Below are 144,179 nucleotides of genomic sequence, written 5' to 3'. Positions count from 1 at the left end.
ACCTCAGGACTTGGACCACCATTAAAGCAATCGCGCGCGCAATCCACCACGGGGACGCCAGTTCACACATGAATCCAACTACTTGCCGTCATCTCTACAGATTCCCTCGGCCGGACGCCGATCCGTGCACACCTGCACCCTCCTGGGACCGCGGGACCCTCACATCTAAGGCCGGACGCCACACTGTGCCAGCTCCGACTACTACATCTGCCACGCTGGCTACTGTAATCGTGAGTAACCCCACATTGCGGACTGCAGGTATTATTCTTACTTCAGCTATCTCACACCATCATTTTGCTGTGAAACGTTTTGGCAACATTGTTGCAATAGGATTCAAAGATACTTTCACTCATTGCTGCAAGGACATTATCGGAACCATAGACTTTACTACCTCTGTCACAAACTTTTATACAGACTTCTATCTAGTCTTATCATCACCAAGCTGCTGATTTTGATATTTTTATAATTTTTATTCTACGTATATATTTTATGCATCGTGTACAAGGACCCTGCACCGATGTCTATTATACCAATTGAATAAATCTCTACACGTTTGTTAACCTATGCATCCATCCTTATTCGGATAGTACAATCTATACATTAATTTTTTCCCCACTTCACCATATTTTTTCTTTTCGCTTTTCTTACCCCACTCTTAACATTTCACCACCCTCTCTTTTACTCCTCTCTTTTTTCCTTTCTTTTCCATTTTTTTCCTATCTTTTCTTACTGTCTCTTGAGGACTGGATTTTATATAATTATTCATTATATATATTCTTTCTACGTACCTTTAGGGCTTGGGGATATAGCCCTACCCAGTTAACCTTGGGCCAGTGGCTAAGTGAGCTACACAATTCTTTATTTTCCATATGTGTGATACGTAACTTTACTTTATTAGCTAATCTTTGTACCTCGCAGGAAGTTATCCTTGGGTTAACTGCTGGGACCTATGCAACAACACTTCTGAAGAGTCTAGAACCCCAGTGTGTTCTGGAGCTCTTGGTACAGCTGGAACTGTGACTGGGTCTTCCTCAGCTAATTTATGAGTTGGTACATGGTCAGGACTGGCAGGACTCAGAGTCACTGACTGTGGTGCTGGAGAGACTGGTGACCGAGTTGGCGCTCTGGAAACTGGTATATAAACTGGAGCCAACGGTGACAGGACTGGAGCTGAAGTAGAAATTAATGTTGGTGGAACCAACCCCGGGGCTGGTGAGACCGCAGGCTGACTTGGAGAAAACATAGGGAAGTCCATAGATGGGTGGATTCCCTCTCCTGGAATGTACTCTCTTGCAGGTCTGCAAGCTGGAGTAGGTGGTGCTGGTCTTCTTTCAGACACAATTTAATCTGGTTACGGTGAACAACTTGTGGCTCATACCCTAGCTTTTGTACTTTGTACACGTCAGAGTCTGGATAGGTTATGGCCGTCACCGTGTACGGTTCCGTTTCCCAGATAAAATTCTATTTAGGGGTTCTCGGAAACTTAAACAGCCCAATCGAAGCGGTTTGGCAGAGGCATGACGGTTGCAGTCCTGTTGCTGTCTTTGTTGAGCCTCGCCCATCTTTTTGCTGACAATTTCTTTTGCTTCCTGGATTCTTCTCTGGTCGTCTGAGACCCATCCCAGGGAGGCTTGCAGAGAGTTGTTGAACGGAGCTTGAAGCACAAATGTTCGGTCATAAGGCAGCTGCCCATGGAGCCCCATCACCAGGTAGAAAGGGGTGTATCCCTTAGAACAATGGACTGTGTTATTGTAAATCTCCAATAATTCAGGTTGTAGTCGGGGCCACTCTTAATGTCTGGAGACAGAAGCTGCTCGCAACATGTGGATTTGATTGATGCGTTCACAGAGCCCATTCCCCTGGGGGTGGTAAGCAGTAGTCTGAAGTTTCTTACAGACATGGAATTGGTAGATCATAGTATGCGTTGAGGACCATCGCCGCATCTCTTCGGGGAACTAGAATCTGATGAAGTCGATCACCAGAGACCTGATCCAAAGAATTTTGGTACAACAGTCCTTTGTGCACAAACAGTTGCTTCCTCTGTCGCCACAGACGTTTCAGCTCGTAGTCACACTGAACCTGACGTAGACGGGTTGGTACCTTTTTCGCCAGAGGTAGTCCAACAGATCCCCCATGACTCGACTTTCGTCCTGAACAGTCTTCCAGGTCTATAGGTCTTCTTTAACCTTTTCGGACCTGGGTTCACCGTCCATTAGGGCGGTCACAACATTCTGGTTCATGAACCGTTGGTAGAATGGGGGCATCTCCACGTCCTCCCACATGTCTTCGACAGGGGGTTCTTTGTCGGGGGTCATCCTAGACAGTACGTCGGCATTGACATTCGACTTGCCATTTCTGTACTTGATGGTGAAACTGTAATTGGCTAATCTAGAAGCTCAATGCTGCTCAATGGCACCCAACTTTGCAGTGTTCAGGTGGGCAAACGGGTTGTTATCATGTGGCCGCCAAATAGTCTTTGAACTTTTCGGTCATGGCCCACACCAGGCCATCACATCTTTCTTCTCTGCTCCTCGCAGGTTATGACTGGCATAGGCAATTACTCGCTCTTGACCCTCCTGGACTTGGGACAAGACAGCTCCCAGACCTTCAAAACTGGCATCAGTATATAGCCGGAACGGCTGACTGTAGTCTGAATACTCCAAGATGGGTGGTTCTGTCAGCAGACTTTTGAGAGCTCAAATGCCATCTCTTGTTTTTCGGCCCATTCAACAGATAGTCCTCCATTGTAGCTCTCCTTTGCGGTACCCCGTAAGAGAGCTGTGAGGGGTTCTGCAATCTGGGCGAAGTGGGGAATCAAACAGTGGTAGTAGCCAGCAAATCCCAGGAAGCTCCTGATATCCTTCACCGTGCGTAGGGTTGGCCAGTTCTTGACAGCTTCCACTTTTTCAGGATTAGGCTGGACTCCCTATGCGCTGACAACATGACAGAAGTAGTGGACCTGAGGTTTGAGCAAGTGACACTTTGATGGTTTGATCTTCAGCCCATGCTTTATCATGACTTGGAAGAGGTCTGACAGGTGGCTAAGGTGTTCCTGGTAGGACTTGGAATACACAATGACATCGTCCAGGTACAATAGGACACTTTAAAAATTCAGATGACCCAGGCACATTTCCATCAGACGCTGGGATGTAGCAGGGGAATTGCACAGCCCAAATGGCATACTTTTAAACTCGAACAGTCCCATGGGTGTCACAAAGACGGTCTTCTCCCGGTCTTCCACGTCCATGGGCACTTGCCAATATCTGCTGGTTGAGCCCAGGGTGGAGAAGTAAGCAGCAGACCAGAGGGCTGTGAGCGACTCCTTGATCCTTGGCAGAGGATAAGCGTCCTTATGTGTGACATTGTTCAGTTTCCTGCAGATGACACAGAAGTGGATGGTACATAGAAACATAGAGTGTGTCAGCAGATAAGAACCATTTGGCCCATCTAGTCTGCCCAATCTTAATCCTATCAATAATCCCTGGCCCTATCTTATATGAAGGATAGCCTTATGCCTATCCCATGCATATTTAAACTCCTTCACTGTATTTGCAGCGACCACTTCTGCAGGAAGGCTATTCCATGCATCCACTACTCTCTCAGTAAAGTAATACTTCCTGATATTACTTTTAAACCTTTGTCCCTTTAATTTAAAACTATGTCCTCTTGTAGTAGTTATTCTTCTTTTAAATATGCTCTCCTCCTTTACGGTGTTGATTCCCTTTATGCATTTAAAAGTCTCTATCATATCCCCTCTGTCTCTTCTTTCTTCCAAGCTATACATGTTAAGGTCCTTTAATCTTTCCTGGTAAGTTTTATCCTGCAATCCATGTACTAGTTTAGTAGCTCTTCTCTGAACTCTCTCTAGAGTATCTATATCTTTCTGGAGATATGGAGCTATGGTGCCATCTTTTTCTTGACCAGGACAAGTGGCGCCGGCCAGGGACTCTGACTTTCTTGCATGACGTCTGCCTCTTACATGTTGTCCAGCATCTTCTTGACAGTCTGGTACATGCCTGGCGTGACTGAGTGGTGTCTTTCCTTGATAGGTGGGCTGTCACCTGTGAGGATTCTGTGTTGGATCATGGACGTATGTCCGAAATCTGTGGGGTGTTTGCTGAAAGCTTCATGGTACCTTTTGGCGACATTGATGACTCAATTGACTTGGTCCCTTGGGGTAGTGTTGTCTCCTGCTTGAAGTTGTGCCCACCAGGGCTCAGAAGAACTCGTACTGGATCCTTCAGCCACTTGGGCTGCACGCTATTGAGCCACCATACGTTCTGTTAAGATGTCCTTTGGCTCTATGAGATACAACTGGGCTACTGGGTGTATTTGGGCAACACAGCAGCATTAGACAGGTTGACTAACCTGACTGGAACTCTCCCGTTGGTAACGGTGACCAGGCTTCTCGCAGCTCGAACAAGAGGATGGTCTTCTAGTTGCAGAGGCTCCAGCAGGGCTTCATAGTCTCTATTCTTGACTCCGGGACATGCACGACACCAGATGATAGTCTCTGTGTTGAGTTACAAGGTCTTGTCTTTCACTCGAACTCTGCAGATTTCACCTTGCTTGTTGGCAAACCTCCACTCGGCTTGTAGAACTTTCAAGTGGTGCTGCGCAGCCCACTGACCTGAAGGGGACATATGGGGAAGAGAGGCATGCAAGGTATCTACTATTTCAAGAAAACAGTTTCATAATGTTGATCCCCAGTATAAATTTAGCAGACCCCTTATCTGTCACATTAGTTACAATCACTCTCTGCCCCCTAAGTACATGCTCTCCCAACTGAATGGTTGGCTCCCAGTATCCATGTCTGGGGACTGGTTGCCCATTACCCCAACTTCTCTGAAGTTAACATCCTCCGGTTCAAATTAGCATCCCAGTGCTGATAAAAAAACATTTTTAGGTATAGTAGACACTTGTGACCCAGTATCTATCAATGCCTCCAACGGTACACCTTCTACAATAATTTTTACATAGAGGCAGGATGCAACAAAAAGTGAGAGTCCTGACTTAGGTCGTTCTGGGATTGGAACTGGTGACTGCTTTCCTGAGAGCCGGTCTGCGACCTACGATTCCTATTGACTTATTGCCCAGGACCACACCTCCTCAGGGAAGAATTTACCCTTCATCTGTTCCTGAGACCCCGGCCATGACTAATAACATCCAAGAAAATCTTCAGAAAGGATTTATCAGAAAGTCTTCTTCCCCTGCCGGAGCCGGATTTTTCTTTGTGGAGAAAAAAGACAGTTCTTTGCGACCTTGCATTGATTATCGTGGCTTGAATACAATTACTGTCAAGAACCGCTATCCTCTTCCTTTGATCTCGGAATTATTTGATCGTTTGCGTGGAGCAAGGATCTTCTCCAAACTCAACCTTCGTGGAGCCTATTATTTGATTCGTATACGAGAAGAAGATGAATGGAAGACAGTGTTTAATACTTGTGATGGACATTTTGAGTATCTTGTCATGCCATTCGGGCTCTGTAATGCTCCAGCAGTCTTCCAGGAGTTCGTCAATTATATATTTCGTGACCTCCTATATTCCTGTGTCATTGTCTATTTGGACAACATTCTCATCTACCTGCCCAATGTTCAGACTCATCGCTCTCACCTCCGCCAAGTATTACAACGTCTCAGAGACAATCATCTGTATGCAAAACTAGAGAAGTGTACCTTTGAAAAAAACAGTCTTCCTTTTCTGGGTTATATCGTTACCAGTCAAGGTCTTCAAATGGACCCAAACAAGTTATCCGCTGTACTGCACTGGCCACAACCTTCCGTCTTGAAGGCTATTCAGCGCTTTCTCGGCTTTGCCAATTATTATCGGCAATTATTCCTCATTACTCCACCTTTGTAGCCCCAATTGTCTCTCTCACCAAGAAGACAGAGGCTGAAGAAGCTTTCAAACAGTTAAAGTCTGCCTTCGCTTCAGCTCCGGTTTTATCTAGACCCAATCCAGGCAAGCCATTTCTTTTGGAGGTGGATGCTTCTTCATTTGGAGCTTTTGCAGTTTTAATGCAAAAGTCTTCAAAAGGAAGAATTGTAACCAGCATTTTTTTCTCTAAGACCTTCTCTCCTGCAGAGAAAAATTATACCATTGGAGATCGCGAGCTCTTGGCAATTAAGCTGGCTTTGGAAGAATGGCGTCATCTCTGGGTTCTGTACATTCGGTTACTATTTATTATGACCACAAGGACTTGCTCTATCTATAGACTGCCCATCGCCTCAACCCTCGGCAGGCCCGTTGGTCTCTGTTCTTTTCTAGATTTGATTTCTTCATTCACTTCCGTCCAGCAGAGAAGAATTTACGAGCTGACGCTATATCTAGATCCTTGGATCTTCTTGACCAGGAATCTCTTCCTTAACATATTATTCCTCCTGAACGTCTCATCTCTGCAGCGCCAGCAACTCTTACCTGCCTCCCGGAATGACTTGTTTAAGACTCTGAGTCTTAAATTGGGGTCACTGCTCTTTTCTGGCCGGTCATTCCGGTATTCGTAAGTCCTTACAGCTCATCTCCAGACAGTATTGGTGGCCTACTTTAACCCCTTAAGGACCAGGCCATTTTACACCTTAGGACCAGAGCGTTTTTTGAACATCTGACCACTGTCACTTTAAACATTAATAACTCTGGCATGCTTTTAGTTATCATTCTGATTCTGAGATAGTTTTTTCGTGACATATTCTACTTTATTTTGGTGGTAAATTTTTGGTGTTACTTGCATCCTTTTTTGGTGAAAAATCTCAAAATGTCATGAAAATTTAGCATTTTTCTAACTTTGAAGCTCTCTACTTGTAAGGAAAATGGATATTCCCAATAAATTTTTATTTTTATTCACAAATAAAATATGTCCACTTTATGTTGGCATCATAAAATGGACATATTTTTGCTTTTTGAAAAAATTAGAGGGCTTCAAAGTAAAGCAGCAATTTTCAAAAATGTCATGAAAAGTGCTAAATCTGAAGGGACAGATGTTACAGAACTACAACTTCCAGCATGCCTGGGCAGTCTAGGCATGCTGAGAGTTGTAGTTTGGCAACATCTGTAGGGCTACCATTTGGGCACCACTGTAACAGTGGTCTCCAAACTGTGACCCTCCAGATGTTGCAAAACTACTTTGGCTGTCTGGGCATGCTGGGAGTTGCAGTTTGGCCTTGCTAGTGGTTGCCACAGTAAAGATCACTTTACCTACCTGACCCAGGATCCAGCAGTCTCCAGCAACGATGCAGGTACCGACCTCCATCTTCTTCCCACGATCCCCTCGACATCCAGGGGTGGGCAGAACGGGGGGTTGCCATGGCAACCCACTGTCCTACTCTGCCATTGGTCAGAATCAATGAGGAAATCAAGGAGGAAATCGCAGCATTGCGACTTCACTCCTACCCTTCAGGATGATCTGGGCTGTCACTGACAGGTTAGATCATCACAATTTTCCGGGTGATCGGGTCACCGGAGACCCGATCAGCCCGGAATAGGAGAAAATCGCATGTCTGAATTGACATGCGATTTTCTGCGATCGCCGACATGGGGGGGGGGGGGGGGGGGGGGGGTCCGGGACCCCCCTCGGCATTTGCACGGCATGCCTGCTGAAGGATTTCAGCAGGAATGCCGTTCTGATCTCTTCCCGGCACGCGGCAGAGACCGGAGAAACACCAGGACGTTCTGAAACGTCCTTGGTCCTTAAAGCCCAGGGTGTGGGGACGTTTCAGAACGTCCTTGGTCCTTAAGAGGTTAAAACAGGATGTTGTTGATTTTGTCCGTTCCTGTTCAGTCTGTGTTCCAAACCTGCGGGTCTTCTACAGCCTTTGCCAGTTTCAGAGCTTCCCTGGATCGATATTGCTATAGACTTTATTACTGACCTTCCTTCTTCTGGCGGCAATACAGTCATCTGGGTTGTAGGGGAACGATTCTCTAAAATGGCTCATTTTGTGCCACTGCCTGGACTTCCATCTGCACCGCAGCTTGCTAAGCTTTTCTTTTGTCACATCTTCCGCTTACATGGATTGCCTTCACATATTGTATCCGACCGTGGAGTCCAATTCGTCTCTAAGTTCTGGCAGGACCTCTGCTCTCGTCTTCAAGTTAAGTTGGATTTTTCCTCAGCTTATCACCCACAATCCAATGGAAAGGTCGAAAGGGTGAACCAGGTCTTAGGAGACTATCTTCGTCATTTAATTTCTGCTCGTCAAGACGCCTGGGTCGATTTACTTCCCTAGGGAGAGTTTTCGTACAATCATAGAGTTTCCGAATCCACTGGGATGTCACCTTTCTTTGTGGTCTATGGACTTTATCCTCAGCCTCCTCTTCCCTTGTCTTCTTCCTCGCTGGACAGGATCATTATCCAGCTTTCTCACACTGAACACCAATGAAGTTTGGGAACTGTTAAGTGGACCTGAGGAAGGCATCAGCAGATGCCGAAATGCGTTGTCCTATTACTTTCAATAAAATTTCGTTATCCTGAGTATTCCTGTAATTTCGCCATTTGAGCAGCGCCTCCATTGTACCGGCTTTTTCCCATATTATCTCCCCATATTGCTTATCACTCAGGTATATCCGCTTTAAGGTAACCAGTTCTAAACTGGGTCCTCGTTATCTGGGTCCTTATAAAATCAAGAAACGCTTAAATTCCGTGGCCTATTCTTTCCATCTGCCCTCCTCTCTCTGGATCCTGAATTCCTTCCATGTCTCCCTCATGAAACCAGTCATCCACAACCACTTTTCTCAAAAAGACATCTCGCCCACTCCCATCTCTGGTACCTCTGATGTTTTTGTTGTTAAAGAAATCTTTGACTCCAAGTTTATCAGAGGAAAAAGTTTTTTTCTTGTGGATTGGGAAGGATTCGGTCCGGAGGAGAGGTCTTGGGAGAGGTCACAGGACAATATCCTGGACCGAGACCTTCTCAGGAAATTTGTGAACCACAAGAGGAGGGGGAGACCAAAGGGGGAGTACTGTAATATGCAAATCCCAGCCCATCACTTGCCACGCTCCTCTGCTGCCTCCTCCTCTGCTTCTCAGCTCCAGCGGGCGTGTCCACGTCTCCTAGGGCACGTGCCGGAGCTCTGAAATTTAAAGGGCGAGTACGCCCATAATTATGTGTTACACCTGATGCTATTCTATAAGTTCCTGCATCTCCCACTCTTCCCTGCCTGATCTTCAGTGCCCCTAGCCTGAGATTAAGCATACCTTACTGTCTGTTGCCTTGCCCGTGTATATTGACCATTCCGCTACGTTATTTGACTACGCATCTTTGCCACCTGCCTTGACCTTCTGCTAAGTCCGACTACGCCTCTGCCTCATCCTTCTGTACCACGTCTTTGCCCAGCTACCTGTGTGGTTGAGTCATATCGGGGGTAGCGACCTGGGTTCCCCTGCCGCAGCAAGCCCATCCTGCCTTGCGGTGGGCTCTGGGGAAGACCAGCGACATCTTAGACTCCGCTCCCCGATACGGCACGCGTCATCTGCCACACAGGTCAGAGGATCCACGTCCAGCGTCGTTACATTTGTCCACACAAACATGCATTTTTTTAAAATAAAAAAAATACTTTATGAATACCAAGACATAAAATTATATTGACATATTGCATATTGACCTATACAAATCCTGTATACTTAGACCAATATTACCAATAATACCAGCATACAAGGAAGAATATTATTAATGCCATACACATTACCATCATACTGTTACTGACTAAATACAGTATACTTAGGCCAATAATACCAGTACAAAAAACAAAAATGGTCAACACTTCCAAACAAAATCAACCACCTATAGCAGTGATGGCGAACCTATGGCACGCCGAGCCCCCTCTGTGGGCACGCGGCCAAAGTTTGCCAGGCGGGGCAAACCGGGGCATCCCTGTGTCCCGAAAGATCTTCTTGGGACAAAAGGATGTCTGGTTACCTTTCTGAGCCCTGCGTTAATTTTAAAAATACAGGGGCCGCCGGGAGGTAGCGCACGCAGGGACGTCACTGACGTCCCGTGTGTACACCCATAAGAATGGAGGAGCGGAACATTGAGGAGGAGGACGCGCAGGCATGGTAAGTTACCTGCACATCATCTTCAGTGCTCCGACCACCGACTCTCAACTGACTGGTAGGATTTATTTCCTATCCCAGAAGGTAACTAACTTAATTTTACCTAAACATATTGGTTATTACTATGTTGCAACAATATAAACTACAAAATGATCTCATTATTTATCCCACACAAAAAGAAATGCTAGAACTGCTTTGTCTTTATTAATTTTTTTAATCTGCCTCCAAAAAGCAGACAAAAAGGTGATCAAAAAGTTAAAAAAAGTACCTGAAAATGGTACCAATGTAAAAAGTAAAAAAAAGTACCTGAAAATGATACCAATGTAAACGATGTTTTCTATTAACAATAGAAAACAACAACAAAAACACAAGCTCCAACACTGCTCCGTTTAAAGCAAAATAAGAAAGTTATGGAACTTGGAATGTGACAACACAATTCATTATTATTTATTTTGAGAAAGTGCTTCTATTATTTTTTATGAAATGCAAAAAAAGGGGGGAAATACATTTTTACCATAAGTTATATGAACCTGAAAATAGTGCAAAAGAAAAAAGTTATGGGGAAGATTTATCATTGCACTTACATCTTTTTTTTTTGTTTGTTTGTTTTTTTGCTTACTCTAGTGCACAAAATATCACACATGCACCTAAGCACTTTTTTGTGGCTTTTGTATGTAAGCATAAAGTAGCACACATTGTTACCTAAGCAACTTCAATTTTCACTTTGCAGTGGTTGTGAATTTATGATGTGCGAATGTCGCATGTAGGTATAAAAAAGACCCGGCTTACAAAAATGCCTTTGGAGGGCACTTTTAAAAACTGCCATATTTTGTGCAAAAAGTTGCATAGCAGAGGACGAATCATACAAAATGGTGTTTTGAAGTAATTTATTGTTTTTTTTGCTTATGTGCACTAAGTTTATCAACCCCCTTCATAGTCTGCTAAATTTGTTGCACATAAGCAAAACCAAACCATAAAAATTACTTTAAAACTAGACAACAATAATAACAATAATAAATCTCCCCTATGGTTCTTGGAATGAGACAATAAAAAAATAAATAAAAAAAGAAAGAAAATTTTTGGTCAATTAAAGGGGTACTCCGCCACTAGACATCTTATCCCCTATCCAAATAATAGGGGATAAGATGTTTGATCGAGGGGGTCCCGCCACTGGGGACCCCCGCAATCTCGGCTGTGGCATCCCAGACATCCGGTCCATGGAGCAAAGTTCGCTTTGTGCCAGATGACTGGAGATGCGGGGCGGAGGCTCATGATGTCACGGTCTGTCCTCGCTCATGATGTCACAGCCATGCCCCCTCAATGCAAGTCTATGGGAAGGGGTGTGATGCCCATCACACTCCCTCCCATAGACTTGCATTGAGTGAGCCTGCAGCGCTGCACCCAATGCTCTAAACAAATGCTGGGGGCAGCAGGAAGATCGCGGGGGGCCCCAGCAGTGGGACCCCGTGATCAGACATCTTATCCCCTATCCTTTGGATAGGTGATAAGATGTCTAGGGGTGGAGTACCCTTTTAAGCTCTAAATTAGACCAGACACTAAAGGGTTAATTTAGTGTTATTTTTGTTTTATTTTTTAAAGGGAAAGGCAAAAACAGTTATTAGTAATAGAGGCTAATACCACAGGAATCTTCAGAACAGGACCATGGATCCAGTTAAGTTATTGGGCCTCATTTACTAAGCTGAAACTGACCAGTTTTTGTCTGGTTATTTTGGCGCAGAGTGTCTGCGACATGTCTACACCAGTGTGCGAAAATGTGCGCCTGGAAAATCCGACAAACCCAACATTGCACTGTGAAAAGCCGAAAAAGGGGTGTGGCCGGTCCAAAAATGGGCGTGGTTTCACAACCTGACCGATTTACTATTGAATTCACAGAAAATCCTGTGGATAAATGGCTGTAAATTTCCACCTAGAAAAAGCTGGTCAGAAAATGTTCCCGACTTTTCCCAGTGGTAAATAGAAAGGAATCCTGCAAGTCTGAAACAATATTTCCCACTAGTAAAAACCTGACACTCTAAGTAAATGAGGCCCATAGTTGTTTACCTGCACCATAACTCCATGTATTGAGTTTAGTGCAGGTGAACCAGTTATCAGTTTCCCTTTAATCCCTTAATGACCACGGACGTAAATGTACTTCCTGGCTTTGCGGTACTTCGCCCACCAGGATGTACATTTATGTCCTGTGTATGACCGCGAGCATCAGCGCAGTGCTCGTGTCATAAATGGCAGATTCCGGCTGCTATCAGCAGCCGAGGACCCGCCGGTAATGGCCGACATCCGCGATCGCGCGGATGTCTGCCATTAACCCCTCAGATGCCGTGATCAGTACAGATCACAGCATTTGCAGCAATGCGCACGTTAAAATAGATGATCGGATCGCCAGCAGCGCTGCCGTGGTGATCCGATCATCTGTAATGGTGGACGGAGGTCCCCTCACCTGCCTCCGTCCGTCTCCCGGCGTCTCCTGCTCTGGTCTGAGATCGAGCAGACCAGAGCAGGAGATAGCCAATAATACTGATCAGTGCTATGTCCTATGCATAGCACTGAACAGTATTAGCAATCAAATGATTACTATAGATAGTCCCCTATGGGGACATAAAAAGTGTAAAAAAAAAAAAGTAAGAATAAAAAGTAAAAAAAAAAAGAAAAATCTCCTCCCCCAATAAAAATGAAAGTTGTAAGTTTTTCCCATTTTACCCCCAAAAAGCTTAAAATTTTTTTTTAATAAACATATTTGGTATTGCCACGTGCGTAAATGCCCGATCTATCAAAATATAATGTTAATGATCCCGTATGGTGAACGGCGTAAACGTAAAAAAAAATAAAAATAAAAAGGCCAAAAATGCAAATGCAGCTTTTTTGTCACATTTTATTCCCAAAAAAATGTATAAAAAATTATCTAAAAGTTTCATATATGCAGATGTGGTATCAATAAAAAGTACAGATGACGGCGCAAAAAATGAGCCCTCATACCGCCCTATATACGGAAAAATGATAGGTGATCAAAATAGGGCGATTTTAGATTACTGATTTTGTAAGAAAAAGTTTTAGATTTTTTTAAGCGGTACAAAAATATAAAAGTATCTAGCCATGGGTATCATTTTAATTGTATTGACCCACAGAATAATGTCATTTCTACCGTAAAGTGTACAGTGTGAAAACGAAACCCTCCAAAATGTGCAAAATTGTGGTTTTCATTTAAATTTTCTCCCTTTTTTGGGGGGGTTCGCCATACATTTTATGGTAAAATGAGAAATTTCATTACAACGTACAATTGGTGATGCAAAAAACAAGCCCTTATATGGGTCTGTAGCTGGAAATATAAAAGAGTTATGGATTTTAGAAGCAAAAATAAAATTGGCCTGGTCCTTAAGGTGAAAATGGGTTGGTTACACGTGTCCTTTATGCATTTTTTCTCTTTGGCTAATGTAGCAAACAATAAAACATAATTTTCTCACACTGGAAAACCCCTTTAAAACTCCCTTAAAAGAAAATCTTAGGTTACAAAACACACATGCATCAACTTCACCCTCAAAAGATTCAGAATCTGCAAAGCAAGGCTACATTGACTGCTTTTTTAAAATTGACGTATGATTTATGTCACCATTACCATATAATTGATGAGTAAATGCAACCTTATATATCCTATATACGGTATGCATATATGTGAGTCATATCTGGAGTTAGGCTGTCAGCTGGTAATCACTCACTTTTTCATTTTTCACAATAATCTGTCTGCCGGAAAGACATTTACATTTATAGAGGAAGTCTCGAATAATATTCCTGAAACTGAAGATATGTTGTAAGCACTTGATGTGCAAACATGATGAATGTGTTGGCACACTCATAAGCATACAATAACAAGGAAGAAGTCAAAAAAGCAATTTCCCGCAACTTAACACTAGTACAATGGTACTTACTGATTACTCTGAAATAAAAGGGATATTCCGGAGGGAAAAAAAAGGTTTGAAATCAACTGGTTCCAGAAAGTTATAAAGATTTGTAAATTTGACTACAGACTCAGCTCTGCTACTACTGCGCTGCACTGACGTATCAAGGGTCTGGCCGCTGGGACCCCCGCTATTTCCATGCAGGCACCCGATGTTCTGAACCTCATGTTCAGAACGCTGGGTGCCTACACTGATAGGGGATAGAGGCGAGTACCCCTTTAAGTTCCTGGTCTACTAAGTCATGGAATATGGCATTTTCCTTATACTGGGTATGTTTGCTGTCTCATTCCATCTCAGTTACGTAAGCCCCTCTTAAAATTTCTCTTTCATATCCTTACTGCAGCAATGTACCTCATCTCTCAGCACTAAATAATCCAACTGCTCCTACAGACATGGCTCCTTTAATGAGGGGAAATTAATATTTTCCTTATACTGACCTGATCTTTCCTCACACTAGCCAGTGGAGCATCCTCCAAAATAGGCAACTAGAGCAAAAACATCACATCACTTTCATGCTGTCTGAACCACAAGGCATTGGAGCGGTCCTCAGTGGCTTCTTCTCCCCACTAGCCTTAATTGATCATTCTCTTTCGGAATAGGGAGGGAGAGAAATCTATCATGGTGGGCAGGGCAGGCAGAAGCCACTGTGGAAAGCGCCAATGACTTAATGGGGTTTAGGTAGCATAAAAATGATGACAGGTTCCTTTAAATTGGCATTGTCTTTAGTGATTTTATACATTTTGAGCTTACAAACAGGCTTAACTACCGTCTCCCTGCATTGCCATCTACTATTACAGATTTAGACCTGTTGGCTGTGATGCTCCAGGGGCACCGAGGACATCAGGAACCTGAGTCAGGCTTACAATGAATACAATCAGTTCTGCGCACCATCCTCAATGAGTACTCACAGCCCCGTTTAAACCAGACTGGAGTCTATGAGGACGGCAGAGGGGTCAGAGAGAAAAAAAAATTGCTGAAGGGTTGGGGGGAGGCAAAGGGGACCATATTACTCAATGAAGGTCCAAAGGGAGTCATAATACTGTGGAGGGCACAAAAGAACTATAATACAGTTATTGGACACAAATGGGCCCACAGTACTGTGTAGGGTCTAATGGGGAAACCACTACTGTTTTGGTGGCACAATGAAAGTTATTCTGCTACTGTGCATGGCACCAGGGTTGCATTATTACCTTTTTAGACACTTTAAGTGGGAAAAAGGTGATCAATGTGCTGGAAAAATGAGGATCCAAAGATACTTTTTCCCACAGAATAAGAATAATAATGACTGGAATAAATAATCTTGGCTGTCTGTACTGGATGATGAAGAAAGAGAAAGAGAGTCACTCCAAGCATATGCCTGGTGTCATTCAATATGTAGTCACTCTATGGGGGAACATTTGTCTGTGTATAGTGTGTGATTTATTCACTCACTATACAGCATGGATGTATTAGTAAGACGCTATATGGTGATTATATGTGGTCATGTGTGTTGGCATTATGTGTCCCTTGAATACTGGTATTATCAGTAATATTAGATTTGGTATATTGGGTTTTGTCAGTGGTACTGCCATGCAACTTCCAGCTTATTAAAGGGGTATTCCAGCTTTATACATCTTATCCCTATCCAAAGGATTGGGGATAAAATGTATGATAGCTGGGGACACCCGCGATCTCAGTGCAGCCCCTGGCATTTTGTGCCAGGCGCTGCCTCCAAGACAGGGACGTGACTTCACAGCAACACACCCTAGTGATGCCACGCCCCCTCAATTCATGTCTGTGCGAGGGGGCGTGATGGCCATCACACCCCCTCCCATAGATGTGAATGGAGAGGGTGTGGTGTGACGTCACTAGGGCGCGTGGCTGTGACTTCACATCCCCATCTTGGAGGCAGCACCTGGCACAGAATGCCAGGGGTTGCACCGAGATCGTGGTGATCCCCATCGGCGGGACTCCTACGATCATACATCTTATCCCCTATCCTTTGGATAGGGGATAAGATTTATAAAGCCGGAATACCCCTTTAAGATAAGAGCTTAGCTGTGATTGGTTGCTGTCTGCACATTACTTTAGTTTTTGTCTTGGACAGATTGATCATTCTTTGTGTCTCTGATGGCAGATGTATCAAAGAAGCTATATCCATAGTTCAATCCAGGGGTTGACACAGACAGCAGAGGGCCCCTGTGCAAAGAATGTGCCTGGGCCCCCCTCCCTCATGCATAAATTGTTCAGGAATGTCACTTACTCAGGTGGACCCCTATATGTCACTTGATCAGGGGGCCCCCACCCATATCAGTTTCTCAGGAGGACCCCCCCCAATATCAGTTGTTAATTACTAAGGCCCCCCATATGCTGCAGCTCATTAAGGCCACCCACATTAGGTAGCATAGTTTCCCCACATTTGTTTGTATAGTTTCCTCACATTAGGTAGCATAGTTTCCTCACATTAGGTAGCAGTTTCCCCATATTAGGTAGGCAGCAGTTTTCCCACATTAGGTAGCATAGTTTCCCCACATTAGGTAGCATAGATTCCCCACATTAGGTAGTATAGTTTCCCCACATTAGGTAGCATAGTTTCCCCACATTGGAAAGCATCGTTTCCCCATATTAAGTAGCATAGTCTCCTCACATTAGGTAGCATAGTTTCCCCACATTAGGTAGCATAGTTTCCCCACATCAGGTAGCATATTTCCCCCACATTAGGTAGCATAGTTTCCTCACATTAGGTAGCATTGTTTCCCCACATTAGGTAGCAGTTTCCCCACATTAGGTAGCACAGATTCCTCACATTAGGTAGCAGTTTCCCCACATTAGGTGGCACACACACACAGAATGCACACACACACTTACAGATACACACACAGACACACACACACAGAGACACACTTACTTGGCCTGCGCAGCGCTTCTCTTCTCCAGCCGCGGCCTGACGAGTGACGTCACTGACGTCCTCCTGCACGGATCTGCTTGCGTGACGCAGGAGGATAGTGCGTGACGTCCCTTGTCAGAACCGGGTCAGTCGGGCGCCACTGCTCACTGTTGTGTGAGGGGGCCCGCCTCCATTTCAAAGGGCGGTGAGCCCCCTCACATGTTGGACCCCTGTGCAGCTGAACCGGCTGCACAGGCATATGTCCGCCCCAATCAATAAGCTGTGTATGTACATACTGTAGATACATTTGTATGTTTAGTACTCAGTCTTCAAAGAATTATTATTATATAAATGTGTATGGTAAATGCTTAGATTATACTGAAACATTGTTTGCCTAATCAATTTTATTGCAGCTCTTTAGATTGGGAAATGGTCAATAATCCTTAACATCCATTCCAGAGGAATCAATAAGGGGTTCTATAACACAACATGTAAGGATCTTGTTTCTTTTATTCTTGCCACTTCTGATAGAAGAGACTGTATATTTCTTTCAATAGACACTTATCTGAGAGACTACTAAATTGTGTGCCTTTATTATATTAATATATCATACATGTATATTGTACTGCCTTGTATAAATAACCACTTTCTGTGTCAGGGACTTTATGAGTCTTATGGACCCGACCGGTGGCAAAATTGTTGTTTTATTGCATTCTCTCCCAAAAATAATTAATAAAAGCTAATGATTATTTGCACAACAAAACAATGTTGTTTAAAATAAAATTCATCCTGCAAAAATAACTCTTACAACCAAAGTTAGAGAAAAATAAAAAAATGATGGCTCTAGAAATGCAACGATGAAAAGAAATGAGTCCTTAAAGATCAAAATAGGCAAAACCTCAAGGTTACAACACATACATTTATAGCAACATCAATCCTGTACCCAATAAGACATAAGTAGAAAACACTGATTTGAAAAGGCCTGACTCAGAACTATAACAATGACTGTGAACATGACTTTGCTAAACTCTCTGCATTGACGTCAGTGATTAGCAGGTTAAATATACCACCAAGAAACAAGTGAAAAGAGACCTTCGGCATACTGCCACATGATAAGCCTTAGTGATGAATGACAAAGGCTTAACCCAGTAACTTTTTTTCTTTTTTTTTTTGCTTACATTTTCTCTCCTCATCTTCTAAGATCCACTAGGTGAAGAGAAGAATTACACTGTCAACAGAGGATCTGCCAAAAGCATGGACATTTTATCTTGATTACTTTACTGCAGATCATGTAGGACAACACATTTTGAACTGTCAAAGTTTCTTCATCAGAGTTTTGGATAATCAGGTGTTATCCAAAACTCAAGAGGTTATTGCATCTATACACACAGATAGTGGGCCTCATTTACTAAGAGTGTCGTTTTTTTTACTAGTGGGAAATGTTGTTTCAGACTTGCAGGATTCCACCTTGTTTACTATGGGGATCACAGATTTACAAGTCGGGAAAATTTTCTGACCAGCTTTTCCTAGGTGGAAATTTCAAGCCATTTATCCACAGGATTTTCTGTGACTTCAATAGTAAATAGGTCGGGTTGTGAAACCAAGCCCCTTTTTGTGTTCCGACCACGCCCCTTTGCGACAGATCACGCCACCTTTTTGGCTTTTCACAGTGCAATGCAGGATTTGTTGCTTTTCTGGCGCACACTGTTGCAGACATGTCTCGGACACTCTGCACCAAAATAACCCAACAAAAAATGGTCAGTTTTAACTCAAACCGTAAATGAGGCCTAGTGTTTGTCCTAATTATTGTGATTTCTGACTACCTAAGATTTCAATCTACTGGGAGCCAACAAATTCTTTGAAGTTGGGGGTCTATACAATTTAAGACCGGTGTGTGAAGAAAAGGTTCCATCTAAATATGAATCCTCTAACAATATATGCATGTGTCTATGTAATTGCATGTTAAATCTGTTATTTTTGGTAAACAGGGTAAAGTCTCTGTACATTTTTTTGTTTCTTTATTTTTAACTTTCAGACTGCTGAGATTTACCCAGGGTTCTTTTGTATGCATAATTTAGAACTTGTATATGGGTACTTCTTTTGTGTTATGCGAGACTGGATAATTTTGGATTGTTTCTTAAAGCTATTTGGAAGCATTTGCAAATCCAGAGTGCTCTGGACCTTAGACTAGGCTGAAGATTTACCTCCCAACAAGACAATGGGGGAGATTTATCAAAACCTGTCCAGAGGAAAAGTGACCAAGTTGCCCATAGCAAACAATCAGATTGCTTCTTTCATTTTTAACAAGGCCTCTGAAAAATAAAAGAAGCAATCTGATTGGTTGCTATGGGCAATTTTTCCTCTGGACAGATTTTGATAAATCTCCCCCAATGGCCCTAAGTACACAGCCAATAGAACACAGGAGTGGCTTGGGAAATTTTTGTGAATGTCCGTGAGTGCCGCAACCCAAATCCTGACTTTAATCCAATCGAAACATCTGGATGAGGCAAAAGAATTTCTAGCGCCAAGAGTGAGATAAAATCAGGGACTTTATTGGATCACGTAAAATGGCATAACAACCAGGAAAAGCACCAACGTGTTTCGGATCATGCAAGTTCCTTAGTCATGGCACTACAAACATATAAAAATACTCAAATATATAGTCTACATATTGGCCATATGCAAGGGATGAAATGCTTGTTAAGAAATAAAAAGCACAATGGAGATGCATAAAACATGGAAACAGTACTAGAACCACTGCTCTCTCATAACAGATGAAGATGTATGTATATATATATATATATATATATATATATATATATATATACACATATATATATATATATATATATATATATATATATACACATATATATGACTGACAGTAATAGATAGAATCTTGACTTGAACCCAATCAAAACATCTCTGGAGAGACCTGAAATGGCTGTCCACCGATGGTCCCCATCCAATCTGACAGTGCTTAAAAGGATCTGGGGACGAGAATGGTACAAAATCACCAAATTCAAAATTTGGAAATTGAGCTATTTTTTCCTTCAGTCAGCCACTAAACATTCTTTTCTTTACACATTTGTGCATATAAAAGTGAAGGTCTTAAAACTTAGGTGACTACAGAAATATAGAGTACCGTTGAGAATAGGAAGAAAACAACATACCGTTTCATTTTGAATTAAAGTTTGAGTGCGGTAACATGATACAGCCATTGATCAACACATGCAGACATCATTTTGCCCGCCTGCGATGAACGTAATAGAGTACCCATCCACCGTCTAGGAAGTTATTTTTCGAAGGTAAAATTGAGGCGAAAGGGGAGCACCAGGGAACAAGGAAAGGTAATACCGTTTTGCTCCCTGGATAGCCCTTTTAACAAATACCTTTGGGTAATCCTAAGTGTGATAGTAAAATACTGTGATAGCAATACCACCACTGTTGATCAGTACATTTAGCAACATATTGTTTTAGACCAACTGATAATAGATACATACTTGTGGGAGTAGGAACATTATAAGTACAATGAAAAAAGTGGGTTTGGAAATGTAATAAAAGAAGAGGAAACTAACAAATTTGTTGCTAAAATTTGAACGTTTGTTCATTAAATGTTCATTAAAATGATGCAAGACAGGACCCAATCTTAGGTGTACATATGGGACATATTTTTATACCTGCAATATATGTATTAATCTGCCTGTTATGTTATTGGACGAATTATCCCCTTTCAATCATTTGGCTCTTCCTATATGCTTGTACTGCCGACTGTTACTTTTTTTCAATAAAACAAATTTAAAAGAAAAAATGTGTTTGGTGGCTGGCAGCTGTACCACTGCTCTATAGGGAGCTCAGGCAGAAGAGACTAAAAAAAGAACAAAAAGTACTCCATGTCATGATATCGCTAAAAAGAATAAACGCACAGTGCATAATGACGCTTACCAGGGGTGGTTGTGTGAACCCAGCACAACAAAAGGACAGCATATAGGATAAAGCCAGGGGTTATCAGTAGCCTACCCATTGACCACAATACATAGCAAACAATACAATTTCTCAGCTAAGGACAGGATCATCCAGGGGCTCAGAAGTAACCTCCACGGGCAGGTAAGTAAAGACAGGTTTATTTTCAATATGCACTGTGTTTCTCTGTCAGACAGACCACTTCCTCAGGCCTGACCTGAGGATGCAGTCTGTTGTTTGATGGAGAAATGCGTGTTGTGTTGGGCTCTCCTGAATGTGCAGGCACGTTCACAAACTCCAGACCCTCGGATGGCACATGAGGCAGTGACGCATGCTAAAAAGGCCCATCAAAATCCTTAGCACCAGTCCCATGATGTTTTAAATGGAGCCCTAAATTTAGCAATCCTTTAGCGAACCATTCCTGTCACTGTCTCATAATATATTCTATTTTCCACCAGTTTAAATAAATATATATTTAAAAAGAAAAAACATACATGCCCTAAATATAGTGAGGGAAAGGGAGACTATATACATATATTTTGTGCAGTTTTTCACGCATCTTCAGACCTTCTAGAACAAAATTGTGAATTTGATAAATATGTATATTTGGAATATAATATATATTTATTGCAAAGAATGTTTGGGGGCAGTTTGGGTTTAGAGGAAGTGGAAATCAATTTTTGTCTCTTTGTGTCAATAAAACTATAAATGGTATGAATCTTTTGTAATGTATCATTTATATGTAAATAACATTTATGTAAAAATAAATGTGTCTGTCAGTTTGCGGTCTGTAGTTCCAGAACTTTGGAGCAAGTTTAGCAGGGGGAGTGCATCCCGTCCTTGGAAAGCACTAGTGATACAAAAAAAATGGGCATTGATGTCACAAAAGCTTTCTATAGTATACATTTTACAAATTCCATACAGTGCCTACAGTGCCTTTTGTTTTATCCTGTTTGATGAATAGTGTAATCTGCTAATTATTTGCAATATACTGGTTTATACTGCCAATGTGGTATGCCAAAGGACACTTTTTGACAATTAAAGGGGTACTCCAGGGAACTTAACCCATAGCCCATCCGTTCCCTCTCATCAACCTATTGTAATGTCTTAATATCATTCATTGGCTATATAGAGCAGTTTCTCCTCTTTGGTTGTCACTTACATACATGAAGTGAGGGAATCCACTTTGTCTCTGTCCAAATCCCTATCTGAAAGCAGCCCTCACCCTCTTGAGGGACACAGACCATGTGGTTTCTACCCTGCAGTGATGAGTCATGCTCTTTTTAGTGCTCAAATGTGTGCAGCCTCAGCCAATCAGACAATGAACTTCTCTCTGCTGCTCAGAGCAGGAGGGTGAAGTTTGCTCTTAGAGAGTGAGCTGGCTGACAGAGCAGAGCTGCAATGATTGCTGGGAGATGTAGGCAAGGGGAGGGAAGGATGGCAAAGAATGTTAAGCAGCCAGAGAAGACAACAAAGGCCACAGGAGCCATGCATATCGGGCAGGATGGTTTACAGGGAACATATCCAGGTAGTGTGGTGGCTTTGGAGCTTTTCGTTTATACAGTGTGTGTATGTGTGTATATATATATATATATATATATATATATATATATCAGGAGCATATCCCCTGTGCATCCGGTTCAGCGGCACAGGGGCCCAGCGTGTGAGGGGGGCCCGCCACCCTTTCATACTAGTGAGCGCAGAGGCTGCACTTTACTACAGCGCACAGACAGAGCCCTAAAGAACCTGGTGCTGAGCGACAGCAGCAGTGAGGAGGAGTAACAACAGGGGCAGAAGACATCCTCAGAGTAAGACTATGTTAGTCATAGCATAAAGGAAAACAACTAGGGTAGTGGAGGTGGGAGGCTACCTGGCTGCCCGGCCTGCCATTATAGGATGTGCAACATTACTTTCATTATGCTATATATCTTCCACAGAGCTCCGTCCTGCTGTCGGGTCCTGAAGGAGGGGAGGGATTCTCTGAGCACACAGCCTGCAGACAACACACAGCAGACGAAGAGTAGGGGACTGCCTGCTGAGCTGTCTGTGCCCCCTCCTCCACATGACTCAGCAACAGAGGTCCTGTCCCCCAGCACTGCCATCCAGGGATAGGAGAAGCCATGTGAGGATCCTGTCACAGAAAGTTAGTATAGCTAGTGTATATATATTTGTGTAAAGATGTGTGTGTGTGTCTTGTGTATAGGTGTATGTGTATCTTGTGTATAGGTGTGTGTGTATCTTGGGTATAAGTGTGTGCATCTTGTGTATAGTTGTGTGTGTATATCTTGTGTATAGGTGTGTGTGCATCTTGTGTATAGGTGTGTGTGTATCTTATGTGTAGATGTGTGTATCTTGTGTATAGTTGTGTGTGTATCTTGTGTATAGGTGTGTATGTGTGTATCTTGCTTATAGGTGTGTGTATATCTTGTGTATAGGTGTGTGTGTATCTTGTGTATAGGTGTGTGTGTATCTTGTTTTTAGGTGTGTGTGTGTGTATCTTGTGTATAGGTGTCTATGTGTGTATTTTGTGTATAGGTGTGTGTGTATCTTGTGTATAGGTGTGTGCGTGTATCTTATGTATAGGTATGTGCGTATCATGTGTATAGGTATGTGTGTGTATCTTGTGTATAGGTGTGTGTGTATCTTGCATATAGGTGTGTGTATTTTTTGTACAGGTGTGTGTATATCTATATTTGTATATATACACATACATACACATGGATGTGTGTGTCTTTGAGAAAGCATGTAGTTGTTTTTTGAACATCCATGGTACTATACTTGTATCAAGTGCCTTCATCACAGGTTCCGTCAAAGATACAAGATAAAATGTGCTATTTTATCACCCTGGTTGGTAAACAGTGTGTTACGTTATGCACTCCAGCCACATACGCTGGCCGTGAGCGCATGGTCCCCTTACCTGCTGGTGCTGACGGGGCTGGGACTCGCATTGCGGGACGCGCCCGTATGTGAGCCCCAGTCCATCACTCTCCGGGTGTTTCTCTTGCCTCTGCCTCTCTGCACTGGCATGAGTGTCCCCGTCCCCTAGGGCGCACGTGCACCGGAGCTTTAAGATTTAAAGGGCCAGTACGCTCATTAGTGTAATTCACCTGTGGCTCATTTATAAATTCCTCCTCACTCCCCTGCCGGATCTTTGTTGCCTTGTGCCTTAGAGAAAGCGTTCCTCAGTATTGCCTTCCGTGTATCTGATCCCTTGCTTTGTGACTTTGACCTTGCTCCTCTGCCGCCTGCCTACTGAACTCCTGCTATGTCTTGACTACGCTACTGTGCTGCCTGCTCTTACCTTCTGCTATCCAGACTATGAGCTGCCTTCTCCCTTTTGTGCCTCGCATCTCCTCAGCCGCGTGTGTGGTCAAGCCGTGCCAGGGGTAGCGACCTGGGTGCCGTCTGCCGCAGCAAGTCCATCCTGCTTTGCGGCGGGCTCTGGTGAAAACCAGCGGCACCTTAGACTCTGCTCCATCTGCCACACAGGTCCAGCGGATCCACATCCACTGGTGTTCCTGTCTTCTGAAACGTGAGTTTTTACACAGTGTTTACCAACCAGTGTGCCTCAAGCTGTTGCAAAACTACAACTCTCTTTCTGGGCATGCTGTTGTAGTTTTGCAACAGCTGGAGGCACCCTGCTTGAGAAACACTAATGAGATCTGCATGTGGGATAGTGGTCTGGGGAAACATACAGACAGATATGTATAGAAAACCGACTTCCACTAACACCTACCTTCATTCATCTTCATCTCACCCTCAACACGTCATAAGAGCGATACCCACTGGGCAATACTTGAGAGCACGAAGAATCTGTTCATCCGATACCCTATTTCAGGCACAGGACCTCCGTAGAAGATTTACCGAAAGGGGCTACAGCCAGAGAACTTTAAAGAAAGCATACAAAAGAGCCATGGATACTTCACAAAGTGATTTATTGCAACCGAAGGTAAGAAATATGGATGAACAACCAGTTAGATTTATTTCTAATTATCATAGTCAATGGGGAAATATGAGAAAGTGTCTACAAAAGTATTGGCCTTTGCTGACCACAGATCCAATCCTGAGGAACTATGTGACACCAGAAGCAACCATGACAGCCCGGAGATCAAGAAACCTGAGAGATCTGATTGTAAAAAGTGAGTATAAAACACCCAGTACCCCATATATCTTTGGGTCAAAAGCTCCCAGGAAAGGCTGTTTGCCTTGCGAACACTGTGTCGCATGTCCAAATATGGAACATACTGAAACCTTCTCTAATTCCTCAGGCACAAAAGTCTTTACCATTCGGAAAACCATCAATTGTAAAACCAAGGCCGTAATTTATTATGCAACATGCCCCTGTCCAAAAATCTACGTGGGCTTAACGACGAGAGCCCTGAAAATACGTGTGCGTGAACATGTTCGAGATATAAAAATGGCTGAATAGAAAACCTGAAGTCCGTACCACGCCATTTTCGAAGATATCATAACAGTGACTCCTCCCTCTTAAAGGTGAGAGGAATTAATAGTATTGATTTGGGTTTACGAGGGGGCAATGTTGGTAAAAATATTGTCCCAACGGGAAAGCCAGTGGATTTGGACCCTGGACACATTGTATCCCCGATGTTTAAATGACATCTTGCCTTTTACCCCATTTCTTTGATCGTTCTAATCCTCCAGTAGGTTGTTCTTAATTTGTTTTTAATTTACCGTTCTTAATCTCTTCCTTTTCTTATTTCTCTTATTTTTTGCATCTCAACCAGAAACTACAATATTTGATCGACTCTTCTCCTGTGAACATCATATGCCACGGACATTATGATTTGGAATCAGCTACATGGCCATTATTTGCTATTTTCCCCCCTTTTTTCCATCCCCTCCTTTCCTCCTTCCCCCTTTCCCCCCTTCCCCCCTTCTCCCCCCCTTTTTTTCCCTCCCTTCCTGTGAGGGTTGATGCGGGAGCATTTATTGTTGCATGGGCAGATGTTCGTGTTCTCCGCTCTGCTCGTTGGGTGGTGGATATTTACATAATTTTTTGTCATCTCCTCTAGCATTTCCCCCTTTCCCCCCCCTTCCCCCATCCCCGTTTTTTACCCCTCCCCCCCTTCCTTTCCCCGGCTTTTTTCCCCCTTACCCCCCCCCCCCCCTCCTCTCTTCCTCTCCCCCTCCTTTTTTTCCCCCTTCTTCCCATCCTTTCTCTCTTTCCTCTTTTCCTTTCTTTTCCTTTTCCTTTTTTCTTTATTCTTCTTTTCTCTTCTTTGTTTTTCCTCTTTCTCCCTTCCCCCCCCCTTTTTTATTTGTCCTTGTTTACAACCCCCCCCCCCTTATTTTTCAAATTCTTTTTCATAGTTTTTCATGAAACATTTTGTGGCCATATATACTTTATATTGGAGTTTTATTAAACTTTATGCACTTTAATTAAGCACTATGGTTGGCACTTATTAAATGCACTTTATTAAATGCACTTTATCACACTATTAATAAAGTTTATACATAATGTCACTGTTAATCATAGTATCGAGCCATTTATTGGCGTATTTATCACTTTTAGTACTATATATTTTTATATGTTCACTTTTTCCTAGTTTATCACCCATGAATTTTTATTTATCACCTTCTTTTTATTATCATATATATATATTTGTATATATATATATATATATATATATATATATATATATATATATATAAAAATTTCACCTTCACCTTACTTATTATTATTTATCATTCACTCACCACTTTATACACTATTATCATTATATTATACAGTGACCCCCCGACCTACGATGGCCCCGACATATGATGAAATCGACATACGATGGCCTCTCAGATGCATCGTATGTCGATGTCAGCATCGACATACGATGCTTTTTATGTCAGGGCCATCGCATTAAGTGCTATCCGGCAGAGCCAAATGCTTAAGCTGCTGCCGGATAGCAGCTTAATGTTCCCCGTGTGGTGCGGTAAGTATTACTTACCCCTCCACGATGCTCCGGGGTGCCCTCCGGGTCCAGCGCTGGTCTTCCGGTGTCTTCTCGGCCCTCTCCGATGACGTCAATACGCTGCTGCGCACGCCATCCAATAGGAATGGCGTACGCAGCGGCGTAATGACGTCGCTACGCAGGCCCAGTAAGGCCTTGCGGAAGACAGAAGAGGACCGGAGAAGACAGAAGAGGACCGGAGAAGACAGCGGAGGACCGGAGAAGACCAGGAGAGCCCAGCGGAGGCCCGGGATCACCATCGGGAGCGGCGGGGACACCATCTCGAGCGGCGGGGACAGGTGAGTACAGCTTCCTATACTTAACATTGCACAAAATCCCTCAACATACGATGGATTCGACAAACGATGGCTCGTTTGGAACGAATTACCATCGTATGTTGAGGGACCACTGTATATGTATGTTTTTCACCATATTCATTATAATTATTTACTTTAATGGTATTAACTCCACATTATGAGTTTTCATGTCTTACTAAGGTTCCAATTAAAAGGGCTGGCCCTGGGTGAATGCAATACATGCATGAAGCACTTTGAACAGTGCAATGTACTAAGTCCGCATTTATGTCCAGTGCGCATGTGCGACTGGCCGGGCTCTTGCTCCTTGCTGCGCACGTCACTTTAGGGGGGGGGGGGCATGTCGGCTGTCCGGGTCAGCTGATGCTGGCCCGGTCAGCTGACGCGCTGCTTGTGACGCGACGCCGGAAGTGAGCGGGGCCCGGGAGGTCTCACTTTCACATGCGCCGATGGAGGCTGGACGTGTACAGCTGTGGATGTTAGGAGGTAATTACGTTTTTACCTGTGTATTCATTGGTTGAGCTGTGTAAAAATACCTTGCCTGAACTGGTGGACATTACCCCTGGATAAAGGTTAATACCGAAACGCCGCATTGGGGTGGTGTCACGTTGGTCCCTGGCTCCTACAGGCATTAATTCTCCAAGCTTTACTGTGTATGTATCCATTTCATTGCAACACTTATGGTGGGAGATAATTGTATGTAGCATGCATATTGTGTGCACTTTTTCTAATAGCTTTTAGTTTATATTGTTTAGCACATTGCATTTTTTACTTAGTCTATGTGGTATGCAGCCAGGGCACCATGTAACACCTGTTTGTATTTCCTTTTTTGTGTTTTTATTGAATATTATGTATTAATAAAGTACTTCCATTAAATTTTAAACAAATGACTCCAAATTTTTATGTTGTTTTCGATTTAAAGGGCCAGTACACTCATTAGTGCAATTCACCTGTGGCTCATTTATAAATTCCTCCACCCTCCTCACTCCCCTGCCGGATCTTTGTTACCTTGTGCCTTAGAGAAAGCGTTCCTCAGTATTGCCTTGCCGTGTATCTGATCCCTTGATTTGTGACTTTGACCTTGCTCCTCTGCCGCCTGCCTACTGAACTCCTGCTATGTCTTGCCTATGCTACTGTGCTGCCTGCCCTGACCTTCTGCTATCCAGACAATGAGCTGCCTTATCCCTCCTGTGCCTCGCATCTCCTCAGACGCCTGTGTGGTCGAGCCATGACAGGGGTAGCGACCTGGGTGCCTGCCGCAGCAAGTCCATCCTGCTTTGCGGCGGGCTCTGGTGAAAACCAGCGGCACCTTAGACTCCACTCCCTGGTACAGTCTAAGTCATCTGCCACACAGGTCCAGAAGATCCACATCCACCGGTGTTCCTGTCTTCTGAAATGTGAGTGTTACAGTAAGATCCGGCCATGGATCCCGCTGAGGTACCCCTGCCTGAAGTCGCGGATCTTCTCTCCATTGTGGTATGTCAGTCGCAGCAGTTGGCCCTACAGGCACAGCAATTTTCCCAATTTTCAGCCATGATGCAACATCTTTTGGCCTTGCAACAGCAGCAGGTACCACAATCTGGCCCACTCCCACCTCCAGTTCCTGCAGTGTCTTCTGGCTCCCAGCTACGCCTGCCTTTACCTTCCAAGTATGATGGGGATTCCAAGTCATGCAGAGGCTTTGTTCCACAGTGCTCCATGCACTTGGAGCTCATGTCTGAACTTTTTCCGACGGAACGTACGAAGGTAGCCTTTGTCATTAGTCTACTGTCCAGAATAGCCCTGGCTTGGGCTACACCCCTTTGGGACCGTGGTGTTCCAGTATCCTCCAATTCGTTGCCCTTCTTGGCAGAATTTTGCTTTGAGGAACCCGCATATGCCTCTTCAGCTGAGACGGCGTCGCTGAACCTCTGTCAAGGGAATTCTACCGTTGGTGACTACGCGGTTTAATTCCGCATTCTAGCCTCTGAACTTGCCTGGAATGATGAGGCCTTGTGTGCCACATTCAAAAAAGGACTGTCTAGCAGGAATAAAAAGATGCCCCAGCAGCACGTGATCCTCCATCTTCCTTGACAGAACTCATCCACTTGGCCACACGCGTTGATGTGCATTTGCTGAGAGATAACAGGAACTGCGCTTAGAGAGGGAACCTGCCCGCCTGACACCCATGTTTCAACGTCCACCTCTTCAGTTTGCTGCGCCTCTTGCCGAAGAGGCCATACAAGGAGATCGTTCTCGTCTTACTCAACAGGAGAGATCACGATGACACAATGAGAATTTGTGCTTGTATTGTGCTAGCCCGGAGAACTTTCTCAAGGACTGTACAGTTTGCCCGCACCTAGGGTACGTGGGAGAGGCGTCCTTGGGTGTGAAAACGAACTCTCCACGCTTAACTATTCCTGTACAAGTCTTCGATTCAGCCAAGTTTTCCTTCAGCGGTACAGCATTTTTGGATTCTGGATCAGCAGGTGAGTTTATTGATGCAGCTTTAGTCCACAAGTATCATCTTCCCCTTACTTGGCTTGCCAAGCCCTTGTTCATCTCCTCTGATAATGGACAAAATCGGGACTGTAAGGTTCACTTCCATCCTTAATCTCTCATCATGCAAGTGGGAGTATCGCATAAAGAAAAAAATTGAATTATATGTTCTGCCACACTGTACTTTTGAGATTTTTCTTGGCCTTCCTTGGCTGCAATGCCATTCCCCGCAACTGGATTGGAGAACTGGAGAAATAATTCGCTGGGGACAATCCTGTCAAAATTTTTGCCTCCAACCAGTTCTGCATAAAGTTCTTTCTCGTCTTCCTCCTTTACCTGGCCTGCTGCCACCTTACCAAGATTTCTCTGATGTTTTCTGCAAGAAACAGGCTGAGTCTCTGCCTCCACATCGTCCTTACGACTGCCCTATTGATCTTCTGCCTGGTACCACTCCTCCTCGTGGAAGGATATACCCTTTATCAGTTCCTGAGACCAAAGCCATGGCTGAGAATATCCAAGAGAATCTCCAAAAGGGATTTATCCATAAGTCCTCTTCTCCTGCTGGAGCAGGTTTCTTCTTTGTAGTGCCTCCAGCTGTTGCAAAACTGCAACTCCCACCATGCCCAGACAGCCTTTGGCTGTCAGGGCATGCTGGGTGGGTGTTGTAGTTTTGCAACAGCTCGAGGCACCCTGGTAACAGTAACAGAAACAGTGTGTTAGCGCAAGTGACATGACATGTTATACATAAATCACCCGACAATCAAACACATCGATCAAACACATCAATCATTCATACAGCATTCATTCATTCATTCATTCATTCATTCATTCATTTACTCATGCATTCAACATTACATTATGTATTAATAATAAATCACATAAAATTATATTATGTTACCTGTCTTCCAATGTTCCGATCTCTGCGGCTGCCCTCTTTTCCTGCACACACACATGCTCCCGATAATGGTCCCCTGCTTAAAAAAGATTTTCCCGAATATACCCGAATACCTAATGTATCCGAAAGAAAATAAAAACCCAAATACCGAATGTATCCGAAAAATCTAACCGAACACCCGAATACCGAATGTATCTGAAAAATGTAAGCCGAAATATTACCGAACCGAAAATTTTATCCAAAACAAAAAAACGAAATGAAACAAAACAAAAATTTTTCTTGTGCACAAGTCTAACCGTTACCCTCTACCTCTTATCTCAGAACTTTTTGACCGTCTATGTGGTGCCAAGGTCTTCTCTAAGTTGGACTTACGTGGTGCGTATAACCTCATTCGTATCCACAAGGGAGATGAATGGAAAACGGCCTTCAATACTCGTGACAGACATTTTGAGTATCTTTTCATGCCTTTTGGTCTCTGCAATGCTCCAGGTGTTTTTCAAGAGTTTGTCAATGATATCTTCCATAATCTTCTCTACACCTGTGTTATCATATACCTAGATGACATCCTGATCTTCTCTTCCAACCTAGAGGAGCATCTTACTCATGTTTGTCTGGTTCTTCAGACAAACAAGAATCCTCTCTACGCCAAACTGGAGAAATGCCTGTTCAAGAAATCTAGTCTTCTGTTTCTTGGCTACATTTTCTCTCATCAGGTCCTGCAGATAGATTCAGATAAGTTGTCAGCAGTTTTGGTTTGGCCTCGTCCTTCGGGCCTACGTGCTATTCAACACTTTCTGGGATTCGCTAACTATTATCGTCAATTTATCCCACATTTTTCATCCTTGGTTGCTCCTATTGTGGCTCTCACTAAAAAGGCATCTAATCCTAAATCTTGGCCTCAAGAGGCTGAAGAGGCCTTCTCCCGAATAAATTCTGCATTTATCTCTGCTCCCGTGCTTACAAGACCTGATCCGGAGAGGCCCTTTGCTTTGGAGGTTGATGCCTCATCTATTGGAGCGGGTGCCGTTCTTACTCAGAAAAACGCCAAGGGCAAGAGTGTAACTTGTGGTTTCTTCTCCAAGACATTCTCTCCTGCTGAGAGGAATTACTCCATTGGAGATCGTGAACTCCTCGGTATCAAGCTAGCTTTGGAGGAATGGCGACATTTATTGGAAGGTTCTTCTCATCCAGTCAGCATCTACTCCAACCATGAGAATCTTCTATACCTTCAGTCTGCTCCTGGCACTACTGGTGGGCCCATCTTGAGCGTGATATTTCTGATTTTATTCGGTCCTGTGAAACATTGCCCATGACAAAACTCGACAAAACTCTTACAGCCTTTACCCATTCCAGAGACTCCCTGGTCCCATATCGCCATGGATTTTATCACCGATTTGCCACCAGTCACCAGATTTGCCAGTCCAACAGTTATGTGGAGAGGGTTAATCAAATCCTTGAGACTTATCTTCGGCATTTTGTTTCAGCTCACCAAGATGATTGGGGCGACCATCTCCCCTGGGCTGAATTCTCATATAATCATAAGGATTCTGAGTCCACAAGGTCATCCCCCTTTTTTGTTGTCTATGGACTCCATCTCCGTTCTCCTCTCCCAATCTCCCCCGGTATGCCTGTTGTTGATGAGCTGGTCTGTAACTTCTCCACCATCTGGTAACAGACCCAACAGTCATTATCCCAGGCTTCTTCACGCATGGAGGTGCAAGCGGATAAAAATAGAAGACCTCCTCCGTCCTTCTCTCCTGGTGACATGGTGTGGCTTTCATCCAAGTACATCTGCTTCAAGATCCCTTGTTACAAGCTCGGTCCCCGCTACCTTGGTCCCTTCCAGATTCTACAAAAAATCAATCCTGTCTCCTACAAACTCTGTTTACCTGCTATGTATTCCCAATTCTTTCCTTGTCTCTCTCCTACAGCCTCTTGTCATAAACTGGTTCTCTCAGAATAATCTTGTCCCCACACCTGTCTTTGGCTCTTCTGACATCTTCAAGGTTAAAGAGATTATTGCTACAAAAACTGTGAGAGGTAAGCAAATTTTTTTGGTCGACTGGGAGGGTTATGGTCCTCAGGAGAGCTCTTGGGAACCTGAGGAGAATATCCTGGACTGTGACCTTCTCAGGAGTTTCCTCTCTCGTAAAAGGAGGGGGAGACCAAAGGGGGGGGGGGGGTACTGTTATGTTATGCGCTCCGGACGCACATGCTGGCCGTGAGCGCATGGTCCCCTTACCTGCTGCTGCCAACGGGGCTGGGACTCGCATCGTGGGACATATCCGCATGTGAGCCCCAGTCCGTCACTCTCCTTGTGTTTCTCCTGCCTCTGCCTCTCCGCCTCTCTGCTCTGGGAGCGTGTCCTCGTCCCCTAGGGCGCTCGTGCCGAAGTTTTAAAATTTAAATGGCCAGTACGCTCATTAGTGTAATTCACCTGTGGCTCATTTATAAATTCCTCCACCCTCCTTACTCCCCTACCAGTTCTTTGTTGCCTTGTGCCTTTGAGAAAGCATTCCTCAGTATTGCCTTCCGTGTATCTGATCCCTTGCTTTGTGACTTTGACCTTGTTTCTCTGCTGCCTGCCTACTGAACTCCTGCTACGTCTTGACTACGCTACTGTGCCGCCTGCCCTGACCTTCTGCGATATTTAGACTAAGAGCCGCCTTATCCCTCCTGTGCCTCGCATCTCCTCAGCTGCGTGTGTGGTCAAGCCGTGCCAGGGGTAGAGACCTGGTTGCTGCCTGCCGCAGCAAGTCTATCCCGCTTTGCGGCAGGCTCTGGTGAAAACCAGCGGCACCTTAGACTCCGCTCCATCTGCCACACAGGTCCAGCGGATCCACATCCACCGTTGTTCCTGTCTTCTGAAACGTGAGTTTTTACACAGTGTTTACCAAACAGGGTGCCTCAAGCTGTTGCAAAACTACAACTCTCTTTCTGGGCATGCTGGGAGTTGTAGTTTTGCAACAGCTGGAGGCACCCTGCTTGAGAAACACTAATGAGATCTGCATGTGGGATATTGGTCTGTGTAAAGCAGCTTTATTCAGTATCCGTATGTTAGTATTATCCTATCACTATATGGTGGTGATTGTAGTGGTCATCGTGTGGTGCAATTATTTGTTCTTTGGATAGTGGTAAAGTTGTGAATTAGTGCTTGTTATTATTTATTCACTGCAGTAATAATATGTTGACCTGTTACAGAGGCATTAATTTATGCTAATAAACCCCAATCCCTGAGAAAATCCCCTCGCATCATACCTGGTGAGTGGCGATGCATACACTGAACGCATCACCGTTATCTTACATACACCATCTCTGATTTGGATTAAAAAAAGAATGTGGGCTGAAAACTTATTTTGTGCTCTGATGGTACTCACTTGGGGGGTTATTTATCAATAATGGTCTTGGCTAGATCATATATTTTTTGGCGGTGCTGCTCCAAATTTATCATATTGTCGCAGTGACCATGATAAATTTCACACAGAACTGCACCCAGATCATTTTCTAATCATGTCTACCCTGCTTCTGAGGAGCTTGTTTATCTTTGTGTTTGGCTTCATTTGTTTTAGTTCTAATTTTAAGGCAAATTAATGTCTAACAGAAGGTCTGCAAAGAGAGTCACACATTTGAATAGTAGTTTAGTTTGCTGCAGGCCAGGAAAAAAAAACATTGTTTGAGAGACGGAGGTTTTAGTTGCAAAGATATATATATATATATATATATATATATATATATATATATATATATATATATAGTCCAAACAAGGAAGCGGCACTCCAAAGTACAAGAAAATTTGTGGCTTTGTTCACCCATCAAGTAAATGCGACGTTTTAGCCTCACCATGAGGCCTTTCTCAAGCAAAAGGCCTCATGGTGAGGCTGAAACGTTGCATTTACTTGATGGGTGAATAAAGCCACTAATTTTCTTGTACTTTGGAGTGCTGCTTCCTTGTTTGGACTATGTTAATGGAGGGTTTTGGCGTTTGAACCCATTGAAGCTGAGCACCCACCCAGGACTTAAAGTCCTTTATACAGGGCTCTCTCCCCCCTTTTTATGTCTATATATATATATATATATATATATATATATATATATATCTACAGGGGGGGCCATTTATATGGATACACCTTAATAAAATGGGAATGGTTGGTGATATTAACTTCCTGTTTGTGGCACATTAGTATATGTGAGGGGGGACACTTTTCAAGATGAGTGGTGACCATGGCGGCCATTTTGAAGTCGGACATTTTGAATCCAACTCTTGTTTTTTCAATAGGAAGAGGGTCATGTGACACATGAAACTTATTGGGAGACGGACACCCATAATGTGGTGGTGCACCATCTTGGTAAACACATCATCATGAAGGAATTTCGCATATCCAGTGGCCTACATGATGATGTGTTTCCCTCTTTATGCACTGAAGCTGGCACGTTCCCTGAGTTTTTCCAGCAAAATGGTGCACCACCACATTATGGGTGTCAGGTCCGAGCATTCCTAGATGAACAGTTTCCTGGAAAGGGGATTGGTCATCGTGGGCCAGTTGAATGGCCCCCTAGGTCTCACAATCTGACCCCCTTAGACTTTTATCTTTGGGGTCATCTGAAGGCAAATGTCTATGCTGTGAAGATACGAGAGGTGCTGCAACTGAAACTACGGATACTGGAAGCCTGTGCTAGCATTTCTCCTGCGGTGTTGCTATCAGTGTGTGAAGAGAGGGAGAAGATGGTTGCATTGACAATCCAACACAATGGGCAGCACATTGAACACATTTTATGAGTGGTCAGAAATGTGTAAATCACTCATGAAAGAATACAGTTACGTTAAAACCAAGCACATCATTGTTTTTCTTGTGAAATTCCCAATAAGTTTCATGTGCCACATGACCCTCTTCCTATTGAAAAAAACAAAAGTTGGATTCAAAATGGCCGACTTCAAAATGGCCGCCACAGTCACCACCCATGTTGAAAAGTTTCCCCCCTCACATATACTAATGTGCCACAAACAGGAAGTTAATATCACCAACCATTCCCATTTTATTAAGGTGTATGTCACGGACCGGCAGGACTGGAAGTGGATCCTCTGAACCAGAGAGGCGATGACGCGGGTTGTACCAGAGGACCGGTTCTAAGGGGTTACTTGTTTTCACCAGAGCCCGCCGCAAGGCGGGATGGACTTGCTGCGGCGGTAACCACCAGGTCGTATCCTCCAGTAGCAACTCGACCTCTCTGGTGGCTGATATGGCGAGGTACACAGGGAGCAGGCAAGAGCATAGTCTGACATAGCAGAGGTCAGGGCAGGCAGCAAGGGTTCACAGGCGAGTATACGGTAGCAAAGGGTTCGGCAACTGGCAAGGCAATAAACACTGTAGGGAACGCTTTCTCAGAGGCACAAGGCACAAAGATTCGGCAAGGGCAGGAAGGGGCAGGTGCCTTTTATTGGAATTTGATAATGGGAGGTGTGGAACCAGTGCACCAATTGCCGGTGCGCTGGCCCTTTAAATTTACTGAATCCGGCGCGCACGCGCCCTAGAGAGCGGGGCCGCGCGCCGGGTCCCAGGAACCAGGGACGCCGCACGGGGAGCCGCGTCCCCGCCAGAGTGAGACCCGCGCTCCCGGTCAGTATGTTTCACCGGGAGACGCCGGGACCCCAGAAGGGAGGACACAGGCAGCAGGCGCTCCGGTCCGGAGGTGGAGGCCGGAGCGCTCGCTGTGACAGTGCATCCATATAAATGGCCCACCCTGTATATATATAATATTATATTTATATATATATTTATAATTTTTGGTTTCTTTTTTCCTTTTTTCTTTTTTCCCTTTTTTTTTTTTATTTTGTTATCATGACTTTGTCGGATATTTTTTTAAACTTGGGCACATGAAATTGTTAGATTTTGGCTATTGCTAACAATCTTATTGTTTCTTACGTCTTTACCATTAGTTTTTTGTACCTTAAAAAATATATTTGATTGTTTCATATGAACAACTGCTTTACTTTTCTGTCTCTCTCCAACTTTTTATGTCTCTCTCTCTCTCTCCCTCTCTTCCTCTCTGGCTGATGATTTTTTATTTTTTGTAAACAGACAGGAGTAGTAATCTTTTTTAGACCTGGTCAGGAGGTGGTCTAGATTTGCAGTTTTTTTTTTTTTTTTTGCGCCAGGTGCTGCAAAATTTGCGCAAAAATTAAAAACACGTAGATAATAAATTCGTGACTGCTTCACCTGTCACACCAAAATGTCAAAATGACGGATTTTAAAACTTTGAAAAAAAATGCGAAAAACCCTGCAATTAGTGCAAAAATAAAAAAAATTTGCAAATGTAGACCAAAAAAAGCAATAGAAAACAATGATAAATAACCCCCTTGGTGCTTAGTTGTTGTGTACTAAAATAATGCCAACTGCTGCGTAGACAAAAATCCGGCCCTTCATCAGCCCCTCTGGTCGTCATGGTGTGGTGAAATTGTTTTTCCCTTGTATAGTGGTGATAATGTCTCTGTATAGTAATTTTATTCAGTATCAGTATGGTAATATTATCCCGTCATTATATGGTGGTAATGGTAGTGGTCATAGTGTTGCGGTATTATCTGTCCCTTGTATAGTGGTGTAACTGTCTGACTGCATGTGCTGCTGCTGAATGTTACATGACGCGCTAGGCCTCTATTTTGCTACCACCTGCCAGTGCCACCATATAGGTATTTAAACAGCAAAAAGTGGAAAACTTAGGATCTCCACAGAACAGCTACCTACCTACCTACCTTCCCCCACTTTTCCCCGCAATTTTCTGGGCTTTCCTCGGGCACAAAAGGAACTAACTACAGCTCTGAAAGCGCTACTTACCCCACTGGCCTCCCCCTCCTCCCTGGTCTCCTCCAGACTGACTGACTGGCTGTATGCAGTCAGGTCATGTGACTTTACAGCGTGGGCTGTTGGAGAACAGCAGGGAAGGTGCTAACTTCGGGACACCCCGGCGGACATGGAGAGCAGCAGAGCAGGGCAGGTAAGTTTTATTTATTTATTTTTAGTCTGATCTGAGGTCTGATGGGAGTCTGTCACTGTCTCAGAGCATCGATATGGGGGACCTGAATGAGCATATGGGGGGCCTGAATGAGCTGCAGCATATGGGGTAGACCTTAATAAATAATTAATAGCTGATACTGGGGGGCCCCCTGAGCAAGTGACCTATGGGGGTCCACCTGAGTATGTGACATATGAAGGGGAGGTGGCTACTGAACAATTGACATATGGGGGGGCAGGCATATTCTTTGCACAGGGGTCCTCTGCTGTCTGTGTCCGCCCCTGTTTTATATATATATATATATATATATATATATATACATATACCCGTGTTTCTCCGAAAATAAGACCGGGTCTTATATTAATTTTAGTCACGAAAAACACACTAAGGCTTATTTTCAGGATAGGGCTTATTTATTTACGGTATGTACATTAAACAACATACCGTACATTGCCCCCCAACGTCCCCCCCCCCCGCCGGTTTATCAGCCCAGCGCTGCACCCCACATCGGGGGACTAATCGTACCGTATGTCACCTGCGAGCGCTGATTCTCCCCCCCCCCCCCCCGCCAAATAATTATCAGCTGCGCTGTAGTCTGTATTCCTGTGCCTGGGCTGCAAATATTAAAATACAAACTTTAACTTACCTTCGTCCTCCGTTCCCCCGTTGCTAAGAAACCGGCCTCATGGTCCCTCCGTTGTTCTTGCTTCTTACTGGGGATGGGAACGTCACAGAGCCTTCAGCCTATCACCGGCCACAGCGATGTCCCGCCTCTGCCGATGATAGGCTGAGCCCACTGTCATTTAAGAAGCCAGCCAGCTTCTTACATGACAGTGGGCTCAGCCTATCATCGGCAGAGGCGGGACATCGCTGCGGCCGGTGATAGGCTGAAGGCTCTGAGCAATGGCGTACCAAGGGAAAGGCGGGGGGGGGCCCGCCCCGGGTGCCACTCTCAAGGGGCGTGCCAGGGATGGACTGACCCACCGCTGCCGCCGCTGCTGAGGTCCGGGGCGCTCGTCCCAGATCCCCAGCAGACAGCGGTGCCTTCTCCTGTATGCGCGATACACGCACATACAGGAGAAGGCGTCCCCTCTGTGTGAGCCGCATCTGCAGCTACACAGAGGCGGCGTGACCTCTGCCCCCACGCAGCACGCAGTACAGGCGCCGATAACATCACTCATTGGCGCCTGTACTGTGGAGGGGAGAAGACGCGGGCCCTGCTGAGGAGATCGCTGCGTGGGTATCAGGTGAGCATCCTTTTTTTTTTTTTTTTTTAACCCTTCCTATACTTATAGGGAAGGGGTGGGGAGAGGGGGGGCTCTGCATATACTGTACCTATAGGGAAGGGGGGAGGGCTCTGCATATACTGTACCTATAGGGAAGGGGGGTGCTCTGCATATACTGTACCTATAGGGAAGGGGGGAGAGGGGGGGTGCTCTGCATATACTGTACCTATAGGGAAGGGGGGAGGGCTCTGCATATACTGTACCTATAGGGAAGGGGGGGTGCTCTGCATATACTGTACCTATAGGGAAGGGGGGAGGGGGGTGCTCTGCATATACTGTACCTATAGGGAAGGGGGGAGAGGGGGGGTGCTCTGCATATACTGTACCCATAGGGAAGGGGGGAGAGGGGGTGCTCTGCATATACTGTACCTATAGGGAAGGGGGGAGAGGGGGGCTCTGCATATACTGTACCTATAGGGAAGGGGGGGAGAGGAGGGGGGCTCTGCATATACTGTACCTATAGGAAAGGGGGGAGAGGGGGGTGCTCTGCATATACTGTACCTATAGGGAAGGGGGAGGGCTCTGCATATACTGTACCTATAGGGAAGGGGGGAGAGGGGGGGCTCTGCATATACTGTACCTATAGGGAAGGGGGAGAGGGGGGGTGCTCTGCATATACTTATAGGGAAGGGGGGGAGAGGGGGAGTGCTCTGCATATACTGTACCTATAGGGAAGGGGGGAGGGCTCTGCATATACTGCACCTATAGGGAAGGGGGGGAGAGGGGGGTGCTCTGCATATACTGTACCTATAGGGAAGGGGGAGGGGTGGGTGCTCTGCATATACTGTACCTATTGGGAAGGGGGGAGAGGGGGGTGCTCTGCATATACTGTACCTATAGGGAAGGGGGGGGGAGGGGGGCTCTGCATATACTGTACCTATAGGGAAGGGGGAGAGGGGGGCTCTGCATATACTGTACCTATAGGGAAGGGGGGGGGCTCTGCATATACTGTACCTATAGGGAAGGGGGGAGAGGGGGGGTGCTCTGCATATACTGTACCTATAGGAGAGGGGGGCTCTGCATATACTGTACCTATAGGGAAGGGGGGAGAGGGGGGCTCTGCATATACTGTACCTATAGGAAGGGGGGGAGAGGGGGGGGGCTCTGCATATACTTATAGGGAAGGGGGGGAGAGGTGGGGCACTCTGCATATACTGTACCTATAGGAAAGGGGGGGAGAGGGGGGGGTCTGCATATACTGTACCTATAGGGAAGGGGGAGAGGGAGGTGCTCTGCATATACTGTACCTATAGGGAAAGGGGGGAGAGGGGGGCTCTGCATATACTGTACCTATAGGGAAGGAGGGAGATGGGGTCGCTCTGCATATACCTATGGGAAAGGGAGGGAGAGGGGGGTGTAGCTCTGCATATACCTATGGGGAAGGGGGGGTGTAGCTCTGCATATGCCTATGGGGAAGAGGGGGGGGGGTGTAGCTCTGCACATACCTATGGGGAAGGGGGGGTGTAGCTCTGCATATACCTATGGGGAAGAGGGGGGGTGTAGCTCTGCACATACCTATGGGAAAGAGGGGGGGAGTGTAACTCTGCATATACCTATGGGAAAGAGGGGGGTGTAGCTCTGCATATACCTATGGGAAAGAGGGGGGTGTAACTCTGCATATACCTATGGGAAAAAGGGGGGTATAACTCTACATATACCTATGGGAAAGAGGGTGGGGATGTAACTCTGCATATACCTATGGGAAAGAGGGGGTTACCTGGCTACCTACCTATCTGCCCTTTTGCTGTGCAGGACACCAAGGAGGGCATTATTACAGTTTGTGGGCCTATAGATGGGAAGATTGTGTAGAGGAGGGCACTGAAAAAATGAGTCTGACATGTTTTTCCGGCAGATGTTAAGAGATTCACATGGCGGTCTTATCCGGACGGAGACGTAATTGTGAGTCCCAAAATGTAACTGTAATCACTTGGTATACGCATCCTGTGTACAGCTGATATCTACCGCCGTATGGTCCTGTATATAATCATTTATTTTGTATACAGATCCTTTATAGTATACTGGTCTGTGTATAGTGGTTTTATTCAGTACAGTATGGCGGTATTATCCAGTTATTGTGTGGTGGTATATATTTACTCCTTGTACACCAGTATTATTGGTCATGAAAATGTATGTACGTTAAAGTGTTTCTTCTATATATATAAATTTTAATTTATTGTGTGTGGGATTTGGGTGGAATAGGAGCTTGGCAGAAGATTGATGAGCTGCAGAGCCTAGTAGGGGCCCTTGCCTTTTTTTTTGGTCCGTGGGCCCCGAGTGTTGTCAGTCCGCCCCTAGGGGGAGGGGAGGGAGGGGGTGTAATTAAGGGGTGTGTGTGTGGGGGGGGGGGTGCCAAACAAAGGGTCCGCCCCGGGTGCCAAAGGGCTTATTTTGGGGTAGGGTGTATTTTCGGGGAAACATATATATATACAAAGTAAGGTAGAAGCGGCACCATAGAGTGTGAAGGAACACTTAGGCCACAACGTCTTAGTCCCACTTCTGGGACTGTTAGACAACTCTTGGCTTCTTATAGTGTCCTCCAAGTCCATATATAAGGACTGCCTATTAGGGACATGCATCACCCCCTAAGGACATCTCGGCTCATAGATGAAAATGAATAACCAGTTCTGCCCATGTTATCTATCTATATCTAGGTTGTCCAATGTGTCATAAAATACCCATAAACATAATTAAGATATGTATATAAATATATATATATATATATATATATATATATATATATATATATACAGTGGGGATCAAAAGTTTGGGCACCCCAGGTAAAATTTCTATTAATGTGCATAAAGATGCCAAGGAAATATGGAAAAATATCCAAAAGGCATCAAATTACAGATTAGACATTCTTATAATATGTCAACAAAAGTTAGATTTTATTTCCATCGTTTACACTTTCAAAATAACAGAAAACAAAAAAATGACATCTGCAAAAGTTTGGGCAGCCTGCAGATTTAATATCTTGTACTGCCCCCTTTGGCAAGTATCACAGCTTGTAAACGCTTTTTGAAGCCAGTCAAGAGTCTTTCAATTCTTGTTTGAGGTATCTTTGCCCATTCTTCCTTACAAAAGTCTTCCAGTTCTTTGAGATTTCTGGGCTGTCTGTCACGCACTGCTCTTTTAAGGTCTATCAATAGATTTTCAATTATGTTGAGGTCAGGAGATTGTGAAGGCCATGGTAAAACCTTCAGTTTACGCCTCTTGATGTAATCCCCCATGGATTTCGAGGTGTGTTTAGGATCATTATCCATTTGTAGAAGCCATCCTCTCTTTAACTTCAGCTTTTTCACAGATGGCATCAAGTTAGCATCAAACATTTGCTGACATTTTATTGAATCCATTTTTCCTTCTACTCGTGAGATGTTCCCTGTGCCACTGGCTGCAATACAACCCCAAAGCATGATGAATCCACCCCCATGCTTAACAGTTGGACAGAGATTCTTTTCATTAAATTCTGTTCCCCTTCTTCTCCAAACGTACCTTTGCTCATTCCGGCCAAAAAGTAAAATTTTAACCTCATCGGTCCACATACAGGAGAAGGCGTCCCCTCTGTGTGAGCCGCATCTGCAGCTACACAGAGGCGGCGTGACCTCTGCCCCCACGCAGCACGCAGTACAGGCGCCGATAACATCACTCATTGGCGCCTGTACTGTGGAGGGGAGAAGACGCGGGCCCTGCTGAGGAGATCGCTGCGTGGGTATCAGGTGAGCATCCTTTTTTTTTTTTTTTTTTAACCCTTCCTATACTTATAGGGAAGGGGTGGGGAGAGGGGGGGCTCTGCATATACTGTACCTATAGGGAAGGGGGGAGGGCTCTGCATATACTGTACCTATAGGGAAGGGGGGTGCTCTGCATATACTGTACCTATAGGGAAGGGGGGAGAGGGGGGGTGCTCTGCATATACTGTACCTATAGGGAAGGGGGGAGGGCTCTGCATATACTGTACCTATAGGGAAGGGGGGGTGCTCTGCATATACTGTACCTATAGGGAAGGGGGGAGGGGGGGTACTCTGCATATACTGTACCTATAGGGAAGGGGGGAGAGGGGGGGTGCTCTGCATATACTGTACCCATAGGGAAGGGGGGAGAGGGGGTGCTCTGCATATACTGTACCTATAGGGAAGGGGGGAGAGGGGGGGCTCTGCATATACTGTACCTATAGGGAAGGGGGGGAGAGGAGGGGGGCTCTGCATATACTGTACCTATAGGAAAGGGGGGAGAGGGGGGTGCTCTGCATATACTGTACCTATAGGGAAGGGGGAGGGCTCTGCATATACTGTACCTATAGGGAAGGGGGGAGAGGGGGGGCTCTGCATATACTGTACCTATAGGGAAGGGGGAGAGGGGGGGGTGCTCTGCATATACTTATAGGGAAGGGGGGGAGAGGGGGAGTGCTCTGCATATACTGTACCTATAGGGAAGGGGGAGGGCTCTGCATATACTGCACCTATAGGGAAGGGGGGGAGAGGGGGGGTGCTCTGCATATACTGTACCTATAGGGAAGGGGGAGGGGTGGGTGCTCTGCATATACTGTACCTATTGGGAAGGGGGGAGAGGGGGGTGCTCTGCATATACTGTACCTATAGGGAAGGGGGGGAGAGGGGGGCTCTGCATATACTGTACCTATAGGGAAGGGGGAGAGGGGGGCTCTGCATATACTGTACCTATAGGGAAGGGGGGGGCTCTGCATATACTGTACCTATAGGGAAGGGGGAGAGGGGGGGTGCTCTGCATATACTGTACCTATAGGAGAGGGGGGGCTCTGCATATACTGTACCTATAGGGAAGGGGGGAGAGGGGGGCTCTGCATATACTGTACCTATAGGGAAGGGGGGAGAGGGGGGGCTCTGCATATACTTATAGGGAAGGGGGGGAGAGGTGGGGCACTCTGCATATACTGTACCTATAGGAAAGGGGGGGAGAGGGGGGGTCTGCATATACTGTACCTATAGGGAAGGGGGGAGAGGGGAGGTGCTCTGCATATACTGTACCTATAGGGAAGGGGGGAGAGGGGGGCTCTGCATATACTGTACCTATAGGGAAGGAGGGAGATGGGGTCGCTCTGCATATACCTATGGGAAAGGGAGGGAGAGGGGGGTGTAGCTCTGCATATACCTATGGGGAAGGGGGGGTGTAGCTCTGCATATGCCTATGGGGAAGAGGGGGGGGGTGTAGCTCTGCACATACCTATGGGGAAGGGGGGGTGTAGCTCTGCATATACCTATGGGGAAGAGGGGGGGTGTAGCTCTGCACATACCTATGGGAAAGAGGGGGGGAGTGTAACTCTGCATATACCTATGGGAAAGAGGGGGGGTGTAGCTCTGCATATACCTATGGGAAAGAGGGGGGTGTAACTCTGCATATACCTATGGGAAAGAGGGGGGTATAACTCTACATATACCTATGGGAAAGAGGGTGGGGATGTAACTCTGCATATACCTATGGGAAAGAGGGGGTTACCTGGCTACCTACCTATCTGCCCTTTTGCTGTGCAGGACACCAAGGAGGGCATTATTACAGTTTGTGGGCCTATAGATGGGAAGATTGTGTAGAGGAGGGCACTGAAAAAATGAGTCTGACATGTTTTTCCGGCAGATGTTAAGAGATTCACATGGCGGTCTTATCCGGACGGAGACGTAATTGTGAGTCCCAAAATGTAACTGTAATCACTTGGTATACGCATCCTGTGTACAGCTGATATCTACCGCCGTATGGTCCTGTATATAATCATTTATTTTGTATACAGATCCTTTATAGTATACTGGTCTGTGTATAGTGGTTTTATTCAGTACAGTATGGCGGTATTATCCAGTTATTGTGTGGTGGTATATATTTACTCCTTGTACACCAGTATTATTGGTCATGAAAATGTATGTACGTTAAAGTGTTTCTTCTATATATATAAATTTTAATTTATTGTGTGTGGGATTTGGGTGGAATAGGAGCTTGGCAGAAGATTGATGAGCTGCAGAGCCTAGTAGGGGCCCTTGCCTTTTTTTTGGTCCGTGGGCCCCGAGTGTTGTCAGTCCGCCCCTAGGGGGAGGGGAGGGAGGGGGTGTAATTAAGGGGTGTGTGTGTGGGGGGGGGGTGCCAAACAAAGGGTCCTCCCCGGGTGCCAAAGGCTCTAGGTACGCCCCTGGCTCTGAGATATCCCAACACCAGGAAGCAGCAAGAGCAGCGGAGAACAGTGAAGCCGGTTCCTTAGCAACGGGGGAACGTAGGACGAAGGTAAGTTAAAATTAGTTTTTTTATATTTGCAGCCCGGGCATTCCCTAGGTCTTATTTTCGGGGTAGGGCTTATATTGCAGCCCACCCTGATAATCCAGCTAGGGCTTATTTTGGGGTAGGGTGTATTTTCGGGGAAACATATATATATACAAAGTAAGGTAGAAGCGGCACCATAGAGTGTGAAGGAACACTTAGGCCACAACGTCTTAGTCCCACTTCTGGGACTGTTAGACAACTCTTGGCTTCTTATAGTGTCCTCCAAGTCCATATATAAGGACTGCCTATTAGGGACATGCATCACCCCCTAAGGACATCTCGGCTCATAGATGAAAATGAATAACCAGTTCTGCCCATGTTATCTATCTATATCTAGGTTGTCCAATGTGTCATAAAATACCCATAAACATAATTAAGATATGTATATAAATATATATATATATATATATATATATATATATATATATATATATACAGTGGGGATCAAAAGTTTGGGCACCCCAGGTAAAATTTCTATTAATGTGCATAAAGATGCCAAGGAAATATGGAAAAATATCCAAAAGGCATCAAATTACAGATTAGACATTCTTATAATATGTCAACAAAAGTTCGATTTTATTTCCATCATTTACACTTTCAAAATAACAGAAAACAAAAAAATGACATCTGCAAAAGTTTGGGCAGCCTGCAGATTTAATATCTTGTACTGCCCCCTTTGGCAAGTATCACAGCTTGTAAACGCTTTTTGTAGCCAGTCAAGAGTCTTTCAATTCTTGTTTGAGGTATCTTTGCCCATTCTTCCTTACAAAAGTCTTCCAGTTCTTTGAGATTTCTGGGCTGTCTGTCACGCACTGCTCTTTTAAGGTCTATCAATAGATTTTCAATTATGTTGAGGTCAGGAGATTGTGAAGGCCATGGTAAAACCTTCAGTTTACGCCTCTTGATGTAATCCCCCATGGATTTCGAGGTGTGTTTAGGATCATTATCCATTTGTAGAAGCCATCCTCTCTTTAACTTCAGCTTTTTCACAGATGGCATCAAGTTAGCATCAAACATTTGCTGACATTTTATTGAATCCATTTTTCCTTCTACTCGTGAGATGTTCCCTGTGCCACTGGCTGCAATACAACCCCAAAGCATGATGAATCCACCCCCATGCTTAACAGTTGGACAGAGATTCTTTTCATTAAATTCTGTTCCCCTTCTTCTCCAAACGTACCTTTGCTCATTCCGGCCAAAAAGTAAAATTTTAACCTCATCGGTCCACAGAACTTGTTTCCAAAATGCATCAGGCTTGTCTATATGTTCATTAGCAAAGTTCAAACGCTGATTTTTGTGGTGAGGAAGTAGAAGAGGTTTTCTTCTGATGACTCTTCCATGAAGACCATATTTGTACAAGTATCACTTTATAGTGGAATAGTGTATCACAACTCCAGTGTCTGCCAGATCTTTCTGGAGGGATTGTGCAGTCAAACGTGGGTTTTGAATTGTTTTTCTCACAATCCTGCGAGCTGTTCTGTCTGATATTTTTCTTGGTCTTCCAGATCTTGCTTTAACTTCCACTGTTCCTGATGACTGCCATTTCTTAATTACATTCCGAACAGAGGATATTGACATCTGAAAACATTTTGCTATCTTCTTATAGCCTTCTCCAGCTTTGTGAGCGTCAACTATTTTCAGTTTCAGATTTCTAGACAACTGCTTAGAAGAACCCTTGGTGCTGATTGTTGGGGCATGGTCAGATGAGTCTGGGCATTTAAACCCTTTGAGATTGATATCACCTGGTCTTCCCAGATGATGATTGAGAACAATCCATGACACTGGCAGGTTTTAGCTTCGAAAAGGGGGCAGTGCATGCTATAAATTCTGCAGGGTGCCCAAACTTTTGCAGATGCCATTTTTTATTTTTCTGTTATTTTGAAAGTGTAAATGGTGGAAATAAAATCTAACTTTTGTTGACATATTATCAGAATGTTTAACCTGTAATTTGATGCCTTTTGGAGAGTTTTCCATCTTTCCATTGGCTTCTTTATGCACATTAATACAAATTTTACCTGGGGTGCCCAAACTTTTGATCCCCACTGTATATATAAACTTTCCTGGAGTACCCTTTTAAAGCATGTGCTTGCCACCAGAACAACACCAATTCAGATACATGGAACTTATTTTAAATAACATGAATTGCTTTAACTAATCTGCAATTTATGAAATTCCTGTAAAAAACAAAGTTACACATTATTTGTATTTTTATTTTGCATAAATTAATTACTCTAACTTTTAATTATTATCTGAATGTATTCAGAATATACCAGTCCTGATAAGAATAACGCTTCACAAGTACAAATTCACGAATTGATGCTACTCCAAGAAGTATGTTATCAGTATTGCTTCAATTGATTATAGTCTCAAAGGTTACAAAACCTTCTTCCATGTTAAGTATTTAATCAAAGTTAATCATTGTTTCAGGCACTTTTAGAATCACTTTGTAACGGGAACCCCAAAGAACAGGATGTCTACATTTTAAAGATTTGTTTTCTATTGAAATACTTCATAAGGTAAGCACGAATATTCCAAAGCCATAAAGACTTTTATACACAATTATATGTAATATATATATATATATATATATATATATATATATATATATATACACATATATTTATAATGTAAATATATATAAGTTCTCATGTTCTCATGAATATGTAATATTATGTTCTGTTCCTTTAATAGATTTCATTTGATACACTGAATATGTACTGTATCAATTATTCCTTTGTAAAGCAGATATTTTATTAGAGACAAAACACTGGGATGTGACAACATTATAGAAAGGTCTAGTTTTTGTAGAGCTAAGTCACTCTGAAAAAATGTACTATTCTCTAATATACTTTATATTTCGATTGCTTATCAATTTTAAGATTACCAGTAGGTATTAGCTTTTTTTATACCAAGGCTGAAAATCAGTACAATTTACTTCAGTACAGTTTGCTTGTATTGTATTCAGTCTAGGCATCCATAGATTCACTGCTCTTACAGTAAAGAATCTCTGTCTGTGATGATGGTGAAACCTTCTTTCCTCTAGACATAGAGGATGCCCCCTTGTCATGGTTACTGGCCTAGGAGTAAAAAGATCACTAGAAAGATCTTTGTACAATCAAATTGCCCCTAAGACATATTTTCTCCAAACTAAATAACCCCAAGCTGTGTTGGTACTGAAATCCTCCCATATCATTAATTATCTTTGTTAAGTTCTTCTGCACCCTCTCCATTTCAGCCATATCTTTCTTACATACAGGTGCCCAAAATTGGACACAATACTCCATGTGTGGGTCTGACTAATGATTTATACAGCGGCAAAACTATGTCCTTATCAAGTGCCTCTATGCCTCTTTTGATAAATACCATGATTGTTAGCCTTGGCAGAAGCTACCAAGCACTGATCACTAAAGTAGAGTTTACTATCCACCAATAGCCCCAAGCCCTTTTCGGTAGAAGTTTTACCTAATGTCTTATTATTTAATACATAATTGTACTTTTTTTCTCAGCCCAAGTGCATAACCTTACATTTATCCACATTAAATTTAATTTGCCATGTCTGTGCCCAGGCCCCTAGTTTCCCCAGATCCCTCTGTAATATTATGTTATCCTCCTCTGTGGGGATCACCTTACCCAGTTTAGTGTCATCTGCAAATGTAGAAATTCTACTCTGTAATTCCTCTACAAGGTCATTAATAAACATATTGAAAAGAAGAGGACCCAGTACTGACCCCTGTGTTACCCCACCAATCAGAGTAAGTTCCATTGATACCCATCCTCTGCTTCCTATCACTGAGCAAGTTGCTTAACCATTTTTAATATATCTTCACCTAGTCCCAGCATCCTCATTTTATGTACTAACCTTTTGTGCAGCACAGTAAGAAATGCCTTAGAAAAGTCCAGATATGCATATAACTGAGCTCCTCATAGAAGCTGAATAATCTGAATAATCTGATCAGAATAATCTGAGTGGATCAAACCCGCATAAACCCATGTTGGTGCTATGCTAGAAGATTATTTTCATTCTAAAACCCTCAAAAATCTTACCCACAACAGATGTTAAACATACAGGTCTATAGTTCCCAGGATCCCTTTTTGACCCCTTTTTAATATTGGCAACACATTTGCTAAGAGGCAGTACTGAGGAATTATTATAGAATCTGTGCCCTGTTATTTGTGTGTTTTTACTGTATGTTACTAAGGCAGCACTGCACTTCTTGTTGGGTTAAACAGGTAAGATTTGCTGGTTAATTTACTTTGTCCCTTCCCCTGTCATCTGTCATTGGATTTACTGTGTAAATACAGAAGAGAAAAAGACATTTATATTGACCTTTTCATCATCCTCCACCACCCTTACACCCAGATTTTTTTCTTAAGGGGCCAACAGTTTCAGTTTTAACCCCTTAAGGACCAGGCCATTTTATACCTTAGGACCAGAACGTTTTTTGCACATCTGACCACTGTCACTTTAAACATTAATAACTCTGGAATGCTTTTAGTTATCATTCTGATTCTGATTGTTTTTTCGTGACATATTCTACTTTAACATAGTGGTAACATTTTGTGGTAACTTGCATCCTTTCTTGGTGAAAAGTCCCAAAATTTGATGAAAAATTTGAAAATTTAGCATTTTTCTAACTTTGAAGCTTTCTGTTTGTAAGGAAAATGGATATTCAAAATAATTTTTTTTTTAATTCACATTTCCAATATGTCTACTTTATGTTTGCATCATAAAATTGACATGTTTTTACTTTTGGAAGACACCAGAGGGCTTCAAAGTTCAGCATAAATTTTCCAATTTTTCACAAAATTTTGAAACTCGCTTTTTTTCAGGGACCAGTTCAGGTTTGAAGTGGATTTGAAGGGTGTTCATTTTAGAAATACCCCACAAATGACCCCATTATAAAAACTACACCCCCACAAAGTATTCAAAATGACAATCAGTAAGTGTTTTAACCCTTTAGGTGTTTCACAGGAATAGCAGCAAAGTGAAGGAAAAAATTCACAATCTTAATTTTTTACACTCGCATGTTCTTGTAAACCCAATTTTTGAATTTTTATAAGGAATAAAAGGAGAAAATGTATACTTATCTTTGTAGCCCAATTTTTCTCGAGTAAGGACATACCTCATATGTCTATGTAAATTGTTCGGCGAGCGCAGTAGAGGGCTCAGAAGCGAAGGAGCGACAAGGGGATTTTGGAGAGTACGTTTTTCAGAAATGGTTTTTGGGGGGCATGTTGCATTTAGGAAGCCCCTATGGTGCCAGAACAGCAAAAAAAAACAAAAAAAAACACATGGCATACCATTTTGGAAACTAGACCCCTTGGGGAACGTAACAAGGAATAAAGGGAGCCTTAATACCCCACAGGTGTTTCACCTGGAACAAAATAACATTAATGCTTATGAAGAAATATAAAATCCCATCCCTTCCCCAATATTGCGCCACACCCCTACCCCTTAATTCCCTGGTTGAACTTGATGGACATATGTCTTTTTTCGACCGTACTAACTATGTAACTATGACTTTTGCATATGTAAAAAAAAAAATTTTTTTTTCACTAAAATGTGTGTTTCCCCCCAAATTTCAAATTTTTCCAAGGGTTAATAGCAGAAAATACCCCCCAAAATTTGTAACCCCATCTCTTCTGAGTATGGAGGTACCCCATAGGTTGGCCTGAAGTGCACTACGGGCGAACTACAATGCTCAGAAGAGAAGGAGTAATATTTGGCTTTTTGAGAGCAAATTTTGCTCGGGGGGCATGTCGCATTTAGGAAGCCCCTATGGTGCCAGAACAGCAAAAAAAAATAACACATGGCATACCATTTTGGAAACTAGACCCCTTGAGGAACGTAAAAAGGAATAAAGTGAGCCTTAATACCCCACAGGGGTTTCACGACTTTTGGATATGTAAAAAAACAAAAAAACATTTTTCACTAAAATGTGCGTTTCCCCCCAAATTTCACATTTTTGCAAGGGTTAATAGCAGAAAATACCCCCCAAATTTGTAACCCCATCTCTTCTGAGTATGTAGGTACCCCATAAGTTGACCTGAAGTGCACTACGGGCGAACTACAATGCTCAGAAGAGGAGGAGCACCATTGAGCTTTTGGAAAGAGAATTCGTTTGGAATTGTAGTCAGGGGCCATGTGCATTTACAAAGCCCCCCGTGGTGCCAGAACAGTGGACCCCCTATTTTGGAAACTACACCCCTCACAGAATTTAATAAGTGGTGCAGTGAGCATTTACACCCCACTGGTGTTTGACAGATCTTTGGAACAGTGGGCTTTGCAAATGGAAAATTAAATTTTTCATTTTCACGGATCACTGTTCCAAAAATCTGTCAGACACCTGTGGGGCGTAAATGCTCACTGTACCCCTTATTACATTACATGAGGGGTGTAGTTTCCAAAATGGGGTCACATATGGGGACCCCCCGTCCATTGTTCTGGTACCATGGGGGCTTTGTAAACACAAGTGGCCTTCAATTCCGGACAAATTTTCTCTTCAAAATCCCAATGGCGCTCCTTCTCTTCTGAGCATTGTCGTGCACCCATAGAGCACTTTACATCCACATATGGGGTATGTTCTTACTCAGAAGAAATGGGGTTACAAATTTTGGGAGGCTTTTTTTATTTTCCCATGTGAAAATGAAAAAGTTAGGGTGACACCAGCATTTTAGTGAAATTTTTTTATTTTTTTTCATTTTCCCATCCAACTTTAATGAAAATTTGTCAAATACCTGTCGGGTGTTCAGGCTCACTATACCCCTTTTTACGTTCCGTGAGGGGTGTCGTTTCCAAAATAGGGTCACATGTAGGTATTTATTTTTTTGGGTTTATGTCAGAACCGCTGTAAAATCAGCCAGCCCTGTGCAAATCACCAATTTAGGCCTCAAATGTTCATGGTGCGCTCTTACTCCTGAGCCTTGTTGTGCATCCGCAGAGCATTTTACGCGCACATGAAGGGTATTTCCGTACTCAGGAGAAATTGTGTTACACATTTTGAGGGTCTTTTCACGTTTCAGAAGACAGGAACCCCGGTGGATGTGAATCCGCTGGACCTGTGTGGCGGATGACTCAGACCGTACCAGGGAGCAGAGTCTAAGGTGCCGCTGGTTTTCGCCAGAGCCCGCTGCAAAGCGGGATGGACTTGCTGTGGCAGATGCCACCCAGGTCGCTACCTCTGGCACGGCTTGACCGCACAGGCGGCTGAGGAGATGCGAGGCACAGGAGGGATAAGGCAGCTCGTAGTCAGGATAGCAGAAGGTAGAAAATGGTCAGTAGGCAGGCGGCAAGGAGGAAGGTCAGGTTACGGAGCAAAGGATCAGATACAGAGCAAGGCAATAACAGGAATGCTTTCTCTTAGGCTCAAGGCAACAAAGATCTGGCAGGGAAGTGAGGAGGGTGGAGGAATTTATCAATGAGCCACAGGTGAATTACACTAATGAGCGTACTGGCCCTTTAAATCCTAAAGCTCCGGCACGCGTCCCCTAGGGGACAGGGACACGCATGCCGGAGCAGAGAGGCAGAGACGGGGGCAGGAGAATCACCCGGTTAGTGACGGATCGGGGCTCGCATGCGGGTGCGTCCTGCGATGTGGGTCCCAGCCCCGTCGGCCGCAGCAGGTAATGGGACCATGCGCTCACGGCCAGCATGTGCGGCTGGAGCGCATAACGTAACAATAAGCTCATCACACTACCCTCATCAATCTACCCTCATCACAACCTCACCACATAAGCAGCAGAACTTTCATTGAAATCAATAAAAGGCTGCTGCAAGTGAAATCTGCATGCAATCCATAGGGATCCACGAGCCTGATGGGGGAGCTAAAATATTTTTATTTTGGCCTTTGTTTGGGTGGATGGAATGTAACAGTATACCACAAATAATTTGGTGTACCGTAGTTTAATACATTTGCTATCCAATAAACAGTATACAGTATAAAAACATATACCACCCTTATAGGTGATGCATTTAACTATATGACACTATATCACACCTCCCCAAATCAGAGGTGGACACGAGGAGCTTTTCCTGGTGAACACAGCAAACAAGATCACTAACCTGAGCACTAAATTATATGTCTATCTTTAGACAAAATTGTATAGTTTTTTTGTGACTAATTTATTAACATAATAAACTAAATACCCTTTAAAAATATATTGCAGCAGTTATCTTTTACTAATCCTCAGTTTATAAGCTAAAACCAGGAGTAAGTACAAAACATGGAAAAGGTACAAGTTATGCTTTACATTTTTTCTTTAGTAGTTTCTACTTCTGATTTTAGCTTACAAATACTGATGCAAAATACTTACCAAGATATTGCTATGTGAAGTCAGCCTTACTCTTAGGTCTGTATCCCACCTGCTAATACATCAGCCCAAGCAGCAATTTTTTACATTGAAAAATATATATATATTGTATGCATTAGCACACAATAAATTAATACAATTGTTATACATAGCATGACGGAACAACATATAGCACAGGTGTCCTTAGACTATAGATTATACTACACCCTACATTAACATTCCTATACACATTATAAAGCATAGTTGAACAATAAAGCATTACAGATAGTGATAGTGCATGGGGATTTGGAAAAAAAAGGGGGTAAGGAGGGAAGATCACAGGCCCGATGCTTTATTGAAAGACAAAACACACGAAGGAGAGGGGCAGCAAAAGGGATATTTATCCTCTTCTTCCTTGACGTCTGGACTGTCCCTGAAAAAATTGTTTCTGAGCAGCCTGAGGACTAGCCTGCAGCCATCCTGGAGGGAAATCCTTTTTGAGTTTATAATAAGGCATTTCCTGGCAAACCACAAAGTATCATAATAACAGCTCATAAGGCACCAGGCCTCCTTGATAGCCCCAACCGTGCTATCTACCAATAAAGCCTAAACATTGTGCAGGAGGCATGTTTGGAGCTGTACGGAGTGACCTTACAGGACATACTCTATGACTTAGGGATGCCTGTAGATAGTTAAACAGATTTGTGAATCACTTCTATTAAAAAATCTTAATCCTTCCAGTACTTTAAGGGGCTGTATACTAAAGAGAAATCCAAAAAAAGAAATGCATTTCCTCTGATGTCATGACCACAGTGCTCTCTGCTGACCTCTGCTGTCCATTTTAGGAACTGTCCAGAGCAGCATATGTTAGCTATGGGGATTTTCTCCTACTCTGGACAGTTCCTAAAATGGACAGCAGAGGTCAGCAGAGAGCACTGTGGTCATGACATCAGAGGAAATGCATTTCTTTTTTTGGATTTCTCTGTAGTATACAGCCCCTTAAAGTACTGGAAGGATTAAGATTTTTTTAATAGAAGTGATTTACAAATCTGTTTAACTTTCTGGCACCAGTTGATTTAAAAAAAAGTTTTCCATGGGAGTACCCCTTTAAATGTTATTTAAAGGGCCACTGCATGGGTATATTTGGAATACGTTATGACTTTTGCCATGGTGGTAGCAGTTTCAAATCAAAATTGCTGGTGACAGATTCCCTTTATGTTTTCTTTTCTCCCTTTCTTTGTATTTGTTTTAGACCACATAGACCAGTTATAGACCACATACATATTTCACACTGTACTGCCTGTTTTCTGTAGTGTTATTATTATATGTAGCATGTTATTCTTTTCATGAACAAAAATAATATTTACCATAAAATCTCATCTACTTGCCTGCCTCTGTAATTCACTGAAGACCTTCGGTCCAAAACTCCTCCTAGAAACTCTGCAGCATTTCCGCTATATGTGCATTAATCCTTAGTGTCATGACTTCAGATTTTTGGGGGATTTTTTTTTTTTATATTGTTTCATACTACTGATATGTTCATTTTCATATTTGCCAGATAATAACAGATTTTCAACTTCCTAAAATTAGTTTAAAAAAAAAACAACAACACTAAACAATGGAAGAAACAGTGAGAGACTCTTTGGAAAACAAGTATTTGGTGGCAAGACCAATTTATTCAGAGGATGCCTTCACCACTGACCATGAAATAGTAAAAAGACATCACACAACAACGTTAGATCTTCTAAAAAGAACTTGTAGGTAAGAAATGGATTTTATTGTCCTTACTTTGAATCTATTTTTGACAAAATTCATAACTTTTAGCCCAGGATATGGACTTAAAGGGGTACTCCAGTGGAATTTTTTTGTTTCAAATCAACTGGCTATAGAAAGTTAAACAGATTTGTAAATTACTGCTATTTTAATCCTTCCAGTACTTATCAGCTGCTGTATGCTCCACAGGAAGTTGTGTAGTTCTTTTCAGTCTGACCACACTGATCTCTGCTGCCACCCCTGTCCGTGTCAGGAACCATCCAGAGCAGGAGAGGTTTGCTATGGGGATTTTCTTATACTCCGTTCCTGACATGGACAGAGGTGTCAGCAGAGTGCACTGTGGTCAGACTGAAAAGAAATTCAAAAAGAAAAGAACTTTCTCTGTAGTATCCAGCTGCTGATAGGTACTGGAAGGATTAAGAGTTTTAAATAGAAGTACTTTACAAATCTGCTTAACTTTCTGGCAAGGGTTGATTTATAAACATTTGTTTTCCAACAGAGTACCCATTTAAAGGCGTATACCACTCTACGACATTCATGTCCGATAACTGCAGGTCCTACAATGTTAAGATCAAAGACCTGTTTGTGGTTAGGCAGCCGAAAACAACAGAGCCATTTGTGCAGTTCCCATTGTTGGAGTTGGAGTATTGGAAATACTATAGTTTTCGGCCCCATGCTATTTATGATCCTTTCATTAAAGTGAATGGGGTGTATACAAACTGTGTAAAACAGCACATTCTGCAGTTTTTTGCTTCACAACCACCTTCAGGGACTGCAGGCATGCCAAGGGGGATTGGTGGCTCTCGATCTTGAGACAGGTGTGGGTCCCATTGGTCCCTACCAGCACACATTTATGCAATATTCTGTGGACATTCCATAAATATCCCAGAAGGGAGTATCCCTTTTATTATGGCAAACCTAAATTAAAAGTGTGCCTATCATGCATTATCATATTCTTACTGCTATTACAAATACAGTATTTGTTCCTTAGAGCTGGACGCTTTCCATCAGAAATATCTTCAGTGCGATGTACTTTTGTCGTATGGCACTGCTACTGTATGTTATACTACTGCTAATGTGCCTTCTGTCTGAACCCTACAAAATGATCTCATGTATGCAAACATTTATAAGATCTGTCTTTTTATCATATTTCATTCATTATATTGGTAGTTTGTTGCATATTTATTTTAATGTAATGCAACAGTTAATGAAAAAATGAACCAATGTGGTCATCTCTAACTTAAAATGCAGATGTGTTTACAGAACTTGTAAAAATAATTTTTTTTATGGCAACCTTAGGTCCTCGGGTGGTATGAGTTGCTATTAGGGTGAATTCACACGTCACATACTTTGTTACAGTGTTTCAGTTTCAGATTTCCCTTAGAAATTCCACAAAAAAAGTACAGCACAATGTAATGTATGCATTTTATTTATTGCTAGCTGAAGAAGATTATTTCCACACCAAAATTTCCATTGAGTGTGAACCCATTTTAAAGGAGATCTATAGTGTAAACTTTTTATAATCCCCTGTGCCCGGGCTGCAAAAAGCAACAAACTTTAACTGACCTTCCAGCATTCCCCCGTTGTGCCGATGTCGGTGTCCCGGTCCTTCGGTGTCGGTTTTCTTTCTACCATACTGCGCTCAGCTTATCACCGACCGACCGCAGTGATGTCCCGCCTTGGCCGGTGATAGGCTGAGCATACTATCATGTAAGGAGCCCGGGCAGCAGGGAGAAGGCCTATGATCGGCCAAGGCGGGACATCACTGCGGTCAGCAATGCCTTGAGCGCAGTATGACTCACCATCCCCAGGAAGAAGATCGGCACCGGAGGATCGGGGCACCGATATAAGCGCAACGGGGGGAACATCAGAAGGTGAGTTAGAGTTTGTTTTGTTACTTTTTGCAGCCCAGGCACAGGGGATTATAAAAAATTTCCACTGCAGATCTCCTTTAAGTAAAAACCTACTAATATTCACACGGTGTAAGGAAATTAATAAAAATATACTATAGAAAAACAAGTATAAGTCAGTATTTGTAACAGTATATTTGATCTAATAATGTTTTCCATTAAAGTCTATGAAAAAGCGTTGATCAGTTCACTTTCCCATAGACTTTAATGATACACATTATGAGTAAAAAATACTGCCACTTTTTATACCTAGTTTACTGCAGTATTTTTACTTTCATTTTAGACTTTAGTAAAATGTATAGTGAATGTTAAAGTTACAAGTGATTAATAGTTTTTACAAGTAATTGATAGTTTTTATTATAGAGCTACAAACTCCTTACCCCTTAGAGGTATAGATCACTTGGACCATAAACACATTAACCTTTGATTTTTTTATGGTGTAAACATGTGGAGACCATCCTGGTAATGACAAGTCATAAATATTGTAACCTTTTACCTACTCCTTAAATAAACAAGTATGTAGCGGTCCTTTCTAAAATATGTCACTATGGCCGGTATTTATCATTGTAGGTGTAAGTGAAGCATTTTTCTATTTTTCTACACCTTTTTTTGTGTGCTGTAATGTGTAGGAGCACCAAATGTATTAAATGGTTGCGGAGCATTTTGTGCAGGTCACATTTTCTGAAATTTTTCTCTTGACATACACCAAAGAGCTAAGCTAAGTCTGGGCTGGTGTAGTTTTAGAGACTTTTCAGAGGCTTTGCGCCTCTTTTGCACCTTTTCACAAAAAAAGGCGCAGTTCATAAAACCCGTCCATATCAGTGGATTGCAACTCAAAATCAGCAGAAATGTGTAATCCAAAAGGCACAAAAAAGGCACAAATAAACCCTGCTTGCACCTTTTTGGGGCCTTTTCTAGACACAAAAAACAGTGTAAAGACAATGATAAATGTCAGCCATCGTGTCTTAAATTAAAATTGCACAGATTTTAATTATTTTTGTCTCCTTACCAGTGTGCTATAGAGTGCTATAGCTATATTATATATATATATATATATATATACAGTCATGGCCGTTAATGTTGGCACCCCTGAAATTTTTTACGAAAATGAAGTATTTCTCACAGAAAAGGATTGCAGTAACACATGTTTTGCTATACACATGTTTATTCCCTTTGTGTGTATTGGAACTAAACAAAAAATTGGAGGTAAAAAAGCAAATTGGACATAATGTCACACCAAACTCCAAAAATGGCCTGGAAAAAATTATTGGCACCCTTTCAAAATTGTGGAAAAATACGATTTGTTTCAAGCATGTGATGGGCAAGTAACAGGTGTGGGCAATATAAAAATCCCACCTGAACGGAAATAAAAAGGAGAGAAGTTCACTTATTCTTTGCATTGTGTGTCTGCGTGTGCCACACTAAGCATGGACAACAGAAAGAGGAGAACTGTCTGAGGACTTGAGAACCAAAACTGTGGAAAAATATCAACATCTCAAGGTTACAAGTCCATCTCCAGAGATCTAGAATTCCTTTTGTCCACAGTGCGCAACATTATCAAGAAGTTTGCAACCCATGGCACTTTATAATTTTTTTTTATAAAAAGTATCAATGCAGGATAGTCCGGATGGTGGATAAGCAGCCCCAAACAAGTTCCAAAGATATTCAAGCTGTCCTGCAGGCTCAGGGAGCATCAGTGTCAGCACAATCTATCTGTCGACATTTAAATGAAAGGAAATGCTATGGCAGGAGACCCAGGAGGACCCCACTGCTGGCAAAGAGACATATAAAAGCAAGACTACAATATATATATATATATATATATATATATAGTCATGGCCGTAAATGTTGGCACCCCTGAAATTTTTCAAGAAAATTAAGTGTTTCTCACAGAAAAGGATTGCAGTAACATATGTTTATTCTTTGTGTGTATTGGAACTAAACCAAAAAAGGGAGGAAAAAAGCAAATTGGACATAATGTCACACCAAACTCCAAAAATGGACTGGACATTGCCGTCCATTTCTGGGTACTGTTTGACATCTGTTTGGGGTCATTGTCCTGCTGGAAGACCCAAGATCTCGGACACAAACCCAGCTTTCTGACACTGGGCTGTACAGTGCGACCCAAAATCCATTGGTAATCCTCAGATTTCATGATGCCCTGCACACATTCAAGGCACCCAGTGCCAGAGGCAGCAAAACAACCCCAAAACATCATTGAACCTCCACCATATTTCACTGTAGGTACTGTGTTCTTTTCTTTGTAGGCCTCATTCCATTTTCGGTAAACCATAGAATGATGTACTTTAGCAAAAAGCTCCATCTTGGTCTCTTTTCCCAGAAGGATTTTGGCTTACTCAAGTTCATTTTGGCAAAATGTAGTCTTGCTTTTTATGTCTCTGTGTCAGCAATGGGTCCTCCTGGGTCTCCTGCCATAGCATTTCATTTAAATGTCGACGGATAGTTTGTGCTGACACTGATGGTGCCTGAGCCTGCAGGACAGCTTGAATATCTTTGGAACTTGTTTGGGGCTGCTTATCCACCATCCGGACTATCCTGCGTTGACACCTTTCATCAATGTTTCTCTTCTGTCCACGCCAAGGGAGATTAGCTACAGTGCCATGGGTTGCAAACTTCTTGATAATGTTGCGCACTGTGGACAAAGGCAAATTTAAATCTCTGGAAATGGATTTGTAACCTTGAGATTGTTGATATTTTTCCACAATTTGGTTCTCAAGTCTTTAGACAGTTCTCTTGTCCTCTTTCTGTTGTCCATGCTTAGTGTGGCACACACAGACACACAATGCAAAGACTACAAGAACTTCTCTCCTTTTTATCTGCTTTCAGGTGTGATTTTTATATTGCCCACAACTGTTCCTTTCCCCAGGTGAGTTTATAGGAGCATCACATTGTTGACACAATCTTATTATCCACAATTTTGAAAGGGTGCCAATAAAGGGAATAAACATGTGTATAGCAAAGCATATGTTACTGCAATCCTTTTCTGTGAGAAATACTTTTAATAATTTTAGTAAATCACTTTATGAGACAAAACTGTAGAAATTATACTCTGCTACAATGTAAAGTAGTGAGTACACAGGCTATATAACAGTGTTTAATGTGGTGTCCCCTCAAAAAAACTCAACACAGCCATTAGAGGGGTATTCCAGTAAAAAAAAACATTTTTATATCAACAGATAAACAGATTTGTAAATTACTTCTATTAAAAAATCGTAATCCTTCCAGTACTTATCAGCTGCTGAAGTTGAGTTGTTCTTTTCTGTCTGACAACAGTGCTCTCTGCTGACACCTCTGTTTGTCTCAGAAACTGTCCAGAGCAGGAGACGTTTGCTATGGGGATTTGTTCCTACTCTGGACAGTTCCTGAGACAGACAGAGGTGTCAGCAGAGAATACTGTGGTCAGACAGAAAACTCAACATCAGCAGCTGATAAGTACTGGTTGGATTAAGATTTTTTAATAGAAGTGATTTACAGACCTGTCTAACTTTCTGGAGCCAGTTGACATAAAAAAAAAATTGTAACTATAATACCTCTTTAATGTCTAAAACTTGTCAACAAAGGTGAGTACTTCTAAGTGGAAATGTCCAAATTGGGCCCAAAGTGTCAATATTTTGTGTGGCCACCATTATTTTTTAGCACTGCCTTAAGCCTCCTTGGCCTGGAGTTCACCAGAGCTTCACAGGTTGCCACTGGAGTCCTCTTTCACTCTACCATGATGGCATTACAGAACTGGTGGATGTTAGAAACCTTGCACTCCCCTCCCCCACCTTTCATTTGAGGATGCCCCACAGATGCTCAATAGGTTTAAGGTCTGGAGACATGCTTGGCCAGTCCATCACCATTACTCTCAACTTCTTTATAAAAGCAATGGCCATCCTGGACAGGGTCAGATTAAGGCTGCCTGGAAGACGGAACACTTCATTATGATGGCCCCCCCGACAGTTCCCCCACATTAGGTGCAGTATAGTTCCCCCACTTTAGGTTGGCAGTATAGTTCCCCTGCAATAGGTTGTAGTTCCCCCACATTAGGTTGGCAGTATAAGTCCCTGCACATTAGGTTGGCAGAATACGTCCCCACACATTAGGTTGGCAGTACAGTTCCCCCACATTAGGTTGGCAGTACAGTTCCCCCACATTAGGTGCAGTATAGTTCCCCCACATTAGGTGCAGTATAGTTCCCCCCACATTAGGTGCAGTATAGTTCCCACACATTAGGTGCAGTGTAGTTCCCCACATTAGGTGCAGTACAGTTCCCCCACATTAGATGCCGTATAGTTCCCCCCACATTAGGAGCAGTATAGTTCCCCCCACATTAGGTGCAGTATAGTTCCCCCACATTAGGTGCAGTATAGTTCCCCCACATTAGGTGCAGTATAGTTCCCCCACATTAGGTGCAGTATAGTTCTCCCACATATGGTGCAGTATAGTTCCCCCACATTAGGTGCAGTATAGTTCCCCCACATTAGGTGCAGTACAGTTCCCCCACATTAGGTGCAGTACAGTTCCCCCACATTAGGTGCAGTATAGGTCCCCCACATTAGGTGCAGTATAGCTCCCCACATTGGGTGCAGTATAGCTCCCCACATTGGGTGCAGTATAGCTCCCCACATTAGATTCAGTATAGTCCCCCCACATTAGGTGCAGTAAAGTCCCCCCACATTAGGTGCAGTATAGTTCCCCAACATTAGGTGCAGTATAGTTCCCCCACATTAGGTGCAGTATAGCTCCCCACATTAGGTGCAGTATAGCTCCCCACATTAGGTGCAGTACAGTTCCCCCACATTAGGTGCAGTATAGTTCCCCTACATTAGGTGCAGTATAGTTCCCCCACATTAGGTGCAGTATAGTTGCCCCACATTAGGTGCAGTATAGCTCCCCACATTAGGTGCAGTATAGCTCCCCACATTGGGTGCAGTATAGCTCCCCACATTGGGTGCAGTATAGCTCCCCACATTAGGTTCAGTATAGTCCCCCCACATTAGGTGCAGTATAGTCCCCCCACATTAGGTACAGTATAGTTCCCCAACATTAGGTGCAGTATAGTTCCCCCACATTAGGTGCAGTATAGCTCCCCACATTAGGTGCAGTATAGCTCCCCACATTAGGTGCAGTACAGTTCCCCCACATTAGGTGCAGTATAGTTCCCCCACATTAGGTGCAGTATAGTTCCCCCACATTAGGTGCAGTATAGTTGCCCCACATTAGGTGCAGTATAGCTCCCCACATTAGGTGCAGTATAGCTCCCCACATTAGGTGCAGTATAATTGCCCCCCATTAGGTGCAGTATAGCTCCCCACATTTGGTGCGGTATAGTTCCCCACATTTGGTGCAGTATAGTTCCTCCACATTAGGTGCAGTATAATTCCTCCACATTAGGTGCAGTATAGTCCCCCACAGTAGGTGCAGTATAGCTCCTCACATTAGGTGCAGTATAGCTCCCCACATTAGGTGCAGTACAGTTCCCCCACATTAGGTGCAGTACAGTTCCCCCACATTAGGTGCAGTATAGTTCCCCCACATTAGGTACAGTATAGCTCCCCACATTAGTTGCAGTATAGTTAACCCACATTGGGTGTAGTATAGTTCCCCCACATTAGGTGCAGTATAGTTCCCCCCACATTAGGTGCAGTATAGTTTCCCCACATTAGGTGCAGTACAGTTCCCCCACATTAGGTGCAGTACAGTTCCCCCATATTAGGTGCAGTATAGTTCCCCCACATTAGGTGGAGTATAGCTCCCCACATTAGGTGCAGTATAGTTTCCCCACATTAGGTGCAGTATAGTTCCTCCACATTAGGTGCAGTATAGTCCCCCACAGTAGGTGCAGTATAGTCAGGGCCGTTTGAAGGAATTTGGGGGCCCCAAGCAAAACAGACATGGAGGCCCCCTCCTCCCCACAGGGGGCATTAAATGTGAGGGGCACAGGACATGGGTTATTATAAGTGAGGGGCACATGTCAGGAGGGCATTATATGTAAGGGGCACATGTCAGGGGGGCATTATATGGGCACATGACAGGGGGGGCCCTGTCATGTGCCCCTCACATATAATGCTCCCTTTCATGTGCCCCTCATATATAATACCCTCTGTCCTGTGCCCCCCACATATAATGCCCTATGTCCTCTGCCCCTCACATATAATGCCCCTGTCAGGTTCCCCTCACATATAATGCCCCCTGTCCGGCCCCCTCAGGGGGCATTATATGTGTGGGCCACAGGACATGGGGCATTATATGTGAGGGGCACAGGACAGGGGTTATTATAAGTGAGGAGCACATGTCAGGGGGGCATTATACGGGCACATGACAGGGGGGCCCTGTTATGTGCCCCTCACATAAAATGCCCCCCTGACATGTGCCCCTCATATATAATACCCCCTGTCCTGTGCCCCCCACATATAATCCCCTGTACCATAGTGCCCGAGCAGCTCTCACCTTTCTCACACGCTGCTCCGTTCTTGCAGTGTGAGCTGCGGGGACGTAATCTCTGGGCGCCGGCGCGATGATGTGACGTCATTGCGCCGGCCGCGGCTCACACTGCGTGAATGGAGCAGCATGTGAGAAATCTGAGAAAATGGTGGAGCGGGACAGCTGACAGCTCCCGCTCCACCATGCTATAGGACAGGAGGGGCTTTAGTCTCTGCCTCCCGTCCCGCTCCAGGGTCTCGCACTGCTGACCCGGCCTGCCGACAGGGCGAGCTGCTGAACCAGGATAGGGGCAGGAGGACAGGCTGGCAGGACAAGCATCGGTTTTGCTCGGGGCCCCAGGCCAGCTCGGGGCCCCAAGCAATTGCTTGGTCTGCCTGTACTGCACCTAATGTGGGGAGCTATACTGTATAGCTCCCCACATTAGGTGCAGTACAGTTCCCCCACAGACATACAGCCTTCAGCCATATCCAGTGTATGGCTGGAGGCTGTATGCCTGTTTATTGTCCCTCTTCAGTATTCCGACCACCGCTCCACCGATCTGGGGTCACAAACTACTGCTATGGCCTAACCTTAATTGGTTGACAATGGAGAGGCCTGGGTGGAAACTGTCCTGTGAAACCACTGTATGTTCTTGGACTTGGCAATCTTTTATAGCCTAGGCCATCTTTATGTAGAGCAACAATACTTTTTTTTTAGATCCTCAGAGAGTTCTTTGCCATGAGGTGCTATGCTGAACTTCCAGTGACCAGTATTAGTGAGTGTGAGAGTGATAACATCAAATTGAAGACACCTGCTACCCATTCACACCTAAGATCTTGTAGCAACAACAAGTCACATGACACCAGGAAGGAAAAATGAATAATTTGGACATGTCCATATAGGGATGTACTCACTTTTGTTGCCAAGGTTTAGACATCAATGGCTTTGTATAGTGATTTTAAGGGGGCACACCATTAAACACTGTTATACAGGTTGTGCACTCACTACTTTACATTGTAGCAGAGTGTCATTTCCTTTGTGTTGTCACATGAAAAGATATAATAAAATAAAGGTGTACTCACTTATGTGAGATATTGTATATGTATATATTAAATTCAGCATAGCTGTAAGATCATTTTCTATGTATGATAATAATACTAAATACCTAGTCATACGGCTGCCAAATATTGCTTATATATAAGGAACCAATATTACCCCTATATAATACCATCATAATGTTACAAAAAAAAACTAGTATACAGAGACCAATACTACTAATAATCCTAGTATACAAGGAACAAAAAATACTGTCACATCTTGAGCACATTACTACCACATAGTGACTGAATAATATACTGTTATCAAATATTACCACCATACCATGATCACCACATAGTGATAGGCATAGTAGGGTTATAGGTTGAACTTGATGGACTTTTGTCTTTTGTTTCGCCTTATCAACTATGTAATTGTGCAATGCTTAGATTTATTATAATATTAAAACTAATATACTGTAATTTAAAAGTATATAGTACATGTCTATGACAGATCCTACTTTTTTCCCTGTGGTGTTTTTATATTTAGATATTTACATTTTAGATATACATACTTGGTTTGTGTTTAATTGTAGTTGCTCATCGAAGAAAGCAAAAAGAATTGCGCTATCTTTTTTTCCTATTATTTCATGGCTTCCTACGTATCGATTCAAGGAATGGATTCTCAGTGATATCATTTCTGGAGTTACTACAGGGCTTGTTGCTGTGCTGCAAGGTGAGATGATAAATATAAATGTCTGAAGAAGAATACCGTATATTATTACAAAGATATTGTCCTTGTTGCCACTTTGATTTCCTAGTGTATTCCATTTTAGATTTAATATGCATAAACAAGTGTAATGGGAGACCTTTCTATTCAAGAAATTATAACTACGCTTTAATATTTTAGGTCTGGCATATGCTCTCCTTGCTAATGTCTCTCCTGGCTATGGATTATATACCTCCTTCTTCCCAGTTGTGGTGTATTTTTTCTTAGGCACTTCCAGACATATATCAGCTGGTAAGTTATAGATATAGAAAGACTTAAAGGGGTACTCCACTGGCCAGCATTCGGAAGTAAATGTTCTGAATGCTGTTTTTGCTCTTTGGGGGTTGGCCACGCCCCTCGTGACATCATGGCTATGCCCTTTCAATGCAAGTATATGGTAGAGGCGTGACAGCCATCATGCCCCCTCCCACATTGACTTGCATTGAGGGGGCATGACCATGACATCATGAGGGGCGTGGCTGACCCCTACAGTGCTAAAATAGTGTTTGGAACATTTACTTCCGAACGCTGGCCAGTGGAGTACCCCTTTAAGTGATAAATTCTATAAACTGAGGTCTTCTGTTCCTAAAATGTAAAATTATTTTTTGTAGGTCCGTTCCCTGTTGTTAGCCTGATGGTTGGCTCAGTGGTAGCTAATCTTGTCCCTGGTACCACAAGCAACGGAAATTCTACTACTAATGCAACTGCAGACCAGTTGATAAGTGAGGAGCAAATAGTTGTGGCAGCATCACTGACATTTTTAGTTGGAATTATTCAGGTTATTATTTATTGTATAACGTAATCTTATACGTGTGTTTGTTTTTGTGCTACTATGCGTTCCCTGATACTAGTATAATAAAATTAAATAAGAAATTCTGCCACTCAACACAGGTGAGGAAATGCTTTAAATGGAAACTGTCATCAGTGTCGCCCTAACCTGTTGGTACAGGCAGGTAGTGCAGGTAGTGCAGGTGACACTAATGATAATGATACTTACCTAGCCCCGATCTGTGGTCCAGTTCGTGTGTTACCTTCTTTAATCTGGCAGCAGGCTTGGTGCACAACAGGAGCACACTGACTTCACCACTGCTGCTTCTCTGTTGGGTCCCACTGCGAGCAGGCCTGAAGCTCCGCCCGTGCACCATGCCTGCTGCCAGAATAAGAAGCCTAACAAACTAACGGGACCACAGATTTCTGGGAAGTGTACCAACAGGTTAGTGCAAGTGACATTGATGACCGATTCCCTTTAAAGTAGTGGTTTCAAACTGTGGCCCTCCAGATGTTGCAAAACTTCAACTCCCAACATGCTTGGACAGCTGTTGACTGCAGCCAATGGCTGTCCGGGCATGCTGGGAATTGAAGTTTTGTGGAGGGTCACAGTTTGAGACCACTGCTTCAAAGAAACATACATAAACAGATTGCTTCATGGCCAAAGCATGAATTATAGAAATTCCCCATAGGAATAGGTGCCTATAAATAGAATTGCAAACAATAGACGAACCTCCGGTGATGGGAAGGATCAATTCAGGCGCTGGGAGTCTATTTAGGTAATTACAACTTAAATTTTTCATCATGTAACGTGTTTTGCGGGGTTACCGCTTCTTCAGTCTGCCTGAACAAGCGTTAACCCCGTGAAACGCGTTGCATGATGGGAAATTCTAGGTTTTTTATATGTTATTAATATTATTAATTGTTCATGCGAGGCCAGGAGAGGCTGCAGGAGGTCTGTGCATTGCACTTGGTTGTACTTGGTTTGTGCAACCAACCTCGGTAAGCCCTATTTTATAGAGTTCCTTACCGTTCACCTACGATATAACACCATGGAGCTCTTTCTGTTCCATTTTTAGCTGCCATAAATAGAATTAGGAAACAAGTATTTCAAATACAGAAATTTTAAACAGTGTAAAAAAATGTTTTTTTTTAGAAACTCTCGGGTTTATTAGTACAATACAACATGTGGCTGTAAGATATGTTTTTAATGAATGACATTGAAATTTAATAAAATTTTTTGTTCTTTTCTAGTTGGCTTTGGGACTTCTTCGAATAGGCTTCATTGTTATATACTTATCGGAACCCTTAATAAATGGCTTCACAACTGCTGCTGCCATTGAAGTTGTGATATCACAACTAAAATATGTATTTGGCCTTAAAGTTACCTCACTCAGTGGGCCACTTGCAAATTTTTATGTAAGTAGCTTATAGATTTTGTTATTATCAGTTAAGTTGCAAGGAGCAGTAGATAACTCATTCTTAGATATGATAGGGGTTGTTCCAACCGGATTAACGCTAATCTAAATGAGTTTCACCGACATGTTCACTGCGTGTTCAACAGCTGAAACTTCTCACAATTGGAAGATTCACACAGCTATACATTTATTCTACAGCAGGTAGATTTTGAACATGGACATGAACATATAACATGGTGATTTTGAATAAATCCTCAACCATGTAACACATGATCTGGCTAGGTCCTCCATAGTGAGTGCTGCCTATTGCAGTAACATTCACATGTCCCAATAAATATATATGTATATATATATATAAATATATATAACACCTCTATGGAACCCAACTGTATTTATGACTGATTTATGAGGAGATTGTATTTCAGCATAATGCTATGCAACATGGGGAGCCTTTGGCTCAGTAGCAGAAAAGTCATTGGGATTTAACGTGGTTCTACACAGGTGTATCCCATACATTTAACCATATACTGTATGTGATTCTTCATACCTGTTTAATTGTACCGTAGAATTACTGCATTTCAATTTCCCAAACCACATTTGCTGTTATAGTTAGATGTAAATGTCAGCAAATAAAGAATTACAAATGAAAACGGGGAAAGACTAAACCTGACCTGGCACACATAATAACAAGAATATCAGAATACTGCTAAAGGCTAACACTGGACAGAAAGTCAAGGCAATACAAAGTATGTGCACACACACACACACACACACAGACAGAAGTGAACACAATAAAACCCAGAACAAGGTAAAAACCAGCATCCAGACTGAAGGCCTGAGATGGCTAGAAATAACCCTCCTAGGTTCTTATTGGCTAGCATAATTAACACTAAGCAGACCAGAGTGCAGCATGCACAAACTGACCAGAGCAGAAATTACAAAAAACAAGAAATATTGCAACATCTTTAATTTGTTTTTTTCCCACTAGGGAGCTCTTTCCTTCTACCAGTTATTAATCAATGTTATATTTTTTTTAGGTACTGGAGAGTATATTTACTCAGATAACTAAAACCAATGTTGCTGATCTTGTTATTGCAATTATTGTAATGGTCTGTGTGTACATTGTGAAAGAACTGAACAATCGGTACAAGTCAAAACTGCCAGTGCCAATTCCTATAGAAATCATAATGGTAAGTCCTGTAACCATCTTTATGCAATAAATCATGCTATGCTCCGAATGGCAGCAGTCAGTGATTAGATCTACAGCAGGAAAAGAGAAGCGTTTTGTGCTGAGTTGTGACTGAGAATCTTTACAGGAGACACTGGGCTGTTTCTCTCCTCGCAAGATCCTCACACAGGGAGGGGAGGGGGAAGAGAGATGTGGCTGTGAAGCCAGACCCCTAGACAAGATAAAAATCACGTGGTGTTTGTCTTCCAGGGGGGTGGGGGCTAGTCTCAGTGAGGGCTTTGCACAAAGATAAAGTGGATCTGATAATGATGTCTCTCTCTCACTCCCTGCATGTAAGTGACAGCTGAAAGAAGGAAACTGCTCTATATAGCTAATGAATGATATTTAGACAAATAAATAGGTTGGTTAAAGGGAAAGGATTGGCTATGAGTTTAGTTTCTTGGAGTACCCCTTTAATGTGTTGTCCGGAACCACAAAACCAGATGGAGACAATACTGGAATACAATTCACACCTTTATTAAAACTATAAAAATAACAATAGCAGAATTAAGGGACATATTTGGTATCAATTAACATATTTTATATTTTGCCAAAATTGAACAAAGCTCAATAGCTATTACAGTTAGTTACATAACAAGTTACTTTAAATTTAGGTTTATCTAAACACATTTGAAAATGGACTTACAACAAAGACAACGATAATAAAAATGATTGTTAATACTTGGTGCATTATATACAGTGTTTATGTATCTCATGTAAAATCTCCTGTTTTCTTTTATTTGCAGACAATCATTGCTGCAGGGGTGTCTTACGCATTTAATTTTAAAGACAAATATCAAGTAGATGTTGTAGCAACCATACAAAAAGGGTAAATATGTTAAGTGTTAAAGGAAATCTGACCATATTACTGGGATTTAAAGCATTTATTGGCACAGTGGACCAACAGGTTGTTAAGTAACAGCTACAGACATCTTGAGTGTAAATGACATAGATACCTGCAATTTTGTGTTAAAAAAAAAGTGCTAAACTTTAGTAACAAGGTGAAAAAGTGTATGGACACCTACATGTGTTTACAGATATCTTGGTGCCCATGATTGCCAGATTAAGAATCTCTGAACCATCTTTGAACCATGTGTATTATAAGCGTTCAGAGGTATAGTTATTATCATAGTCATACAAGACCTAAGGCCAAAAATGAAGGGTCTTTCTACCACAACACTAAGTCCTGCCCCTTTTATTCCTTTTGGGAAAGGAGGAAACCTGTGACATGCAGAATGAGAATGTTAGGTTGGGTTCACACATAATGGCCCTGATTTACTAACAGTGGAGTGTAGGTTTTGTTGTGTTTTTTGCTGTTCTGACCTTTTATTTCCATGGTATTTACTAATTTACTCCGCTTTCGGAAACTTTATACAAGCTTTAACCCCTTCCCGCAAATGGACGTGTATACACGTCCCTTTTTTCCTGTGACTTAACGCAAATGGACGTGTATACACGTCCAATACATTTTCTATCACATGTCCGTTGGCATGGTGATAGAAACGTCATCTCAGCTGTTCTGGACAGCTGACCGATGACACTATGCAGCTGGGGACCAATTAGACTGGTCCCCTGCTGCTGATCGTTGTCATTAGTCAGTCAGTCAGTGACTGACTAATGACAAGGACTTGCGGGGTTCCGGGCTGATCGGGTCTGATCTGGTGACACGATTGCCCGGAAAATAGGGATTTTCGGAGCGGTCAGAGACCGCTCCAATCATCCTGAAGGGTTAGGAGCGCTCCTAAACCCCTGCCATTGGTCGTTAGGGCTAGCGACCAATGGCAGGAGGGGGGCGGGAGGTTAAAGGTGAAATCCCCGCTTTGCCCGCCCCTGAATGTCGGCGCAGAGCGGGGGGAAGATGGTGGACGGTTCAGAAATCTCACCTCACACCTGGACCGGCGATCGCAGCGGGACTGGCGGCAGGATCGGGACAGGCAGTGCGGGACTGACGGAGGCAGCGGCGGACGCAGCAGTAAAGATCAGCCATAAGTGATCTTCACTGCTACGTTCCAGGAGTTGGCAAACTACAACTCCCAGCAAGCCCAGACAGCCAAAGGCTGTCTGGGCATGCTGGGAGTTGTAGTTTTGCAACATCTGGAGGCCCACTGTTTGGAGACCACTGTTCAGTGGTGTCCAAACTGTAGCCCTTCCAGATGTTGCAAAACTACAACTCCCAGCATGCCCAGACAGTCCGGGCTTGCTGGGAGTTGTAGTTCTGTAACATCTGGCCCTTCAGATGTTGCAGAACTACAACTCCCAGCATGCCTTGACAGTCACTGAACAGTGATCACCAAACTGGGACCCTCCAGATGTTGCAAAACTAACTCCCAACATGTCTTTTGGCGGTCTGGGCATGCTGGGAGTTGCAGTTTTGAAACAGCTGGAGGCACCCTTTTTTGGAAACACTGAGTTAAGTAACAAACTCAGTGTTTTGCAACCAGTGTGCCTTCAGCTGTTGCATAACTACAACCCCCAGCATGCACGGACAGCCAAAGGGCATGCTGGGAGTGTTAGTAGCATGTCTCCAGCTGTTGCATAACTACAAGTCCCAGCATGCCCTCAGTTGTCACTGCATGCTGAGAGTTGTAGTTTTTGCAACGGCTGAAGGCACACTGGTTGCGAAGTTTGTTGCCTAACACAGTGTTTCACAACCAGTGTGCCTCCAGCTGTTGCAAACTACAACTTCCAGCATGCACTGATAGACCGTACATGCAGGGAGTTGAAGTTTTGCAACAGCTGGAGGCACACTGGTTGTGAAACACTGAGTTAAGTAACAAACTCTGTGTTTTGCAACCAGTGTGCCTCCAGCTGTTGCATAACTTCAACCCCCCAGCATGCACGGACAGCCAAAGGGCATGCTGGTAGTGCTAGTTTTGCAACAGCGGGAGGTTTGCCCCCCCCCCATGTGAATGTACAGGGTCGGGGTCTACAGCGAGCTTCTTACTGCAAGTTTGAGATGCAGCAAGTTTTCCACCACAGCTCAAACTCCCAGCGGGAAGCTCGCTGTAGACCCCGGCCGTGTGAGTGTACCCTAAAAACACTACACTATACTACATTACACAAAATAAAAAGTAAAACGCTACATACACACATACTCCTACACAGTCACCTCCCCCCCAAATAAAAAAAAAAAAATATCTCGTATAACACTGTTTCCAAAACAGAGCCTCCAGCTGTTGCAAGACAACTCCCAGTATTGCCGGACAGCGATTGACTTTCCAGTCATGCTGGAAGTTTTGCAACAGCTGGAGGCACCCTGTTTGGGAAACACTGCCATAGGGTATTTTTGGTATCGGAGGCAAGTGTAATACTTGCATCCGGTTCCGTCCTTATGCAAAGCCCTTATTTAGTCTTCAAATGCGCATGGCGCTCTCTCACTTCGGAGCCCTGTCGTATTTCAAGGCAAGAGTTTAGGGCCACATATAAGGTATTTTCGTACTCAGGAGAAATTGCCTAACACATTTTGGGGGGCTTTTTCTCCTATTACCCCTTGTAAAAATGTAAAATTTGGGGGAAAACCAACATTTTAGTGGAAATTTTTTTTTTATTTACACATCCGACTTTAACGAAAAATCGTCAAACACCTGTGGGGTGTTAAGGCTCACTGGACCCCTTGTTACGTGCCTTGAGGGGTGTTGTTTCCATAATGGTATACCACATGGATTTTTTTGGGCTGTTCTGGCACCATAGGGGCTTCCTAAATGTGACATGCTCCCCAAAAACCATTTCAGAAAAATTCACTCTCCATAATCCCATTGTCGCTCCTTCCCTTCTGAGCCCTCTACTGCGTCCGCCGAACACTTAACATACACATATGAGGTATTTCCTTACTCGAGAGAAATTGGGTTACACATTTTGGGGGCATTTCTCTCGTTTTACCCCTTATAAAAATTCAAAAACTGGGTCTACAAGAACATGCCAGTGTAAAAAAATGCAGATTTTGAATTTTCTCCTTCACTTTCCTGCTATTCCTGTGAAACACCTAAGGGTTAACACACTTTTTGAATGTCATTTTGAATACTTTGAGGGGTGCAGTTTTTATAATGGGGTCATTTGTGGGGTATTTCTAAAATGAAGGTCCTTCAAATCCACTTCAAAACTGAACTGGTCCCTGAAAAATTCAGATTTGGAAAATGTTGTGAAAAAGTAGAAATTTGCTGCTATACTTTGAAGCCCTCTGATGTCTTCCAAAAGTAAAAATATGTCAACTTTATGATGGAAACATAAAGTAGACATATTGTATATGTGAATCAATTTAAAATCTATTTGGTATTTCTATGTTCCTTACAAGCAGAGAGTTTCAAAGTTCAAAAATTGCAAAATTTTCTAATTTTTCATGAAATTTGGGAATTTTTCACCAAGAAATGATGCAAGTATCATCTAAATTTTACTGCTATGTTAAAGTAGAATATGTCATGAAATAACATTCTCGGAATCAAATTCATAAGTAAAAGCATACCAGAGTTATTAATGCTTAAAGTGAAAGTGGTCAGATGTGAAAAAAACGCTCTGGTCCTTAAGGTGAAAATGGGCTTGGTCCTTAAGGAGTTAAAGTGTAGGGGTTTCTTCCCAGAAAATTCACGATTTTTAGAGTGGTTTTCAGAAAAGACAATTTATTTTGGATGATATGTAGGGAACACGGCCCTTTTCCCAAAAACCATGACCATTTTGTAGGGCTTTTTTCTCACTCTCAGGGATTCTGATTCTTTCGGGTTTTTCTGTCACACATTCTGTCTCACGATTCGTGCAACAGAATTTAGGAGCAAAAACCGAGCAAGAAGAGTAGGAATCCTGTTAGTAAATGAGGGCCAGTACCTTAGTCAGTAATTTAGTCATTATTTGTGGTTAAATCCAGTTAGTCTAAAACACAGAAAAAGAAGCCAATCTTTTCATTACAGTTTTATTATGTGTTTTTTTCACTATTGGTTCTGGGTAATAATACTGACCAAAATACTAAACTAAATACTATGTGTGAACCCAGCTTTTGTGGCTCCAGTCTCCACACATCCCTAGATAGCTACAGGCCTTGATAATACTTGCACCATTGTTACTGTTCTCAGCCATTGTAGGTTTCACTAGTAAATGAAAAGTTTCCTGTGTTATCCGTATTTCACTTGTAGAGAATGCAGGAGGTATCTTGACACCCTAGGTGCCTTGGGCCTAGGCACACCAGGACGCTCACGTACAAAAATCTGTCAAACACCTGTTCGGGGGAAATGAATGCACCCCTTGTTACATTCCTTTAAAAAGGGTATAGCTTCCAAAATGGGGTAACATGTGCAGGGTTTCCACTAGGGATGCACCGAAAGGGAAATTTTGGTCCGAAACCGAAAATTTAGGCTGTGCTTGGCCGAAAACCGAAACAGAAAATGCATTGCCCCACCCACTTTTTTTCAATATAGTTTTTGTAAAATTGTATTATCAGAATTGTATTTTTAGTTACTGATGTACTTGAAGGTGACACCAGAACACATACGGGGTGGCTTTAGAAAGTACTGGCCGGGCTTGGAGCCACAGCACTGCCATTCACCATACTTTGACTCCAGAACACACTATAGGGGTACACACCTATCTGATTGGTTGCTATGGGCAACTACTCCATTTTTCCTCAGCACGTACCGATAAATCTCCCCCTTATATCTTTAAAAAATAATAATAATAATCAGCATGCTTAAAATGTTCTCTTCTGATCCCTATACCTTTCCTATTTTTCCCATATATGAGGTTGTATAGGGGCTAATTTTTTGTGCTTTATTTTTTTGTGATCTGTATTTTTTCAGTACCATTTTTATGTTGATGGGGACTTTTTGGATTACTTTTTTTTTCTGCTACATTAAGTGAACAAAAATCCGCAATTCTCGCAGTTGGTATTTTATTTACATTTACGCCATTGACCGTGCGGTTTCATTAACATTATATTTTAAAAGTTCGGACTTTTATGCATGCAGCGTTACCAAATATGTTTATTTTTGTTAACTTTATTTTATTTGAAAAAAAAGGGGGCGGGTGATTAAAACTTTTATTTAGGGGAGGGGCTTTTTTTTACATTTATTGCTTTTATTTTTTACAAATTTATTTTCACAATCGGGGGTATTTATCATAGTTGCTTTGTAAGCAAGTTCTGTAGGCATTTTTTTCTTGCTTTTGGTTCTGCTTATGTGCGACATATTTATTATACTATCACAGGGGGGTTGATACATTTGGTTTACATAAGCAAAAAACAATAAATCACTTTTGAATACCATTTTTTTAGCACACATAAGCAAAAACCAATAAATGACTTCAGAACAGCACTTTGTCACCCCACCTCAAGTTGCAGCTGTGAAAAAAAATTGCTATATATATATATATATATATATATATATATATATATATGTGTGTGTTTGTGTGTGTGTGTGTGTGTGTGTGTGTGTTTATTACATTTTTTTTCTTCTCATTTCAGATCCGTGGACTTCTTAATAATATTAATAAAATGTTTAACAAGGGTTTTTGGGAGAGTTTTTTTTGGGAATAAAAGTTTTTTAAACGTGTTGTGTTTTTTTAATTTTATCTACTTTACAGGCTTAGTAGTGGAAGTTGTCTTTTAGACGGAATCCAATACTAAGCTGGGCTTAGCGTTAGCCACAAAAACAGCTAGCGATAACCCCCAATTATTACTCCAGTACCCACCCCCACAGGGATGCCAAGAAGATCCGGTACCAACAGGCCCGGAGCCTCAAAAATGATGCTCCTGGGCCTAGGCGGCAACAGGCTGGTGTTATTTAGGCTGAGGAGGGCCAGTAACAATGGTCCTCGCCACCCTGGTAACATCAGGCTGTTGCTGCTTGGTTGGTATGCGTTCTTTTTTTAAATTATTTTATTTTTGCATAAAAATGCATAGGGTTCCCTGTATATTCAGTATCAGCCAGATACCAACCAAGCAGCAACAACTTGACGTTACCAGGGTGGGCGAGGACCATTGTTACTGGCCCTTCCTAGCCTAAATAACGCCAGCCTGTTAGCGCCTGAGCCCAGGAGCACCATTTTTGACACTCCGGGCCTGTTGGTACCGGCTCTTCCCGACACCCCTGTGGCGGTGGGTACTGGGGTAATAATTGGGGGTTAGCGCTAGCTGTTTTTGGGGCTAACACTAAACCCTGGTTTAGTAATGATTCCGTCTATAAGACGGCTTCCACTTCTAAGCCTGTAAAGGAAATAAAAAAATAAAAAAACTTTTCTTCCAAAAAACACTCCCCAAAAGCCCTTATTATCCATTTTATTAATATTTAACAAAAAAAATGCTGGTCATCGACGTAGTCGACCGAATCCGAAGAAGTCCTCTGCATACATGGATCTGAAACGATAAGAAAAAAACACGGAAATTGGTTTGTACGTTTATGGCCCACTTCCTTTAGGAAAATGTCCATAAATCAGCGTTTCCAAACAGAGGGCCTCTAGCTCTTGCTAAACTACCACCACCATCATTTGTAATTTAGCAACAGCGAGCCTCTATTTAGCAACAGCTGTGATGGGAGTTGCAACTACAATTCCCAGCATGTCCTCACTGAAAGGACATGCGGGGAGTTATAGTCCTGTAACAGCAAGCGGCGGGGTGGGAAATGTACAGGCAGCAAGGTGAAGCTGACCAGCAGCGGAGGAAAGATGATAAGGGGTGGAGGAAAGATGATAAGCGGCGGAGGAAAGATGATAAGCGGCAGAGAAGGGTTGCAGGAGATGACCGCGCAGGGGGGAAAGATGAGCAGGCGGTCGAGAGATGACCAGGGGGAGATGAATGAGCAGGGGTGGGGGGAGAGATGACAAGGGGGAGATGAGGGGTAGGAGGGAGTCGGCGGGAGATGACGGTGGGGTAAAACGGAGCCCGGGCGACTGCACGGTGATGCCAGCCCGTGCTCCTTTGTACAGCTGTGATTTCATATTTCCCGCTGGAGTTGTGGTCTCGGCTCCCAGCGGGAAATATGAAATCCCGCTCTCCAAAGCAAGTTTTGTAAGCAAATTCCGGGCTTGCTTACATTTACGCTGCTTTGGAGGCGGTTGCGACTTTTTGTGCAACTTTCGCACTTGATAAATCCTTGACCACTGCAAAGTGAAAACAGACATTTACTTTAGTAAGCTCTTTTGTTCATTTTTGCATACAGCCAAAAGTCGCACAAAAATTTGCTTAGGCGTACATGCGCCTTTTTGGTGCGACTTTTGTAAGCAAATAAAACCCTCTAAATCCCTTGATAAATTTCCCCCAATATTTTTTGTCTCCATAGGGCAGTGTTTTCCACAGTGTGCCTCCAGTTGCTGCAAAACTGTGCCAATGGCTGTAGGGTATGCTGGGGAGTTGTAGTTTTGTAACAGCTGATGTAAGTTTTTTTTAACTTCTGGACACTGATCAAACATGGATAGGTGATGTCCGGCATTAGCCAGTATGAAGCGAGCTCAGTTCCTGAGCTCGCTTCATATGCCCTTCGCACGGCGTATACACCCGGTGGTCAGCAGTGTAAGGTTTAAGCCACCTCCTCCCAGCGCTCGGCACTGCTGGGAGGAGTGACAGAGGACCTGGACCACACGAGACCTGAGGAAGGGTGGGGGAAGCCTGGACCGCGCCACACGAGACCTGGGAATTCCTGAACCGCGCCGCACGAGACAGAGGGAAGGGGGAGGAGTCTGATGAGACCTGGGGAAGCCTAACCCCCCCAATCTACCCCTATCACCAATGTCCAACCCCCACTATTCACCCCTCTGTCCCTTTGTCACACCTGTCCACCCCTCTGTTACCGCCTTGTTACTCCTGTCCACCCCTCTTTCACCCCTTCACCCATGTACACTCTACAACCATCTGTCACCCATGTACACCCCTCTGTCACCCCCCTACGCCCCCTGTCACCCATGTACAGTCCTCTACACCCCTCTGTCACCCATGTACACCCCTCTGTCACCCACTACGCCCCCCCGTCACCCATGTACACACCTCTACACCCATCTGTCACCCATGTACACCCCTCTGTCACCAACTACGCCCCTCTGTCACCCATGTACACTCCTCTACACCCATCTGTCACCCATGTACACCCCTCTACACCCCCAACACCCCTCTGTTACCCATGTACACCCCTCTGTCACTCCCTATGCCCCCCTGTCTCCCATGTACACTCTTCTACAACCATCTGTCACACCCTACATCCCTCTGTTACCCATGCACACTCCTCTACACTCCGTTCACCCCTCTATCACCCCTACACCTCTCTGTCACCCATGTACACCCCTCTGTCACACCTTACAATCCTCTGTTACCCATGTACACGCCTTTACACCTCGTACACCCCTCTGTCACCCCCTACACCCCTCTGTCACCCATGTGCACACCTATCACCCATGTATACCTTTCTACACCCCTCTGTCACCCATGTACACTCTTCTACAAACCTGTCATCCATGTACACCTTTCTACACCCCTCTGTCACCCATGTACACCTTTCTATACCCTCTGTCACCCATATACACTCCTCTACACACCTGTCACCCATGTACATCTTTCTACACCCCTCTGTTACCCATGTGCACTCCTCCACACACCTGCTACCCATGTACACCTTTATACACCCCTCTGTTACCCATGTGCACTCCTATACACACCTGTCACCCATGTCTACCTTTCTACATCCCTAAGTTACCCCTTTACACCTATACGCCCCTGTATTCCTCTTCACTTGTAAAAGGGGAATCTGGAGGCTGATGCTAGAAAAATGCGGAGCCTAATAGGTTTGTTTTGCAGGTTTAACCGTGAAGAATTGTGGCTGGAAGAAATCGTCATGATGGACAAGAGAAGGGAACGACTCTGATTTTAGAAGACATCATTTGTGAGTTGCTGTATAAAGCAGCACTGTAATCTAGAGTAAAAAAAATTGTGAGGTGTTCCCCGAGCTGAAAAAGGTTGGGAAACACTGCCTTGAAGGGGTAATAACATGCCTAAATATGTTTAATTTCAATTACATGTTAATATTTCTTTACATAGATATCAGCCTCCCGTTGCACCAAGTATAGATGTCTTTCAAAAGTGCATTGCTAATGCTTTCTCCATTGCAATTGTTGGATTTGCCGTGGCCTTTTCGGTGGCTAAGGTTTATGCAATCAAGCATAACTACACTATTAATGGGAACCAGGTAAGTAGCACCTTGTACTTAAAGAGATACTCTGCCCCTAGACATCTTATCCCCTGTCACGATGCCGGCTGGCAGGTAGTGGATCCTCTGTGCCAGAGAGGGATTGGCGTGGACCGTGCTAGTGGACCGGTTCTAAGCCACTACTGGTTTTCACCAGAGCCCGCCGCAAAGCGGGATGGTCTTGCTGCGGCGGTAGTGACCAGGTCGTATCCACTAGCAACGGCTCACCTCTCTGGCTGCTGAAGATAGGCGCGGTACAAGGGAGTAGGCAGAAGCAAGGTCGGACGTAGCAGAAGGTCGGGGCAGGCAGCAAGGATCGTAGTCAGGGGCAACGGCAGAAGGTCTGGAAACACAGGCAAGGAACACACAAGGAACGCTTTCACTGGCACTAAGGCAACAAGATCCGGCAAGGGAGTGCAAGGGAAGTGAGGTAATATAGGGAAGTGCACAGGTGATTACCCTAATTGGAACCACTGCGCCAATCAGCGGCGCAGTGGCCCTTTAAATCGCAGAGACCCGGCGCGCGCGCGCCCTAGGGAGCGGGGCCGCGCGCGCCGGGACAGAACAGACGGGGAGCGAGTCAGGTAGGGGAGCCGGGGTGCGCATCGCGAGCGGGCGCTACCCGCATCGCGAATCGCATCCCGGCTGGCAGCGGGATCGCAGCGCCCCGGGTCAGAGGACGTGACCGGAGCGCTGCAGCGGAGAGAGTGAAGCGAGCGCTCCGGGGAGGAGCGGGGACCCGGAGCGCTCGGCGTAACAGTACCCCCCCCCTTGGGTCTCCCCCTCTTCTTGGAGCCTGAGAACCTGAGGAGCAGACTTTTGTCAAGGATGTTGTCCTCAGGTTCCCAGGATCTCTCTTCAGGACCACAACCCTCCCAGTCTACTAAAAAAAAATTTTTCCCTCTGACCTTTTTGGCAGCCAAAATTTCCTTGACCGAGAAGACGTCCGAGGAGCCGGAAACAGGAGTGGGAGGAACAGATTTGGGAGAAAAACGGTTGAGGATGAGTGGTTTGAGAAGAGAGACGTGAAAGGCATTAGGGATACGAAGAGAAGGAGGAAGAAGAAGTTTATAAGAGACAGGATTAATTTGACACAAAATTTTGAAAGGACCAAGATAGCGTGGTCCCAACTTGTAGCTAGGGACACGGAAGCGGACATATTTAGCGGAGAGCCATACCTTGTCTCCAGGGGAAAAAACGGGGGGAGCTCTTCTTTTCTTATCCGCGAACCTCTTCATGCGTGAAGAAGCCTGTAAGAGAGAATTTTGGGTCTCTCTCCATATAATGGAAAGGTCACGAGAAATTTCATCCACAGCGGGCAGACCAGAGGGCAAGGGGGTAGGGAGGGGGGGAAGAGGGTGACGGCCGTACACCACGAAAAATGGGGATTTGGAGGAAGATTCAGAGACCCTGAAGTTATACGAGAATTCGGCCCATGGAAGGAGATCTGCCCAGTCATCCTGGCGGGAGGAAACAAAATGTCGCAAATAATCACCCAAGATCTGGTTAATTCTTTCTACTTGTCCATTGGACTGGGGATGATATGCAGAGGAAAAATTTAATTTAATCTTGAGTTGTTTACAGAGAGCCCTCCAGAATTTAGACACGAATTGGACACCTCTATCCGAGACAATCTGCGTAGGCAACCCGTGAAGACGAAAAATGTGTACAAAAAATTGTTTAGCCAACTGAGGCGCAGAAGGAAGACCAGGAAGAGGGATGAAATGTGCCATTTTGGAGAATCGATCAACGACCACCCAAATAACAGTGTTGCCACGGGAAGGGGGTAAATCAGTAATAAAATCCATACCAATCAGAGACCAAGGCTGTTCGGGGACAGGCAGAGGATGAAGAAAACCAGCGGGCTTCTGGCGAGGAGTCTTATCCCGGGCACAGATAGTGCAGGCTCGCACAAAGTCCCCAACATCCGTCTCCAGAGTCGGCCACCAATAGAAGCGGGAGATGAGTTGCACAGATTTCTTGATGCCCGCATGACCTGCGAGATGGGAGGAGTGACCCCATTTGAGGATTCCGAGGCGTTGGCGTGGAGAAACAAAGGTCTTCCCTGGAGGAGTCTGCCTGATGGAGGCAGGAGAAGTGGAGATCAGGCAGTCAGGTGGAATGATGTGTTGCGGAGGGAGATCAACTTCTGAGGCATCCGAGGAACGAGAGAGAGCATCGGCCCTAATGTTCTTATCGGCAGGACGAAAGTGAATCTCAAAATTAAATCGGGCAAAGAACAGAGACCACCGGGCCTGGCGAGGATTCAGCCGTTGGGCAGACTGGAGGTAGGAGAGGTTCTTGTGGTCGGTGTAGATAATAACAGGAGAACTTGATCCCTCCAGCAGATGCCTCCATTCCTCAAGTGCTAGTTTAATGGCTAGAAGCTCTCGATCCCCGATGGAGTAGTTCCTCTCCGCTGGAGAGAAGGTCCTAGAGAAAAAACCACAAGTGACAGCATGCCCGGAAGAATTTTTTTGTAGAAGAACAGCTCCAGCTCCCACTGAGGAGGCATCAACCTCCAATAGGAAGGATTTGGAAGGGTCAGGTCTGGAGAGGACGGGAGCCGAAGAAAAGGCAGACTTGAGTCGTTTAAAGGCGTCTTCTGCTTGAGGAGGCCAGGACTTGGGATCAGCACTTTTTTTGGTTAAAGCCACGATAGGAGCCACAATGGTAGAAAAATGTGGAATAAATTGCCTGTAATAATTGGCGAACCCCAAAAAGCGTTGGATAGCACGGAGTCCGGAGGGGCGTGGCCAATCTAAGACGGCAGAGAGTTTGTCTGGATCCATCTGTAGTCCCTGGCCAGAGACCAAATATCCTAGAAAAGGAAGAGATTGGCATTCAAACAGACATTTCTCAATTTTGGCATAGAGTTGGTTGTCACGAAGTCTCTGAAGAACCATACGGACATGCTGGCGGTGTTCTTCTAGATTGGCAGAAAAAATTAGGATATCGTCCAGATATACAACAACACAGGAGTATAACAGATCACGAAAAATTTCATTGACAAAGTCTTGGAAGACGGCAGGGGCGTTGCACAGGCCAAAGGGCATGACCAGATACTCAAAGTGTCCATCTCTGGTGTTAAATGCCGTTTTCCACTCGTCCCCCTCTCTGATGCGGATGAGGTTATAGGCGCCTCTTAAGTCCAATTTAGTGAAGATGTGGGCACCTTGGAGGCGATCAAAGAGTTCAGAGATGAGGGGTAAGGGGTAGCGGTTCTTAACCGTGATTTTATTAAGACCGCGGTAGTCAATGCAAGGACGTAGGGAGCCATCTTTTTTGGACACAAAGAAAAATCCGGCTCCGGCAGGAGAGGAGGATTTACGGATAAAGCCCTTCTTTAGATTCTCCTGGACGTATTCGGACATGGCAAGAGTCTCTGGGGCAGAGAGAGGATAAATTCTGCCCCGGGGTGGAGTAGTGCCCGGGAGGAGGTCGATAGGGCAATCATAAGGCCTGTGAGGAGGTAGTGTCTCAGCTTGTTTTTTGCAGAAAACATCCGCGAAGTCCATATAGGCCTTAGGGAGACCGGTTACTGGAGGAACCACAGAGTTACGGCAAGGGTTACTGGGAACCGGTTTTAGACAGTTCTTGGAACAAGAGGACCCCCAACTCTTGATCTCCCCAGTGGACCAATCCAGGGTAGGGGAATGAAGTTGAAGCCAGGGAAGTCCAAGGAGAATTTCCGAGGTGCAATTGGGGAGGACCAAAAGTTCAATCCTCTCATGATGAGATCCGATGCTCATAAGAAGGGGCTCCGTGCGGAAACGTATGGTACAGTCCAATCTTTCATTATTTACACAATTGATGTAGAGGGGTCTGGCGAGACTGGTCACCGGAATGTTGAACCTGTTGACGAGAGAGGCCAAAATAAAATTTCCTGCAGATCCAGAGTCCAAGAAGGCCACAGCAGGGAAGGAGAAGGCAGAGGCAGACATCCGCACAGGCACAGTAAGACATGGAGAAGCAGAGTAGACATCAAGGACTGTCTCACCTTTGTGCGGAATCAGCGTACGTCTTTCCAGGCGGGGAGGACGGATAGGACAATCCCTCAGGAAGTGTTCGGTACTAGCACAGTACAGGCAGAGGTTCTCCATACGGCGTCGTGTCCTCTCTTGAGGTGTCAGGCGAGACCGGTCGACCTGCATAGCCTCCACGGCGGGAGGCACAGGAACAGATTGCAGGGGACCAGAGGAGAGAGGAGCCGAGGAGACGAAACGCCTCGTGCGAACAGAGTCCATATCTTGGCGGAGTTCCTGGCGCCTTTCAGAAAAACGCATGTCAATGCGAGTGGCTAGGTGAATGAGTTCATGTAGATTAGCAGGGATTTCTCGTGCGGCCAGAACATCTTTAATGTTGCTGGATAGGCCTTTTTTGAAGGTCGCGCAGAGGGCCTCATTATTCCAGGACAATTCTGAAGCAAGTGTACGGAATTGTACGGCATACTCGCCAACGGAAGAATTACCCTGGACCAGGTTCAACAGGGCAGTCTCAGCAGAAGAGGCTCGGGCAGGTTCCTCAAAGACACTTCGGATTTCCGAGAAGAAGGAGTGTACAGAGGCAGTGACGGGGTCATTGCGGTCCCAGAGCGGTGTGGCCCATGACAGGGCTTTTCCGGACAGAAGACTGACTACGAAAGCCACCTTAGACCTTTCAGTGGGAAACAGGTCCGACATCATCTCCAGATGCAGGGAACATTGGGAAAGAAAGCCACGGCAAAACTTAGAGTCCCCATCAAATTTATCCGGCAAGGATAAGCGTATCCCAGGAGCGGCCACTCGCTGCGGAGGAGGTGCAGGAGCTGGCGGAGGAGATGACTGCTGAAGCTGTGGTAGTAACTGTTGTAGCATAACGGTCAGTTGAGACAGCTGTTGGCCTTGTTGCGCTATCTGTTGTGACTGCTGGGCGACCACCGTGGTGAGGTCAGCGACAACTGGCAGAGGAACTTCAGCGGGATCCATGGCCGGATCTACTGTCACGATGCCGGCTGGCAGGTAGTGGATCCTCTGTGCCAGAGAGGGATTGGCGTGGACCGTGCTAGTGGACCGGTTCTAAGCCACTACTGGTTTTCACCAGAGCCCGCCGCAAAGCGGGATGGTCTTGCTGCGGCGGTAGTGACCAGGTCGTATCCACTAGCAACGGCTCACCTCTCTGGCTGCTGAAGATAGGCGCGGTACAAGGGAGTAGGCAGAAGCAAGGTCGGACGTAGCAGAAGGTCGGGGCAGGCAGCAAGGATCGTAGTCAGGGGCAACGGCAGAAGGTCTGGAAACACAGGCAAGGAACACACAAGGAACGCTTTCACTGGCACTAAGGCAACAAGATCCGGCAAGGGAGTGCAAGGGAAGTGAGGTAATATAGGGAAGTGCACAGGTGATTACCCTAATTGGAACCACTGCGCCAATCAGCGGCGCAGTGGCCCTTTAAATCGCAGAGACCCGGCGCGCGCGCGCCCTAGGGAGCGGGGCCGCGCGCGCCGGGACAGAACAGACGGGGAGCGAGTCAGGTAGGGGAGCCGGGGTGCGCATCGCGAGCGGGCGCTACCCGCATCGCGAATCGCATCCCGGCTGGCAGCGGGATCGCAGCGCCCCGGGTCAGAGGACGTGACCGGAGCGCTGCAGCGGAGAGAGTGAAGCGAGCGCTCCGGGGAGGAGCGGGGACCCGGAGCGCTCGGCGTAACATCCCCTATCCTTTGGATAGGAGATAAGATGTCAGATCTCTGGGGTCCGGCCAGTGGCTAGACCCCCCATGATCAAACATCTTATTCCCTTTCCTTGGATAGGAGATACGATGTCTAGAGTTTTACACCAGGCTTTCTTTAACCCCTTAAGAACGCAGGACGTAAATGTACGGCCTGGTGCGGTGGTACTTAACGCACCAGGACGTACATTTACGTCCTAAGCATAACCGCGGGCATCAGAGCGATGCGCGTGTCATGCGCGGCTGATCCCGGCTGCTGATCGCAGCCAGGGACCCGCCGGCAATGGCCGACGCCCGCGATCTCGCGGGCGTCCGCCATTAACCCCTCAGGTGCTGGGATCAATACAGATCCCGGCATCTGCGCCAGTGCGCGATTTGAATGAATGATCGGATCGCCCGCAGCGCTGCTGCGGGGATCCGATCATTCATAACGCCGCACGGAGGTCCCCTCTCCTTCCTCCGTGCGGCTCCCGGCGTCTCCTGCTCTGGTCTGTGATCGAGCAGACCAGAGCAGAAGATGACCGAAAACACTGATCTGTTCTATGTCCTATACATAGAACAGATCAGTATTAGCAATCATGGTATTGCTATGAATAGTCCCCTATGGGGACTATTCAAATGTAAAAAAAAATTTAAAAAAAGTAAAAGTAAAAAAAAAGTGAAAAATCCCGTCCCCCAATAAAAAGTAAAACGGCCGTTTTTTCCTATTTTACTCCCAAAAAGCGTAAATTTTTTTTTATAGACATATTTAGTATCGCCGCGTGCGTAAATGTCCGAACTATTAAAATAAAATGTTAATGATCCCGTACGGTTAACGGCGTGAACGAAAAAAAAAAAAGTCCAAAATTCCTACTTTTTTAATACATTTTATTTAAAAAAAAAATTATAAAAAATGTATTAAAAGTTTTTTATATGCAAATGTGGTATCAAAAAAAGTACAGATCATGGCGCAAAAAATGAGCCCCCATACCGCCGCTTATATGGAAAAATAAAAAAGTTATAGGTCATCAAAATAAAGGGATTATAAACGTACTAACTTGGTTAAAAAGTTTGTGATTTTTTTTAAGCGCAACAATAATATAAAAGTATGTAATAATGGGTATCATTTTAATCGTATTGACCCTCATAATAAAGAACACACGTCATTTTTACCATAAATTGTACGGCGTGAAAACGAAACCTTCCAAAATTAGCAAAATTGCGTTTTTCGTTTTAATTTCCCCACAAAAATAGTGTTTTTTGGTTGCGCCATACATTTTATGATATAATGAGTTATGTCATTACAAAGGACAACTGGTCGTGCAAAAAACAAGCCCTCATACTAGTCTGTGGATAAAAATATAAAAGAGTTATGATTTTTAGAAGGCGAGGAGGAAAAAATGAAAACGTAAAAATTAAATTGTCTGAGTCCTTAAGGCCAAAATGGGCTGAGTCCTTAAGGGGTTAAAGATTTTTGGAATTTAATCAGCATTTTAAATTTTTTTCATCAATGTTGCTGGCTGGTTGCAATGGGTGATTGGGACCACCGGGGGGCACCGGTCACCTTAACTGACAGCCGGAGGGCCCCTACCTTCCTCCGTGCCGTCGAATCTTCTTTGTGTTGCTCTACCCTGCCTTACTTCATACACTTCAGTAGCTGTTATTTTATGGCTACATACAGTTTAGAAGCCTTACCATTTTTATATGATCATATGCATGAATAAGTGCCTGTATTTTCTCATCATTTTTGTATTAGGAGTTAATAGCATTTGGACTGAGCAATATACTGTGTGGGTCATTTAAAGGATTCGCTGCAAGCACATCTTTATCCAGGTCATCTGTACAAGAAAGCACTGGTGGCAAAACCCAGGTAGTAAAATATGAGAATATACTGTAATACAGTTCTGAAATTCTCATTTATGCATTTTGTATCCTATCCATGTTTTCTTAGTTTAGTTGTTGGAATATTAAAAAATGTCTAGTTTTCCTACCTGCTTACTCTAAATGCTATATGAAATATAACAACACATCTACAATGGCCACTTTGATCAATGGGTGGGCCATTTATATGGATACACCTTAATAAAATGGGAATGGTTGGTGATATTAACTTCCTGTTTGTGGCACATTAGTATATGTGAGGGAAGAAACTTTTCAAGATGGGTGGTGACCATGGTGGCCATTTTGAAGTCGGCCATTTTGAATCCAACTTTTGTTTTTTCAATAGGAGGAGGGTCATGTGACACATCAAATTTATTGGGAATTTCACAAGAAAAACAGTGATGTGCTTGGTTTTAACGTAACTTTATTCTTTCATGAGTTATTTACAAGTTTCTGACTACTTATAAAATGTGTTCAATGTGCTGCCCCTTGTGTTGGATTGTCAATGCAACCCTCTTCTCCCACGCTTCACACACTGATAGCAACACCGCAGGAGAAATGCTAGCACAGGCTTCCAGTATCCATAGTTTCAGGTGCTGCAGAATGGGCAAAACAAAAATTGGAACAGGACCCTCAGTTTACGCAGAAGATTTTGTTAAGTGATGAGGCAAACTTTTATTTGAATGGTGAAGTTAACAAACAAAACCACCGCTATTGGTCTGACACTAATCCCACATTGGATAGATCCCTCTAAGACTGTTGGAACACAAAAAAGGATGGTATGGTGTGGTACATGGGGTACAAAGATAGTGGAGCCATTCTTCATCAATGGAAACCTCAAGGCCACTGGATATGCGAAATTGCTACATGATTATGTGTTTCCCTCTTTATGCACTGAAGCTGGCGCGTTCCCTGAGTTTTTCCAGCAAGATGGTGCACCACCACATTATGGGTGTCAGGTCCGAGCATTCCTAGATGAACAGTTTCCTGGAAAGTGGATTGGTCATCGTGGGCCAGTTGAAGGGCCCCCAAGGTCTCCCGATCTGACCCCCTTAGACTTTTATCTTTGGGGTTATCTGAAGGCAATTGCCTATGCTGTGAAGATACGAGATGTGCAGCACCTGAAACTACGGATACTGGAAGCCTGTGCTAGCATTTCTCCTATGGTGTTGCTATCAGTGTGTGAAGAGTGGGAGAAGAGGGTTGCATTGACAATCCAACACAATGGGCAGCACATTGAACACATTTTATAAGTGGTCAAAAACTTGTAAATAACTCATGAAAGAATATAGTTATGTTAAAATCAAGCACATCATTGTTTTCCTGTGAAATTCCCAATAAGTGAATGTGTCACATGACCCTCTTCCTACCTGCCTTCAAAATGGCCGACTTCAAAATGGCCGCCATGGTCACCACCCATCTTGAAAAGTTTCCCCCCTCACATATACTAATGTTCCACAAACAGGAAGTTAATATTACCAACCATTCCCATTCTATTAAGGTATATCCATATACATGGCCCACCCTGTATAAAAGGGCATGTGTCCTTAACCAAGACAGCTCTTAATGCCCTCCACCATGTATACTATGTTACCACACGTTTGCACTCTTGTGGTGGCGATGTCCTCTGGTTGTGGTCTTCTGGAGGCAGGAGGTGAATCTAATTTTTACTGTTTTGGGTACACGTTGCGCTCATCTGTCTGCCTCTTGGGTGATAAACCTTCTTCCATGAGATATGCACCGTTTAAGTTTTACTGGCTACTGGGATTCACATTGCCTCCAGATGGCGGTCCCCAGCTCTACCATAAATGCTGTCAGAAAAGAAGTCGGTGGTTAGGGAAGATACTTTGGAATTATTCTCTAGAGTCTGGCAACCCTGGCTTGACTCTCGGCACACTTCAGAGGTCTCCTTTTATTTACACCTCTGGCTGGCTGCTATATATATTATATGCTGTGTTGTAAAAAAAAAAACATGTTTCCATGTATGTAAGTCCTGTATGATCTGTAATTCTTTTTTGCTTTCAGATGGGCCCACCCGACTCTGGTTTACCATGATTATGTTAATTTCTTTCCCCTGTTCTCCCAGTTATTGGGTTCTTAGATATTGATCTTTTTTTCTTTGGTCTTGTACCTTGCTTGTTATGTATTGCTTCTGCCGCACCCTAACCATGGGTCACCTGGCTAACCTGTTTGTACTTTTTCATGTACGCTTTTAATAAACTATTCTGTTTGACACTAAGTACAGTTTCACTTTGCAAGAGATTTGCTACATTTAAAAATCTCACATCAAGTACCGGTAAATTAAATTTGTGGGTTGCAGTTTTTCTATAGTTTTATACATATTTAAATCGTATTATGTATATTTGTAGGTTGCTGGGATAATATCTGGCTTGGTTGTTTTGATTGTAACATTGGCCATTGGCTACCTTCTAGAACCACTACCAAAGGTATTTATTACTTCATTGTGATTTAATATAATGTAAAATAAAATGATAATCTTCACATGGCCCAGATTTATCAAACTGTGTGAGAGAAAATGTGGAGTGATTTTCCCACAGCAACCAATCACAGCTGTGATTTGTTGCTGTGGCTGAGGCATATATCTTTATTATTGTTGTATATATATATCTTTTTAATAAAGTTGAATAAACAATAAAGGGATTTGCTGGGATTTCCCAAAATTACCCAAGGGCAGCTCAGCTCAGTCTCTGTCAAAGAGTGCATAGTGAACTGGGAGCAGGGCTCAAGTCCTGCAAGAACGTGTGGGAACGGAGTTCCTGCACTTTTTCCACAGCAGGAACACCGTTCCCTTTAGCTGTACCAGCCCTTGAGTGGAAATCTTGGGTGAGTTCCCATACTTTTTATTCCAGGACTTGACCCCTGACTGGGAGTAAGCTGAGGGTTTTTTCATTTGTTGTGCCATTCTCTGCCCCTGAGCAACCTTGAAAATAATGTAGAGAACTCCTTCATCTATCTGTCATATAACCCTCATAATGCAATTCACAGGAAAGATAATAAGTCTATCAGTAGAATTTGGTCACAGAATCATAGACTGAAATGTAACTTTTATTACATACCCATAAAAAAACAAAGGATTCCTAAATGTTCATAGAGCCAAAACAAATCACCAAAACAAACAGTGCGTGAGTATACCGCTCACAAATCCCATAATACGACTGATCAAGCATATAACACAGTACGTATCAATCCAACAAGAAAAAAATCAGTGCTACAGATAATTCAGTGTGTATACAAAAAGATAAATTATTATTAAGTATACGTAATGATACTAGTGTCATGCCCTAACCCCAGTGGCTCAGGGATTGGCACAGGGAGGGACAACTGGGAAGGCCGGGGACGCGAGCCTATTAGGGCTGGTTCACATCACGTTTTCTCCCATACGGGAGCACATACGGCAGGGGAGAGCTAAAACCTTGCTCTCCCGCATGCCTTTCTATGTGCTCCCGTATGTAATTCATTTCAATGAGCCGGCCGGAGTGAAACGTTCAGTCCGGTCGGATCATTTTGGCGCCGTATGCGCTTTTTTCCCTGGACCTAAAACTGTGGTCAACCACGGTTTTAGGTCCAGTTGTAAAAGCGCATACAGCGCAAAAATGAGCCGACTGGACCGAACGTTTCACTCCGCCGGCTCATTGAAATTAATTACATACGGGAGCACATAGAAAGGCATGCGTGAGCGCAAGGTTTTAGCTCTCCCCTGCCGTATGTGCTCCCGTATGGGAGAAAACGTGATGTGAACCCAGCCTTACTCTCTATGACTAATCCTGCTCTAGGCCCTAAGCCTATGTGGAATGGTCATCCTAATAAGGATGGTCCCGCACCGGAACCTACCCTACAATAGCTGTCCTTGCCCTAGGATACACTGACTAGCATATTAATGATATGAGCTAGCTTACTAGCCGGGCCAATCCCTACGGCTATGTAGGCTATGATACCAACAGTATCAGTATATTCAAAGTTATCAATATTTGGTACCTAGGGTTCCCAACTGCTCCCAAATTGTCCACCAGGGGTATAATACTACTCAATAATGCAAAACTTCTAGATAATGCACAAAAATAGCAAATAAATAAGGTACTACACGTTTATGCAACACCTAAAAGTTATGCTATAGGGATATATAGTACTGTACAATTATGCACCTCAGAGGCGGCTCCGTACTAGACTTAATATTAACCAACAGACCTGACAGAGTAACTAATGTGCAAGTAGAAGGTCACCTAGGAAATAGTGATCATAATATAATACATTATACCTTGTTCTTCAATAAGGGAATCTCTCGAGGGGCCACAAAAACAATGAACTTTAGGAAGGCAAAGTTTGACCAACTCAGAGAAGCCCATAACAATATAAAATGGGATAATGTCCTCAAAAACAAGAAAACTGACACTAAATGTGAGACTTATATATCCTAAAATCTCACTGTAAGATGTATATACTTATGGGAATAAAAGGGTCTGAAATATAAGAAAACCAATATGGGTGAATAAAACCGTTAAGGGGACAATAAATGACAAAAATAAAGCATTTAAACTACTAAAAGAGGATGGCAGTGAGGAAGCATTAAAAAGCTATAGAAAAAAATGTAAAATATGTAAAAAACTGATACAAGCTGCAAAAATAGAGACAGATAGACTCATTGCCAAAGAGAGTAAAACTAACCCCAAAATGTTCTTTAACTATATAAATAGCAAAAAGGTAAAAAATGAGAGTGTAGGCCCTTTTAAAAACAATAAAGAAGAAATTATAAACGGGGATCAGGAATAAGCAAATATATTAAACAAATTCTTCTCCACTGTAGTAGTCACCGAGGAAAATGAAAAACCAGGTGAAATTCAAAGAGATAAGGTAAACTCCCCAGTACAGGTCACCTGTCTAACCCAGGAAGAAGTACAGTGCCGCCTACAAAAAATCTAAATAGACAAATCGCCAGGTCCAGATGGCATTCACCCCTGTGTTCTAAAGGAATTAAGTAATCTAATAGACAGACCCCTATTTTTAATATTCAGGGACTCTATAGTGACAGGGACTGTTCCCCAGGACTGGCGCATGGCAAATGTGGTACCAATATTTAAGAAGGGGTCAAAAGGTGACCCCGAATTTCAGACCTGTTAGTTTAACCTCCGTTGTATGTAAATTGTTTGAGGGTTTTCTAAGAGATGCTATTTTGGAATATCTTGATAAAAATAAATGTATGACTCCATATCAGCATGGCTTTATGAGGGATCGGTCCTGTCAAACTAACCTGATCAGCTTTTATGAGGACGTGAGCTCCAGACTGGACCAGGGGGAATCACTGGATGTCATATATCTGGATTTTTCCAAAGCATTTGCTATGGTGCCACATAAATGGTTGGTGCATAAAATGAGAAGCATTGGGCTAGGGGAGAATGTGTGTAAGTGGGTAAGTAACTGGCTCAGTGATAGCAAACAGAGGGTGGTTATTAATGGTACTTATTCTGATTGGGTGACTGTTACTAGTGGGGTACCACAGGGGTCATTCTTTGGTCCTGTCCTATTTAATATATTCATTAATGACCTTCTAGAGGGGTTGAATAGTAAAGTAGCAATCTTTGCAGATGATACTAAACTCTGTAAAGTGGTAAACACAATAGAGGACAGTGCACTGTTACAAATGGATCTGGATAGGTTGGAGGTTTGGGCTGGGAAGTGGCAGATGAGGTACAACACTGATAAATGTAAGGTAATGCACATGGGCAGGAAAAATCCGGGCTGGGATTATGCATTAAATGGGAGCACACTTGGGACGACTGATGTGGAAAAGGACTTGGGAGTCTTAGTTAACAGTAAATTTAGCTGTAGTGACCAGTGTCGGGCAGCTGATGCCAAGGCAAATAAAATCATGGGGTGCATCAATAGGGGCATAGATGCCCACGACAAGGAAATAATTCTACCGCTGTACAAATCACTAGTCAGACCACACATAGAATACTGTGTACAGTACTGGGCACCAGTGTACAAGAAAGATAGTGGAGCTGGAGAGGGTTCAAAGACGGGCAAACCAGAGTAATTCGGGGAATGGGAGGATAACAGTACCAAGAAAGATTATCAGAATTAGGTTTATTTAGTTTAGAAAAAAGAAGGCTTAGGGGAGACCTAATAACTATGCATAAATATATCAGGGGACCGTACAGAGATCTCTTCCATGATCTATTTATACCCAGTACTGTATCTATAACAAAGGGGCATCCCCTACGTTTAGAGGAAAGAAGGTTTCTACACCAGCACAGGTGAGGGTTCTTTACTGTAAGAGCAGTGAGACTGTGGAATTTTCTCCCGGAGGTGGTGGTCATGGTGAACTCTGTAAAATCATTTAAAAGGGGTCTAGATGCATTTTAGGAGAGTAAGAAGATTGCTGGTTATGTATGTTAGATTTATAGGGACAGAACGTTAATCCAGGGATTTATTCTGACTGCTATATTTGGAGTCGGGAAGGAATTTTTACCTCTAGTATGAGGGTTTTTTGCCTTCCTCTGGATCAACTCATTAGGGACTCAATAGGGTTATAGGTTGTACTTGATGGACTCTGGTCTTTTTTCAACCTTATGAACTATGTTGCTATGTTACTATGTTTTGGCTCTATGAGCATTTAGGAACCCTTTGTTTTTTTTTGTTTTTTATGGGTATGTAATAAAAGTTACATTTTAGTCTATGATTCTGTGACCATATATCCCTCTTAAAGAAAAATATATTATTTCAAAGGTTTTTCATTTTTTTTAATTAAGGTATGATTTATTTACTTTTTATGTGACGATCAGAACTATTGTAGTATTCACTTTGACCACTAGAGCATACACAATAAGCTGGCACTTTGGGACACATTTACTAAACACCAGTCTTGAGCTAATCTGTGGGGCATACACCTTAATACATGAAACATATCCATGGCTGCCTCTGTGCCCTATAGTAAAATCTGTGCCAGCTAGAAGTTTTAACTGCAATGTACTCCAGCACTTTATGCTAAGTCCTGCCCACTTTTAAAAAGGTGGTGGGACTGGTGTTAAAAGCTGTATGTTTATGCGCAAACCAAAACATGCCACTTCCTGTTCTCTGTAGAAAGGTGCAAAAAACTGTAATTAGCTACACCTAAAAAATAATAATAATTAGAAAAATACAAAAAAAGCAGACCAAAATATTTTTTCTCTTCTTGACAAATTTCCATGAATTAATAAAACTGAAAATTACTATTTTACTTCCATTAATACTCGTTATGATGACTTTTATTTTGCTTCAGTCAGTTTTGGCAGCAATCATCTTGGTGAATTTAAAAGGAATGCTGATGAAGTTCAATGAAATTCCAGTGTTATTTAAGAGAGATAAGTATGATTGTGTAAGCACATTATTATTTTTATCATCACTATTTTACTATATCTTATTGTTTTGTATACTCTTCAAGTATCATTACATTTTTGCCCATTTGGCAATTCCCTGATTTGTCAGACAAACTATAATCCCACATATCTTGGGAATTGGAAGGTGTGTCAAGGAAAACCTGGCATCCTAACTTATTGTTGGAAAGCAATTACATGTCCAGTATATCATAACGCACTACACAGTAAAAAATAAAGCATTGAATAATTCTATATATTAAATAGTTTCAATATGGAGATAGTGATCCATGACTTATATTATTATTTAAAACACAGTATAATTATTTATTACAGCTTGTTTGGGTCTTGACATTCATCGCATCTGTTGTTCTTGGCTTGGATCTTGGGCTTGCTGTTGGTGTAGGAGTAGAACTTCTGACAGTGGTGTTCCGTGTTCAGTTGTAAGCACAATTCTTTACTGCAATTTTAAACATACGGTAGTTAAAAAAAAAGTCTGCCAGTTTGGATGCTAATTTCATGCCTCAGATACATTGTCCACTATCTGTGACGTATGTTTTTAATAGTTATGTTATTAGTAATAGTATGTTATTAATGTTATTAGTAATAATATGTTATTAATAGTAATGAAGAGAGTGGATTATTATAATGGATGTGGATGTAAATATATTAGCCCCACTTACGCAGCACAGTCAACATCTCAAAGGGGTTAACCAGATTTAAATATGTATTCCCTATCCACAGAAAAATGTCTGATCATGGGGGCTCCGACTACTGAGACCCCCCCCAATCTTCAATACAGGGCTCAGCTCTTCCCAAGGAATGCTCCAGCCTCCCCCTTCACTCATCTCAGCAGTGACCGGCTGGTCAGTCAATCATTGGTCGCAGTGGTGTTCTGCTTTGGTCGGTGACTGGCTGAGCGTGTCATCACTGATAAGACCAGTTAATCTTGGTGGGGGCTGGAGCACTCAGTGGGAACAGACAGGCCCCATTTTGGAGATCGGGGAGAAGGGGGCAGCAGGGAATCCCATGGAGAATGCATGGGGTGCATGCTAACCCAGAGCTCCATGCAGTGGGGAGATTCAGGGCCTAGAGGTTGGACAATCCTGAACAGACACTTATCCCCTATATACATTTCTAAAACTTGGAGTACCCCTTTATGATAACGATCCATTTTGTCAAGTTGTTCTTGCTTCAATTGCATAGTGTTAGCTCTATATAAATAAATGACCCCCACCCAGGAATCATATTTAAAGCAACAATATTTACTGCAGCTCCTATCAAAGTGGCCACTGTATTAAAGCTAAGCACAAAGCAGATGGTCACCTTGCAGTCTTGCACACAAGATCCAGCCATTATTAGTGAATATTCTTAAGAAATGCAAACATTACAGCTGTATTTAGGTGCAAAGGAAATAAAGTACGGTATAATGCAGAGAAATAAATTCTACTATTCCATGCTGTTTGTTGTATTTTCTATATAAGAGTTTAACCTCATTTTCTATTTTCTTTAGCCCCAAGTTTGCAGTGATAGCTAATATTGAAAAAACAGACATCTACAAAAATAGGAAGGACTACAATGATGTAAGTCATAGCCAGGATAATTCCCTGGGACATGTACTTACAGATATTGTTCATTCACTTTATTCATTGTGTTATCATGCATAGATCTGTGAGCCGAAAGGACTGAAGATTTTCAGATGTCCAGCTCCGATATTTTTTGCCAATAGTGCCTTCTTCAGAGATAAACTTATTGCTGCTGTAAGTCTTTCATGCACTGTATACTCTTGGTATGATATTGTTTTCCTTACTGTATAGTAATACTATACTATTTTTTATTATTTCAAGGCTGGATTTAATCCATTGTGGGTTCTGCGGAAGCGGAATAAGGCTCTGAGCAAAATCAAAAAATTAGTGAAAAAGGGAGAACTACATGTCACAACAGTAAGTAAAATACACAAGATTAAATGGTATGCAATGCTTTATTTTCTATACAGATTAACGTCATACAACAATGTTATGCAAAGGTTTTATTTTATGTCATTTTTTAATTGTGTATTTTTTTATTCAAGTATCATTTTAATATTTATCATATTTGATGCCATAATGTAATTTTTTTTAGAAAGGTGTTATATGTACATCATACGATTACAAAAAGTCAGAAGATGAAGACGAACTGGACAACAACATGATTGAAGAGCTGGACCAGCCCATAAACACTGCAGATCTTCCCATTGTCATTGACTGGAATGCAGATCTTCCAAATAATATCCAAGTTCCTAGAATAGAACTTCATAGTTTAATCCTTGACTTTGGGGCAGTCTCATTCATTGATGTTTCAGGCATGAAAGCATTGAAAGGAGTGAGTATAACACTACATACATACCGCATTATTATAGTTTTAATGCCTTCTTGTGTTACCTGTAGTGGCTTAACATGGTATTTTTATGTTCTGATATGTGAAGCACATCTTAACTCAAAGCCTTAAAATTGATGTTAAAACACATATAAGTGTCAGCCGCCGCTTCGTGCGAGGGTCATGACGCTCTGTTCACGGGGAGAGCTGGAGCCCTGTACAGGAGATTTCGGGGGTACAAGCAGTCGGACTCCCTGCAATCTAAAACCCCCAAATCCCCAAAGGATAGAGGATACGTTTTTCAGCTTGATACTTTTCCTTTAATAATGCTGTTTACTAGGGTCATCCTCACAATCCTGGAATATGATTTATCCTACCCTGGTGTTACAGAGCAAGATGTGCACCTGTGAATTTGTTTCCCAGTTTTTTTTTTTCTCTCAATTTAGATTTTATTGAGGCATAAAAATTGACAGGAAAAGAACAACATAAAGAACCATAGCTGCAACAGCAGCATGAGAGCAATATAGAGGAGCGCAGTCCTCAGTAGAATAGAAAGTAACAGAACATCAAGATCATCAAAGCGTACTAAGAGCTCAATAAGGGGGGGGGGTATTACAAAAAGCATCCCTAAAGAGGAAGGGGTATGAGGGGAGGGGGGGAGGGAGGGTGGAAAGGGAAAGGAGCTAACTAAGAAGGGGCTGGTAATCAACACTGTATAGACACCAGGCAGCGTTGCAACAATAACATAGCATAACACAGATCAGGGGAGGAGAAGACCACCAGCGACATCTTTGAAATGTTGTAGCCAAGGCTGCCATGTCCGCAGGAACTTGTCGTGAGAACTGTCGGACCTACTAGACATCTCCTCAAACCTGCAGAGCTGGTGCACCTTAGAAATCCAGTCGGCAGTTGTGGGGGGCATGGGGTCCAGCCACCTTAATGGGATAAGGGATTTCGCAGCAGCTAGGCAGTGTGCTATAAGCGAGTCCTAATGCAATCGCACAGACAAACTAGGATCCAGTGAGATCGGAGTAGGAATAATACAGGGTGGGCCATTTATATGGATACACCTTAATAAAATGGGAATGGTTGGTGATATTAACTTCCTGTTTGTGGCACATTAGTATATGTGAGGGGGGAAACTTTTCAAGATGGATGGTGACCATGGCGGCCATTTTGAAGTTGGCCATTTTGAATCCAACTTTTGTTTTTTCAATAGGAAGATGGTCATGTGACACATCAAACTTATTGGGAATTTCTAAAGAAAAACAATGATGTGCTTGGTTTTAATGTAACTTTATTCTTTCATGAGTTATTTACATGTTTCTGACCACTTATAAAATGTGTTCAATGTGCTGCTCATTGTGTTGAATTGTCAATGCAACCCTCTTCTCCTACTCTTCACATACTGATAGGAACACCGCAGGAGAAATGGTGTGGTATATGGGGTACAAAGATAGTGGCGCCATTCTTCATCAATGGAAACCTCAAGGCCACTGGATATGCGAAATTGCTAAATGATGATGTGTTTCCCTCTTTATGCAATGAATCTGTCCCGTTCCCTGAGTTTTTCCAGCAAGATTGTGCACCACCACATTATTGGTGTCAGGTCCGAGCATTCCTAGATGAACAGTTCCCTGGAAAGTGGATTGGTCGTCGTGGGCCAGTTGAATGGCCCCCAAGGTCTCCCGATCTGACCCCCTTAGACTTTTATCTTTGGGGTCATCTGAAGGCAATTGTCTATGCTGTAAAGATACGAGCTGTGCAGGACCTGAAACTACAGATACTGGAAGCCTGTGCTAGCATTTCTCCTGCGGTGTTGCTATCAGTGTGTGAAGAGTGGGAGAAGAGGGTTGCATTGACAATTCAACACAATTGGCAGCACATTGAACACATTTTATAAGTGGTCAGAAACTTGTAAATAACTCATGAAAGAATAAAGTTACGTTAAAACCAAGCACATCATTGTTTTTCTTGTGAAATTCCCAATAAGTTTAATGTGTCACATGACCATCTTCCTATTGAAAAAACTAAAGTTGGATTCAAAATGTCTGACTTCAAAATGGCCGAATGGAGAAGGTGCCACAGGTGAAAAGAAACTGAAAGATACACAGCTAGGGAAAGAGAATGACATCAGCTACAATCAATCATAGAAAGAAACATAAGTCATAAGTCATAAAATAACAATGAGTGCAATGCAGGCGTCCAGCAGGGACGAGGTCCTGTAAGGACCAGGAGTAGCTGTAGAAAGTAACAAAAGGAAGTCCAGACTCATGTTCAAGGTGTACAAGGGTCAGTTCCCATCCAGCAGGCGGGCTCGAGGGTCAGAATGAGTGTTGGGGGGGGGGTGAGCAAGGGGAACGAACAGGTGAGGTCTTATGGTGGCAGCCAAATGTCCAGCAAATAGATCAGATCAGATGGCCGTGTGGAAGGAGTAGTGACCAGTCATGTCGGTAATACACAACTGAAGGGCAGAAAACAGGAGGGTGTAGATGTTGGACTTAAGTCTGCAAACAGTCAAACCTGGGAGGATGAACAGTCTCCCGGAGTTGGCTCCATCACAGGGCCTGTGATCTGGAGGGGGCGAGTGACCCAGGGACACCGGACCATCAACGAGGAGGGGGACCATCCTTAAGCGGGGTGTTCTTGAGCTTGTTGGACTTGGATCGTGAAACCACCGTTCAGTTGGCCAGCTTCGGGAGAGGTGGCAGCGGTTGCATGTCTGTCACCGTCATCCACGAAGGCAGCTCACTAGGTGGAATGTCCAACGCAGACCAAACGGCCTCCAAGTCTGCAGGCGATCTCACTGTAAGGCGGCGGCCGATGTGAGAGACAGAAAGGCTGAATGGGAACAGCCAGGAACACTGAATCCCCTTTCCCCACAGTTGCTCCAGCAACAGACGCAGCATGCGTCGTTTGGCAAGGGTAGACGGTCCATGTCCTGATAAAGAGCAATTTCAGCCTCCCCGTAGGTGATGGGTCTCTTCTCTCTAGCTGCCTGGAGAATGGCCGAGGTGTCCACAAAAGAGAGAAGTCCACATATGACATCTCAAGGAGGCTCAGAGGCCTTTGGCTTCGGCCTCAATGCTCTGTGGATCCTCTCTATGGTTACCGATTTGGCCCTCTCAGGGCCCAAGAGACCAGAGAAGATGTTGCGAGCAACCTTCTGGAGAGCGTCTGCGGCCCAGGACTCAGGTAAGCCCTTAAAGGGAATGTTTCTGCGCTGGCTTCTGTTCTCCTGATCCTCGATGAAGCAGTACGTGGTGTTCAGGTGTGCTTCCAGCATCTCCGTGCGACTGGAGACCGCCGCTGAGTGAGAGGTGAGGGCTGCACACTTAGTCTCAAGGGCCTCTGTTCTGGCTCCAATGGCCTGGACCTCAGATTTGATTTCAGCAAGCTCCGTCATAACTGGCTTGACCGCCTGAGCAAGGGCCTTCGTCATGAAGGACTTCAGGAAGGACTGCGTAACCATTGCTGGGGAGCTGCCTTCAGCATCGTTGTCCTGTTCACCCTCGTCCTGGGAGTCATGCAGGGACGCCACCCTTCTTTTTGAAGAATTTGGACATATCAGCATGACTTTTGCCCAGCCTTGGGGATTCTCCAGCCTCTCCAGCTGATCTGCGACCTATCTTGACCATTTCGTGGCAATAATGAGGTAGTTAGAGGCGTGAAAACGGAGCTGCAGACACGTCCATACCAGTCCGTGGCTAGACTCCGCCCCCTTTCCCAGACTGTTTTGTACATGCTTCAACCATTTACTGTATAGAGTTCATAAGTATACCTTGAATCCAATTCTATCACTAAATCTGGACTGGTATTGAAGATTTGTTTTTCCGTTCCAGTCCTGAATCTAATGTAGCCAGCAAATAAGTTTTTCCCTGGTGTGGGAAGATAATGGAACTTGTTGGAATAACTTAGATCTTCCCTGAGCTGTTGAGATTCCAGGCGTTGAAGCACTCTGTAATGGAGGGGAGCAGGGAATATTTCCTGAATCGAGGCAGAAAGTAAGCCTACAATGCGGGTGATTCTTCTTAGGGAAACTACTTCGTTCTTTGGAATAGATCAAATCCCTTTGCGAATATTGTGAAGTTAAAGGAAGTTCCTTAAAGGAAGACTTAGAAGAGCTGTTTAGGTGTTGACTAGGAACCCCAAGAATTTGACTTCTTTGGAAGGAGACAGGATCGATTTCTTTGTATGGATAAGAAAACCTAGATCTGATAGTAGTGAGAGAGTCCAATGTAAGTGGAGATGGATCAAATGAAGAGATGATTCCATTATCAATATATGGTCTATATATATGATAAGGCGAACGCCCTGCTCCTGAGAGTGGCTACGACAGGCTTCATGAGTTTTGTGAAGCACCAAGAGGATGAAGAAACGCCGAATGGGAGGCATGTAAACTGCCATTTTTGATTCCTCCAGACAAATTGAAGATAATGATGGAAAGAATGGTGAATTAAAACCGTCCTTGAGATCTATTTTCACCAACCAAAAGATCTCGTAAAAGGTGGATACCCTCCATCTTGAAATGGCGGTATACAAGGAATTCGTTGAGATGTCTTAGGTTGATAACAGGTCTGTGACCTCCGTCTTTTTTCTTGACTAGAAAGAGATTGCTTAAGAATCCCGATGTTTCAAAGGGAACAGGTTGAATTGCTTTTCATAAAAAGTTCTTTAATTTCCGAATCTATCAGTTTCTTGTCCAGTGAAGAAAAATTAATAGGATGAGGAAAATGTGTCGGTGGGGAGATGAAATCTAGATGGAACCCTTATACAGCGTTGAGAATCCATGCGTGCGAACTTATCATGGACCAATAGTGGAAAAAATATTGAATTCTTCCCCCTAGAGGAATGAGAGAAGAATGTGGGACAATCGCACTTACCTGGTGAGGGAAGGGAATCCTTGGTTGCCACAGGCCCTCCACAGTCTTCCATGGGAGGGGAAGAAAGGAGTGGGGGTAGGGGTAGGATTAGAGGAGTACTGAGATCTCTCTTGTAGGAAGGGGCCTCTGAAATATGGACGGGAAGGTTGGGCTCGGCTGGGAAAGAGCCCCTTTTCTCTCCAAGCCTTGCCAAAAACCTTGGGTTGAAAAACCAGTTTTAAAGATGTCTGGGCCTTGTCCAATGCTGAAAACAGGCCAAGAAATGTATTAAGGTCTTTCAAGAAAGACTCTAAATAATAAAGCCTCAATAGAGGGACCTGGTTCGTTAGGGGCTAAATAAGTAAATTGCGGATATAACCTCATAAGAATGGCCCAGCAACGTTCTGTACAGAAAGCTGTATTGGTATTTCCAAATATGCAGATGGCTTTCTGAGCCCATCCGCAGAGGACTTCAGTATCTACCTGTTGTCCTGAAGCAGCGGCCAGTTCTGCTAAATCAAGAAATTTTGATAACGAACCTAGAAGATTCTTCATCAGGAGAATCTACAAAATAATCAGGTTTCTTCCTTCTTGAGGATTTAAAAGCCCTTTTGTTAAATACTTCCTCATGGGCAGAGGGTAAATCATGTGAGGGGAGAGAAAGATTCTTATGACCGCCAGATACACATGGGGTCTTTATAATCTTTACTTTTTCTCCTGAAATATTCAGTTTAGAGGATGAGCTTTTATCAGGCGAGTCAGTCAGGTCTGTGCAATGGTGGCGCTTCCGGGCAACCTTCCCGGGTCTGTTAAGGCCTTTGGCCATTTGAGTTGTAGAATCGTCTGCAGACCAAAAGTGGTCTGAGGGAGTAGAGGGATGTAATGTAGGGTTTGTTTCTTGATGGGATTGAGAAATCGCCATAGAAACATTCCTAGTAATATTTTCTTGTATTATGGACAAAGCAGATGCTATGGCTGATTGTACTGATTTAGATACAGATTTGTCCACAAAATCCTGAATTTGATCAGGAGAAATTCTGTCATTATCAGCTTTATAAGGGTTTTAATACCCCTATATTGGAGGAGACTAATAAAAAATATATTTTTTTTAATATAATATTATATAATTTATTTATTTAAATAAGTCAGGGGAAATAAAATAGGAACTGAATAATAACAATTCCTATAGAGAATGAGGAGAAAAGAGATATGTGAGGTAGTCACAGTACAGAGACGAACCTCCTGTCAGAGAAGAAGGCGTCTGTGAGGAGAAGCTGCGAGCGCTGAGGTAAGCGACAGGCAGTAAATCACCCGATACTTCAGATGAAGTATCTGAGACTGCGACCGTGATGAATGGAGACGCCGGCGGGAGATAAGGGGAACGGACGGCAGTGTGTGAGGGAGATTAGAAAAGAATATAAAAAGGTACGAAGTATGTGGTGATATTATTCAATGCAGGGGGAAAAAACTGAATGAGTGGGGGCTCCGTGGGGGAAAAGAGGGAAACTGCTGACAGAGGGTATACAGATAATGGAAAAGAGATACAGTGATCCCCCGACCTACGATGGCCCCGACACACGATAATTTCAATATACGATGGTCTCTCAGAGGCCATCTTATGTTGAAGGCAGCATCAACATACAATGCTTTTGTATGTCGGGGCCCTCGCATAAATGGGTATCCGGCAGTGCAGACTTCTTTAGCTGCTGCCGGATAGCCGTTTAAAGTGCCCTGTGTGCTTTGGTGAGTGTCACTCACCTGTCCCCGCCGCTTTGGACCGTCCTCTTCATGCTCTGCTGCATGGCCGTCGCTCTCCTTCGTCGTCATCACGTCGCCGCGCACGCCGTCCCGTCATCCAATAGGAGCGGTGTGCGCAGCGGCGTGATGACGGCGATGGAGAGCGACGATCCAGGGCAGCGGTAATGGTCCGGAGCGGCGGGGACACCCCGGGGATGTGATGATGGCGATGGGGAGCAACGATCCAGGGCAGCGGTGACGGTCTGGAGCGGCGGGGACACGTGAGTATAACATTCTACATTCCCATTGCACGGATCCGTAACATACGATGGATTCAAGTAACAATGGTTCATTTGGAATGAATTGCCATCGTAGGTTGAGGGATCACTGTATATGAAAAGAAATTATTTATATATATATATATATATATATATATATATATACTATCAGTGTATACTAGAAAGGCACACGCTAACAGTATGAATTGAACAATATAAGGTTGAACAATAATAGTACTTATCTTTATCCTGAGCAATAAAGAAAGAGGAAGATTTATTAGGAGTAGCATCTCTTATAGACTGGGTCAAACCCTGATTGGACATTCCTCGCAGCTCATTAACAAAAAAAATTCTCTACACCACTATTATTATATGTTATTGTGCATTGCTATTTGGAGCATGAAAGAAAGTGTGGTGTCCCGGTACCGCATCCTATACGGTACCTATGTATGTGTGGGTCCCCATAGCCAGAGTCCCTAGGATGTAGGGATCCCTGTAATTTAGTTTAACCCCTTGTCGCCTATATTTCTACTAATAGACCAGTGGTCTATATAAGGTTAATGTAAACATAATGATATATCTGTAAATAAATGGTTAATTACCTGTGCCATAGCTTTGCAGGACCTGCGGGTCATGTGACTAGGTGAACTTCATGGTATTAAGCTTAAGGACCTTTGGAGGCCCTGTGACGTAAGCAATCCCATTACTCTCTGTAATGGTGAATGGCAGATGTTCGGACCAATCAGATTTGCCCCGCCCCCTCCCCATATAAGGGAGCAGCGGCCATCTTCTCTCTCTCTTGTTCCTGGGCAAACAAGCAAGCAAGACCTGTACAGCAACTAACGCAGTGAGTTAGGCCCGAGTCTTGCGGCAACGGCTGAACAATTCTAAATATAGAGTGTATCAATCCCCAGACACTCTGCAGCATCACCAGACCTAATAATACCCCTAAATCCGGACGGATCTGCAAATATCTACCCTAAATTCAGAGACTGTTTAAATATCAAGGTCCGCAACAACTGTCAGTCACTAAGCGAACTAAAGACTGTTTATATGAGACTGTTACTGTGCCTTGGATACTGCAAGCACTTAAGTAAAGTTGTTCAAGTTCAAGTTAAATCTTCTTGTGGACCTTAAGTCATTTCATGCCATTATCGTTACTGGGAAGGGCGGTGATAGGCCGGAACATTGATTCAGCATACCAGCCCTCAGCCTGGCGTCACAAACTATAGGGTTAAAACATTAACCCCTCATATACCGATACCATACCACCACTACCATACACCCCCCAAGGGCTACCACAAAAGATTAATGCAAATGATAGGAGTCTCCCGTCATTTATTATGGGCATTTCAAAAACAAACAGTATATAAAGGTGAGTGCATGAGCACAAATAAAAACTAGTCTGTACTAATAACTAAAACCTAATCAATGTCATTATTTTTCAGATTTTAAAAGAATTTATCAAGGTTGATGTAGACACGTACATTGTTGCTACAGACAGTAAGTTCTTATTTTTAGATACTTATATCCTAAGGGGTATAATGAAACTAAGTTATGTTTGGAAACTAATTCACAGAAAAAGTGAATGTTCCAGGTTTTTAGAGGGTATAGACAAATGATATGTGCACCAGTACACTATTAATATTAAAGCCACACTCTCTGGTTTTAATATCAACCCTCACCTTAGTCCCATATCAATGAACCAATCATAAAGGGAGAGATTTATAAAAACCTGTCCAGAGGAAAAGTTGCTGAGTTGCCCAAAGCAACCAATCAGATTGCTTCTTTCATTTTTGAAAAGGCCTCTGAAACATTAAAGAATCAAACTGATTGGTTGCTTTGGGCAGCTCAGAAATGTTTACTCTGGACAGGTTTTAATAAATCTCCCCTAGTTATTTGGACTGCAGCTGGATCACTACTCCTTATGTGGCAATCCATGCTTCTTAAATGCCTATAATATAGCAAATGGAATTCAGACAACACTGCTTTAATATAGCAAGGAATTTCCACACCGAATTTCCTCAGTGGATGCACAACAATCCAGAACTGGTGCTTAGTATCCACGGCAGACTGCTGTGGATATAAGCACCGTCCCTTTGACAGGTAACACTTATCTGGTGGATTTTGCCGGAAGATGGAAAATGTTTCAACTAGGCCCCTTAGTTGCAGAAAAAGGTAATATTAATGCTATAGCATTGTAGCCACAGTTTGAAAAAAGGATCTTTGTAGCATGACTGTGACCCTGGGCTCAAAGGGAGGCCCATAATGATATGGTTTCATGACTTTGGTGTGGAGGAAATAAAATGGCCCACACTGAGACCTGACCTTAGGCTAAATGGACACAATTTCCCTTGAACACTCTCTAAGATCTTCTAGAAAGCTTTACCAGAAATCGGATGCAATGCCAGCTAATATAGTTTTGATAATAAGGTGTGTATAAATACATTCACCCATATTGGGCAGACTTCCTAATACTGTCTAATACTTGATGTAAATTTAGACAGGGCAGTCTAAGAAAGCACCAAATTTATCATAGTAGCTCTTACTGTTTGATAAAATTAACGCATCTTTAGACACAGTTATCTATCTCAAATGGACACTGTCATTTAAAACTACTTATCTCCATTGAATAGCTTATGTGATCTGTAACATTTTTGTAAATCACTTAACTTACCAAAAATGAATCACTATCCCAAATAACAGCTCTGAAGTTTTAGTTACTAGGGGTGTCACTTGTCACGCAGCAAGGGGAAATATAGGAAGTGGAGGTGGGGCTTAGCAAGTGCTATGTGCAGGAGAGGTGGAGATAGCTTGGTCTGCGTGCCAATCTGTGAGCCTGTCTGCCTTCTCCAAAGAGTCCCTCTTATTTCAGCAGAAATAGTTCAATGCTTAGCGTAACTACTTCAGTTGCTATGTTGTGCCTTAAATATCTGCTCACAAAGCACCATGCAAAGCCAATGCATCAGTAACCTTTTCTGCCTGCACATGCCATCTATAATAGCATGCTGTAAATCAACTCCCAGTACAATGACATCTTTGCAAGATTCCCCAAAGTTATTAAGAGGCACAGGCTTCCTTATAAATTTGGCTTATCTTTAACTGTCCATGTGCCACAATCTATGGAAGCTACCAGAGCTCCCCCCATGGCCAAAATCGCAACTTTGATCCCTTATGCAATCCTCTGCCGGGTGACAGAAGTCGATACATCTCAGTGATTTGTTGGCAGCAGCGGTGTCCTCCTTTGGCCAGTGATTGGCTGAGTGGCAATGTGACCTATTGAGCCCTTATCAAAATAAGACCTATAAAAAAAACAACCTTCCGCTGGTGTACTCATTAAAGGGGTACTCCACCCCTAGACATCTTATCCCCTATCCAAAGGATAGGGGATAAGATGTCTGATTGCGGGGGTCCCGCCGCTGGGGACCCCCGCAATATAGAACGCAGCACCCACCTGTTACTGCTCCGGAAGTGCTGGAAAGTCTGGCTCATGACCACGAGGACGGAAGATTGTGACGTCATGACGCTGCCCCTGTGTGACGTCATGCCCCACCCCCTCAATGCAAGTCTATGGGAGGGGGCGTGACAGCAGTCACGCCCCCTCCCATAGACTTGCATTGAGGGGGCAGGGCGTGACGTCACACAGGGGCGGAGTCGTGACGTCACGATCTTCCATTCCCGTGGTTGGGAGCCAGAACCTCCAGCTCTGCCGGAAGCAGATACAGGTGGGTGCTGAATGCTATATTGCGGAGGTCCCCAGCCGCGCGATAGGGGATAAGATGTCTAGGGGTGGAGTACCCCTTTAAGAAAACAGCAAATTGACTTCTACTGAACTGTTATATGCCTGCTCTGACATATGCAAATGTCATCAAACAAGGAATATGGTTCCCTTTACCTCTTGTCGTTGGTGAAACTTGTGTTATCTGTCTCCGGCTTTATAATAAAGGGGGTGTCTTACCCTTTATCCTTCATGTGATGACACCTGTTATCAGGCTTAGTAATCTGTTTGAAACCTGCAATATTTCTTGGTTATTTTTTAATACAGATAATGACATGAAGAAAATATATGTAACTTTAATTTGCTTTCTTTGTGAAAATATAAATTCACTAATATCTAAATTAATATTAAAATCTGAGCTAAACCGTTTAGCTATTAACACTATTAACACTAGCCTATTTGTATCTAATAGATTCTGTGGTGGAGAAGTTGAATAAAAGTTCATTTTTTGACGATGACATTAAAACATCAATGCTTTTTCTCACTGTCCATGATGCTGTTCTGCATGTGTTGGAGAAAAAAGGCATGGACTATGCATTGAAAAGTGGGCAACACAAGGTAACCTCCATTACTGCTAACATTATGGGGCATAGTACTAATACTCTATATCATGCTCCCTGGGCTATATCATACTTATCATGGCTGACTTTCCCTTTTCAGAGCTTAAAGGTGTAACGCATGTTCTTATAAATGGGTTACTTTACATATGTTTTTTTTTTGACAAGCAGAACATTGTTAGAATTACACTTGAGGTTTTTGTCATAGTGTTTTCATCATGAGTGGATCCAGAAATTTGACTTTGTGGTGGGCTACACGGTGGCCATTGTTGCTGTGGCACTGTATCTGTGGGATGGTGTGGCCCAGAGCCAGGGGGCTAGGTCTAGAAGTAATAGGACGGCAGGACCATTGGGTTGTTACTCTTTTGGGCACTGGTACTGGGGCGGTTTTGGTTGCCACCCAACTCCATGCCATTTTAAGTTAGGGACCCACTTGAATAAGGTGGCCATAAAGTAGTGAGTGGGCTTGATTAAAATGCATTCTAACTACTTGATGTTAGTTTTTGGAATTTTGCTGAGAAGTAATGGATCATCGTGCAACATGTGAATCCAGGTCTTTTTTTTTATTCATGGTTCTACACTGCAGTACTCTTTTAACCAGAGATTTTCCATGCAATTCCCCTGTAATGTCAGGTTGCTAGAAGTCACATTATAAATACAGAATTGTGGACACTGTCATTTTTGTGCATTTCTAAACAGTACTGGGCATTTATCTTTAGAAGGTCATGAAGTCACTGTCCGGTATTCTTTTTACCCATAGAGCAAAATTTGTAGTGTGTGTGATATTACTCACTTGTGGTTACTCTTATAATGGAATAAATATTCATCCTATGTATATACTGTTGAGAGAAAATGTGGGTCTCTAAGTGCTGGTGGGGGTTATAGACAACATATGCTTGAGTATTATAATCCAAATCCAAAAGAAATGTGTTTTGCTGGATTAAAATGTGCAGCATCACCTCAATCCAGGGAAGAGAGACATAGGTTTCTGTTACATGGGCTGATACTTAATAAGAAAGCACTGGGGTCACTGGAACTTCACCCCTAAATACTGTATAGACTTTTCTATATTTGACTATACACTTTCTGTATTTGATTATACAACAAGTGGTAATGGGAGATATTAGATTCACACATATTAGGTTCATGCATTAATCAATTTTTATTAAAATGTTCTCCGATGAATAATAATTAGAGATGAGCGAATTTTAAAAAAAAATTCGATTCGGCCAATTTGCCGAATTTTCCGAAAAATTTGGTTCGGTCCGAATTTATTTGTGGCGAATCTCTATAAAAATGGCTATTTCTGGCCTACATAGAGCCTCAATAGGGGTGTAGAACACTTTGCCTTGCTGTAACTCGCATAGGGTGTGTGCTGGGTTAGTGAAATAATACTGTTATTCAGCATGACATGCAGATTAGAGGCGTCGCTATTAGAATCATTGTCGCAGAGCAGCAATATGACAGAGCCTGGAGGTGGCATCAGTATGAGGGGACCATATAGTAGCTGAATGACACAGTGTGGAGGTGGCAACAGCATGAGGAGACCAAATAGTGGCTGAATGACACAGCGCAGAGGTGGCGGCAGCATGTGGAGACCATATAGTGGCTGAATGACCAAGCCTGGAGGGGGCAACAGCCTGACGAGACCATGAGCCTCACAATTGAAAAGATTTAAGATATTTTTTTAACATTTAAATTGAAGATTTCAAATACATGAACCTTAAAGGACAACTGTAGTGGTACCGTTTTACATATGCCCTTGCCCGGGCCTCAAAGATAAACAAAATAAACTCATACATACTCACGGTCTGGCAGTGCTGACATCATTCCACTTCCTGGGGATGGGGACGCCGCAGAGCCGTCGGCGTATCACTCTGGCCGGCTTCTTACATGACAGTCGGCTCAGCCTATCACTAGCCGGGGTGGGACATCGCTGCGGCCAGTGATACGCCGACGGCTCTGCGGCGTCCCCGTCCCCAGGAAATGAAATGACGTTAGCACTGCCGGACCGTGAGGCATGTGCAGGACCAACGGGGGCTCTTAGGAAGGTATGTATGAGTTTATTTTGTTTATTTTTGAGGCCCGGGCATGGGCATATGTAAAACGGTACCACTACAGTTGTCCTTTAACTCCTGCATTTTCGTCATTTCCTCCTTACCTTTAAAAAATCATAACTCTTTCAATTTTGCACCTAAAAATCCATATGATGGCTTATTTTTTGTGCCACCAATCCTACTTTGTAATGACATCAGTCATTTAACCCAAAAATCTACAGCAAAACGGGAAAAAATCATTGTGAGACAAAAAAAAAATATTTAAACGACATTTTGTAAATTTTGGGGGCTTCCGTTTCTACACAGTACATTTTTCGGTAAAAATTACACCTTCTATTTATTCTGTAGGTCTATACAATTAAAATGATACCCTACTTATGTAGGTTTGATTTTGTCGTACTTCTGGAAAAAACCATAACTACATGCAGGAAAATGTATACATTTAAAATTGTCATCTTCTGACCCCTATAACTTTTTTATTTTTCTGCGTATGGGGCAGTATGAGGGCTCATTTTTTGTGCCGTGATCTGAAGTTTTTAGCGGTACCATTTTTGTATTGATCAGACTTTTTGATTGCTTTTTATTCATTTTTTCATGATATAACAAGTGACCAAAAATACACAATTTTGGACTTTGTAATTTGTTTGCGCTTATGCCATTGACCGTGCGGTTTGATTAATGATATATTTTTATAATTCAGACATTTCCGCATGCGGCGATACCACATACGTTTATTTTTATGTACCCAGTTTTTTTTAAATGGGAAAAGGGGGGTGATTCAAACTTTTATTAGGGAAGGGGTTAAATGATCTTTATTCACTTTTTTTTACACTGATCTTTTACATCGTTCAATGGTTTCTCATAGGAAACCATTGATCGAGGATTCTGCCACTTGACTGCTCATGCCTGGATCTCAGGCACTGAGCAGTCATTCGGCGATCGGACACCAGGAGGGAAGGTAAGGGACCTTCCTGCTGTGTCTCAGCTGTTCAGGATGCCGCGACGCCGCGGCGATCCTGAACAGCCCCCTGAGCTAGCCGGCAACATTTTAGTTTCACTTTAGATGCGGCGTTCAACTTTGAACGCCGCATCTAAAGGGTTGATAGCGCGCAGGTATGCCCTGGGTCCTTAACAGGTTAAAAGTTTTATTTAATGTGCCAGCAGCATGAGGAGACCACATGGCGGCACAGTGACACAGCCTGGCGGTGGCGGAATGGCAAAGCCTGGAGTTGGCGGCAGCAAGAGGAGACAATATAGTGGCTGAATGACACAGCCTAGAGTTGGCAGAATCATGAGGATACCATATAGGGGATGAATGGCACAGCCTGGAGTTGGCGGCAGCAAAGAGAAGACCATATAGTGGCTAAAAGGCACAGCCTGGAGTTGGCGGCAGCAAGAGGAGACAATATAGTAGCTGAATTAAACAAACTGGACATGGAGTAATCATGAGTAGACCATATAGTGGCTGAATGGCACAGCCTGGAGTTGATGGCAGCAAGAGAAGACCATATAGTGGCTGAATGACACAGCCTGGAGGTGGCAGAATTATGAGGAGACCATATAGTGGCTGAATTGCCCAGCCTGGAGTTGGCTTCAGCAAGAGGAGACATATAGTGGCTAAATGGCACAGCCTGGAGTTGGCGGCAGCAAGAGAAGACCATATAATGGCTGAATGAAACAGCCTGGTGGTAGAGGAATCATGAGGAGACCATATAGTGGCACAGCCTGGAGTTAGCGGCAACAAGAGGAGACCATAGAGTGACTGAATGACACAGCCTGGAGTTGGCGGCAAAATGAGGAGAACATATAGTGGCTGAATGATACAGCCTGGAGGTTGCGGCAGCATGAGAAGACCATATAGTGGCTAAATGACACAGCCTGGAGTTGGCGGCAGCAAGAGTAGACCATATAGTGGCTGAATGACACAGCCTGGAGTTGGCAGCAGCATGAGGAGACCAGATAGTGGCTGAATGACACAGCCTGGAGGTGGTGGAAAAATGAGGAGACCATAAAGTGGCAGAATGAGACAGCCTGGAGGTGGAAGCAGCATGAGAAGAACATATGGTGGCAGAATGAGACAGCCTGGAGCTGGCAGCAGCATGAGAAGAACATATATGGCAGTATGAGACAGCCTGGATCTGGCATCAGCATGTGGAGAACATATGATGGCAGAATGAGACAACCTGGAGCTGGCATCAGCATGAGGAGAATATATGGATGCAGAATGACACAGCCTGGAGCTGGCATCAGCAGCATCAGGAGTCCTGAAAGTGACCTGGTGACATAGTGGGGCGGTGGGTGCCAATACCAGTACCCGGTGACGAAGGTGGGTGAAAAAAGGAGAACTTGGCATCAGATGTGTGGCATCAGGCGTGTGGCAGGATCAGAATAGTAGCTGAGGCAGGTATGCAGAAGAAAATTGTCTCTTTCGTAAAAGTGTTAGTGTGCACAAGTAAGTATTAAGGATATGCATTAGGTAAAACTTAACTTTTAATAATATTCTATGTACCCCAAATTTTTGAAATCAAACAAAAGGAAAGGTGTGCAAAAAAACACCATGTGCCACCTACATCACAAAGTATTGATGTGATGCAAAGACCGCAAGTTGGAAGGGAACAACGTATGGTCCATTGTAACAGGTGGGGGTAAAAACTTCCCCTGTAAGGCCCTACTCTTGCATTATTATTTCCCTTCTTGCTAAGTGTTACTTGCCCTAAAAAGGGAGGCCACACACAGCAACCTCTCCCTATTTCCACCTACAGACACTGCTATAGGGTTTTTAGGTGGAAACAGGGAGAAGATCCTGTGTGGGGCCACCCTTTTTAAGATGAGTAACACTTTCCTCGAAAAGGTGGAAGGGAACAGTGTATGGTTCAATGTAACCGGTGGGGGTAAAAAATTCCCCTGTAAGGCCCTACTCTCGCCCTATTAATTCCCTTCTTGGCAAGTGTTACTCACCTATGAGTGGGTGCTTATTCCCACAACATGACGGATATATCCATCAGGAACTTTAACTGTCACAGACAGTCACGCGCCACTGCTAGCGGTCCCTGGTCCAGCCAATACACTTGTAGGGGTGCGGTATTGTTCTGACAGTTCCGATCCTTTGCAGGCATAGGGTGGGGTCTATAATTCATATAATGATGCCCTGAAAGCCAAAGGGGGCTCCTCTCATTGGTTCTACCAGGCATTCAGGCAACCAGATATGGCCTAAGTAGGGGTACTGCCCAGCCCGGGATGAACAGTGTGATAATATATATCGGGGCATTTCCTCCATTTCAAATGCCACTTACCAAAATGATGTCCCACAAATAAAGAATTTGTGGAAAAATAAGCTAATTTCTTTTTTTTCCCACTGACTTTGAAATAATTCTAGCCCCACAATAAGGGCTCAATGTACTCCCTTTTGCCCTAGGTGAATACTTTAGGGGATGTAGTTTTGAAAATGGGGTCACTTCTGGGGTGCGGTATTGTTCTGACAGCTAGAATGCTTGGTAAGTTGAAGTGCAGCCTGTAATTTGTATAATGATATCCTGAAAGCCAAATGGTGCTCCTCTCCTTTTGGCTCCCACCATGTGGCCCTGCAACCAAATATGGCCTAAGCGGGGGTATTACCGAACACGGGACGAACAGCATAATAAAATATAGGGTGCATTTTCTACTTTTCAGATGCAATGTACAAAAAATATGTCCCACAAATGATGCATTTGTGGGTGAAAAAAAGAAAATTTTTATAAGTTCAGTCCGTGTGTCTGGCAACAGCTGGAGGCACCCTGGTTGGGAGGGGGCCGCTGGTTAAAAGAGGTACTCCAGTGTAAAACTTAAGTTCCTTCAAGCAACTAACTACAGTATTAAAAGGGCTATAAGTTCAGTCTGTGTGTCTTGCAACTGCTGGAGGCACCCTGGTTGGGGACCTCTGCTTAAAAGGGGAACTCCGCTGGCAACCTTTTTTGCTCATTGTCACACTAGTGCAAATCACATTTGGTGTGACAGTTGTTCAAATAAAAATAAAAAAAATACCTTTTTTGGCTGTGAAATAAAACCAGTGCTGCCTAAAGGGGGGCTCTAACTATGTGCTGCCAAATATGGGGGAATCTATGTGCTGCCTAAAGGGGGGATCTAAATATGTGCTGCCTAAAGATGGGCTCTAACTATGTGCTGCCTAATATGGGGCAATCTATGTTCTGCCTAAAGGGGGGCTCTATGTGCTGCCTAAAGGGGGGCTCTAACTATGTGCTGCCTAACATGGGGGCTCTAGGTGCTGCCTAAAGGGAGGCTCTACCTATGTGCTGCTAAAGGGGGGCTCTAACTATGTGCTGCCTAATATGGGGGAACCTATGTGCTGCCTAAAGTGGGGATATAACTATGTGATGCCTAAAAGGGGCTCTATGTGCTGCCTAAAGGGGGCTCTATGTGTTGCCTAAAGGGAGCTAAAGCATGTTATTCCAAATAATTTAGGAATAATAGGGGATTTATGGATTAAAACCAGACTCTGCATCAACTATGTAATTTGCCATGGGAGTTTTGCCATGGATCCCCCTCCGGCACGCCACAGTCCAGTTGTTAGTCCCCTTGAAACAACTTTTAAATCACTATTGTGGCCAGAAAGAGTCTCTGTGGGCTTTAAAATTCGCCTGCCCATTGAAGTCAATGGCGGTTCGCCAGGTTCGCCGGTTCGCAAACATTTGCGGAAGTTCGCGCAAGAAAATGTTATGTTCGCGACATCACTAATTTTGGTGTATATGAGAGCCTATGTGTTATTTTTATTAATGAGATTTTATGGTTAACATTTACCGAAGATTTACTTATATTATTGAACACTTCTTTCCAAGTTATAGGGCCAACTTCCTGTGACCACTTGTTTTTTCTTTGCAATCCTTCTGTTACCATTAAGGCCTTCACTAAACCTTAATATATTCTTCCTAGTATTTTTTTTAGAGTTTCCATGTATGCTAAATATGTAATCCATTAATTCATGATTGCAGATCAGAGTTATTAGAGACCAGAGTTATTCCCTAATAAAGTCAGACATCCCCGATTTGAAAAATCAGGCCTGGTCTTTCAGGGGTGTACAGGTTTACTTGTATTGGTCCTTAAGGAGTTAAATATGTTTAGCACTATCCATATTTGTGAAGGGTTGGTGTGGCACGATAGTCAATCTACTCTGATGCATCAGGCATTGATGGGTGGAAATACTGGCTGATCCATGCCTGATTCATCTTCACAATGGTCAGTCTCTCCACATTTTTCGTGGACAGACTAGTTCTCCTTGGGGTAACTATGGCCCCGGCCGCACTAAACACCAGCTTTGATGGCCCACTACTGGTCAGGCAGTAGAGCTTTTCCAGGGCAAACTCTGCTAGCTGTGACCACAAATCAAGTTTGGCTGCCCAGAAGTCCAGCGGATCTTCAAGGTGTGTTTGTATGGTCATTTCAACATATGCCACCACCTGCTGGTTGAAGTCCTGCTCCAGGTCTACCTGCTGCTGATGAGTTGCTTCACTATGCGGGTGAAGAAAGCTACTCATCAGCGACTGTAGACTCAGGTTGCTGCTGATGGAGCTGGTACTGCTCCTGCCACCCCACCCCTTCCCAGCAGCTATGGCAGTGGAAGGTGAGAGCAGTTGGCCCCCGAGTCAGACCTGCGAGAGGATGGACGATGGCACAGATAGGCTGTGGCCAACTGACTACGTAGGATGTCTCTGTAGTAGGTCAGTTTGTCCTCCCTCTCAGTGGGTGTAAAAAAGGTCCCCATTTTGTGCTGATAGCAAGGGTCCAATTAGGTGGAGAGCCAGAAGTCATCCCACTGCCGCATGGTGACAATTCGGTGGTCACTACGCAAGCAATTGAGCATGCATCATGCAAGTGACTCAGAGGCAAATATAGGAAAGAAAATGGAGAGGACAGCACCTCATGTAATTCCGTGGGTATTACATCCCACATGACCCCCGGATGTGATATGCGCTCACCTGGGGTAAGTCTTGGTAAAAGCTTGTCACCCCTCCGTGTGGGGTCAGATGAGAGATCTCAGACAGCAGCCTGCTGAGTCTGGCCGAAACACTCAAACCGAGGTCGACAGAAGGATGAGGAGGTAATGGAGGCAAAAAATTATCTGCAGTGGCGCTGACTTTCAGAGACCAAATTTGATTCCAGTCTGGTTTAAAATAAAGTATTCACATTTATTAGTGCATACATGTGGTGGACAATCATGCAAGATGTGTTCCGGGGTTAAGTTGCCCCTTTCCCAATTGCAGAATAAAAGATGTCAAGGTTTTTACACTACTGTTACATTTAAATAGTTAAAAAGGCACAAAAAAAAAAAACAGGACTGGGGGCCAACCCAGGGGGCATGACATGGGTGGTTTGTATAGCGCTTCCCTGAAGCAATGTCATGCATAAAACATAGATATATAAAATAGCAAAACAGTCCTCTAGGTATATAAATTCTAAATATGCACAAGATATTATTAACAATAAAAATGACATTACATAGGTGTTCCAGCAGGGCTCTTGCCATAAACACGCATAAGAATTATATAAATGATAAAAATTATATAAATAATATGATATGAAATGAATTATAGTTTCTGTGAACGCATCTCAATAACCACCTATAACTGTATATATAGCAAATAGTAACTTAATAAATGTCCATAGATAGATGTATTAGATACCTCTCAAATAGCAACAGGTAGTGGAATAATGGTTAGATTGATATAGTCACAAGTTAGGGATCCACTGTAGTCACGAGTTAAAGATCCGAGGCAAGGTCCGCAGTGTGGGATAGTAAAAATGTGAACATTCACCGTTGCACTGCACCACTCACCACCCGTAGATTCTCCGCATATGAAGGTCATGCAATATCCTCTTCATTGAGCGCAGACTGGCATGGGCCAGCGGCCAGCCGGGATAGATGGATGACTGCGTGTCTGATCCTGCAGAGTGGCACAGAGTGACGTCTGGCCAGAGCTTTGAAAGGTGGTGGGGTAAGTGTCGGGAAGCAGTAGAACAGAGGTATGCACTCGCTTGCACAGTGTTCCAAAATTGGAGGGGTTGCAACTGTTGCAAGTGCAGAAATGAGGAATGAAGTCTATTTGCGATGGGGTATGGGGTCTTACAAATGCCAAACGCGTTTCGGGGAGTCCCCTTTTTCAGTGGCGATATATAGAGCACCTCACATCTAGTCTGATTTATATAGATAAATGCCAGTGATTGACAGATGTCCATGTTGTATCAAAACCTGGTCTGGATTATGCGTTGTTTCACTGGCTATTTAGTTGCTTAATAATATGAACGTGGTTGCTAAAAAAAAAAAAAATGTATAGCAGTTGTAAATATAACTTAAATTCTAGGCTGGTCATATCTGTGTGAATGGAATAAAATACAGTATAAATAAAATAAAATAAAATGAATAATGCAAAGGGGAAAGATCCAATTTTGGATCACTGTGCAAGCGCGCGCATACCACTGTTCTACTGCACGAGGACGCTGCTTCCCGACACTCACCCCACCACCTTTCAAACGCCACTCTGTGCCACTCTGCAAGATCACTACAGAAGGCTTCACACACGCAGACATCCATCTACCCAAGCCGAACGCTGGCCCGTGCCAGTCTGCACTCCATCAAGAGGACATCACTCGACCTTCACATGCGGAGAATCTACGGGTGGTGAGTGGTGCAGTGCACCGCTGAATGTTCACATTTTTACTATCCCGCACTGCGAACCTTACAGTGGATCCCTAACTTGTGACTATATCAATCTACGCGCAAGACTTCGGGCTATTCCCGTACTAAGTTCATGCTTGTTCATTCATAAAAGTGGGGACCAATCGCACGGCTCGGCGGCCCTGACGCCATTTTTAGTGCTGGCTAACGGGGACGGGATTTTTTTTTTTTATCTAGTTACGTGTTCCAGCTTTCAGCCAATCCTGGGTGCTCAATCGGATTTTTTCAAAAAGAAGATAGGCAATCATTGAATGCGTATTAACAGTATGCTGTATTCTTGATGTCATTTCAATCAATCAGATACTTGCCGATGTAGAGGCACTAATCGATCCGTTCAAAAAGGAGCTATTCAGCCAATCGGGTTTAGGTTGGTTCTCTGTGAATGTACTCGTATTGTTACGACTGGGAAGGCGAACAATCAGTTGTAACTTGATGACGGGATGGTAGCCAATCAGCGTGGTGCCTTTCTGATGCTGGATAAGGGGGGAAATTGTGAATTTCAGACATGGTAGGATTATATTGTATGTTCATTATATTTCTTCAAACCCAGCAGTATTAAAGTTTTAAGCTTAAAAATCCAAAAATTCTCTGTTCTATACAGCTGTGTGTAACGTTGATGGCTGGTAGATGGGATGTGCTCAATAGGTATCACAGAAGTTCTCCAACTTTTCTGTGATACCTATATAGCGCTTCCCTGACATTGCTTCAGGGAAGCGCTATACAAACCACCCATGTCACGCCCCCTGGGCTGGCCCCTGGTCCTGTTTTTATGGGCGCCTTTTTAACTATTTAAATGTAACAGTACTGTAAAAACCTTGACATCTTTTATTCTGCAATTGAGAAAGGGGGAATGTAACCCGAAACACATCTTGCATGATTGTCCACCACATGTATGCACTAATAAATGTGAATACTTTATTTTAAACTGGACTGGAATCGAATTTGGTCTCTAAAAAAAGGCAGCTCCACTGCAGATCATCTTTTGCCTTCAATACCTTCTCAGTGACTCGGAGGGACTCCCTGCCTCCATCTCCACTGCATACTGCCCCGGTGTGTCTGGGTCCTTTGTCTCGCCTTCCTCATAACCCTCTAGCTCCTCTTCTCATCAGATGACTAAAAAAAACAACCATTTCGCAAAACCTAAACTGTGCTCCACTGTACCCCTCCCCCTCCTCCTCCTCCAGTTCAGCCCCCACAGGGCTCATGTGGCTGTGAGATGTAGGCACCACATCTCCAGTGCCCTGACCAGCCATCATTTCCAACATGTGTTGTAGGAAATGAAGCAGCGGAATGGCACTGTTCATCCCGTAATCCTGGTGACTGACTAATAATGTGACTTCCTCAAAGGGCCTGACCAAACGGCATGTGTCACGTATGAGCTGCCACTGGTTGACATTGAAGAAACACAGGGGAGTCCCCCTATCCACTTTAATCATCAAGAAATCGATGATGGCTTTTCTTTGTTCGTATAGTCGCTCCAACATATGGAGGGTGGAATTCCAACATGTGGAAATATTGCAAATCAGACTATGTTGGGGGATACCATTCTGATGCTGCAGCTCAAGGAGGATGTGCTTTGCGGTGCACGAGTGGCTGAAGTTCATGCAAAGTTTCCTTCCAATTGTTAGCATGTCTTGCAGATTGGAGAACACTTCAGGAACCACTTGACAAACAGATTGAACATGTGTGCAATGCAGGGCGCATGGCTCAGGCTTCCTTGTCGCAGCGCAGACAAGATGTTCTTCCTGTTGCCGGTCACCATGGTTCCCATTGCCAGTTTTCATGGAGTAAGCCATGATTCGATTTCTTGTTGAATGACTTTTAGCAGTTCCTCCCCTGATTCTGTTCGCCAAGGCAAGCCATGTGAAGAACAGCGTGACACCGCCGTGCCCTGCACACATGGTGTGCTGGAGGGGCACTGAGATTTATTCGTGCAGTGGAGGCTGAGGACACAGTGGTGGATGAGGAGGCGGAGTCGCACTCTATCACAGGACCAACGGCCTGAGAGTGTGGAGGCTGAAGTGGTGTGACCTGTCCAAGTTGCTGTTGTGGCTGTTCATGAACCACATTCACCCAATGCGCCGTAAAGGACATGTATTGTCCCTGACCATAGTTATTGCTCCACACATCGGAGCTGCCGTGCACTCTGGTACCCACCAACAGGCTGAAGGACTGGCCCACCTTCTGTTCCATAAAAGTGTGCAAGACTGTTACTGCCTTTTTCGCAAATAAATGACGGCTTGGGACTCTCCACTTTGGTTCGGCACAAGCCATCAGTTCTCTGAAAGCACCAGCAACTTGGACAGGAGCACTTTCAGCTTCTGCGCCGTTGGATGAGTGGGCACATACTGTTGTCTCTTGGACATGGCTTTGCCGATGGATTGGTGGCGGAATGACTGACACGAAGTAGGAGGAGCAGGAGCATCTGGAGCAACATAAGATGGGTATGACACACAGCTCCCTTTGGCTGAGGTGGTGGAGTCTTGGCTGGCTGAAACAGGGAGCAGTGTGCCACTGGGTGATGCAGCAGAATGGGCCACTACATTAGAGCCATGGTTCTCCCAGGCCGCTTTATGGTGACGCTGCATATGTTGATGCAGTGCCGTGCTGCCAACATTGGGACCCTAGCCACGCTTCACCTTCTGCCAACTTGCATGTGACCATGTTAACCTCCTCCCGATGCTTGATGAAAAGCTGCCACACCGCCAAGTAGCTGATTTCCTACCCAACAGTCCGCACTGGTTGACTGCTACTGCCACCGACTCCAGGAAGTCCTGTTCCACTACCTCCTGGGTAGGTAGGCTTCCGCAAAGCAGGTGGTCTACCCTGGGCATGTTTGGCTCCAGACTTTCCACTTCTGTCACCATGCTGACTGCCAACCATGCTACCACCTTGCTGGCTCAGCTGCTGCCTCATGGGCAACCTGCAACCCTCTTGTCCTGATGATGATGAAGCCCCTTCTGCACCCGTCTCCCAAGTGTGATTGGCTTCATCATTATCGAGTTGTGTCTGCACGTCACTGATATCCTCCTCAGGTTCCTCAACAGTATCTGCTTCAGGAGCCTGAACATTCGTGACACCACCTCCCTAAATAGTGCAGCTGAACCCACAACATAAGATACTTCTGTGGGGGAGGGAACAGCATAGGACAGAGGCAATGGGAGGACAGGGACTGCTCACGGGCCATGCCAACTGAGAGTTGTGTCTGAGGAACCCACCAACTGTTGACTGGGGGTGTCAGCTGTCACTTGTGATGAAGTGGATGATCGTGTTAACCAATCGATGACAGCAGATGGGTTGTTGGTCGAGACACAATCGCTAGCTGCCACTCCCCCCTAGTCTGCTGCGACCTCTGACTGCACCTGATGAATTTAGGCCTCTGCCACTCCTCTGTGCACGTCCTGGTACTTCTCTGCCTGACATACTTAGTGCGTATATGAGGGGAGGACAATACGCTTCACTAAGCTTAAAACAGCATTTGTCTACAACACCAGCAAGTGTGTACTTTTGGCTGGCCTTTCACAGTAACTAGGCCCTTAGGACTTTAACAGGAACAAAATGGTACACCACTTAGATGTACGTACGTGGTATGCACTTATGAGGGGAGTACAATGCGCTCCACTACGCTTCAAACAGTATTTATCTACAAGACCAGTAGGTGTGTACTTTTGGCTGGCCTTTCACAGTAACTAGGCCCTTAAGACTTTAACAGGAACAAAATGGTACACCACTTAGATGTACGTACGTGGTATGCACTTATAAGGGGAGTACATTGCGCTCCACTACACTTAATACAGTTTTAGTCTAGAACAGCAGCAGGTGTGTACTTTTGGCTGGCCTTTCAAAGTAACTAGGCCCTTAAGACTTTAACAGGAACAAAATGGTATACCACCTATGTACGCACAGGTTACTCTTAAGAGAGGACAATATGCTCCGCTACTCAACCAGTATTATGAACTAATAGCAGGTGATTGTGGCTTTTAGTGCTCTGCTCACCCTAACTGGCTTACTACTATTAGCTTTTCAGTTGTTGTACACACCAGTGCTGCAGCACACAGTCGCTGTGTACTACACCCAAAACTGCACTTTCTCTCTCAGTCTCTCTCCCTTCTAGTGATGAGCGGCATATGCCATATTCGAATTCGCGATATTTCGCGAATATGAGGACGAATATTCATCCCATATTCGTGAAATTCGAATATTCGTTATATTCGTGACGTTTTTTTGAATTGCGAAATTTCGTTATTGCGAATGCGAAATTAATAGCAAAATTCTGCTCGTCTGCGCATGCGCGCTATAACATCATGCGAAAGACATTGCTAGGGACGTCGCTAATTTCTGACAACTGTGCTTGCAGAACTCTCATTGGCTCACAGGCATAAGTAGGGCAGAATTTCCACGAACATTCGCATTGCGAATATTCGTATTGCGAATATTCGCATGCATAAACCTTTTGCCTCACAGTCTCATCCCTGGGTCTTTAATGAAATGATACAAGCATTGCATTTATCAGTCGAACGAGATCACTACAATGTGCTCAGTTTTTAAAACACTTTGAAAAAAAGTTTGAATTTTAATCGCGAAATTCGTAATATTCGCGAATTCACGAATATACGATATTCGCAACGAATATTCGAATTGCGAATATTCGTGAGCAACACTACTCCCTTCCCTATCAGTGCTTCTAGGCTGTATTTGGGCTTGAGGTGAATCGCTGCTGTAATACACCCACAATTGCACTTTCTTTCTCCATCTCTCTCCCTTCCCTATCAGTGCTTCTAGGCTTGATTTGGGCTTGAGGGGAATTGCTGCTGTAATACACCCACAATTGCACTTTCTCTCTAAATCACTCTCCCTTCCCTATCAGTGCTTCTAGGCTGGATTTTGACTTGAGGTGAATTGCTGCTGAAAAAATGCTTTTCTGTGCAACACATACGGCTCTCTGTCCCTTTCTCTCTGCAATAAAACGCTGATATGGGTGGCCGCAAGATGGCTGCTGATTATATAGGGCTGTGACATCACAGGGGTTACTGGCTGCTGATAGGCTGCATGCTGCAATGCTGCATGTGATTCAGGGTCATCCCGCCTATCCTTGTTCCCAACTTCCCAGGATTCCTTGCGTCATGTCCTGACATGTGGAGCCACCATCTTAGATGCCCTGGACCGCACTAAATGCAGTTTAACCCCTTTAGGACCAAGGACGTACCGGTACTTCCTGAGTCCTCTCCCTTACTATAACGCAGGGGCCACGGCATGGCCCCTGTCATGGCAGGTCTGGCCCAGCCTCTAACAACGGCCGAGATCCGGGGTTAATAGCGTGCGGCACTGATTGCGGTGCCACAAGCTAGTAGTGTTGAGCGGCATAGGCCATATTCGATTTTGCGATATTTCACAAATATATGGACGAATATTCGTCATATATTCGCTAAATTCGCATATTCGTAATATTCGCGTTTATTTAGCACATGCGAAAATTAGCATATAAAAAATTAGCATAACTGAAAATTTGCATATGCGAAAATTAACATATGCAAATGTTCGCATATGCGAAAATTTGCACGCGAGTCTGACACAGTAGTATTAGAGCCTTCTTTACACCACAAAAGCTGGAAGCAGAGAGGGGTGATCACTGTGATGTGTACTGTAAAAAAAATAAAATAAGAATATTCGTAATTACGAATATATAGTGCTATATTCACGAATATTCGCGAACTCACGAAAATGCGATATTCGCGAATAAAATTCGAATTGCGAATATTCGCGAGCAACACTACAAGCTAGTAACCCTTTAGACGCGACATTCAAAGATGAACGCCGCGTCTAAAGTGAAAGTAAACCAATGCCGGTTAGCTCAGGGAGCTGTTCGGGATCGCCGCGGTGAAATCGCGGCATCCCAAACAGCTGTAGGACAGCAGGAGGGTCCCCTTACCAGCCTCCTGTTGTCCGATCACTGAGTCAAGCAGCAGAATCATTGATCAATGGTTTCCCATGAGAAACCATTGGTCAATGTAAAAGATCAGTGTGTGCAGTGTTATAGCCCCCTATGGGGGCTATAACATTACCGAAAAAAAGTTTTTAAAAAAGTGAATAACAATCATTTAACCCCTTCCCTAATAAAAGTTTGAATCAGCCCCCTTTTCCCATTAAAAAAAAAAAAAACCTGAGTCAATAAAAATAAAAATAAACATATGTGGTATTGCCGCGTGTGGAAATGTCCGAATTATAAAAATATATAGTTAATTAAACCGCATGGTCAATGGCGTATGCGCAAAAAAGTCCAAAATAGTGTATTTTTGGTCCCTTTTTATATCATGAAAAAAGGAATAAAAAGCGATCAAAAAGTCCGATCAATACAAAAATGGTACTGATAAAAACTTCAGATCACGGCGCAAAAAAGAGCCCATACCACCCTGTACGCAAAAAAATAAAAAAGTTATAGGGGTCAGAAGATGACAATTTTAAACGTATAAATTTTCCTGCATGTAGTTATGATTTTTTCCAGAACTACGACAAAATCAAACCTTTAATCTTATGGACCTATAGAATAAAGATAAGGTGTCATTTTTACCGAAAAATGTACTGCATAGAAACGGAAGCCCCCAAAAATTACAAAATGGTGTTTTTTCTTCAATTTTGTCGCACACTGATTTTTTTTCCATTTTGTCGTAGATTTGTGGGTACAATTAATGATGCCATTACAAAGTAAAATTGGTGGCGCAAAAAATAAGCCATCATATGGATTTTTAGGTGCAAAATTGAAAGAGTTATGATATTTTAAAGGTAAGGAGGAAAAAATGAAAGTACAAAAACGGAAAAAACCCTGGCCCTTAAGGGGTTAAAGAAGTGATTTGTGCAAATGAATCGCAGCGATATTCGCATTCGTTGCAAAGCGAATTTTTCCGGAAATTCGTAACGAATTCGGACTCGACAGATTCGATTCGTTCATCCCTAATAATAATACAAAATAGCAGTGAATAAGTCTATACCCTCATGTTTTAAGACTGATGTTCTTTTTCTATTGTTTTTACTATAGGAAACAGAAAATATTTCCTTCGTAAATGGATTTGCAAAACAAAGCATTAATGGAGAATTGAGTGTAAGTACTTAGACACATTAGCTTAGCTATAGGCCACAAGGGCAATTGAGCCCATGAGCTATTTACATTGAATATCCATCCTTGAACCATTTCTGGGCTTTTATCTAAATGGATCCAAAATTCTGTACTGATATACATTTTTCAAATACATCTTCATATCGGCTGAATGCCAGTTTTTCTGGAAAAAGCACTACATATCCTACATAGACAAACCTGATTTATAAAGTTCTGGCTGCCTCTAGCATTACTAGTGTAATTTAGGAGATGAAGCATACTGTTAAATCTAAGCTCCCTTTTTGTGGTTATTTTTATCATTTAGATTTATGGCATCATAAACATTAGCAGTGTAATGAATTTATCAGTGTACAATGTGGGATCTAAAAATGACATGGTATTAGTAAAGGGGTTATCCGGCCAAAGACATCTTATCCCTTATCTGAAGGATAGAGAATAAGATCTCTGATCACGGGGGGCCCCCCCGCTGGGACCCCACATGATCTCCGTGCAGCACCTGCATTCTATGCGGGGCTGCGTCTCCAGTCTTGGAAAGCTCTTTGTTTCCTGGACTGGAGACGTGACGTAATGCCACGGCCCCCTCGTGACGTCACACCACGCCCCCTCCATTCATGTCTATGGGAGGGGGCGTGACGGCCGTCACGCTCCCTCCAATAGACAAGAATGCACCAGATGGCTCCACCACACAACGATAGATGTGAGCACATTGTAGAGGTGGTGGGTCCCCTATAATGTAGACTCCGGTGTGTGTAATGAAAGAGTCCTGGAATTGTCAGACAAGCACCAAAACCCCAATCTGTCAGAAATGGGGGTGGCATGTCAATGAAGCATAAACAACAGGATACTCAGGGCACCTTAAGCTATCACATGGTATAAAACTATCTATATTTTTGGGGTGGCCACAGGTCTTCTTAAATAGCTAAGTGGGTTTGACCAGTTGGGGGCTTGTTCTTACATAGCTTGAGACTATCCTATCAAAGCTGACAGAGCAAGTTGGTTATTTAATCATATATTTCTTACATAGTACGAAAAAGAATTAGGAAGGGCACAACATAGAGCTATAAGAAAAGATTTTAAGCATTGTTATTTTATAGGCAATACATTTTTTTTTTTTTTATATTCATATAGTGGTTCAGCCTCTGTTTTGCTTATACAGTGCCCCAAACCACCACAAGCTTAGTGTATACTTTCTTAACAGTGGACTCAATGTGAAACAGTTTCCAATTACCTGCAAAGCTTCATATAACAGTGGTAGAAGGCAGACAGTTTGACATGTAGCAAACCAGCTTAAGAAAATGTATTACAAAGTGTGGAGCACATAAAGGATGCGACAATACTACTAGTACTACATCCTATATTTACCCAGTACAAATAAATCACATAAAACCAAGTTACAAAAATTGTGCTAGCCGTATTGTATATAAAAGGAATTACATATATTAAACCAGACAAGAAGGAGGCCAAAATACCAACTTTGTATGAACAAAAGTAGTGAGTATTAATAGTAGTGAGCAATTCCATCGTAGATGAACTGTGCCACAATGCCCCTAATGTACAGTTTCATTATGCCAACTAATGAACTGTGCATCTGCCCCCTAATGAATTGTGCCATTTTGTTTCCTATTTACCTGTGCTGCTGTTCTAATGAACTGTGCATTGTGCCTTCCACACCATGATAGTGTGGCTACGCAGCAGGCTACGTTTAACTGTAAACGGCAAGGCGGCGTAGCGAGTGTGGAGTAGAGCAGACAACGACCAGGGGGCCACCAAACCTTCCTCCATTAGATAGACCAAATAGGTACTAGTGCCCTTCATCCAATACACTCTGTCTCAACAGACGCACTTAGTTGTAGTGTCGGATATCTGGGAAGTTAACCCCCCCTTGCTCCTTTGGCAACATCAGTTTCCTAAGCACAATCCCATGTCTCTTTTCAGCCCATATAAATCTAACAAATTCAGAGTTCAGCTTATCTACATCTTAATGCTTTAATAGTACTGGGATAGTCTGCATGGGATATAACAGCTTAGAAAAGCTCATCAACTTGAGAAAATAACACCTGGCTATTAAGGGGAGAGGGAGAGTCTGCCACCTATGCAATTCATCAATAAACTTTTGGAAAAGCAGGGGATAGTTAAGCATATATATAGGAGTGCAGCCTATGTGAATCTCCAGATATAGGATGGAGGCATACAAAATAGCTATTGGAACGGGAAGGATCCAAGCATTTTGCTCATCAGACAGGCATGTAACCTGTCATATGTCCAGTAGGACACTCTTCGCTATATTGACCCGAAAACTGGACGCGTGACCAAAATCCGTAAACGTAGCAAAAATTCCCCCCCAGGTCTCTAATTGGGTCGACCAAAAATAACAAAATATCATCCGCAAAAAGCGAGTCGTCGCACCCACCTTAATACCTTCTCAATAATATGAATGTTACGCCGAGCGCTCCGGGTCCCCGTTCCTCCCCGGAGCGCTCGCCTCATCTTCGTTGTTGCAGCGCCCCGGTCAGATCCACTGACCGGGTGCGCTGCGGGTCCGCCTTCAGCCGGGATGCGATTCGCGATGCGGATAGCGCCCGCTCGCGATGCGCACCCCGGCCCCCGTACCTGACTCGCTCTCCCTCGGTCCTGTCCCGGCGCGCGCGGCCCCGCTCCCTAGGGCGCGCGCGCGCCGGGTCTCTGCGATTTAAAGGGCCAGTGCACCAATGATGGTGCCTGGCCCAATCTTCCCAATTAGCTTAATTGGCTCCCACCTGTGCACTTCCCTATATCACCTCACTTCCCCTGCACTCCCTTGCCGGATCTTGTTGCACTTGTGCCTAGTGAAAGCGTTCCCTTGTCTGTTCCTAGTCCGTGTTCCTGACCTCCTGCCGTTGCCCCTGACTACGATCCTTGCCGCCTGCCCCCGACCTTCTGCTACGTCCGACCTTGCTTCTGCCTACTCCCTTGTACCGCGCCTATTTTCAGCATCTTCAGCAGCCAGAGAGGTGAGCCGTTGCTAGTGGATACGACCTGGTCACTACCGCCGCAGCAAGACCATCCCGCTTTGCGGCGGGCTCTGGTGAAAACCTGTAGTGGCTTAGAACCGGTCCACTAGCGCGGTCCTCGCCATCCCTCTCTGGCACAGAGGATCCACTACCTGCCAGCCGGCATCGTGACAGTAGATCCGGCCATGGATTCCGCTGAGGTGCCGCTGTCAAGTCTTGCCGACATTTTCACGATGATCACCCAACAAAATCACCAGCTGGCATACTTGTCCTCCGTGGAACAGCAACTGAACTCACAGTTACAGCAGCTGCTGCCACTGACACTGCAGCTGCAACTGCAACAACCATCTCCTCCGCCGTCTCCTGCAACTCCTCCGCAGCGTCCGGCCATGGATTCCGCTGAGGTGCCGCTGTCAAGTCTTGCCGACATTTCCACGATGATCACCCAACAAAATCACCAGCTGGCATACTTGTCCACCGTGACACAGCAACTGGAGTCACAGTTACAGCAGCTGCAACTGCAACAACCATCTCCTCCGCCGGCTCCTGCAACTCCTCCGCAGCAACCGGCCGCTCCTAACCCCTGCTTGTCTCTGCCGGACAAATTTGATGAGGACTCTAGACTCTGCCGTGGTCTCCTTTCTGGAAAGGCCTTGTCTGGGGCCACACCACTCTGGGACCGCAATGATCCTGCCACAGCCACAGTCCAGTCCTTCTTCGCTGAGGTCCGTGGTGTCTTCGAGGAGCCTGCCCGAGCTTCTTCTGCCGAGACTGCCCTGCTGAACCTGGCCCAGGGTGTTTCTTCCGTTGGCGAGTACGCCATTCAGTTCCGTGCTCTTGCTTCCGAGTTGTCCTGGAATAGTGAGGCTCTCTGCGCGACCTTTAAAAAAGGCCTATCCAGCAACATTATAGATGTTCTGGCCGCACGAGAGACTCCTGCTAACCTACATGAACTCATTCATCTTGCCACTCGCATTGACATGCGTTTTTCCGGATGGCGTCTGGAGCTCCGCCTGGATATGGACTTTGTTCGCACGAGGCGTTTTTTCTCCCCGGCTCCTCTCTCCTCTGGTCCTCTGCAAACCGTTCCTGTGCCTCCCGCCGTGGAGGCTATGCAAGTTGACCGGTCTCGCTTGACACCTCAAGAGAGGACACGACGCCGCATGGAGAATCTTTGCCTGTACTATGCCGGTACCGAACACTTCCTGAAGGATTGTCCTATCCGTCCTCCCCGCCTGGAAAGACGTACGCTGACTCCGCACAAAGGTGACACAGTTCTTGATGTCAACTCTGCTTCTCCACGCCTTACTGTGCCTGTGCGGATATCTGCCTCTACCTTCTCCTTCTCTACTATGCTCTTCTTGGATTCCGGATCTGCAGGAAAATTTTTTTTGGCCTCTCTCATCAACAGGTTCTACGTTCCTGTGACCAGTCTCGCCAGACCCCTCTACATCTATTGTTTTTACAATAAAAGATTGGACTGTCTCGTACGTTTCCACACAGAACCCCTCCTAATTTGCATCGGACCTCATCACGGAAAAATTGAGTTTTTTTTCCTCAGGTTCTTTGGCCCCAAGAAGAGGGGGAGACCCAAGGGGGGGGGTACTGTTACGCCGAGCGCTCCGGGTCCCCGTTCCTCCCCGGAGCGCTCGCCTCATCTTCGTTGTTGCAGCGCCCCGGTCAGATCCACTGACCGGGTGCGCTGCGGGTCCGCCTTCAGCCGGGATGCGATTCGCGATGCGGATAGCGCCCGCTCGCGATGCGCACCCCGGCCCCCGTACCTGACTCGCTCTCCCTCGGTCCTGTCCCGGCGCGCGCGGCCCCGCTCCCTAGGGCGCGCGCGCGCCGGGTCTCTGCGATTTAAAGGGCCAGTGCACCAATGATGGTGCCTGGCCCAATCTTCCCAATTAGCTTAATTGGCTCCCACCTGTGCACTTCCCTATATCACCTCACTTCCCCTGCACTCCCTTGCCGGATCTTGTTGCACTTGTGCCTAGTGAAAGCGTTCCCTTGTCTGTTCCTAGTCCGTGTTCCTGACCTCCTGCCGTTGCCCCTGACTACGATCCTTGCCGCCTGCCCCCGACCTTCTGCTACGTCCGACCTTGCTTCTGCCTACTCCCTTGTACCGCGCCTATTTTCAGCATCTTCAGCAGCCAGAGAGGTGAGCCGTTGCTAGTGGATACGACCTGGTCACTACCGCCGCAGCAAGACCATCCCGCTTTGCGGCGGGCTCTGGTGAAAACCTGTAGTGGCTTAGAACCGGTCCACTAGCGCGGTCCTCGCCATCCCTCTCTGGCACAGAGGATCCACTACCTGCCAGCCGGCATCGTGACAATGAAATACCAGACTAGGGGTTCAAAAGCTAGGTTGAATAACAGAGGGGACAAAGGGGAACCCTGAAGGTCTTCTCTGCGTCAGTTGATAAGATAGTGGAAGATGGATGTAAGTCCGGGTGGAGATGAACATCATCCAGGACAGCCAGAACCTTGCGAATATTTGCCACCACTGCTCTCCCACATACGATGCCCACCTGGGAAGGATGAATAAGGCGGGGAAGCACCGAAGCCAGGCGATCAGCCATGATTTTGGAGAGTACCTTCAAATCGACATAAATAAGCGAGATGGGTCTATACCAATCCAGAGTGGCATAATCTTTACCTCCGATATGCCCGAACCGTCGAAGTAAGAATTAAACAACGTCAACAACGGCGGTGACACTTCCGGAAGTAATAGCTTATAAAAATCACCAGAAAAAACGTCCGGCCCTGGTGCATTACCCAATGGTAAGGGTTTAATTGCTGCATGTAATTCCTCAGAGGTCACAGGGGTGTTCAGTTTACTTCGTTCCTCATCTGTCAAAGAAGGAAGATTAGCTTCAACCAGCCATTTTCTGAGGAAAGGGGGAGTCCTGATGAAAGTCAGTATAAAGATCCTTGAAGTATTCCCACAATAAGGCACTAATATCCTTAGGGTTGGTAACATTAAGCCCTCTCACATCCCTCAACAACGGATATGGGTAGGTGCGTGAGCACCCTTAGCAAATAGGGTTAACAATTTCCCAGGTTTATTACCAAACCGGAACAGTGTAGCATCCATGTACGATCTATCAAGGTTCTCCCTCTTCTTCCCCCAAGAGTCATAATCAGTCCTAGCTACCTGCCATTCTTGCTTAAAAAAGTCGGTGGGCGATGCCAGAAATGCCATGTAGGCCTTTCTGAGCCGTTCCTCGTTCTTAGAAATCTGCTTCGCTATAGATTTCTTGGATGACGCCACATAGAAACATAGAATGTGTTGGCAGATAAGAACCATTTTGCCCATCTAGTCTGCCCAACAATCTGAATCCTTTCAATAGTCCCTGGCCCTATCTTATATGAAGGATAGCCTTATGCTTATCCCATGCATGCTTAAAGGGGTACTCCGGCGCTAAGACATCTTATCCCCTATCCAAAGTATAGAGCATAAGATGCCTGATCGCGGGGGTCCCGCCGCTGGGGACCCCCGTGATCTTGCACACAGCACCCAGTTATAATCAGTCCCCGGAGCATGTTCGCTCCGGGTCTGATTACTGGCGATCACGGGGGCCAGAGCTTTGTGATCTTACGGCCTCGCACCCGTGTGACGTCACGCTCCGCACCCTCAATGCAAGCCTATGGGAGGGGGCGTGACAGCTGAGTACCCCTTTAAACTCCTTCACTGTATTTGCAGCGACCACTTCTGCAGGAAGGCTATTCCATGCATCCACTACTGTCTCAGTAAAGTAATACTTCCTCATATTACTTTTAGACTTTTTCCCCTTTAATTTAAAACTATGTCCTCTTGTGGTAGTTTTTCTTCTTTTAAATATGCTCTCCTCCTTTACCGTGTTGATTCCCTATACGTATTTAAAAGTCTCTATCATATCCCCTCGGTCTCGTCTTTCTTCCAAGCTGTACATGTTAAATGGTACTCCAGTAGAAAACTTTTTTTTTTAAATCAACTGGTGCCAGAAAGTTAAATAGATTTGTAAATTACTTCTATTAAAAAATCTTAATCCTTCCAGTATTTCTTAGCTGCTGAATACTACAGATCAATTTATTTTCTTTTTGGAACACAGAGCTCTCTACTGACATCACAAGCACAATGCTCTCTGCTGGCATCTCTGTCCATTTTAGGAACTGTCCAGAGCAGCATATGTTTGCTATGGGGATTTTCTCAGGGGATTTATTCAGCAGCTAATAAGTACTGGAAGGATTAAGATTTTTAAATAGAAGTCATTTACAAATCTGTTTAACTTTCTGGCACCAGTTGATTTAAAAGAAAATAGTTTTCCACCAGAGTACAGCTTTAAGATCCTTTAATCTTTCCTGGTAAGTTTTATCCTGCAATCCATGTACAAGTTTAGTAGCTTTTCTCTGAACTCTCTCTAGAGTATCTATATCCTTCTGGAGATGCGGTCTCCAGTACTGCGCACATAGGCAGTGATACAGCCCCTCAACACCGACTTAGCTGCATCATAATATATATGGGGATCCACATCCGGAGAAAAATTATGTTGCTCATAATCTGCCCACCACTAGTGTTGCTCGCGAATATTCGCAATTCGAATTTTATTCGCGAATATCGCATATTCACGAATAGTCGCGAATATAGCACTATATATTCGTAATTACGAATATTCATTTTTTTTTTTTTTCACAGTACACATCACAGTGATCATCCCTCTCTGCTTCCAGCTTGTGTGGTGTAAAGAAGGCTCTAATACTACTGTGTGAGACCGCCGCGCGAATTTACGCGTATGCGAAAATTTGCATATGCAAATGTTCACATATGCGAATTTTCGCACTTGCAAATGTTCACATATGAGAATTTTCGTATATGCAAATGTTCACATATGCGAATTTTCGCACTAGCAAATGTTCACATATGCGAATTTTCGTATATGCAAATGTTCACATATGCGAATTTTCGTTTATGCTAATTTTTGCATATGCAAATTTTCGTATATGTTAATTTTCGCACACGCGAATATTCGCATAAGCGAGAATATTGCGAATATGCGAATATTCGCGAATATGACGAATATTCGTCCATATATTCGCGAATATTCGCGAATTCGAATATGGCCTATGCCGCTCAACACTACCCACCACCCCTTCTGTATCTGCAAAGCTAAGCAGTCCAAGAAACAGCAATTATCATTATTTGGCTTGTAAGCATTAAAGATTTCATACTCTCAATGCTGATTTAAAGAAGGCCCTACACCACCTTCCCTCCATGTCTGAAGATGTGGACAAAAGTTGGTAAGAAAAAGACTTGCTAAATAAAATCAAAACCCCGGCTTTTTGCTCTACTGCTGGTGCTCCAATGACCTTCCCCACCCACCATTTTTGTATTCTAAGGATGTCCCCCTCATCCAGATGTGTCTCCTGTAGCAAAGCAACATCAGGAGAGAAACGTTTGAGATGTCTCCGAACCATATTGCGTTTATGGGTGGGGGGATCACAGACCTTTAACATTCCATGTGACTGTTTGCATAACTGTAAGATAAGGAAAAAATCAACAAGTAATACATGCAACAAACAGATTCGTAGTACATGAGCTGACACCCTTTGACCCATAAACTACAATAACTCCCTCCCCCTTCCCCCCAAAAAAAGCATCCCCAAAGAAATACTCTTCCATAAGACATTCAGAAGAATCTGTATACCTCTTTTGACTTCTCTTCTTCCCACACTCTACTCCTAGAGCGACTCTTCTCCGCTCCCACCCTCACCTACTAAGGTAGACCAGAAAATAGAGCAACCATTAAGTGGTCTGAACTATTTATGGAAATTGTGACATGGTGAACTCCTTAAAGGGGTAGGGGACAAGATGTCTGATTGTGGGGGTTCCACTGCTGGGAACCCCCACGATTTCTCCTGCAGCCCCTAGTCATCTGCAGCATGGAGCCGAAGTTTGCTCCGTGCCTGATGACTCAGGATACAGGGGCCGGCGGTTCGTGACATCACGTCCCGCCCCCTTAATACAAGTCTATGGGAGGGGACATGATCACCGTCACGCCCCCTCCAATAGACTTGCATTAAGGGGGCTGGGCGCGACATCACAAACCACGGCCCCTGTATCGTGAGTCATCAGGCACGGAGCAAACTTCGGCTCCATGCTGCAGATGACTAGGGGCTGCAGGAAAGATCGCGGGGGTCCCCAGCGGTGGGATCCCGTGATCAGATATCTTATCCCCTATCCCCCTTTAAGAGTGAGCGGCGCACAGCCCTATGGAACAGTGCATCTAATCCCCTCCTCCCATCCCTTCCCACCTAAGTATACTACAAACCCCCACCCACCCCCCTACTTATATTTTTATGTAGAATATATATGTTTTTATGGAAAAATATAATATTACAGGTTATGGATACTAGATTTATGGAGACAGAACTTTGATCCAGGGATTTATTCTGATTGCCATGTTGGAGTCGGGAAGGAATTTTTCCTCTGTCATGGGGCAATGGGCATCAGCCTCATTGTTTTTTTTTTTTGCCTTCCTCTGGATCAACACAGTAAGGTTTTAGGTTGAGCTCAATGGACACTTGTCTTTTTACAACCTTACAAACTATGTTACTATGTTACATGCTCACAGTGGGGTTTATGTCAGAATAATAAAGAAGATAAGAAAAACTATTATCCATTCCCCAATGCCACTAAACCATTGTTCAGGAATATATCTTTTCATGTGCCCATCGCTATCCAATACTGTTCAACTATTGTAGACCTACATGATACATCTGAGACGATCAGTAAAAGACATCTTTCAGTGGTATTTATAGATATGATATCTCCACCATGGAATAGTCTATAATGAATGTACAGCATATAATTGTTACTCACAAAGTACTTATATGGGTTTATACAATTTTCTGATTTAAATTATTATTTTTTTTTTCTTTTACAGATGGGAAATGAAACAAAATTTTAGAAATAATGTCTGCCAGCCGATGACCAGGCATGGGCTCACACATCCCCTTAATATTTTCCATAGATGAAATGTATAGGAAACAACAGTATTTATATTATAATTAAAAATCTGTTCCAAACGGCAATATTGTTGTAGATATTTGCTTAGCATTTATCCTCTACAAATATATTTTTAATATTGCATGTATCATATTGAAATGTAAATATCAGATTTATTAAAGAAATAAAGAAAATTAGTTACAAAAAAAACATTTCTGGTTGTGTGGACACTTACTGACACTTGTTGGGTACAAGTCTGCACTTTCTATGTAGGAACAGTAAACATTTACATCATGCAAGGGGAGCCAAATATAAGACTGAGTCTAAATGATTGATTAAAGGGGTACTCCAGTGGAAAACTTTTTTTTTTAATCAACTGGTGCCAGAAAGTTAAACAGATTTGTAAATTAATTCTATAAAAAAAAAAAAATCTTAATCCTTCCAGTACTCGCTGCTGAATACTGAGGAAATTATTTTCTTTTTGGAACACAGTGCTCTCTGCTGGCACGATGACCACCGTGCTCTCTGCTGACATCTCTGTCCATTTTAAGAACTTTCCAGAGTAGGAGAAAATCCCCATAGAAAACATATGCTGCTCTGGACAGTTCCTAAAAACGATGTCAGCAGAGAGCACTGTGGTCATGATGTCAGCAGAGAGCACTGTGTTCCAAAAAGAAAATAATTTCCTCTGTAATATTCAGCAGCTAATAAGTACTGAAAATATTTTTTAATAGAAGTAATTTACAAATCTGTTTAACTTTCTGGCACCAGTTGATTAAATAAAAAAAGTTTTCCACCAGAGTACCACTTTAACCCCTTAAACCCTTTTTGCACATCTGACCACTCTCACTTTACGCATTAATAACTCTGGAATGCTTTTACTTTTCATTCTGATTTCGAGACTGTTTTTTCGTGACATATTCTACTTTATGTTAGTGGTAACATTGTATAATTTCTTGGTGAAACATTCCAAAATTTTATGAAAAAATTGAAAATTTTGCATTTTTCTAACTTTGAAGCTCTCTGGTTGTAATGGAAATAGACATTCCAAATAAATTATATTTTGATTCACATATACAATATGTCTATTTTATGTTTGCATCATAAAGTTGACATGTTTTTACTTTTGGAAGACATCAGGGCTTCAAAGTTCAGCAGCAATTTTCAAAATCTGAATTTTTCTTGGACCAGTTCAGGTTTGAAGTGGATTTGAAGGGCCTTCATATTAGAAATACCCCATAAATGACCCCATTATAAAAACTGCACCCCTCAAAGTATTCAAAATGACATTCAGTAAGTGTGTTAACCCTTTAGCTGTTTCACAGGAATAGCAGCAAAATGAAGGAGAAAATTTGCAATCTTAATTTTTTACACTCGCATGTTCCTGTAGACCCAGCTTTTGAATTTTTACAAGGGGTAAAAGGAGAAAAATCCTCTCAAAATTTGTAACCCAATTTCTCTCGAGTAAGGAAATACCTCATATGTGTAGTTTCCAAAATGGGGTCACGTGTGGGTATTTATTTTTTTTGCGTTTATGTCAGAACCGCTGTAAAATCAGCCACCCCTGTGCAAATCACCAATTTAGGCCTCAAATGTACACAGTGCACTCTCACTGCAGAGCCTTGTTGTGCGCCCGCAGAGCATTTTACGCCCACATATGGGGTATTTCCGAACTCAGGAGATATTGCATTACAAATTTTGGGGGTCTTTTTTCCTTTTACCACTTGTGAAAATAAAAATGATGGGGCAACACCAGCATGTTAGTGTGAAATGTTTTATTTTTTTACACTAACAGGCTGGTGTAGCCCCCAACTTTTCCTCTTCATAAGGGGTAAAAGGAGAAAAAGTCCCCCAAAGTTTGTAGTCCAATTTCTCCCAAGTACGGAAATACTCCATATGTGGATTAGAGGACTAAATTATGCATTGTATAGGGGTGGACATAGGGGTATTCTACGCCAGTGATTCCAAAACAGGGTGCCTCCAGTTGCTAAACTCCCAGCATGCCTGGTGTTTTGCAACAGCTGGAGGCTCCGTTTTGAAAACGTACTATACGTTTTTCATTTGTATTGGGGGGTGGACAGTGTAAAGGGGTGTATATGTAGTGTTTTACCCTTTATTTTGTGTTAGTGTAGTGTAGTGTTTTTAGGGTACATTTGCATTGGCAGGTTTACAGTGAGTTTCCCGCTAGGAGTTTGCACTGCAGCGAAAAATTTGCTGCAGCTCATACTTGAAGCAGGAAACTCACTGTAAACCTGCCCATATGAATGTACCTTGTACATTCACAGGGGGGGGCAAACCTCCAGCTATTTCAAAACTACAATTTCCAGCATGTACTGACAGACCGTGCATGCTGGGAGGCACACTGGTTGGAAAACCTTCTGTTAGGTTCTGTTACCTAACTCAGTATTTTCCAACCAGTGTGCCTCCAGCTGTTTCAAAACTACTGATCGCCAAAGGGCATGCTGGGAGATGTAGCTATGCAACAGCTGGAGGTAAGCAACTACAACTCCCAGCATGCCGAGACAGCTGTTTGCTGTTTGGGCATGCTGTGATTTTCAGTTTTGCAACATCTGGAGGGCTACAGTTTAGAGACCACGGCACAGTGACCTCCAAACTGTGGCCCTCCAGATGTTTCAAAACTACAAATCCCAGCATGCACAGACAGAAAACTGCTGTGTGGGCATGCTAGGAGTTGTAATTTTGCAAGATCTAGAGGGCCACAGTTTAGAGATCACTGCACAGTGATCTCCAAACTGTAGCCCTCCAGCTGTTGCAAAACTGCAAATCCCAGCATGCCCAAACAGCAAACAGCTGTCTGGGCATGCTGGGAGTTGTAGTTTTGCAACATCTGGAGGGGTAAAGTTTAGAGACCACTGTATAGTGGTCTCAGACTGTAGCCCTCCAGATGTTGTTAGGCAACTCACCGGCTTACATAGGATCCAGGAAGCTGCATCGCCGTCCTCTTCTGCTACCGATCACCGCCGCTGATCGCCGCCCGCTGCCACCGCTGAAGGGTAAGTGGACTTCAGCGCCGGTCGTCGTCGGTTCTCCTGCTCTGCCCAGCCTACTGTGGATGGGCAGAACGGGGAAACCAAAAGTTAACCCCACCCCCACCCCCGATCTGCTATTGATCGTCGTTTCTTGATGACAAATAGCATGATTCCTTCATATTTTTGCTTATTTTCACTTGTCTTTTTTTCCTCCTTTGTTGCTACCAGTACTTGGTGGGGATGTTTTTTAATTAGTGTTTAGCCTACTATTGAGCATTTTCCCTTCCCGGTGTCATGTGAATTGTTAGTGTTACATGGTCCCAGGTGTAAAATGTGACAATGCTCTCTAAATCTGGTCACTGGAAGTTTAACCTTGCACTTCACGGCAAAGAACTCTTTGAGAATCTGAAAAAAAGAATTGTTGTTCTACATAAACATGGTATAGGCAATAAAAAGATTTCCAAGACCCTGAAACTCAGCAACCAAAGAAGTTGGGTGCACATGCTCAGCATCATATCCAGAGGTCTTCAGGAAATATATGAGTGCTGCCAGCATTGCTGCAGAGGTGGAAGGGGTGGGGGGGTCAGCCTGTCAATCCTCAGATCATCAGCTTCTTTCTGTAATCACAAGTTTTTATGTGTGTTATTGTTTTTAGTCTTGTTTGGTTTATGCACTGCTCGAAAAAATAAAGGGAACACTAATATAACACATCCTAGATCTGATTGAACTAATCAAATGAAATACTTTCTTCTTTACATAGTTGAATGTGCTGACAACAAAATCACATAAAAATTATCAAAAGAAATCAAATTTATCAACCTATGGAGGTCTGGATATGGAGTCAAACTCAAAATCAAAGTGGAAAACCACACTGCAGGCTGATCCAACTTTGATGTAATGTCCTTAAAACAAGTCAAAATGAGTCTCAGTAGTGTGTGTGGCCTCTACGTGCCCGTATGACCTCCCTACAACGCCTGGGCATGCTCCTGATGAGGTGGCGGATGGTCTCCTGAGGGATGTCCTCCCCGACCTGGACTATGCAATGTGGTATTGGTGAATGGAGCGAGACGTGATGTCCCGGATGTGCTCAATTGTATTCAGGTCTGAGGAACAGGCAGGACAGTCCATAGCATCAATGCCTTCCTCTTGCAGGAACTGCTGACACACTCCAGCCACATGAGGTCTAGCATTGTTTTGCCTTAGGAGGAACCCATGACCAACTGCACCAGCATATGATCTCACAAAGGGTCTGAGGATCTCATCTTGGTGTCTAATGGCAGTCAGGCTACCTCTGGCAAACACATGGAGGGCTGTGCGGCCCACCAAAGAAATGCCACCCCACCCGATTACTGACACACCACCAAACCGGTCATGCTGGAGGATGTTGCAGGCAGCAGAATGTTTTCCACGGCGTCTCCAGACTCTGTCACATCTGTCACATGTGCTCAGTGTGAACCTGCTTTCATCTGTGAAGAGCACAGGGCGCCAGTGGCGAATTTGCCAATCTTTGTGTTCTCTGGCAAATGCCAAACATCCTGCACAGTGTTGGGCTGTAAGCACAACCCCCACCTGTGGACGTCGGGCCCGCATACCACCCTCATGGAGTCTGTTTCTGACCGTTTGAGTGGACACATGCACATTTGTGGCCTGCTGGAGGTCATTTTGCAGGGCTCTTGCACTGCTCCTCCTGCTCCTCCTTGCACAAAGGCGGAGGTATCAGTCCTGCTGCTGGGTTGTTGCCCTCCTACAGCCACCTCCACGTCTCCTTATGTACTTGCTTGTCTCCTGGTAGCGCCTCCATGCTCTGGACATTACGCCGACAGACACAGCAAACCTTCTTGCTACAGCTCGCATTAATGTGCCATTCTGGATGAGCTGCACTACCTGAGCCACTTGTGTGGGTTGTAGACTCCGTCTCATGCTACCACTAAAGTGAAAGCACTGCCAGCATTCAAAAGTGACCAAAACATCAGCCAGGAAGCATAGGAACTGAGAAGTGGTCTGTGGTCACCACCTGCAGAACCACTCCTTTATTGGGGGGGGGGTCTGACTAATTGCCTATAATTTCCACCTGTTGTCTGTTCCATTTGCACAACAGCATGGGAAATTTATTGTCAATCAGTGTTGCTTCCTGAGTGGACAGTGTGATTCCACAGAAATGTGATTGACTTGGAGTTACATTGTGTTGTTTAAGTGTTCCCCTTAATTTTTTAGCATTGTACCATCCACCAGCTTTGTGATGTTGTCATGAAGGAGTGGAAGAGGACCTCAGTGGCCTCCTGTGAAACTCCATGCCCAAGAGGCTTAGGCAGTGGTTCAAAATTATGGTGGCCAGACAAAATATTGACACTTTGAGCCCAATTTGGACTTTTCCACTTAGGGTTGCCAAGGTTTAGACATTAATGACAGTGTTGCGTTATTTTTGAGGGGATACAACATTTAACAGTGTTATACAGGCTGTGCACTCATACTTTACATTATAGCAGAGTGTCATTTCTTCAGTGTTGTCACAGAAAAAGTTATAATAAAATATTAAAAAATATGTGAGGGGTAGACTCACCTATGGATGATACTATAATAATGCTGTTTACTTCTTTTTGCACACTTAAACTTGCAAAGAGATTATAAGATAACATTAAAAACAGGACCAAAACTGTGTGTGAACATAGCCTTACACTCACAGGCTAGCCTAATAAACTTCAATTTAAGACAGACCAGAGGCCTCTGGATGCCACAGCAACCAGCATCAGTTAAAGAGAATCTGATAGGGTACTTTTTTGTGACTATTTTATTTAACTTTTAACCCTTTTTTTAAGCCACACTTCAATCACCTGAATGCTAAAATAATACTGTCACGATTCGGCTTACAGGTCCTCTGTGTCAGCGAGGGATTGGCGTGGACCGTGCTGGTGGACCGGTTCTAAGAGGCTACTGGTGTTCACCAGAGCCCGCCGTAAAGCGGGATGGTCTTGCTGCGGCAGTAGCAACCAGGTCGTATCCACTAGCAACGGCTCAACCTCGCTGACTGCTGAGAAGGCGTGGGACAGAAGGACTAGGCAGAGGCAAGGTCAGACGTAGCAGAAGGTCGGGGCAGGCGGCAAGGTTCGTAGTCAAGATGGATAGCAGGAGTTCAGGTAACACAGGCTTTGGACAACACTAAACGCTTTCACTGGCACAAGGCAACAAGATCCGGCAAGGGAGTGCAGGGGAAGTGATGTGATATAGCCAGGGAGCAGGTGGAAGCCAATTAAGCTAATTGGGCCAGGCACCAATCATTGGTGCACTGGCCCTTTAAGTCTCAGAGAGCTGGCGCGCGCGCGTCCTAGAGAGCGGAGCCGAGCGCCAGCACATGACAGCAGGGGACCGGGACGGGTAAGTGACTTGGGATGCGATTCGCGAGCGGGCGCGTCCCGCTGTGCGAATCGCATACCCGACGGCCATATCAGTGCAGCGCTCCCGGTCAGCGGGACCGACCGGGGCGCTGCAGGGAGAGAGACGCCGTGAGCGCTCCGGGGAGGAGCAGGGACCCGGAGCGCTCTGCGTAACAGTACCCCCCCCCTTAGGTCTCCCCCTTTTTTTGTCCGACAACTGCTTTACCTGGGACGAGGACACCGGGAAAGAATGGAGGGTTTCCTCAACGGCAGGCAGTACAGCAGGAGTGGGAATGGGGAGGGAGGGCAGAGGGTGAAGCTTGGCACGGGGCAGGGTGACACCAGGACGGGGGCCATGAGGAGGCACTGAGGCTTGCCTGACGGGACTGGGAGGGGGGGAGAGGCAGTCCCAGTTCTTGATCTCCCCGGTGGTCCAGTCAAGGGTGGGAGAATGAAGCTGGAGCCATGGCAGACCGAGGAGGACCTCAGAGGTGCAGTTGGGGAGGACGAAAAATTCAATCCTTTCGTGGTGGGGTCCAATGCACATTAAGAGGGGTTTTGTGCGGTAACGCACGGTGCAATCCAATCTAACTCTGTTGACCGCGGAAATGTAGAGCGGCTTGACGAGACGAGTCACCGGGATGCAGAACTTATTCACCAAAGACTCCAAAATGAAATTCCCAGAGGCACCAGAGTCCAAGCAGGCCACGGCTGAGAGGGAGGAATTGGCTGAAGGAGAAATCCGCACGGGCACCGTGAGACGTGGAGAAGCAGACTTTGAACCAAGAGACGCCACACCCACGTGAGCTGGGTGCGTGCGTGCGTTTCCCAGACGTGGAGGACGAATAGGGCAATCCACCAAGAAATGCTCGGTACTGGCACAGTACAAAGATTTTCTTCCCTACGGCGATTCCTCTCTTCCTGGGTCAGGCGAGACCGATCCACTTGCATGGCCTCCTCGGCGGGAGGCCCAGGCGTAGATTGCAAAGGATGCTGTGGGAGAGGTGCCCAGAGATCTAAGTCTTTTTCCTGGCGGAGCTCCTGATGTCTCTCAGAAAAACGCATGTCAATGCGGGTGGCCAAATGGATAAGTTCTTGCAGGTTGGCAGGAATCTCTCGTGCGGCCAGCACATCCTTGATGCTACTGGATAGGCCTTTTTTAAAGGTCGCGCAGAGAGCCTCATTATTCCATGATAATTCGGAAGCAAGAGTACGAAATTGGATGGCGTACTCGCCCACTGAAGAATTACCCTGGACCAGGTTCAGCAGGGCAGTCTCGGGAGAAGAAGCTCGGGCTGGTTCCTCGAAGACACTACGGACTTCAGCGAAGAAGGACTGGACTGTGGCTGTGGCAGGATCATTGCGGTCCCAGAGCGGTGTGGCCCAAGACAAGGCCTTTCCTGAAAGATGGCTCTCTACGAACGCCACCTTAGACCGTTCTGTAGGAAACAAGTCCGACAACATCTCCATATGCAGGGAACATTGAGACAGAAATCCACGGCAGAGTCTAGAGTCCCCATCAAATTTGTCCGGCAGGGACAAGCGGAGGCTAGGAGCGGCCACTCGCTGCGGAGGAGGTGCAGGAGCTGGCGGAGGAGATGGTTGCTGCTGTAGCAGAGGCAGAAGTTGCTGTAACGTGGCGGTCAACTGCGACAGCTGCTGTCCTTGTTGGGCAATTTGCTGCGATTGCTGAGCGACCACCGTGGTAAGGTCAGCGAGACTTGGCAGCGGCACCTCAGCGGGATCCATGGCCGGATCTACTGTCACGATTCGGCTTACAGGTAGTGGATCCTCTGTGTCAGCGAGGGATTGGCGTGGACCGTGCTGGTGGACCGGTTCTAAGAGGCTACTGGTGTTCACCAGAGCCCGCCGCAAAGCGGGATGGTCTTGCTGCGGCAGTAGCAACCAGGTCGTATCCACTAGCAACGGCTCAACCTCGCTGACTGCTGAGAAGGCGTGGGACAGAAGGACTAGGCAGAGGCAAGGTCAGACGTAGCAGAAGGTCGGGGCAGGCGGCAAGGTTCGTAGTCAAGATGGATAGCAGGAGTTCAGGTAACACAGGCTTTGGACAACACTAAACGCTTTCACTGGCACAAGGCAACAAGATCCGGCAAGGGAGTGCAGGGGAAGTGATGTGATATAGCCAGGGAGCAGGTGGAAGCCAATTAAGCTAATTGGGCCAGGCACCAATCATTGGTGCACTGGCCCTTTAAGTCTCAGAGAGCTGGTGCACGCGCGCCCTAGAGAGCGGAGCCGCGCGCGCCAGCACATGACAGCAGGGGACCGGGACGGGTAAGTGACTTGGGATGCGATTCGCGATCGGGCGCGTCCCGCTGTGCGAATCGCATCCCCGACGGCCATATCAGTGCAGCGCTCCCGGTCAGCGGGACCGACCGGGGCGCTGCAGGGAGAGAGACGCCGTGAGCGCTCCGGGGAGGAGCAGGGACCCGGAGCGCTCGGCGTAACAAATACACTATAATATTATAGATCACAAGGGAACAGATTGTGATCCAGCAAAGGAACACTTTGTGATTCACTCATTTTCAAGAGACCTTTCTAAAAAGAAGGGATTGTCTAAAGTTAAAATAGGGTCCACAGGTAACACAGAGAATATTTCGAGTGCATATTTACAATGAACACAAGAATTTCGATCTGGTCACTGACTCACCCCTTAGGTGACACAGAACAACATGGGACATTGCAAGGCTTAATACAGTGACAGATTGAGTTTAAAACGTTACATGCTCAGTTTGTGACTATCGCAGAGCTGCCACATATTTGTCTTTATAAGTTTCTCATTTGTTCATTAAACCAGGCTTCTCATGGCACTATTGATTCATTTTACTAGAAGAAACAAACACTACCCAGTGAAGGCTCAGAACTGTGTGAAAGATTAAGATTTGTGAATAAAAGTAAACATTTTTCTTGACATCAGTCATACTTTTGTGACATCTTATTGAAGTACACTCAAAAGTCATATATCAAATGTCTTAAAATACCATGGAAAACAAATCAATAAGATAACATTGTCCCACTTTTTTTTTCTTCCTAAAGTATTTTTATAAGTAATTTGGATACAAAGAAGGCCAACCTGACTTTTCTACTATTGCGACATTAATCCAAGTAAAAAGAAGGTATACTTCCACTCTTGCCACTGCCTGGCATATCCTCAGGGTAAGCCATGTATGCCTGATAGGTGGGGGGCCACACCACTTGGGAAAGAATGGTGACTCTGCTTGCTCATTTCTGGCTTTCACACTCTTTCTATACTTTAAGGGATAGGTGGGTGGACTTGTGCAGGGTATTTTCTATTGCAGTCTATAGGAGAAAGGAAAGGACAAGCACATCTGCATCTGAAAATATGCTATAAATACCAAAAATTGGAATACTGCTTTTAAAAAGCTAACTCTATTGAAAGTCCTGGACCAATAGTGTAGTAATGGCATCTATTTTAGCACTAGAGGAACCAAAATTATGTATCTTGCCTATGATTCTGTCAAGTCCAGGGGAAAAAGATCAGTGCAGGCCTGGATCTAGTCTCAACCACTTTCCGTACCTACTTGGATGATTCGTCTTAAATAGAGCTCCCCAACTGGACGAGGCTGAAATAACTGCAGAGTGTCA

At 44.1% G+C, this 144,179-nt stretch overlaps 1 protein-coding gene across 1 annotated transcript; it reads left to right on the top strand.

Moving 5' to 3' along the window:
• The first annotated feature begins 54,967 nt into the window (after nucleotides 1-54,967).
• LOC130367440 (chloride anion exchanger-like) lies at nucleotides 54,968-134,272 on the top strand. Its single transcript, XM_056569860.1, has 20 exons — nucleotides 54,968-55,110; nucleotides 65,089-65,228; nucleotides 65,403-65,513; nucleotides 65,873-66,039; nucleotides 67,284-67,448; nucleotides 68,485-68,637; nucleotides 69,422-69,504; nucleotides 78,676-78,823; nucleotides 86,262-86,375; nucleotides 88,756-88,833; nucleotides 93,663-93,758; nucleotides 94,093-94,199; nucleotides 95,270-95,339; nucleotides 95,424-95,516; nucleotides 95,604-95,699; nucleotides 95,878-96,117; nucleotides 104,437-104,491; nucleotides 107,179-107,324; nucleotides 124,140-124,202; nucleotides 134,133-134,272. The coding sequence occupies exons 1-20, from the start codon at nucleotides 54,968-54,970 to the stop codon at nucleotides 134,154-134,156; spliced, it is 2,292 nt and encodes a 763-aa protein (XP_056425835.1). The 3' UTR covers nucleotides 134,157-134,272.
• The last annotated feature ends 9,907 nt before the right edge of the window (nucleotides 134,273-144,179 follow it).

This window comes from Hyla sarda, chromosome 4 (assembly GCF_029499605.1).
Source record: "Hyla sarda isolate aHylSar1 chromosome 4, aHylSar1.hap1, whole genome shotgun sequence".
In the NCBI taxonomy this organism is placed as follows: Eukaryota; Metazoa; Chordata; class Amphibia; order Anura; family Hylidae; genus Hyla; species Hyla sarda.
Note: the sequence above shows the minus strand (reverse complement) of the source record. Positions and strands in the feature narration are given on the sequence as shown.

What these genes read in the sequence shown, in the direction of transcription:
- LOC130367440 (XM_056569860.1), top strand. Translation starts at nt 54,968, where the DNA reads ATGGAAGAAACAGTGAGAGACTCTTTGGAAAACAAGTATTTGGTGGCA. An exon ending in CTTCTAAAAAGAACTTGTAG is followed by an intron (nt 55,111 to 65,088) that starts GTAAGAAATGGA and finishes GTTTAATTGTAG; the next exon opens with TTGCTCATCGAAGAAAGCAA. An exon ending in ATAGGAAGGACTACAATGAT is followed by an intron (nt 95,340 to 95,423) that starts GTAAGTCATAGC and finishes TATCATGCATAG; the next exon opens with ATCTGTGAGCCGAAAGGACT.